Source organism: Quercus lobata, chromosome 4, assembly GCF_001633185.2.
Source record: "Quercus lobata isolate SW786 chromosome 4, ValleyOak3.0 Primary Assembly, whole genome shotgun sequence".
Taxonomy (NCBI): Eukaryota; Viridiplantae; Streptophyta; class Magnoliopsida; order Fagales; family Fagaceae; genus Quercus; species Quercus lobata.
The window spans coordinates 10,641,890-10,786,068 of record NC_044907.1 but is presented as its reverse complement, the minus strand read 5'-3'; the positions used below and the strand labels follow the sequence as shown (position 1 = coordinate 10,786,068).

At 36.5% G+C, this 144,179-nt stretch overlaps 7 protein-coding genes and 2 pseudogenes across 9 annotated transcripts in view; 3 read left to right on the top strand and 6 right to left on the bottom strand.

Moving 5' to 3' along the window:
- Positions 1–19,541, top strand: part of LOC115986384 (protein FORGETTER 1-like) — a 22,285-nt gene extending 2,744 nt beyond the window's left edge. Inside the window, exons 6-15 of one of the 2 annotated variants that reach the window (XM_031109325.1) lie at positions 1–33; positions 161–272; positions 357–480; positions 550–627; positions 716–834; positions 2,538–2,591; positions 2,737–2,839; positions 4,068–4,196; positions 6,305–6,416; positions 19,458–19,541. The exon at positions 1–33 is cut by the window's left edge and continues 88 nt beyond it. In XM_031109325.1, coding sequence (XP_030965185.1) covers positions 1–33; positions 161–272; positions 357–480; positions 550–627; positions 716–834; positions 2,538–2,591; positions 2,737–2,839; positions 4,068–4,196; positions 6,305–6,416; positions 19,458–19,489 — 896 coding nt within the window. In that variant the 3' untranslated portion in view covers positions 19,490–19,541. Of the gene's footprint in view, positions 34–160; positions 273–356; positions 481–549; positions 628–715; positions 835–2,537; positions 2,592–2,736; positions 2,840–4,067; positions 4,197–6,304; positions 6,417–6,611; positions 7,040–19,457 lie in introns of those variants that run through there. The other variant, XM_031109324.1, reaches the window with a different exon arrangement.
- On the bottom strand, positions 7,011–9,092 carry LOC115986385 (metacaspase-5-like). The gene is made up of 2 exons (XM_031109326.1): positions 8,725–9,092; positions 7,011–8,070 (listed from the first exon to the last, which is right to left on the bottom strand). The coding sequence occupies exons 1-2, from the start codon at positions 9,068–9,070 to the stop codon at positions 7,163–7,165; spliced, it is 1,254 nt and encodes a 417-aa protein (XP_030965186.1). The 5' UTR covers positions 9,071–9,092; the 3' UTR covers positions 7,011–7,162.
- Positions 19,542–19,760: 219 nt separating the features above from the next.
- Positions 19,761–21,999, bottom strand: LOC115987732 (metacaspase-4-like). The gene is made up of 2 exons (XM_031111323.1): positions 21,496–21,999; positions 19,761–20,806 (listed from the first exon to the last, which is right to left on the bottom strand). The coding sequence occupies exons 1-2, from the start codon at positions 21,839–21,841 to the stop codon at positions 19,902–19,904; spliced, it is 1,251 nt and encodes a 416-aa protein (XP_030967183.1). The 5' UTR covers positions 21,842–21,999; the 3' UTR covers positions 19,761–19,901.
- A 2,828-nt stretch (positions 22,000–24,827) lies between these two features.
- Positions 24,828–26,611, bottom strand: LOC115984055 (annotated as a pseudogene).
- Positions 26,612–35,572: 8,961 nt separating this feature from the next.
- Positions 35,573–60,464, bottom strand: LOC115983859 (vesicle-fusing ATPase-like). Of its 2 annotated transcripts, none has more exons than XM_031106695.1 (24): positions 60,038–60,464; positions 50,875–50,909; positions 46,248–46,414; positions 40,486–40,581; positions 40,331–40,403; positions 40,175–40,225; positions 39,889–40,017; positions 39,655–39,812; positions 39,465–39,573; positions 39,296–39,395; positions 39,153–39,208; positions 39,007–39,069; positions 38,780–38,862; positions 38,585–38,718; positions 38,123–38,300; positions 37,700–37,837; positions 37,555–37,615; positions 37,397–37,456; positions 37,160–37,218; positions 36,980–37,064; positions 36,771–36,893; positions 36,572–36,631; positions 36,387–36,475; positions 35,573–36,265 (listed from the first exon to the last, which is right to left on the bottom strand). In XM_031106695.1, the coding sequence occupies exons 1-24, from the start codon at positions 60,183–60,185 to the stop codon at positions 36,016–36,018; spliced, it is 2,505 nt and encodes an 834-aa protein (XP_030962555.1). In that variant the 5' UTR covers positions 60,186–60,464; the 3' UTR covers positions 35,573–36,015. The 2 variants fall into 2 exon arrangements, with proteins under 2 accessions (XP_030962555.1, XP_030962554.1); XM_031106694.1 differs by having other exon boundaries at positions 38,123–38,330; positions 60,038–60,462.
- A 3,853-nt stretch (positions 60,465–64,317) lies between these two features.
- On the top strand, positions 64,318–65,057 carry LOC115984581. The gene is made up of 2 exons (XM_031107602.1): positions 64,318–64,569; positions 64,761–65,057. Exons 1-2 carry the CDS (start codon positions 64,318–64,320, stop codon positions 65,055–65,057), a joined length of 549 nt encoding a protein of 182 aa, XP_030963462.1.
- A 24,820-nt stretch (positions 65,058–89,877) lies between these two features.
- On the bottom strand, positions 89,878–90,725 carry LOC115987757 (17.8 kDa class I heat shock protein-like). The gene has a single exon (XM_031111354.1). It carries the CDS (start codon positions 90,532–90,534, stop codon positions 90,043–90,045), a length of 492 nt encoding a protein of 163 aa, XP_030967214.1. The 5' UTR covers positions 90,535–90,725; the 3' UTR covers positions 89,878–90,042.
- A 45,551-nt stretch (positions 90,726–136,276) lies between these two features.
- On the bottom strand, positions 136,277–138,107 carry LOC115984580 (annotated as a pseudogene).
- A 659-nt stretch (positions 138,108–138,766) lies between these two features.
- Positions 138,767–141,450, top strand: LOC115984579 (protein FAR1-RELATED SEQUENCE 5-like). The gene is made up of 5 exons (XM_031107600.1): positions 138,767–139,603; positions 139,764–141,038; positions 141,148–141,207; positions 141,283–141,342; positions 141,418–141,450. Exons 1-5 carry the CDS (start codon positions 138,767–138,769, stop codon positions 141,448–141,450), a joined length of 2,265 nt encoding a protein of 754 aa, XP_030963460.1.
- The last annotated feature ends 2,729 nt before the right edge of the window (positions 141,451–144,179 follow it).

The following is a 144,179-nucleotide window of genomic DNA, read 5'->3' as shown; positions in this document are numbered from 1 at the left end:
TGTCTGTTGGAATAGTTAGGGACACAGTTCTTGGTAATTTTTAATACTAAAACCATCTACTTACAACTGAGTGGAATAAAACCATCTACTTGTTCATATTCTTGTAACTATCACTTTTACTTGGTTTTATATATATGATCGAGTTTTATATTTGGCACAGCTAATGGAAAAGATTCTGGAAAGTTGTCTGGCCGTATTGTTGACTCAGACATGCATGACGTTGGACGTTTCCTTAACCGGATTTTAGGCTTGCCCCCTGATATTCAAAACAGGTCTGTGGGTTGTTGATTGTAAAGTGATATGGTCACTGCAGTTAGAATTGTGCTTGTTATCTTAACACATCCATCGAAACACAGGCTGTTTGAGTTATTCATCAGCATCTTGGATCTCCTTATTCAGAATGCACGCATTGAAGGGAATCTTGACTCAGGGATTGTTGATATCAAAGCTAATGTCATTGAATTGCAAGGAACTCCCAAGGTTAATTCTTCTTCCAAATCTCTCACCGGGTTTTCAAATTTTGTCTTACTAATTTCTTTTTCTGTTCAGACTGTTCACGAGGATCAAATGTCTGGGGCATCAACAGTGCTGTTTACTTTCACTCTTGATCGTGGAGTCACGTGGGAGGTGCCTTTTCCATTCCAAATGTTAAGTTGAGTGGGTTGTTGATTTTGGAAAGTAACTAAACATGTCTAATTCAATTTTCCTGTGTCAGTCTGCAAGTACCATGCTTGACGAGAAGCAAAAAGATGGGCTTAGTTCAGCAAATGATGGGTTCTATGAATCTAGAAGGGAGTGGTTGGGGAGACGTCACTTCATTTTGGCATTTGAAAGGTATTATATTTGGATTTTCTTATATCCATGCTTTTTCTTGTTGAATCTTATATCCATGCAATCATGCACTTATATAAATATAAATTTCCTGTGTACATAATCTACTTTTTGATTTTTAATAAAAATTTTATTACTTATAAAAAATATACATTTCAATAAATAAATCTAAGAAGGAATCTAGAACAACTTATTGTTTTCATGTCTTCTTTATATATATTATTTTTTTGGGGGTTTCAACTTTCTGACTTGTTGGCTTGTCTTCATAAGAATGATACTATTTCTAAAATGCTTAGGGCTTGTTTGGTGTGAGGATTCTTGTTTTTGTTTTCAAAACAATGTGAATATGTTTTTCAAAAAATTGGGTTAGAAATCAGTTTCCAGGGAACAAATTTTTGCATTATGTGTGTTTGGCTGCATTTTTTGAGAATTTTTTTTAAAGAACTGAAAATAAAATTTTTTTGTTTGGGGCCAAAATATTTACAATAATGCCATTGAAAGCAATTTTCAGAGTACTGAAAACCCCCCAAGGGCTGTTTTCAGAATACATGTTTTGAACACTGTATTTTGGAAACTATTTTATTAAAACTGTATCCTCAAAACACCTACCAAACACTAGATTCATAAGTGGGACCCAGCATTCTCAGGTTTCAAAAGCAAAATAATGTATTAAAAACCTTCTACCAAACTGGCCCTAAATTGATACAATAAGAATTTGGATATCTTGTGCTTAAAAACACAAGGAATGTTGCACCACTATGCTCATATTATGGGTGGCAGTTTCAAAGTCAACCAAAGTCATACATATTGAATTTTAGATTAGAGGTACTAGATCTTTGGCAGCGTTCGGATGAGAGGAACTGATGTTGAATAATATTGTTCGTTATGTGTATTATTTATTCCTTAATTTAGGTAAATATTTCTCCCTATCCTATTTTTTTTTGTCCAGTATTCTATTCTTGGTTGTCCTAAAATGCTTTAGTTTTAAAAGTCAACTGTCATTAATTACTCTTTTTCCAATACCCTGCCATTTATATTATTTAAGTATGTGTGTCTATATATATGTGTGTGTGTGTGTATTAAAAGTGGACAAAAAAAGGGGACAGAGGGTGTATTACATTTTAACTAGACTGGACTGTATATTGGTATTATATGGGATTAGCTAATGTTATCATTTTTTCCCCTTGAAATTGCTTGTTATTCATCTTGCACAGTACCATTAAGTAAATATCTACTTTGGTTACTAATTGCTAGAATATGAGTGGCTAGAAACTCCCAAGTCCAGACATGCTTCTCGCATTAAGGGAAGTTATCTTGAGTTAGTTGAACAATATGAATGTAATTTGATGTTCTTATATCAAAACCTATTGTTTCTCTTTGACATGTTGAAATTGCGGGCTTGAGTTTACTTTTTACGTTAAACCATCCCAAGGTCTATATCTGTTGACTATATTTTTTTGGGGTTAAGTTACCTAGTGTGATTTTTTCACTCTACTATTGGAACTTATTTCCTTTTTATTTTGAAACCATCCCATATAGTTTATTCTTTACTAAATCTTACAAATAAAAACCTCAATTGTCATATTTATGTGCACCTGCATTACCAATGCACACTGACGTACACAATAGCATATATATAATTCAAATCAGTAAAGCCACCTGCTTGACTTGCTCTTTTCATTGTTTTGCTCTGAATTGTGTTTCAGTTCTGCTTCTGGAATGTATAAGATAGTCCGTCCTGCTGTTGGGGAGTCAATAAGGTATAGATTTTTTATTTTCATAATTAATAGATTTATATGATAAAAGATCATAACTATATTGTTTTTTTCTTGGTAGTTACCTGGCTTTATTAAGCATTGCACTTTAGCCTCTAATTTCTAACCACCTTATTTTTATGTTCTCCAGGGAAATGACCCTGTCAGAGCTTAAAAACAAGTACAGAAAATTATCATCTTTAGAGAAAGCTCGTAGTGGTTGGGAAGATGAATATGAAGTATCATCTAAACAGGTAGAGAGTGTTGATGAAGTTATTTTTGTATATATAGTCGAGTGATGTCTGCATAGAACAACATTAATGATCAATTTCATATGAATAATTGGCTAATTAGGTGTACATGACTTGATATTGAAAATTGCTATTATATTTGTGATTAAAGGCATGAATTGCTTACTCGCTAACAATGCTGTTCAAGCCACCTTCAACTAGATGTATATGCTGAAACAATGTGGCTCATAATTTCTTTCCACCTAATATTTCCTAAAAAGTCTTGCTGGACTATGAAGATTAACATTTAGTTGTTCCGACTAAACAGGTGGAGACTCATAAATGTTTGATACTGCAAACTCATTATTTTTTCAGCATTATCTAGTTTACACACCGCATGGTGCAAAATTTTTATTTAGCAGTAACGGAATTTTTAACAAAAAAGTGTTGTACAAGACTAAGAGAATCCCAATGTTAGATTATATGTTTTTAATACGAATGCCAAATTTCATGCCAATTGGATGTTTTTTACCATTCGATCCATAAACATATTTTATATGTAGTATCCAAAGTACACTGCCTGTGTACTTGGGGTTCTCCTTTTTGTTTATTCTTATTTTCAATGAAGCACTATTACTTGTAAAGAAAAAAAAAAAAAACTATGTTTTATGTACAATTCTAAAATATGAAAAACTTGAAATGTTAACAAATTTTTTAGATTTAGTAGTTATTGATTTTTAATCATCTTGATATTTTTTAAATTATGTGGAGGGTTTAAGGAGATACTATAATGCAATGTTGGACTGTTCAAAAACTCATCCAATAAAAAGTTATTAAGTGGTGTGGAACGACTGTTCAAAAACTCATCCAATAAAAAGTTATTAAGTGGTGTGGAACTAACATAATTACATTAGGTTATTAAGTGGTGTGGAACTAACATAATTACATTAGGTGTAGCTTAAATTTTAGCCTGTATAAATAAGTAAGAACCCTGGAGTAGTAAGTGCAAAGGATTCCTTGTATTACCTCCTTAACTACTTGAATTTCTCTCTTAAAATTTTATGAGTCTTTAGAATTAATTAAACTGTCATCTATCCTGTACTAGTGCAAGAATCTGTACTGTAGATTTTTAATTTCTAAACCTGATACCCTAAATTAATGGTTGGTGTACATGCCTGTCGATTCTGGTTGTTTTTTTTTTTTTTTTTTTTTTTTTTTCTTTTTCTTGTAGCTTATTTATCTTTATTTGTAGTGCATGCATGGCCCCAATTGTAAGCTTGGTGACTACTGTCAAACTGGCAGAAGAATACAGGAAGTAAATGTATTGGGTGGGATCATCCTTCCTGTTTGGGGCACTATTGAGAAGGCCCTTTCTAAGCAGGTAACCTTGCTTCACCTGCTTCTCAATTAATATATCTGTGCTGGTTTTGTAATTTGCAAAGCAAATAGTTGTTAAAAGGAAGCCTTGTTTTCGAACTTGGTATTAACTGTGTTCAAGATTCAAAAGAGTCCTACTCAGTTCTGCATTTATTTACCAAGAAAATAGAAGGTAAACATTTTTATGTTCAGGTTAAAGTTCAGAGTTCATTGCATCTGAAGGTGAACAAAATTTAGAGTTGGAAGTTGGATATTAATTGTGAAACAAGTTTGTACTAATCCAAAAATTAAAAATTAAAAAAAATAATAATGTGACAAGTTGTGTCATGCAGACACTAGAATGTCAAACTATCTCCATGATTCTAGGTTGTACTCTACTTCAATTGCCTAGTCTATCTTTCTTTCTTCCTTCTTAATAGAGGTTTTGAACACTCTTGTACATGTTCTTTCCAAGATTAACCCATTGGAACTACTTCCCTGAACCTCCCTTTTCTCCACATCACTGCTCAGGTTTTGAGTGAAGCAGCAGAAAATACGATACAGCAAAAGCAAGCTACTTTTATTTTACTAAGTTTTCTTTTAGTTTGTTTCCTTCTTGTCCCCAAAACTATGTCGTCCAACTGATACTATCAAAAGGGGTAGTTTATCCCTTAGCCTAATTGCTTAGTCATTATCCAAATTTCGAAAGGTGATCGAGTTTGTGATGGGGTAAAGGACAAAGTATAATTTTTAGGATAATGTTTGATACAGAAAATTATTAATGTTCAATTCTCAGTTCAAGTCGATTCTTGCCATTGAGAAGGCACCAGTCAAGGGATCCAGGAGTAGATTCTTGGATAAATAAGATATTGATATTGGATGCTTATTTCTCTGATTCTGCGTATTGTAATTTTGAATGCTTGATAGGTGTTCTTAATCCTGGAAAAGGGAATTTGGGAGCTTGAGCTCCATCAAAGATTATTTTTGGGTATTTCGTCCTGATTTGGAATAAGAGTGACACAGGGCAACCAGAACAATTTAACAATAAAATTGAAAGATAGGAAAATAAAGGAATATGACCAATGAGTCCTAGCTTGGAGTCAGCACCAAGGGTGGAATTGTGTTAGCATCAGACCAAAGAGACCAAAGAGACCAAACAGCCATTTGTTTTTTCATTTATCAAAATATCAACCATCTCCTCCAGGAGTATAATAGGTTACTTATAAAGGATTGTTAAACCCTAGTTCTAATTGGCATAGGAAACCTTAATTTCCTTATTTCAAAAATAGCCCTGCTTTCAAATTGAAATACTAATAGTCTAATAAACTACTAGGACCTAAAATATAAAAATGCAATTGACTTGCAAACATAAATAATACTAAATAAAAATCTTCCTGTGTCTCCTGCATCAAATAGTTAATCACAGCTATCTATCCTAATCTTTTTGGGCCATTTGCAGTGTGCATCCTAAATTACAAAATTTTGCAATAAACACCTTTATTTGTGATTATTTTGCAATGTCTACCCCACTGTCCAAATTTATGTTTAATTTCAAATAAATTAAACATATTAGTTTAGGTTTTAGGGTAAACTTAATATCAAATAAGAGTATTGATTGCAAAACTTTAGTAGTTTAGGGTTTCAAGGCAACCCCCCCCCCCCCCCATTTTTTTTTTTTTTTTCGAGTCTTGCTTTGCTGCGTATTGTGTGTGTGTGTGTGTGTGTGTGTGTTTTGGTCAACAATAAGAAATTGAATCCCTATTGACAACCCATTCGGATAAATGTCTGTATCTCTGGTGTCTTTGGAAAGTGAGAAATAGCAAAATTTTCAAGGGTAAGAATTTGGATGCTAGTATGAGGAGAGACAAATGTGACTATATATTAGTCTTTGCATGGCCTTCTCAGATGGGGCGGGTTGGGAATTCTGTGTTTACATGTCTTGTATAGTAATAAGCTACTTCTTTCTGACCCTAATATTTTAGTTCATCATGTTAAAATGTAGAGGTATTAAGACTGTATTTTGGCTTGCTAGAGAGTAATAAATTTTGGCTTGGTCCTCCAATTGTGAGGACTAATGTATATTTTGTTCTACTTAAATAATTACTTATCAATGAGTACTGAAATGTTATGTAGGCTCGCCAAAGCCACAAGCGGCTGCGTGTGGTGCGTATAGAAACTACTGCAGACAATCGCCGTATAGTTGGGCTTCTTGTCCCCAATGCAGCGGTTGAATCAGTGCTTCAAGGTTGCTCTCTCTCTCTCTCTCTCTCCACAACAATATATTATTAATATAAGGGGGAAAGATCCAAAAATACATCTTTAGAGAGCTCATGAATGAAGCCTTCAACTACATTTCTATTGTATCCTGATCAAATTTATTTCTTCTGTGGAATTCACACATGGGGGAAATCAATATAATTTTTATTTGCGCACATTGCAGAATTAGGATGGGTACAAGATATTGACGATTGATATGAACAGCTTTTTGCTCAAAGTGATAGCTGTTTGTATCCGTTATCATTCCTGCCAAGATGCAACATTTTTGAAGCAGGGAACGTAAAATGTTTAAAGGAGCCCATGCAAGGTTGTCACTGAAGAAGAGGAAAGAGGGGAAAGAAAAAGAAAAAGGCATACTCTGCACCATCCAAAGGCACTGTGCAGTCCCATTCATTGTGATTTTTTTGATTCTGGAATCTGGCTCCAATTTTTTTGTGATATAATTTTGTATATTGTCAACATTATCACGAAAGGTGAAAGACGATAGGTTACTAGGCTGTATTGATCATAGTTCTGCTTGAACTAATTTTGTATCAATAACCTTTCTGTTTTAATTTAAATATTAGATGAAATAGAAAATCCTTTTTGAATGGATTAATTTACCAAATCCAAAGCAAAGCAGTACAATTACATCAGACAGACACACCTCACCCAAAAGGGCCAAAACACGTTGTAATTTATTCCCACTATGAATTCATCAAATAAACTTGTAGATCAGCACACAAAAGGAGCATCAACATGATGGTCACTGCAATAGAGGCCGGGTCGCTGGCTAAAACCCTGGCTCTGTAGCAGCTGTCTAGCCCTCAAAACAAGCTCCTGATTGGTGATTTCACCACCTGTCTCCTCGATGATGGTCTGAATTGCATTGCTAAAAGCTCCATAAGCTGCAGCAGCATTGCCTCCAGGAGTAGCATCAGCTGAGGTTTGGTCAGTCTGGCAGCCACTAATCAAAATTCCATTGTCGGGAAGTGATTGCTTCATTGATCCAGCATAAGCCTCTTTCTTGCTACCTACTTGTGTCTCCAGGGCTGGCTTTGAATACCCCTCATTGTTCTCCTCCAGGCTTTGTTTGAGGAAATCTTGAGCCAGACTTCCAACCATTCCCAACAACCCACCACCCTCTCCACTTTCACCTTCATCGAGCCTATGCTGAAGTTTGTTAAAGATTACCTTCATGAACTTCTTCACCTTTGGGGTTGCATCTTCCCCAAAGATGTTGTAAAGTGCTGGCCGTAGCTTCCCAACATCAATGTCATCTTTACCGGTTTTCTGCTTGAGTATTTCGATGAGAGTGGAGAGCGGCAGAGACCTACTATTCACATAGCCGTGCTCCCCATAAGCAATATCTCTGTCAACATCTTCTTCCTTCTCATGATGACGACGATGTGGGATGCGGATTCCACGGGACTCAAATGCATCTTCCACACTCTGTTTCAGGAAATTTCTAAATCCAAATCCAGAGCCTGAGCCTGAGCCTGAGCCATTTCCTTCACGCTTCGTACTCTCCCCAATCTGCTCCTTAGCCTCATCAATGAGGCCACCGCTGTGGCATGAATCAGAGACAATGGTCAACCGGCAACCTTCTGGGATCTGGTCTACCAAATCCCTGAAATCATCATCTGTTTACACACACAGCCCCACTAAACGTTAGCATCTAGCATCCCTTTTTTCTGACCAGGAAAGATGAGATTCAACCATTCAAATGCCATGATCCTTTTGAGCTGTCAAGGAGCTAATAATAATTATGATGAAATTGAATTCTTCCAAGGTTCCAAATTCCAACGCACGTTACTAAATAAAACACTCCCAATATAAAAAATTAAAAAAGAAAACTTTTTTGAGGAAAAATTTCACCCAAGAGACACTGCCATCAAGCATTGGAAAAACAGATCATATTGCCTCTTCCATAAATTTCTCTAAATGTTTTTAATCATGATGTTTTATTTGTAAGGCACATATAGATTGAGAATCAAATAACAAAAAACCACGGGTCACGGATCACGATCCACATCAGTCCTTAAATTCGAGAAATTCAAGAAAGATTTTTTGTTGTCTTTTTTCCAATGAAAATCTAAGCATCATTTAGGAATATACCCTGGGACCATTTCTAGATCATGTTCAAGAATTCCACAATCAGACAAAGAGATCTGAAATCATAGTCATCACAATTATGAAAAAGAAAAAAGAAACCCAATAAAGTAAACAATCAAAAAGGAACTATAACAACACAAACAAAAAAGATTTAAAAAGATGAGAAAGAAAGAGATATTAACCAGTGATGAGATTCATATCACAAGGGACAATGCACTCATCATATCCAGTATCATCATTTTCACCAGTCTCCGCTGGCAGACGAGTCCCGTGGCCACTGTAGTGCACAAACAACAAATCTCCAGGCTCAGCCGATCGCACCAGATCCTGCAAAGCCCTGCGGATGTTTTTCCCTGTTGGCTGAGTGTAAGACTCATCTGTGTCGATCAAAACAGTGATGTCTTCCCCTGAGTATCCATACTTGTCCACCAAGCACTGGTACATCCTCTTCACATCGTTGATACACCCTCTCAGCTCTGCCTTCGTATCTGGGTAGTTGCACCCTATCAGCACTGCCCTCTTTGTCATGATGATCACTCACTGTTTGCTCGAATTTTTTTTTTGCTTTTAACATTATTTTTGAAATATTTTAGTTAGTTATCATGTTTGCAAAACTATATAGCAAACTAGCATCTCTAGACTCTAAACTCGAATTAAAAGGTTCAACTCGGGTTTGTAAGACTCGAATTGCATGTGATGGTAGTTTGATACGGAAAAAAATCCACGTGGAAATCGAGGATTTAAAACTCAAGTTCCCATTCTTTCCATTCCATAAACAAGTTTGTTTCTTGTTCTTCCTCAGTTCTTTTCTTCTTCCTTCCAAATCTGAGTCTTCTTCTTCCTGCCCGATTTGGTCCTCTGTTCTTCTTCCTCCCCTCCTCCTCCTCCTCCTCTTCTTCTTCTTCTTCTTCTCCTTCTCCTTCTTCTTCCTTCCTGATCTTTTCCTCCGTTCTCTGTTCTTCTGTTCCTCTGTTCTCTGTTTCTCTGTTCCTGCCTGATTTGATTTGTTTTGATCTATTTCACTATAGAAATCGAGTCTTGTGAACTCGGATTTACTGTTTACAAACTTGAGTCTATAAGACTCAAGATCTATATGGCAAAAAAACCCTAGATTAGCAAGTGGAACTTGAGTATTTAAGACTCAATATTTAGATTGAAATCGAGCCTTTAAAACTTGAGATGCTAGTTTCCAGTATTGTTTCTAACGCATGTCAACTTATCATATTCTTTCCCTCACTAATGCTATCCTGCAAATTACCTCAAAAGACAAGTCACAATTGATGGAAACAAAAGCTATCTGTAAAGGGTCTCGATGGGTCTATATGTATATCTATATTCTCTTGGGATCTTAAAATAATTTTTTTTCTTTGTCTTTCTAATTTATTTTATTTTGGTGGAAAAGAAAAAAAAGGGGTTTCCAACCACTATTCAAAGTTTTTAATGGAATTATTGATAGTAATAAATAAATTAAAAAATTCTTTATTTAACTTTTCTATTCTGTGAGTGGTGGGAGTCATTCTTTACTACTTGCTATTCATGGGCAGTGTGTTGCCCAGAGAGTTTTAAGCAAAAAATACCATATGAGAGCATAATGGCTTTATTACTTTTTATCTTTTGCACAAAAAAGAGTAAAATTTTCCCCTAAAAAAGTAAAATTTTCCCATAAAAAATGTAAAGTTTTGAATTGACTTTTATTAAAAGGAAAAATTCTAGAACCACAATTAATTCTATATCTATTTTCACAACTTTATGATGTGGCTACAGTTTATAATTTATATCCTAATTATTTAATTTAATGTTTTTTTGTGCCTTTTACACAAATATTAAATCAAAAATTAAAATTGAGTGTTCACTTTATAATTTATATTCTATCAATCATTATAAAATAATGAAAAAAATAGTAATTTATAATTTATATCGTTTTCCCTATTTCCTTGTGTTGTGATGTTAACACCTTCGAGAGACTCCAATTGAGTACTTAATATAAGAGTTTGACTTATCTCTAGTACTTTTTTAATTGGACGTATCATTTTGTTTTAAATATATAATGGCAAGTGGTGGTGGGTTTAATTTCCACATTTTATTTAGTTAGTGGGTGACGTGATAGTCTCTTATTAAAACAAAAGGAGATTCCAGTAAAAAAGTACTGGAGATAAGTTAAACCCTTAATATAACATATGGATACCACTTGACCTAAAAGGCTTAACCCTATGGGTATGAGCTTAACTGTATTCAATTAACCACTTACTTTTCTTATTAGTATTCAATGTGGAACTTCACTCCTTAGCCAACCACACTATTCACACGTGAATATCACAACAAATTTCCCTCTTCATGTGTGAGTCTTCTAGCTACGGAGTCACTAGGGGTACTTCAATTTTAATCTCTCTCTTGAATAGAAGCTTTTTCTTAACAATCCAAGTGTCATACATCACCATCACCAATAGTATGCCCTTTACTCGACCATGGTTAGGGCGAACATTGTAGTCTACCTTGCACAACTATAGGAGTCATTAATAGGTACCTAGTAGAACTCTTTACTCAACCATGAGTGCAGGCATGGGAGTCTTCCTCATTCTACTTGGTGGAATTCACTAACAAACACTTGCCCCCAAACTGCACTGCATGGTGCAATGCTAAATATGACCCAAAACCGCACCAAACCACACTAAGTACACCCCTAATTGCATCCCCACTAATTAGCCTATTCACACTAAAGGTTTTCCCTTTTCTTGATAGATAACTACACCCTTGACTAGAGCTATACTTGTTCGGTCTCACTAGACAACTTTGTTGTGATTCCATCTCCTTCAAATCACCCACCTACTAAATATTCACTTTAAAACCTAAATTTGAATGTGAGCTAATCTTTCTTACCATTATATATATATATATATATATATATATATATTCCTTCCTCTCTCTTCTAGATGTGGTGTGATATGACATTTGTTAATGCTCATTTTTTCTAAAGACTTTAAAAGCCCACAAGGCCCTCTTTGGGTTTATTTGTATTATTTTATCTTGTACATGGGCTAAGCCTATGTATTTTATAAGGAAAAATTGAATGAGTATGATATGGAGGATAAGGAGTGGGCTTATTTTTGGCTACTTATGGACCAATTTGTAAGTCAAGAGGCCCATAAGGAAGCCCATGTGTTGGCCAATAACACAAGAGAAGGCACTAAAATGATAGGTTGGATTATACTTCATTGGGCCACATGTATTCTCTTGGTAAAGAATGAAAAATTAATATGCATAAATACAATTGAAATATCGTATTCATTAAAAATTAAATGACACATCATAGTTTGACCTTGGTTCAACCTCAAAAATCTTGAACCTCTCCATTTTCTGGTTCTTTTAACAATCTGAGTTTCAAAATCATGATTAAAACACTAAGGTTCAACAAAAGTAGATAATTCATGTCCGTGAAATTAGAGCCGTTAAAAAAATGGAATCTATTGTCCATTAGGTTACCCGTTACCACAACATAATAATATTTTTTAAAGAAATTTATTCTTAACATGGCAAGAAGAATGTCAAAAGTTGAAATAAATGCCTCATAAAGATGTTAATCGAGCCCATCATTAGGGCCCATTGTATATGGCCCATATCACAACTGTATTCCCAGTCCACTTTTGTAGGCTTAGGCCTGACTTAACTTTTTAGTTTGACCTGTAGACTGCTTTTTAACGAATGAATGTTCTTTATTTGGTATCAAAAAAATGGGATTAGGGCAATCCTGTCTTTTAATCCATGCAATTCAAAGGAGCATCCTACCAACCTATACACAAATACACATAATATTTTTCCAAACCTCCATTTAGGTACAATGTAATTTACCCATTTATTTTTTACTATAAGAAATGAATCATTTCCATCTCACAGCAAATAAAGAGGATCTTGATCTAATATTTTATATATAGGTTGCAGTTTAAAACTTCTTGAGCATTGGGATTCCTCTAGAAGTGAAGAAGAAGAAAAAATCATTGTACTTTTTTCCCTTCTCCCTTGCTACATAGAATACTGTAAAAATATCTCACTAAGGAAGTGATTAATAATTCTCATGAGATTATATGCTCAAGTAATAATGAAAATCACTCTTTAATGATTGTTTGTAAGTGTAGCACTCTTATAAAAAAGAAAAAGAAAAAACTAAGTGTAGCATTAATAACTTTCATAGAACTATATAAAATCTCTCTTTAATAGGAACCAATCAAATTCTCTAACATTTTGGGACAAACAAGCCTATTGCTTCAAGACTTCAATCCTTCAATTTATTTGAATGCAAAACTGTGAACATAAAATGCTTCAGCTAACCACACCCATCAACGAAGATGGGGCGGGCTGGGAATTCTGTGTTTACATGTCTTGTCTAGTAATAAGCATACTTCTTTCTGACCCTAATATTTTAGTTCATCATGTTAAAATGTAGAGGTATTAAGACTGTATTTTGGCTTGCTAGAAAGTAATACATTTTGGCTTTGGTCCTTCAATTGTGAGGACTTTTTTGTTTTTTTGTTTTTTTGTTTTTTTTGATAAGAAGACTTTCATTAGACCTGAAATTAAAATACAACAAAGCACAGAGAGCAGCCTAGTTCCAAGCGATCCATGTGGATCAGGTTTCTCACTACTGGAGGAGACACCTCTCCACACCTAGTTAATATCATTACATCTAGCAAAACGGGCAAGCTCATGCGCTATCCTATTATAATCCCTTTTCAGGTGCCGGACCTGCCAGCTGCTAAACCCTTCAAGGAAACTAAGAATACCATGGAAAATATAGTCGATTTCTCCTCTGAAATCCTTGAAAGAAATGCTTTGAACTACTGAGAGTGAATTAGATTCAACAATAATTTGGTGAAGGTCCATTTCCTTTGCAAGTAGGATCCTTGCCTTGATTGCTAAAGCTTCAGTCTCCCCTACAGAAAAATTGCCTGGAAGTACTCTACAAAGTGCAGCAACAACCTCTCCTCTAAAGTCCCTTATAACCATTCCTATACTTAAACGCCTTCCATCATCTGCAATTGCCCCATCAGCATTTATCTTGTATACCCCAGCTGGAGGCTTTTTCCAACAAACCTCACAGGACGAAGGACCCAACAAAAAAAAAAACATCGCAGCTTGTTTATAATCAAAGAGCATACTTACTGCATAATTCTAGACCTGATCAGCCCCTTGATTGACTGCCTCCAACGCTCTTAAGTTTCTATTATGCCAAATTGCCCAAGCTACCACGACCAAAAGCTCCAGGTCTCTAGGAGTTCTTGTATATAAAAGTTTTAAAGCCAAATCAGAGAAATCTAGATTTTCAACCCCAATAACAATTGGACACTCCTTCCACTGATCCCATATTTCCTTCACAACACCACATTTGAAGAAAGCGTGGAGAATAGATTCAGCTTCCAGTCCACACACGGAGCACATTCCATCCTTGTTCACCCTTCTCCTTCTTAAATTTAACATCATTGGCAAGGCATTAACACAAACTTTCCATGTGAAAATTCTTATTTTTGGGGGGATTTTTAATTGCCAAATCCGCTTCCAAATGGGTGTTCTAGGATCACCATGAGAGCACTCTCCACTTCCTGATGAGTTTATCACAGTGAGGGCAATGTAATATGCACTTTTCATTGAAAATTACCCCCTTTTGTTTCCCACCCAAATTATTTTGTCATCTGGAAGATTATAGCTCAGTGGAATATTGAGGATTGTTTCTACCTCAAAAGGGAGGAATAAAGTCTTCAATGTATCAACCTTCCATCTTCTAGTATCTTCATCAATTAAGGCAAAAACCATAGGGAAATCATCAAAAAGCCGAGGGGGAGAGATTACCTTAAAGGTTGTTGGGGTGGGGAGCCACTTGTCCTCCCAAATATGAATTATCCTTCCATTGCCTACTCTCCATCGAGTACCCTTCCGGATCACTTCCAGGCCTTTAAAAATACTCCTCCATGTATAAGAAGGACTGCAACCCAGCTTTGAATTTAAAACATCCCCATTTGGGTAGTACCTAGCTTTATAGACTTTGGCACAAAAAGAGTCCGGATTTGACAAGAGTCTCCATCCTTACTTAGCAAGCATTGCTAGGTTAAAGGCTTGGAAGTTACGAAACCCATTCCACCATTTGACTTCGCTTTACACATTTTCTCCCAACTCACCCACGCAATTTTTGACTCTTCTTGTCTTTGCCCCCACCAGAATTTTCTTATCATTCCTTCAATCTCCTCACATAACCCTTTCGGGATTAAGAAGCAGCTCATAGTATAAGTGGGTACCACTTGCGCTATGGCCTTTATCAGGATCTCCTTTCCTCTAATGGACAATAATTTTCCCTTCCACCCTGCCAATTTCCTCCCAACCTTTTCCTTCACTTTTGCAAATACTTCGGTTTTAGATCTTCCAATAATGGACAGAAGCCCCAGATATTTACCATGCCTAATGTCTTGCATTGGGCCAAGGATGTTTAACACCTCACACCTTTTTTCATGAGGAGTGTTGTGATTGAAGAAAACAAAAGACTTCTCAACATTTACTTTCTAACCAGAGGCAGCTTTGTAAAGCTCAATGATCTCAATGAGTTTATGGCATTCTTGATCAGTAGCTTTGCAAAACAGTAAGCTGTCGTCCACAAAAAATAAATGAGTAACCATAGGGCATCCCCTGCAAATAGAGATTCCACTCAACATATGATTCCTTGCTGCATCCTTAATTAATGATGAGAAACCATCTGCACATAACAGAAACAAGTAAGGAGATAAAGGGTCTCCTTGTTGGAGACCTCTTGTAGGGAAAATACATCCATGGACCGCTCCATTGATAATCACAGAATAGGAAACAGTAGTAATGCATTGCATAATTAGTTGAATCCATTTTTCATGGAAGCCCATTTTTTCCATTACTTTCTCAATAAAACCCCACTCCACGCGATCATAGGCCTTACTCATGTCGAGCTTAACCGCCATAAAATTTTCTTTCCCCTCCTTTTTATGTTCTAGATAGTGCATTAATTCAAGGGCGACTAAAACATTGTTAGTAATGAGTCTCTCTGAAAGAAAAGCACTTTGGTTTTTAGATATAATCTGAGGGATGATGTTTTTTAGGCGGTTTGCAATTACTTTAGATACCAGCTTATATACTACACTGCTTAAGCTTATTGGCCGAAAATCAGACATTTTGGATGGACTATTGATTTTTGGGATCAAGGTAATGTTGGTTCTATTTATATCAGCAATTGACATATTAGAATTTAACACATTCAGAACCATACACGTAACATCATTCCTTACCACATCCCAATATTTTTGAAAAAAGATAGCAGACATACCATTAGGTCCTGGGGCTTTTGTGGGGTACATTTGTTTCAGAGCTGCTTCCACTTCTTCCCTTGTATATGTTGAAATCAATCTCTGATTCATCTCATCAATTACTCTGGTAGGGATTGTATCAGTGACTTCTGAAATTCTGCTAGGGTGAGAGGTAGTAAACAGTGTCTCAAAGTAAGAAATAGCCGTTGCTACAATGCTCTCATTTGTATTACACCAGTTTCCATGCTCATCCCAGATGCCACTAATTGTATTTTTCTTTCTCCTCTGAGAAGCCTTCGAAAGAAAAAACTTTGTGTTGCGATCCCCTTGACCATACCAAAGAACTTTTGACCTCTGATGTCATCATATCACCTCGCAATCAAGAAGATCATTAATCTCCCTTCGTAAACTGTTTATCTCCTTCCCCATGATTCCGTTTCTATCTTGGAGAGTCAACTCATTGAGAGCTTTCCTTTTGCTCTAGATATGCTTAGGCACATAACCAAAAACCAACTTATTCCATCTCACCAAATCTGCTGAAAAGTTTTGAAGACATGTAGCTATGCCTTTAGGTGTGCCTTGGTGCAAGCACCCCTCCCAAGCATTTTTTATGATTTCCTTACAATCCTTTTTTTTTGTCCACATTTCCTTGAAATGGAACCTATGCTTTCGTGAGGGCTACACAGCAATGGAGTCAACAATCAACAAAGCACAATGGTCAGAGGTCGAATCTACCAAATGGAGGGTTCTTATTCCATTGAAATAGTTAATCCACTCGTTGGTGGTGAGAGCTCAATCTAACCTCAGATATATGTGGTTTTCCCTTTCTTGCATGTTACACCACGTGAAATCAAGACCACTATACCCCAAATCTTTAAAACCACAGGCATTAACCACCTCCCTAAAGCCATCCATTTGCTTTTGGGATCTTGGAGCCCCCCCCCCCCCCCCCCCCCACACCTCCCAAATCTTTTCCTCCCCAGATAGAATCTCATTGAAGTCACCATAGCACAACCAAGGGAGTTGAAATTTTCTGTTCAAAGCAGCAAGTTCTTCCCATGACTCCTTCCTTCTATATGCCTCTAGGTTCCCATAAAAACCTATAATTCTCCACCTGAAACCTGAACCTTGTTCTGTGATAATCGCATCAATAAAGCTTCTGGAATATCTCATGATTTCTAAATCAACTTCTCTTTTCCACAACATTGCTAAACCTCCTCCTCTACCCTTTCTAGGCACAATAAGCCCATTAACAAAATTGATTTTTTCCATTACTTTTTCCATTGCTTTCTTTATTTTTGTTTCCGAAAGGAAAACAATTTTGGGATCCCACCGTTGGACTAATTCGCCCAACACTCTAACTGTCTGGAGGTTCCCAAGCTCTCAGCAGTTCCATCCTAAGGAAATCATTACTCTCAGCGGTACTGCCTAGTAGCCACTGACGTTTCCTCACAAATTTTCTCTTTTTTCTTACCTTCACCATCACAGCTTTTCTTTTGGAACCGGCCTTCACTTTCTGCTAGCTCCTTTGTATTCTCACGCCTCTTCATACCCACTAATACCTCCTAGGTCTTCATGCTAGCTTCATAGGCCAACCTCCATAGCAATCTTTTTTAAATTCCCTTTACCCGCCCCACATTTTCCTCTACTTGGGCCGACTAGCACATCTCCACTTTCATTGTTTTCCTTGCTTGTCATGGGCTTAAGTGGACTTGTTACTTCTTGCTCATCCTTATTGGGCTTCATGGACTGGCCCACTATTGATAACTCTTCCTCGTTAGTTTTGAACAACTCCTTGACTAGAAAACTTTTAGTTACCTTTTGTGCAATACGTGGCCCCTTTTCCTTGCTTAATTCCTGCTTCTCAGATTCAAAGTTGTCCCATCCACTCTGGTTGCTTGCTACACACCAATCTGACCTTCCATCATGTCTCTCTTTTTCAAAATTTTTCCTTTCTTCGAGGTTGTCTTTTCCATCTAGGCTACCGCTCCCTTCATTTCCACTTTGAATGGAAACAACTAGGTCCCCCACCGTGGTCTGGGACTTTGTTCCTGGCTCACCTCCACTCTTTGGTTTGTGACTTCTACTTCTCGAGGCTCTGGATCCTTCATTTGTTCCTTTTGATGTTCCCCCTACCCTCATCCACTCTCCATATTGACGCTCCAATGGTTGCTTCTCAATCACCATACCACAATGCTTTTCATCATGTCCAATCTTTCTGTAGGTGAAACAGAATGTGGACAATCTCTCATATTTAAAAGATACCCAACATCTTTCTCCATCCATATTTGTAACATATCCACCCCTTCTTAGTGGTTTCTCAATGGGTAAGTCTACCCTTACTCGCATACTCGCATAAACTTAGCTTGGTCTGCTTGCCATGACTGTTTGTCTACCTTAATGACTCTTCCTATCTTGCCACCAATACACGTCCAGCTTCTTCTGTCGTATGCTCGAATGGTAAGCCCCAAACTTGGACCCAAAATGGTGCATGAGTGAAGACCAAATTGGCTGATGATAAACCCCTTCTCCATCGACATAAGAGCAGGAGATTATTTTCGAAATTCCAAGGCCCACTTCTCCCCACCCACTCTAGTTGATACATTGAACTTAATTTGAATTGCAAGATATTATTTCCAATCTCAACTATTCTAAGGTCAGAACCCATCTTCCATGCCGATCTCAAAGTATTCTTAAGGGCTCGCTGATTTTGATGGCGATCTACCAGCAATCTCCCAAACAAACTCAGTGCACATTCTTCCAGCAAGTCTGGTGTGCTATTGGATGATATGAAAATATCTTCCTCCTCTTCTTTAGGAAGCTGTAGGTTTTTTAGGCTGTCAACGATGGTTTTCTCCATGTCATGTGGTAAAATAGAGGTGAGGTAGTAAGAAAAGAAAACTAGAAAAGTGAGAAGGAAGCACCCTTAGGCTCTAAAGCTTAAGGGAGAAAAGGCTCGCTCCATGTTGAGAGAGAAGGAACTCCTACAGGGGAGAGAAAAAAGAGATCATGTTTTCCCCATGAATGATTCTTTTTCAATTCAATTGTGAGCACTAATGTATATTTTGTCTACTTAAATAATTACTTATCAATGAGTACTGAAATGTTATGTAGGCCCCCCAAAGCCACAAGTAGCTGCATGTGGTGCATATAGAAACTACTGCAGACAATCGCCGAATAGTTGGGCTTCTTGTTCCCAATGCAGGGAAATAATTGTGTACTCTCTGAGTATCATAAATGCGTACTCCCTCCTCTCACATGAACTGTAGATCTCATTAATTAAATTCATGATGGGACCCACCATTCATGTAAGAGGGAAGAATGATACTCCGAGAGTACTTAATAATTTTCCCCCAATGCAGTGGTTGAGTACTTAATAATTTTCTGCTTCTCTCTCTCTCTCTCTCTCTCTCTCTCTCTCTCTCTCTCTCTCTCCACAACACTATATTATTGATATCAAGGGGAAAGATCCAAAAATACATCTTTAGAGAGCTCATGAATGAAGCCTCCAACTACATATCTTTTGTATCCTGATCGAATTTATTTCTTCTGTGGAATTCAAACATGGGGGAAATCAATATAATTTTTATTTGCGCACATTGCAGATTTAGCATGGGTACAAGATATCGACGATTGATATGAACAGCTTTTTGCTCAAAGCGATAGCGGTTTGTATCCGTTATCACTCCAAAGGCACTAAAGGCATACTCTGCACCATCCAAAGGCACTGTGCAGTCCCATTCATTGTGATTTTTTTGATTCTGGAATCTGGCTCGAATTTTGTATATTGTCAACATTGTCACGAAAGGTGAAAAGACGATAGGTTACTAGGCTGTATTGATCATAGTTCTGCTTGAACTAATTTTGTATCAAAAACCATACTGTTTTAATTTAAATATTAGATGAAATAGAAAATCCTTTTTGAATAGATTAATTTACCAAATCCAAAGCAAAGCAATACAATTACATCAGACAGACAGACCTCAACCAAAATGCCAAAACACGTTGTAATTTATTCCCACTATGAATACATCAAAAAAACTTGTGGATCAGCACACAAAAGGAGCATCAACATGATGGTCACTGCAATAGAGGCCGGGTCGCTGGCTAAAACCCTGGCTCTTTAGCAGCTGTCTAGCCCTCAAAACAAGCTCCTGATTGGTGATTTCACCACCCGTCTCCTCGATGATGGTCTGAATTGCATTGCTAAGAGCTCCATAAGCTGCAGCAGCATTGCCTCCAGGAGTAGCATCAGCTGAGGTTTGGTCAGTCTGGCAGCCACTAATCAGAATTCCACTGTCGGGAAGTGCTCGCTGCATTGATCCAGCATAAGCCTCTTTCTTGCTACCTACTTGTGTCTCCAGGGCTGGCTTTGAATACCCCTCATTGTTCTCCTCCAGGCTTTGTTTGAGGAAATCTTGAGCCAGACTTCCAACCATTCCCAACAACCCACCGCCCTCTCCACTTTCACCTTCATCTTGCCTATGCTGAAGTTTGTTAAAGATTACCTTCATGAACTTCTTCACCTTTGGGGTTGCATCATCCCCAAAGATGTTGTAAAGTGCTGGCCGTAGCTTCCCAACATCAATGTCATCTTTACCGGTTTTCTGCTTGAGTATTTCGATGAGAGTGGAGAGTGGCAGAGACCTACTCTTCACATAGCCGTGCTCCCCATAAGCAATATCTCTGTCAACATCTTCTTCCTCCTCCTCATGATGACGACGATGTGGGATGCGGATTCCACGGGACTCGAATGCACCTTCCACACTCTGTTTCAGAAAAGTTTTAAATCCAAATCCAGAGCCTGAGCCTGAGCCATTTCCGTCACGCTTTGTACTCTCCCCAATCTGCTCCTTAGCCTCATCAATGAGGCCACCGCTGTGGCATGAATCAGAGACAATGGTCAACCGGCAACCTTCTGGAATCTGGTCTACCAAATCCCTGAAATCATCATCTGTTTACACACACAGCCCTATTAAGCGTTAGCATCTAGCATCCCTTTTTTCTGATCAGGAAAGATGAGATTCAACCATTCAAATGCCATGATCCTTTTGAGCTGTCAAGGTGCTAATAATAATTATGATGAATTGAATTCTTCCAAGGTTCCAAATTCCAACGCACGTTACTAAATAAAGCACTCCCAATATAAAAATAAAAATAAAAATAAAAAATAAAAAATAAAAAAGAAAACTTTTTTGAGGAAAAATTTCACCCGAGAGACATTGCCTTCAAGCATTGGAAAAACAGATCATATTGCCTCTTCCATAAATTTCTCTTAGTGTTTTTTATCATGGTGTTTTATTTGTAATGCACATATAGATTGAGAATCAAATGACAAAAAACCAGGGGTCACGGATCATGATCCATATCATTCCTTAAATTCGAGAAATTGAAGAAAGATTTTTTGTTTTATTTTTTTTTCTAATGAAAACCTAAGCATCACTTAGGACCATTTCTAGATCATGTTTAAGAATTCCACAATCAGACAAAGAGATCTGAAATCAAAACTCATCAGAATTATGAAAAAGAAAAGAGAAAAAAGAAAAAAGAAAAAAGAAACCCAATAAAGTAAACAATAAAAAAGGAACCATAACACAAACAAAAAAGAAGATTAAAAAAGATGAGAAAGAAAGAGATATTAACCGGTGATGAGATTCATATCACAGGGAACAATGCACTCATCATATCCAGTATCATCATCTTCACCAGTCTCCGCTGGCAGACGAGTCCCGTGGCCACTGTAGTGCACAAACAACGAATCTCCAGGCTCAGCCGATCGCACCAGATCTTTCAAAGCCCTGCGGATGTTTTTCCCTGTTGGCTGAGTGTAAGACTCATCTGTGTCGATCAAAACATTGATGTCTTCCTCTGAGTATCCATACTTGTCCACCAAACACTGGTGCATCCTCTTCACATCGTTGATACAACCTCTCAGCTCTGCCTTCGTATCTGGGTAGTTGCACCCTATTAGCACCGCCCTCTTTGTCATGATGATCACACACTGTTTTTTTTTCTGTGTTTTGCTGATGATGTATAAAGTGAAAGACAAGTCACAAGATGATGGAAACAAAAGCTATCTCAAAAGGGTCTCAATAGGTCTTTATGTTTATCTATATTCTCTTGGGATCTTAAAATATTTTTTTTTCTTTGTCTTTCTGACTTATTTTATTTTGGTGGAAAAGAAAAAAAAAAGAAAGGGATTTCCAACCACTATTCAAAGTTTTTAATGGAATTATTGATAGTAATAAATAAATTAAAAAGTTCTTTATATACCTTGTCTTTTCTTTGAGTGGTGGGAGTCATTCTTTACTACATTGCTATTCGTGGGCAGTGTGTTGGCCACAGAGTTTTAAGCAAAAAATACCATAGAGAGCAAAATGGCTTTATTACTTTTTATCTTTTACACAAAAAAAAAAAAAAAAGAAGAGTAAAATTTTCCCATAAAAAATGTCAAGTTTCGGATTGACTTTTATTAAAGGGAAAAAATTCTAGAACAACAACCAATTCTACATCAAAAATTAATTCTATATCAAAAATTAAAATTGAGTGTTCACTTTATAATTTATATTTTATTAATCATAACTTTTCATAATTCTTTTTTTCATTTCCTTATAAAATAATGAAAGTTTAAATGAAAAAATATAGCAATTTATAATTAATATCATTTTTCATATCTCCTTGTATTGTGAAGTTAACAGCTTTGAGAGATTCTAATTGAATAGTTAATATAAAATGCTAAAATACCACCTGACTCAAAAGGCTTAAGCCTATTGGTATGAGTCCAACTGTATTCAATTAACCTCTCACTTTTCTTATTAGTGTTCAATGTGAGACTTCACTCCTTAGCTGATCACACTATTCACATGTGAATATCACAACAAATTTCCCCCTTCATGTGTGAGTTTTCTAGCTACTGAATCACTTGTGGTACTTTAATTTTAATCTCTCCCTTGAATAGAAGCTTTTTCTTAACAATCCAAGTGTCATACATCACCATTACCAATAGTATGCCCTTTACTCGACCATGGTTAGGGCGAACATTGTAGTCTACCTTGCACAACTTTAGTTGTCACTATTAGGTACCTGGTAGAACTCTTTACTCAACCATGGGTGGAGGCATAAGAGTCTTCCTCATTCTACTTGGTGGAATCCACTAACAAACACTTGCCCTTAAACTGCACCGCATGGTGCAATGCTAAATATGATCCAAAACCGCACCAAACCACACTAAGTACACCCCTAATTGCATCCCCACTGATTAGCCTATTCACACTAAAAGTCTTCCCTTGACTAAAGATATACTCATTAGGCCTCACTAGACATTAACTTTGCTATGATTTCATCTCCTTCAAATCACCCACCCACTAAATATTCATTTTAAAACCTAAATTTGGATGTGACCTAATTTTTCATACCTTTATATATATATATATATATATGTATATATGTGTGTGTATTCTTTCTCTCTCTTCTAAATGTGGTTTGATATGACATTTGTTAATGCTCATTTTTTCTAAAGACTTTGTTTTTTGGCTAATATTTTTTTCTAAAGACTTTAAAAGCCCACAAGGCCCTACCTCATTGGGTTTATTTGTATTATTTTATCTTGTACATGAGCTAATGTATTTTGTAAGGAAAAATTGAATGAGTACGCCATGGAGGGTAAGTAGTGGGCCTATTTTTGGTTACCTATGGACCTACTTGTAAATCAAGAGGCCTATAAACAAGCCCATGTGCTGCCAATAACACAAGAGAAGGCATTAAAATGATAGTTTGGATTATACTTTATTGGGCCACATGTATTCTCTTTTTTAAAGAATGAAAAATTAATATACATAAATACAATTGAAGTATCATATTTATTAAAGGGTCATGCTAACGAGTGCTCTTAGGGTATTGGTTAACAATCTATTTTAAAAAAAGTTTTGACACCATTTTTATAAAAAATGAAAAAAGTTGTCAAAATATTAATTGTTTTTTTTTTCTTTTCTCATAAAAACTTTCTTTAAATAAATTATTAACTAATGTTCTAAGGGTATTTGTTAGCATTTCCTTTCATTAAAAAAGTTAAAATGACACATTACAGTTTGATCTTGGTTCAATATCAAAATTCTTGAATCTCTTCTTTTTTTGGTTCTTTTAACAGTTCAAGTTTCAAAATCATGATTAAAACACTAAGGTCCAACAAAGGTAGATAATACATGTCCATGAAATTAGAGCCATTAGAAAAACAGAATCTATTGTCCATTAACAATTCCTAGATTACCCGGTACCACAACATAATAATATTTTTTAAAGCAATTTATTCTTAACATTGCAAGAAGAATGTCAAAAGTTGAAATAGATGCCTAATAAAGATGTTAACAGAGCCCATCAATGGGCTTAGGACAATCCTGTCTTTTAATCCATGCAATTCAATGGGGCTTCCTACCAACCTATACACTAATACACATAATATTTTTCCAAACCTCCATTTAGGTACAGTGTAATTTACCCATTTATTTTTTACTATATGAATTGAATCATTTCCATCTCAAAGCAAATAAAGAGGATCTTGATCTAATATTTTATATATAGGTTACAGTTTAAAACTTCTTGAGCATTGGGATCCTCTAGAAGTGAAGAAGAAATAAAAATCATTGTACTTTTTTCCCTTCTCCCTTGCTACATAGAATACTGTAAAAATATCTCACTAAGGAAGTGATTAATAATTCTCATGAGATTATATGCTCAAATAATAATGAAAATCACTCTTTAATGATTGTTAGTAAGAGTAGCATTCTTATAAGAAAGAAAAAGAAAAAAAGTAAGAGTAGCATTGATAACTTTCATAAAACTATATGAAATCTCTCTTTAATAGGGAACCAATCAGATTCTCTAACATTTTGGGACAAACAAGCCAATTGCTTCAAGACTTCAATCCTTTAATTTATTTGAACGCAAAACTGGGAACATAAAATGCTCCACCACACCCTTCAACGACGATTAATATAGTTGCAATTCGCTCTAACTTCACCTTCATTCCCAGTAAGAACTTGCACGTTTCCAAGGTTTGTCATAGACACTATAAACTGGTTCTGAAATAGAAATGGCTGAGATGCCATTGCTTCTACAAAGGGTAAGGTTCTTTGATCTGAATAGAGTTCTTGATCCGTTGTTAACAACCCTACTTTCCTCTGAAGATTTGTGTAGAAAACAGTGTCAAAAGTCCTTGGAGTTATGACATCAAGGTAAACCAAATCTGTTGAACGCTTACATCTTTTCTTCAACAAGTTCAAGTAGCTGGTATTGAGTGAGGGATCAGGATTTTTGGTTCCATTGAAGTTATAAAGCCTATTTAGAATTGTACCACAGGTACATCTACCAATGGTATGTGCGCCAGAGAGAGTGACTAAGTCGAGTATATTCAAACCTTTGGTTTGGAAGAACTCAATCAAAGCGGTAACGTTTTCATGGCCTTGAGGGACAACTTCTGCTTCTTTGGCTAAAGAAATTCTACCATCTTTACGTCCAAATGGGACTTCCCAGAATGGTCCTCCGGCGAAAACAGTGGCGTCTCTAGCCGCAGCAGTGAGAATGTCAGCGCAAGAGACAGTTCTGGGACATCTCTTCTCAAGTTCTGCCTTAATGTCATCAATCACTTGGAAACCTCTCAAAGTGCTGCTCACATAAGATGACCTCTCGCTCCCTTTGTAGTTCAGCAATATGGATGCATCACATCCCTGCAATTCCCACCATTTCTTTAATAAGAATTACTTGTACCACATAATGAACTTATTATAAAGATATATGACTAGTTTGATTAGAAGATTAGCTTTGCAGTAAATTAATATCATATATTTGCAAAATTATTATACCTTGCTAAGAAACTTAATTTGCTGTGTTCACAAAAATATGTAAATTAAGTTTAAGCCAAACAAGCATGATGTCATAGATTCATAGATGTGACACGCATTATAATATTATAAGTTAATGTATTAATAATATTGGAGATTGATTACCAAAAAAAAAATAATAATATTGGAGATTATTGTTTTGGATTGCATGTTAGGTTGATTTTCAACTTATAACCTCCAAAAGGAATGTCTAAGGAAAAGTTTTACCAATGAAAAATGAGTTCATTGATGTAATCTATAGAAATTTTATCTATAAACTATGTGGGTTTAAGTTTGCAACTTAATTAATTATATATTATTTCTAATCGGTAATATTTTCTCATACTCATTTTACATATTCTTTTATACAATATCTACAAGTGCATGTGCTAAATTATTGATATACACATTTTAAAATATATAATGATGATGTCTACATTTAAAACTTGAAAAGTAGATGAAAATAAATTATGTGAGAAAATTATTACAGTAGTTTTCTATAAAACCATACATTTTCTAGCTAGGTACAATGGTATTTTTCAATCAAATTTCTACAAATAAATAAGACTATAACAAAAGGCCAATCAATGAACATGCCATAACTCCATATATATATACACACTTACCCGAACAGCACAATCGTGGAAGTGTAAACGAATGAGACTAGCAGCCTAGGTGAAATCCCTCTGAATCCAAGCTCCCACTTTTTGCTGAATGATGCCCTCAGCATCTGGACATTTGTTAAGGTAGTAAGTCAAAGACAGATAATTTGCAGGATTTTGAGGAACGACCACCCTTTTAGCTGTCGCATTTACAGGTTGAATGGCCAAAAACTCCAAATGAAAAAGGAGGACAAAGATAGCCAAATAGCAACACTTCTTCATCATGTTTTCTTTGAGTTTCTATCACTAGCCCAAGACTTGTAAGAAAGATGTTCGAGTTTGTGCTTCACGTCTTTCTCTCATTTTATAGCTCTTCATTATATAATTGAGGCTTTTGAGTTTGTGTATAAAAACGTGAGAAGCACCACTCTCCACACAAAAGGTTGACATGCAAACATGTAGATTTTGGAAAATAATTCTCAAGTCAAAGAATAATACCATTTTTAATTTCTTTGTGTTTGAGGTATCTCTCACCTAATAGAGAATTTTGAGTTTTATTTTAGTGGTGAAGAACCCACAAGTGAGGATAGCAATTTTGCCCCGCCCCTCCCCCCGCTTCACCTCGTGCGGGTTTTCCTCGCCCCGCAAAGGTGACGGGGCAAGATTTTAGCCCTGCACCACGGGACGGGGCAGGGATGGGTTTAAAATTTTTAAACCCACCCCGCCCCACCCCCGTTGCTAAGGGTTATAATTGTAAATTTTTCATATCCTAAAACCCTATTATTTAAATAACATATGAATATTAGCTTATTTTATTCTACTAAATGTGGTTCTCTACCTTTATTTTGTTATGTGTTATACTATGAGGTTTTTTTTTTTTTTTTTTTTTTTTTTGGTGATTTGTCCTGTTAAACACTTGGATATATTATTCAAATTTTTTTTTTTTTTTTCTAAAAATTGATTTGATTTGATGAGATAAATTTAGTTGTAATTTCAAGTATATTTTTATTAATGAAATATGTTTCATTAAAAAAATTATACTAATTGTAGGGCAAATTAACAAAAGTAGAGTTTTACGGAGTGGGGCGGGGTTTCGCAAGGTCCCAAAGGGCGGGGATAGGGTGAGAAAGTTTTCCCCGTCATGCGGGACAGGGCGGGGATGAAGTAAAACAAAACCATGCAAGGCGGGGACGAAGATCCCATCCTTCGACCTCGCCTTGCCCATTGCCATCTCTACCCACAAGAGGCTGAGGCCCGCTATCTTGACCAACTGTCAAGTGATCAACAATATTAAATTAATATTTCCCATTAATTTTGTAATTGCAAACTTATCATCTACAACTCTTTATACACAAATTTTTAGTCTTTGTTCATTATTTATCATTGTTTGCCCCTAAAATGATGCCATGTGGTAACTTCGCAAAGAATAAAATAAGTGACACATAGCTTAATATTATAGGCGAAATAAATAATTTACAACTCTCTCTGTCTCTATATATATGTGTGTGTGTGTGTGCAATTTTGTTCAACTTAGAGCAACTGCATCAGCTCATGCAAACTTTTCGTCTATTTTGCACAAAAAACTAAATTTTCTATTTTACACACCAATTTTTATAAAACACCCGCATTAGTCTATCTATTCTACACATCTATTTAATAAAATATTCATTCTTTTACAATTTTTTTATTATTTCCTCACTCACTACCCTTTTCTCTCACATATACAACACTACCAAAAAATACTAAAATATTAAATGCACGAGCTACAGTAACCGTGCATATATGCATGGTTACTGTAGCACTTGTATATTTATGTACAATTTTACATCCATTGATGTAGGTGTTTTTTTGCTCAAAATGTGTAAAATGGATTACTTCTTCTCTTGGCAACCATATTTAGATCATAATCCATGTTAATTTAACTGCCCCACACCAATGACTAAAAGTTAAACAAAATAACATGACGAAGGGAAAAGAATTGAAATGAAAGTTTCAAACCCACACTAAGAGAAACTGGTATTCATAATTCTCAAGGAAATGAAGCCTTTGAAGAGCAAACAAAGCGCAAGTAAGGGAAAGAAATAAAATAAGGAAAAATTGTCCTTATGAAGTTAGGATTGTAGTAGAAAATAACCAAAACAAGGAGAGAGAGAGAGAGAGAGAGAGAGAGAGAGTATATCGCCAAATAAAAGTCCACTACTTGTGCAGCCAAGTTGCCAAAAGAAAATTCCAGTTCCTGTCAACATGTCATTAGTGAGACTTTTAACATGCACTCAAAGTTGCAAAACAACAAATAGAAGACCTCTTCACTACAAGAGGAACCCATACTTCCCTGGAATTAAAGCAACCATGTTTATAACATGCAACTCTTATCTTATACAACTGTCCAAAGAAGATAAATCACAACATTGATAAAGCTAAAAAAAATTAATAGATTAACTTTTAAAAGTTGTGATAAGTTATTTCTATAACCAAACGAAGCAGGAATAGTGTATTATTTATTCAATCCATATACCATGTGAAATTTGAAAAGTTAAAAGTACATTTTTGCTTAAATTCACAAGAATTTAAATTAGCATTACAACTTATCGGTAGCACATAAGGTTTAAATATTTCTACTCTAATGTCAAGCTATTTAAGTAAAATTGACCTTGTTTCAAGTTCATCATCTTCCCATGTTCTACACTTCACTTTTAAAAAATATATATAATGATATAGAAATTTGAAAACACTGTTGGCATAAGGCATTGCAAAATTTTCACCAAGCTAAAGCGCAAAAAGCATAAACATTTCTCTTGTTTATCTATAAGCATCAATCTCAAATCTTAACTGCCTTTGTTCTTGTCATGCTCCCATACATTGTTGATGTTGACGTCTGATACACAAAAACTAAATATACAAAAGCATATTTACAGTCTGTTAGGACATATGTGAAAATTGTTAGAGACATATGTTATGTAAATTGGCCAATCCTCTAACAAAACGCACTTTATTTGTAATTTGGTAGATTTAGGATTTGTTTAGTACTTCAAGAAACAAGTGTTCAAGTTTAATATTGAAGTCATGCAAGTTTGTTCAAGAAATAAGTGAAGAAGTGCTATTACTTAAAGCTCAACAAATATCTCAGTAGAAGCCTATCTATCGAGGTTTAATGTCAAAGCTTGACAAAAGCTATATCTGTCGAGAATTATGAAATTAGAATTTCCATATCTGATTTCATGCATATCCATGTGTATTTGTATAGGGTTTCTTTTCTCATAACCCTAGACATATATCAGGATTATTTTAAGGGCCGTCATAGGTGATGCAACTTGATGCAAAGTCATTGTGCATGCAAATTGTGACCAGAGTCAAATTGTGACCGGAGTCAGAATTTGCCTTAGTTCATCATATTCTCTCTAGAAGTTACTGCGTTTTTGCGCCAAGGGTTTTGTGACCAAGGAGCTTCCTAATCTTCATTGTTGGATGAACTGAAGAACTTTGCAACCAACATCTTTCTCAAGTTGGTATGTTAGTTATGTATTGGGATCCGTGCATCATTGGTTAGTTAAGTACTGGGATTCGTGCATTGAATGAAGAGATTGCTGCTACATCACAAGTCCAATTGGGTATTGAGGTAAGGATTCAACTGTAGGTTAGTATTAGATACTAGGATTCCTTTTATTTGTAACCGTTTGTTTTGATAATAATAGATTCTCGGGAGTGGTGACCTTAAATTCACTTGATGGGGTTTTGCCTCGATAGTTTTCCCCATTCGTAAACAAATCACCTGTGTCAAATTTATTTTCTGCTACATTTAACTTAGTTGGTGATTTGTTTGTGCTACCATGCTTATTGCATGTAATTGAATTTAATTAATTGACTTGGATAATTAATTGATTAATTTACTAAAGGGGTCAATACATTCTTAACCTATCACAGTCATCCAATCCAATATCATTGAATACCTACCACTCTTCCCCTTTCCTCAAGAAAATAAAAAATTAACTGGTAATGGCAATTCCTTTAATATCTTTAATCAAAACCTTGCATTTGGTTTCCGCCATATTGTTCATTTTGTAAAATTGCTTATTGCCTCCATAAACCATAGCTGAACTTTTCTCTGCCCCTACAGATTTTGCTGGGGAAGACCAAATTTCACTTGGCTGCTTATAGTAATTCAAATTAATATTAGCCTAATGCTCTAGTCCTCATAATAAGAATCAGCAACATTCTAGAGATACCATTACTATGGCCTCTTGATAAGGATTTCTGTTCACCAAAGATTAGTTTTCTAGTTCTCAATTTGTTCAACTTATCTACTACAAAAATAAAAAATTACATGGTAATGGTAATTCAAATTCATATTAGCCTAATGTTCTAGTCCTCATAATGAGAATCAGCAAGATTCTAGAGATACCATTAATATGGTTTTTATTCATTTTTGTGTAAAAAGGAGGAACCAAACTTGACCTCTTGTTTAAAAAGGGTTTTGAAAGTGGTATTGGTAGAGGTTTTTTTGAAAAGGTGTCCTATTGGAAGGCCTTTTGCTAAAAAGAAATTCAAAATAAAGTTGCTTTTTATTCCTTGAAAAGTCCAATTTTAGGAAAAAGTAGATGGTCATTGGAACCATTTTTTTTTTTTTTTTAATCTTTTGGAAAACACACTTTTAGAGGTCTGTTTACCCAAGCTTCTCATTATATGGTAATCTAGGGTTCATAGTGCTAACTAAAGAGTTAGCACCCTTGAACCCTTATTCCCTTGAGAATGAAAATAAGGAAAGATAAAAAGGACTTAGGTAAAAGGCATAAATTAAAAGCAAGCAAGAACATAATTTAAAAGACTTAAATGTAAAGGAATTTAAAAGCAAAGACATAATTTAAAGACTTGAATGTAAAACAATTTATAAGAGAAATATTTAAAGACTTGAATGTAAAGCAATTTATAAGACCATAATTTAAAGACTTGAATTTAAAGCAATTTATGAGAGCATACTGTAAAAGAGTTGTTTTTTTTTTAAAAAATTAGGTTTATTTAAGAAAAATCCATCTTTGGTAAATCTTTATTTTCCCACTAAGGTTGGCCATGTTCAAGGCTATTCCTCCACAGGCCTTATCGTTGGGAAGATGAATATTTATCAAAGATGTTGAGGTTTTTTCTCTGTTCAAATTTAAGAGATTTAAAGAGAGAAGACAACAAAGAAAAAATGGTAGAAAACATTTTTTAACAAGTATATAGTGCTTTAAAGGGTAAAGAGCGTAAACAAAACAAGTATGGAGAAATAAAACAAGATATAGAAACAATAAAGAAATAAAAGAACACAAATAAAAAAACATTATATATATATATATATATATATAAATAGTGTTTAGAACACAAAAAATGGAGGATGGTGTAGCTATGGAAGAAGCTACACCATCTCACCTTTACAAAAGGGCTTTAGAAGCTCACCTAAAGGTTCTTGGAGGTGTGAAAATGGAGGAAAAAGGGGCTGGAGTTTCTGTTTGGGAGGGGTTTTCTAAGGGATAAAGAAAGAGAAAGTAGATCTGGAAAAATTCCTAGAGAGAGAGAGAGAGAGAAGAATTTTTAGGATTTTTGTGCATTCTTGTTAGTGATTGTCCAAGAGGGAGTGGGGGTATATTTATAGGGATTGGGAGACGTTTTGGGAACATCTCACCCCAGCCTCCCATTGCAAATGGTGATTGGGGTGAGATGTCTCCGAAACATCTCATCAATTTTGCCTTCTTGCCCACTCAAATTCGGTTCTCGGCTTTTTCCTCTTTTTGATCCTGTTTTTGGGCTGCTTTTTGGAAGTCTTCAAGAGCTCTGATTTTTTCAAAATTGGTGTCCTTGGGAATTTCTGGATGTCTAGTTTCCATAGGCTCTAACCTCATATGATTTGGAGCTACGGTTTTCAAGACATCGTATATGAAAGGGAGGTGATGAAGTGTAGGAAATTTAATAACACTTAAAAAAAAAAAAAATCATTTCTCCCAATCCAAAGAAGATATCGTTGGTCACTTTTTATGGAAGGTAGCTAATTCATCATACTTTAATATGGTCTAGGCAGATTGCACTAGCTGTGGCTGGATCGATACATTTTATTGCACAAAAATGCCCCAAAAACTGTCGTTTCAAAGGGAATTTTATAATCTTTAAGATGGTTTAAAATTTACCTTGATTAGAAGGTTGGATCAAAGGTCTATAATTTGACCACTCCCTGTTAAGGTTTAGTTAGCGTTGGTCAAATTTTTCCTAAAATGGTAAGTTTGGGATTTTGAAATATTGGATGGTTTCTTTTCATGCATGATCAAGATAAACATAATTTTTTCATGTATTTCCCTATTTGTTTTTAGTTTGAAAACACAATTCTTGCTTTCAAGGGCTTGAACCAGTATTTCAACATGCTTACTAAGATCGAAAAAAATACTGTATCAACAGTATTGAGGCTGAGTATTGTGCCCTTACTGACACTACTACTGAGCTTAGGGATGGCAATTATAGCCCGACCCGTGGATACCCGGCCCGGCCCGACCCTAATGGGTCAGATTTTACTTGGTTAGATAAAGAATAGGGTCGGGTTTGGGTTTTGAAAAAAAAAACTCGAAGCGGGTTCGGGTTTTTGATAAAACCCGACCCAGACCCGGACCCGACCCGACCCAGTTACAAGATAATACAATTACAAAAAAAACCCTCCTATATATATGCTTATAAACCCTAATCTAATCCTCTCTCATTTCACAACAACTCACCAGCCGCCTCTCTCCTCTCCCACTCTCACTCACTCTCACTCTCAATCTCACCACTGGCCCAAGATGTCACCGCTCTCCCTCAAGCGACCTCGCCGACAAGCACATCAAGCGATCAAGCACCTCTCCTCACCTCGCCGGACCCTCATCTTTCTCACATCATTGTGAACTCAAGCTGCTGCACTGAAAATCGTTTTTTTTTTTCAAAGAATCAAATTTGTACTTTCTAGTTTAAGTGTTATTTTTGTTGAATAGGATTGGCTTATTTGATTTGATTTTGTAGGGTCTTCTTGTTAGGACCTACGGATTATATGTTAATTCTTGTTTTTACTTTAGATGTGGGAAAATTTTGTAATGAAAATCAGTTTTCCCTACTGTTTGGTTGTTGAGAAAATCAATATCAGGTAAACAATAATTTTTTTTTTTTGATTGGGCAATGGATCTGTTCAGATCTGGATTTTTTTTATTTTCTTGATTGGACAAAGGGTTTCGGATCTGTACAGATCTGGATTTTCTTGAGTTTCCCCTACTGTTTGGTTGTTGAGAAAATCAGTATCAGGCAAACAAAATTTTTTTTTTGATTGGGCAACGGAATAGGCCCTAAAGTGGCATGGCCCAACGGGGCCTGGCGGGGCGGGTCTGGGTCCCGGAAAAAAATCCGATTAATAATCATGCCGGGTCTGGGTCGCGGGTCCTGACCTGCGGGTCGGGCCCGGGTATAAAGAAACCCGGCCCGAATCCGACCCGTTGCCATTCCTAACCGAGCTTATCTAACTCTTAGCTAACATGGATGCTCCATAGCCCATTGGAACTCCTTTTCATTGTGATAATTGCAATGCTATTCACATTGCTTGTAATGATGTCTTCTATGAACACACCAAGCACATTGAAATCAACTGCCACATCACTCATCAGCATATCAAGAAAGGCAATCTCCAGTTGTACTCCAGTTCCTCCATTGACCTATTGCTAATATCTTAATGAAGACTCACCCACCTGGTCATTTTGAAGATCTTATATCCAAACTCCATTTGGCTTCCTCCTTGCCACCTTGAGTTGTTTGAGGGGAAATGTTAGTATATACATTAGTTTAGTCCACTAGCTTAGGCCTAATATACTGCACTTATAGTACACTCATTTCTTGTACTTCAACTATAACAGTGCTCTAAGAAGCACGAAGGGATAGGGGGAAATGGGGCAATTTTGGCTTGCCACCAACAGCTCCTTTAACATTTCTCAAGAATAATTAATCAAAAAACAATAACCCTAATAGCTAGGAATAGAAAAAAAATTGTTAGAAATTTACACAAATACGCTTTTGAAATCATAAAAAGGGAAATTTTTGGCTTGCCACCAACAGTCCCATTTACAACAAATTTCTCAAGAATAATTCATCAAAAAACAACCCAAACAGTTAGAGATACCAATTGTTAAAAATTTACACAAATATACTTTTTGAAATCATAGCATGTTAGGATGTTATTGTGAAGAAGACACATACCTCCATGAGTTTGATAATGAGTTCTCATGGAAATCTTGGTAAGGAAGCTTGATTTGTCCAACAATGGTGATTGCAAAAAGATAGATGCGCATGTCTAGTAGGAGGAAAAGCTACTCCCTACCATAAACACCCGGTGAAGAGAGTGATGGAAGATAGCAAATTAATGGGCCAATTGCTATTTATAGAGGGTGAAAGTAGGAGGTAATTTGCAAGCTAGCATTAGTGAGGGAAAGAATATAATAAGTTGACATGCGTTAAAACAATACTACAAACTAGCATCTTGAGTTTTAAAGGCTTGATTTCCATCTAAATATCGAGTCTTAGAGACTTGAGTTCCACTTGCTGATCTAAGATTTTTTTGCCACATAGATCTCAAGTCTTATAGACTTGAGTTTGTAAAAAGTAAATCCGAGTCCATAGGACTTGAGTTCTATAGTGGAACAAATCAAATCAGATTAGAACAAAGGAACACATTAGGAAGAAAGAAGAAGAAGAAGAAGAAGAAGAAGAAGAGGAGGAGGAGAGGAAGAAGAACAGAGGACCAGATTAGGCAGGAAAAAGAAGAATTAGATTTGGAAGGAAGAAGAAGAAAGAGATTTGTTCATGGAATGTGGAGAATGAGAATTCAAATTTTAAATACTCGATTTCCACGTGGATTTTTTTCAACATCAGATTTCCATCACATGTAATTCAAGTCTTAGAAACTCGAGTTTTAGAGTCTCGAGATGCTAGTTTGCTACATAGTTTTGCAAACATGACAACTAATTAAAATATTTCAAAAATAATGTTCAATGCAAAATATATATATATATATATATTGTGAAAGTGGGGGCTTCCTCTTGTGTTTAAAATATTGGTCCATCCTATTATAGGTCAAAAAACAAATATAAAAAATAGTAGCCTACATTCACATAAAATGACAATGCCAGTCCACAAAAAATAAGTGGTAAAATACAACCGGGGGGTGGGGGTTCAATTTTTTGTAGAGTTTATAATCCAGAAAGTGCGTGAGAATTATAAATATAAAAACATCAGAGTATCCTTCAATGCATAATAACACCAAGAGCGTGCAAACAAGCAGTATAAGAAACACGCATCTACAAGATGATAAGCAGTACGTGATGAGAAAAGATAAACATGTCAAAATACATGACAAAATATTGATACACACCCAAAATGGAAATACATGCCCAGAAATAATAATACATGTCTGGAAGTACTGAAAATATACTGCAAAGAAAACGAACTGCCAAGAGGAAGATCACTTCTAGGGAACATTAGGCAACCCAGGGATCCCTGTTCAATCTCCTCTCTGAACTGGACCTTTGCATCCATATCTAAAAATGTAGGCACCTCCGGGGCGCCCCTCGTAATGTGAAGAAGAGGGCTGACTCGGAAGCATAGGTGGCTGGGCATGAGTGGTAGCAGCCTCAGGAGGGATCCCTTGATAAGAACTCCTAATTAACGTCCCTAGTAGGTAATTCAATCTGGAACTGGAGGTTAAAAATCTGAGAATGGAGCTTAAAAATCTGAGAATGGAGCTCCCTTGTCTGCTGCTCATGAAGGTGAGAAAGTTGAGAAATCCTGGAATCAAGCTCAGACTGCCAATAAGTTTCTCTCTCTGTCACTCGAGCCTGTGCCTGGGTCAACTCAGTCTGTACTCTGGCTAATTCGGCTTGTGCTTGAGCTAACTTTCCATCGCTCATACTAGAAATAATTGGTTGTATATACTAGTTATATGATATCATGCAAGATTGTATGGTATCAACTTGCTAAATTCTGTTAGTGTTGATATTTTAAAAAGAGAAATTCCAATGTGTTTACTTACTTGATGCAACGCAAATACTCCAAAAGGTCCCCCCCAGCGATCCCATTGCGCATAAGATCAATCAACAAATGCAATTCTTTGAGGGAAATCTGTAATAAAAGATTAAAGAATAATGGAACATTATCAAGTAGTGGTAAGTTAACTAATGTAGTACACTAGAAGATAATTCATTATAAGCTACTAACTTTCTTCGACACTGCTGCTTTAATTACTTCCTTATTGCAAATATTTGAGCGTTGTAGGATCTGAAAAAATGACATGTAGAAGCTAACGATAAATTATACAATAATGAGAATATTGAAATCAAATTTTAAATAATTATGTATAACATAGTTGTTTCTTGACATCGTGTGAACTCACATGATGGTGATTGTAAAAACCTACCTTTATAAAATCATCACCTTTCAATGGTGGAATTTCTACTTGGAAGACAAAAAGCTCAGAGATTCCGATTTGCTCCAATATATCCTTTTCACTTGTGGTTCCTAACACAAGAACTTTTATCCCCTAAATATGAAATAGAGAAAGATTAAAATTAAGTTAAACTTCCTATTCAAATACAAAATATATTTCTAGCTAATAAGAGGTGATACCTTTGTATCATGCTTTCTAAGTAGACCCTTTAAGGTTTCGGAAAATTCTTTTAGATATTGTCCAACCTCGGTATATCCAACCAATCTAACATTAACAATTGACTTAGGTAAGCAAATGATGGTAGTAGGGGTAAGAAATTGATAGCAAAGTATCAGAAAGTTTCAAATATATAAAATCACCTCTCAATATCATCAAGGATGATAAGGCTTGAATCGAATTTCAAAGAATCCTCAAAAATCTTTTAGCACTCGCAAACAACAAGATTTGTTAGAGGAGGCAACTAAATGTTTGTTAATCTAGATCAATAAATCTTCCTAATCAAAATTTATTCTATCGAATTGTAGAAATGGTATAAAAAGAAAATAAAACACAAAAAACATATGATTATCTTCGACTAGATATTGATAGTAACAGACCTCCACAAGTTTCTGGGATTTTTCTTTTTCAGAGAAATCAATCATTGATTCTGGTTGAACCTGCATTTGCAAATAAATCGAGATGAATGAAATTATAACATTGTGGTTACATTAATGAAATATTATGTTCATGTTTGCGCATATATCAATAGACATACCATATCCACATGTTTAAAATATTGTTTTTGGACAATGTGTGCAGCCAAAGTTGTTTTTCCACTGTTGAAAATGATAAAACACATAAAATTAGGAATATACTTGTAAATAAAAAATTTATTTATTATTTATTACAAAGATAATTACCACCCGTTTGGTCCTGCCAAAAGGCAGGTAAAAAAGTGATGGGATTTACAACACAAAAGTTGATTTGCAATTTGATCAACTCTTTTGAAAGCTGTGAAAACAGGATCAACATGGGAGATGTCCAAGAGGGCATTTACCCTGCAACATTTGTTCAAGTAAGAAAAAGAACCATCAGATTTTTGTCCTCATTACGAGTACTCAAATTTAAAGGACTAAAGCAAACTCTTGCCAGTTTATTCTACTTTACAAAGAACAAATCTTAATAATCAAATTGTATCATAAAAGAAATGCAAAAAAGAGGAAGCAACTACATTTCCCAGGAATTAATACTTGACAGAGGTTGCATGTCACAATTGTAAAATATCCTTGGCTATATCCTAATTCGAACATGTATAAATAATAATATTAACAAAAGTGATCCACCTGTGATTGTCTAGTTTGTCAACAATTGCTGAGTTTTTGGTTGCATGTCGCTCTTCAATTCCATCCTTGAAATCATTTCGACTTACTTTGATCCTTTCTTTATCAATTGGCCCAAGAGTGCTTTCCATGGTTCGATAAATAGCATTTGACAACGCAAATCTTGCGAGACCAGCAAGGTCTGCTCCAGTCCAATTTGGAGTCAAACGAGCTGCTCTTGTGCAGATTACATCAACACATATAATCGCAGCCACAAAAAGAAAAACATTGCAAAACAAGTCACAGATTCTAGCAAGTATCTTCAATGCCATAAAGAAAGCAAGACATAAACATATACGCAATTAATTTCAATTAGCATATTGGATTTGAAAACCACAATAATTAAAACTATTAACACATGCAAATATATACAAACTGTTAGCCATTTACAATATTATAAAGAATGAAGCGAGATAGACAATTTACCTATCTCTTCAAGGTTAATGGCTGGCTCAAGTAAAGAGGTTTCTACTAAACTTTGGGTGTGAATCTTCAGTATCTCAAGACGCCCTCTTTCATCAGGAACGCCTACCTCAAGAAGAAGCTCCAATCGGCCCGGTCTATAATTGGAACATAGGTAAGCGGGTGCAACAAAGAAAGAGAGAGGAAGAGAGGAAATACCTCAAGAGAGCTCTATCTATAAGGTCCAACCGATTTGTTGTTCCAATAATGAAGATGTTGTTCATACTAGAAAAACCATCAATCTGAAACACAACTTATGAGTTCCATATTGGACAGACATTTAAAAATAAATAAATAAATAAATAAGAAAATCCTCAAAATTCTTCTATTGGTTCAATCAATTTCATATGATATGTTTCTAAATATAATGAATAGTATTCACTCACCATTGTCAGTAATTGACTCACAATGCCATCCTGCACTTCTGAGTGGGTGGATTGACCTCTTCTCTACATAAAACAATGCAATTCCTAACATTAAATCAAGTTATGTCAAACCAACAAATGAATGGTTAAATTCTTAATTCTTTTACCCTTGCTATTGAATCAAATTCATCAATGACGATTATATGGAGAGGACTTTCATCTCCTGAAAAAGAAAGGGAAAAGAGATGATAGTTAATATTCTGACATAATGTAATGTGAACTTAACTCGAATGTATTATATATTCTTTACCATAAAGCCCGTGGTCTCTTATTGCTTCAGAGAAAAGTCTTCTCACATTTTGCTCGCTCTCACCCACCCACCTGACTAATAGCTCAGGACCTTTTACAACCTGCAACACGTCACATTATAGTGGCTATATTTTAACCTATGTTTGTATGTGGGACAGGGTAAGAGAGACCTTTAGTTTCACTCCACCCAATAGGTCAACAAGTTTTCTCATAAGTAGGGTCTTTCCCGTCCCAGGTGGACCGTGTAATACCATTCCTTTTACATGGCTGATGTTTAAGCTGAGAATGAAATTCCCATTTAGATTCATTAGATAGCTACTGGAAAGTTCAATCAAGGCATAAAAGCTACTAGTATGTTACCTTTTGCAAAGTACTGGGTCAAGAAATCTACTGGCAAAAGCTTTTTGAATTATGGACCGAAATGTCGGTCCTATGCCACCAATGCCCAGTGACACTAACATCTTCTCAATATTTTCCATCTGAATTTCTTTGTCAAACACTTTAGGAGGCCTGATAACCTAAAAGATGGAGAGATTTTTATTTGTAATTACTACTTATAAGAGATTATAAAAAAATCCAAGTTATTATACTTACAATATTTGTTTTGCTGGTTATTCTGCCCACTTCATTATAGCATTGATTAGCCTGTCCCAGCAATCTTATGCGAGTAATTTTAAAATAAGCGTCGATTTGAAATGACACATTCTGGCCATTATTCATTATCTAAGAGAGAAAATAACAAATGAGCGAATAATATGTGCCATATGAGATCGGGATTTAAATGAAAAAATAAAAAAATAACAAACAAACAAATAACAAACATAAGATAAGTCTCACATTAGCATCACGCATGCAACATTTTAGGTAGAGACACACATACTTGTTTCTTAAACCTCTTGCTCAGTTCAAGCTGCAATGCAGTGTATTCAAGCTACAAATTATAAAAATCTTGTTAGCACTATATATGGACATATAAATATAATATAATATAATTTTTTTTCGTTAAAAAAAAAAAAAAAAAAAAAAAATCTAATACCTTAACACTCTTGTTCAATTTATAAACTACCACCTCCAGTTCTTCCATGTCTAGTTCATTTTTGGGCTCAAATCTAGAAAGGAAACATTCATCAGAAGGTAATATGAAGAATTAAAATTGATATATTTACACGCGGAAGAGAAAATGATACTCACAATTTGACATTCACGAACTCTCCCACTGATATATTGGCAAACTTGCGTTGCATTTCATCCAAGGCTATTATCCCCTCTTTCAGAGTATTGTCCTCTGTATTATCTTATTAAGGAATGAACTTATACTCCATATGTTCTTAATATGATAACCCATCCAATTTTTTTGTTTTTTCCTAGGGCACCAAAGGTAATGAAATGAGGCTCGGAAGGGAAGGTAACAGGATATTGTAGAAGAATACGAGCAATGGCAGAGGAAAAGATCAGCTGATCATGACGAGCTGGATCATGATAGTTCTTAATAAATGAGATGGATCATGTGAGACAGAAAGTCAATAGAGTGACCTTTTAGAAGAGAAATGGAAACGAGCACAAAGCTCAATGGTGGTGTTATAGTAAGACATCGGAGTGAGAATGTAGGTCATGATCATTGTAAGGACCAAATTTGGGTTCCTAGCTCAACACGTGGATGGACTTAGGCCCAATAAGCCCAAAACAAAGAATTTGTAGAAAATGGGTTAGAAAACTAGGCTTGAGTTGATCGAACAACGAGTTAGATAAGTTTGATGACAAAAAGATGAAAATAGACAATTGTAATATGAAGAAAAAACATCCTCGGCGAAGTCCGAGGACCCTAGTTCTTATGTATAGCTCCTAGGTAATGTTGCAAGTTTGATTGCAGATTGATACACTGTTCAAGTATCACTTCTACATTAATGCGGTCAGGAAGTTAGCTGCAGTGCATTTAATGCGGAGGTAACAACTTTATTTTAGAGCTCCTCCTTATCTGATATCTTCACAATGCTTGTCTGCTCCAACTTACTTTTCAGGTTGTCACCCTTACTGTCAAACCATCTTCCAGGACCTTTGCTTGGTCTGGCCGAGGACGTTTTCATCTTCGGCACACTCTCTAGAGCTATTACAACCAAATCCTACCTTTCTATTTTTCAAAAGTCTTGTCTAACAAAGGCCTCTTCTCCTTGGGCGAGTCCTTGACCTCGGCTTGGGCCACAGGCCTAACATACGGGTAGATAATAAACTTCAGGGCCTAAGGACCCTACAATCATGTTGAGGAGAAGTGCATCCCTTGCAAAGTCATAAGTGACAATGTCCAACAAATCAACCAAGAAGCTTTAAAGCTCAAGAGCATCACGAGAAGGACCGATGATGATGGGGGAAGAAGGGTAATCTGGGTTCTTAACCCTAGGAATGTGAAGCAACTCATGGAGGAAATTTGAAGTTACATAGATCCTAATGCCTCTAACACGTGTCTCAAACATGGGGACACAAGTTTCAAAGGCACCAATGTTAGAGTAAAACTCAGACAAGGATGGTGAGGCACATTACAAAACCAAGGCAAAGAGATTCTCAACCACTGGAATGGAAGGTTGTAGGAATGGTAGTAGGAGTGAGATCACCCAAAAGAATTTGACGCTCAGTGTGAGGCTGACATTTCTAAAAGTTTTCAATAAAGATCTCAAGGTATCACTAGTTAGGAAACCTAAACTTTAATGGCCTGTTTGGATGGAGGGCGGAAGGAGGGAGAGTGGAGGAGTAGAGTAGAGTTGGCTAAAAATAAGCTAATTTTGTACTAAATTTACTCTACTCTACTCTACTTCCCCTCGCTCTCTCTCAATTCAAACAGACCATAAAGGTACAGAGGAAAAGGTAGTGGAGGAGAGAGAAATGGGGTTATGACAAGGAGTGGCTTCCTTGGGACCCATGGAAAATAGGATTCTCTTTAGAAACACAGGAACCAAGAAACAACACAACAGGGATCGCAATTAAAGTGAAATCCACAAACAATTTGTTAGCATGTGATTCTACATGTTTCCAAACCCCATAAACAAACATCCATCCAACACTACAACACTCAATGCAATTTCAACACACAAAGACTAGAAATTGAAATCAATATACCCCAAATGTCACAATGCATGATATACAATGAAAATTTATGAAAACTCCCAATGAAATTTGTACAAAATCAACACAAAATAAAAATACCAAAAATGAAACCCTAGGTCTAAAATGCAATGCATGACACAAATGCATGATTATAAATGAATTAGAGTGACTTACCAAAGATTTGGGAGTGACAGAGGACCAAAATGAGAGAAGAGGGCTTAATTTGGTGGTTTGGATCGAGAGGAGTTATAAATAGTCCAAATAGAGAAAATTTGAAATAAACTGCGAACTACCCTAAGTATTTATAATACCCACGATTAGATAGATCCAGGAACTATCAAAAAGGTATTGAGAGGCAGTCTCAATAGATCGACTAGGTGTCAGGAAGGAATCAGAGACATGATAATGGGGTTAAAGTGGCTTAATGGATCGGATAGGGATCATGGTAGAGTTGAGAAGTCTCGATAAATAGAATGGGGTATTGAGTAGCTACCAAAGAGACAGAAAGGGGCCTAAATCTACTTGATGGATTGATGAAGGAAGGCTCGTTAGGTTGAGAAGGTAATAAGGAGGTATCGTGATGTCTTGAAAAAGCAATGTAATGCAGCATTCAATATGAAGCACATGTAATACACAAACATAACCCTCATCAAAATGAGTTAAAAACAAGATAGAATCCATGCAATTTATCTCGAACACAAATCAAGCATACACAGCTAAACCATCTATCCAAGTTTATTTTGAAATTAAGTCCATACAGTTTAGCATGCTTAACTAGTACATGTATCACTTAAGATAGCGAACCACACAACTACTAGTTAGGTATTAAGAGTATTAAGGAGTATGCATTTAGTGTGTGAAAACATTTGCAAGTAAGCATATGTGATACAAGATGTAAAGTAAACTAGTGAGAGAGACATACACACTCACATCTTAGTCATAATGGTTTGAAACAAATTATCACCTTTGAGATACATCCTATAATTTCCACATCAGCTAAACCATATGCAAACTTTGACCAAAGTGTATATAGAATTTGATGCTATTTAGCTCAAAGAACATTCATATTTGAATATATGAGCATAAAAAAAAAAAAAAAAAAAGAATAAGCCCTTTATTAATTTTTATTATACATCATTTTTCTTGATATGTAGTGCTTCACCTTTTATTTAGCATGGCTTTTATCATTTGCATGGAGGTGTTTCTTTAGATTGACGGATTTTAGCAGTGAGGTGGTTATTACGCCTTTCTCTTAGGATTTTTAATCATTCCCATCAAAACAAGTGACATAGATTTAGAGTATTCATGATAATCTCATAGTCTACAGTCACATAAAGAACCAATATATGGCTCATGATGCTCAGTTATGCATAAAGATGTTCATCTAAATTGCAAAAGGTACACAAACATGAATCAATGTTCATTGGGCAACCAAATGTACACATGTACCAGCACACACAGTTTTTTGTATTTTTTAATTTTTAACTAATTTTTTTTTTCCCTTTTGAATTTCAGAAAGTAAAGAAAAAATGCAAAAACTGAAAAAGAAAAGAACTAAACGCTACTAAAATAAGCTAGACTGACACAAACAAGAAAAAAAACAAAAAAACAAAACAAAAACAAAAGTAGCAAACACCAAATAAAATATTACACACGTCTTTCATAAAATGAATACACGAGAACACACAAAATGAAGACATGCAAGGATAAGGTCCGAAAAGAGACAGAGAGAATTGTAACACGAATGTAGAATGAAAGCCTTAAGCAACAATACCCTTCGCCACCCACTCAATCTTAATGGCAAGCTGTGTGGTTGAAGAGGTCTTCTTCTTTCAAGATTAGCGTTGAAAAGGTTTGGGGGAATTCATGTTCCCTTGGAACTGAGATAGAAGGCTCAAGGCCTTAATCAGCTCACCAAGCAAAGGCATCGAGTCTTGTGCCTTAGTCTGAAATCTATTGTTTGGCACACCATTCTTCTTTTGGCTAGCAATCCATTTGAAATAATTGGGACGGGCGTGTCTAGTTGCAACACAGTGGTAGCATAAATGAGATCTCTTAGGCTAAGAGTTCTTCTTGGGACGAGGATGAGGATTAGTCTTGGGAGAACTTCCAAGATCAGATCTGCCCTTACCAACCTTAGGTATTTCATCTTCGGTTTTGGTCTTCTCAGATTGTTGAACAAATCTCCACGAGGACCATTAGGCTTATAAGCGATGGGAGTAGAGGAATTAGAACTATTATACCCTAATCTAGCTTTAGCAGAATTGGACTTCTGAACACTTAACATTTCATCAAACTTAGAGCTAGAAATTCTCTCTGATTGGGACCAAGCATGACTAAGTTCAGCTTCTAGGGTTTCAACCTTGTCTACTAAACTATTATTCTTAAATCTAAGGTTCCTATGGTGTGATTTACCGCATCAATCTTGGTAGATCAACTTCACTAAGCTTCTTTAGGGTTAACCTATATAGCTTCTCATGTCCTTAGCTTCCTCAATAGCATTGGTCTTATCATGGAATCGCTCAAGGGGAGACCTAAGAATTTTCCTAACAATCTTAGGTTCTTCTATTATCATTCCTTTTAATCTATAGACAAAATTCACTATACATTTAATTTTAACATAGAACTCATCAAAAGTCTCATCCTCTCCCATCCTAATTTCCTCAAAACTAGAAGTGTGCATTTGTAGTTTAGAGGCTTTCACGGCCTTGGTTCCCTCATAACTGGTCTCTAAGATGGTCCAAGCTTCCTTGGCCATAGTTGAGCAGTAGATGTTTTCTTAAATTCCTCTAGGGAAACACCACTAAAAATCGTATTCAAGGCTCTACTGTTGTAGTTTGCTACCTTGTTTTTCTTATCATCCCATGTAGATGGTTCACCATCAGGCTTCTTCCATCCTATTTCTACAGAAAACTAAACATTTTCATCCAAATATTTTAAAGCATAATTAGTACCATCAAAATATGGTGGAATACCAAGTAATTGACCATAATCCATGACAAACAAGGGTCAATGATCACATTGAAGAGATTAAAACCTAATTAGAGTGTGTCTACTATAATAACCAATTCCCAAGTTGATTAATTAGTCCAATTACATGCAAGATTCAATTAAGGCACAACCAAATCACAAATCAAGAGTTAAGTGCAATGGAAATTAAATTTGAAATAGGCGATATGATCATGATGGGAAATTTTTTTCGCACGGATGATTATTTAGATCAACACTCCTAAAGAATCCACTAACAAGAATTGAGGTTACAAGTACAAGGAATCTTACCCTATCCCAAAGTATCTACCTACGGTAGAACCTACTGATCTATATAACATCTCAGATTCAATCTAATTGGACTACTTCTAGAAGAATATTTCTTCTTTTCACAAATCTCCTATTTGTGTCTAATTCTCACAGCAATCAATAATTGATGCAGATTGGTGCAAAGTCCTTCACAGCAATACACTTTGATGAACCGGTAGCAACTTGGTGTACAAAACCCTAGGTGCACAGGTCACAATAGCTTCATAACTACATGCTCCTCTTTGTCGTTTATGATGACAGCTGAAAAGATTAGCTTTTATATGCCCTGGAACCCTAGTGCAAAAATCCTAAGACAGTCCAAGTCATCATGGGCTAGAACAATCGTTTCTATTATGAAATCTCATAGCTCAATAGATTGAGAGGTATCAAGCTAGGATCAAGTTTTTATTAAGTCTCAATAGATTGACAAGTTTTGAGTGACCTATTTCAGCAACTTTTCTTGAGCAATCTCATGAGCTCATACAAACTCCTAGTTAATAGCATTAGAATGCAAAAGAATGATTTTAAAAAGGTAATTGATTAATTGAAGTATAGGATATCGAATCTGTACAACCAACTTGTCATTCACCACAACATGATAGTTTTTCTTGAACGTTTTAGACCATCTGCTTTGGAGTTGCTTGTTGATCATGAGTTTCTCAATTTGTTCCACCTTCATGTAAGCCAAATTTGTAAATTTTGTATCATTTGAAGTAATACCAGAGACCTGTAACATCAAAGTTGGAGTTGACATAAAACTTTCCTTTAGGCTCTTGATTCAAGAAATGTATGCTTGAAATGACAAGTGAGAGGTTAACGTAAAAGAGAAGATCAAATATTCTTGAAAAATCAAGAGAAAAGTTGAGAGGTTTGTGCACTGCACAAGGGTTTTGGTATGGGGTGTATGCAAAAGCACTGATGGAACTAGTCATCATTTGGCAAAATCCCTCATTTCCTTAGCTCCAAAAACACATCTATCGCTTCCTTAGCATGCCACCTTTGGGACACCTTTGCAAAGATCACCTACGATTGCTTCCAAGAAACTCTCACAATTTTTCTCAAACACCTCATGAGCATTTCTAAACTCTCCCACTTTACAATACAAGTTAATGAACCCACTCTCATAGTACTTATGGTAGTCCAACCCAACCCTTATGGCAACGAAATGAAGTTGCACAACTATATAAAATAATGGGGTGTTTAACAATGGGGCAATACCCCATTGATTTTTCTCGAACACAGTGCTTTGTTAGGTGCATCTAGTCTAATGTATGATCGTTTAATTTTTTTTCCAATGAAAGAGCATAGAGTGCAATTGTAGGAGATTGGTTTGGATAATATGCGCAAAAGTTTGATTCGGTTCCAATAAGTTTAGCACAATTTGACAATTGGGCTGCTATAGTTTTTGGTAGAGAATCTGGGGGATCTTGGTTTGTTGGAAATTGAGCATTGACTTGGGTGTCAAAAGGTGTTGTTGCCTTTTTCCCTATATTTTTCATCATGGCTTTGAGAGATTTTTATTTGGTTCTCTTCTTGCACATTCAATGGCTGTGAAATAAGCCTCGCGCGTCACACTCTGAATAGCCTCAACGGCTTTAACAAAGCTTTGAGGAGAGGGTGGCTGAGGTCAAAGAAGCTACTCTTCTCCAGGGCTACACAACGCATCGCTTATCTAGTTTTTAGAAAACAGAATTGAGACTAAAGTTAAATTGAATAAGGGGAAATTACACTTGACTCCCTAAATTATACTCCATTTTACATTTATTTCCCTAATTATGAGAATGCACACTTACCCCCTTTAAATTATTAACCGCGTAACATTTCCCCCTCCTAAACTCTAAGAGTGCACACTTACCCCTTAACTATTGTCCATGTAATACTTTGGATCCCATCACATGGATAATAGTTTATGGAAATAAGTGTGTATTCTCATTATTTAGGGTTAAGTGTAGAAATGGTATAGTTTAAGGGGTAAAGTGTACATTCTCATAATTTATGGGATAAGTGTAATTTCTCTTAAATAAATGCAAAAAATAAATAAAAATAATAACAATGAAGTGTAAAGCTGTGATATGTAAGAAGTTTATTTTTTATTTTTAGAATCATGATATGTAAAAGTGAAATTGAAGAATATACACACAAAAAATATATGGAATTATGAAAATTTGAATTAGCGTTCTTAACTTCTTATAAACTTCTTGATGATTAACCAGGCTACCCCCAAACATTAGTTAGTTCTTAGAATGTTTTTAGATGTAGGAGAAGAAAGGGGAGTAGAGGAAAAGAGATGAGGAGACTTTAATGAACCAGATTTGATTGTTTTCTTAAGGCTAAAATGCAAAATTGACCCTCTAACTTTTTTCAGATTTCATTTCAGTCCTCTAACTTTGTTTTTGTTCATTTCAGTCCTCTAAGTTTCAGATTTATTCAATTAAGGCCTTTTCGTTAACTTTTTTGTTAAATATTTTTTTTTTTAAAAATATAGAAAATATTTTTCAATCATTAATTGAATTTTTTTAATTAAAAAAATTTGAAGAAAAATTTATAAAATTGAAAAATTAACCACAACATATAACAAAAGTTGATGAAAAAACCTTAATTGAATAAACTTGAAAATTAGAGGACTGAAATGAACAAAAGCAAAGTTAAAGTACTGAAATGAAATCTGAAGAAACTTAAAGGGTCAGTTTTGCATTTTACCCTTTTCTTAAAGGGGAAAAGGAGGTTGGAGGGGATTTGGATGAGTATCTTACTCCCTAAATCCCTCACCCCTTTTTTTTTTTCTAAGGACACATAATTTTCCAAATTTGGGGAATTCGGAAAGGGATGGGAGGTATTCCCCTTATTTTAGAAGAAATTAAAGTATTGATTTTCCCATATGATGTTAATTTATATTTATTTTTTTAAAGCTAGAAAAATTATCATATTTGTCAATTTATATGTCTATTCCCATACCTTCCCATCTCTATACTTAATTTTAAAATATCCAAATAAAGGGAAGGATTATCTATTTTCTTTCTCCCACTTAATTTTTAAAACATTCAAACACTAGGAAAGGGTAATCATTCTCTTCCCCTATTCTCTCATTCCCACTCAATCTTCAATGACGTAGTTGCAATATATGAAATAATCTACCCAAAAAAAATAAATTGATCAAGCATCAAGAGTGTGTTTAGCTTTTGCTTATTTGCTAAAAGATTTTTATTTTTATCTCAGTTTTTTTTTTTGGTAAATAATATAACTCTTTTTAAAAGAAATAAGCTACCTTTTATCTTTTTGTCACACATTTAATATATATACCACATATTTAATATAAAAGTTACCAAAAACTAAATATTTTGATAAACACCATGCAATAAGCTACCAAAAATAAGTTGGCGTCAAACAGATACTTGACTAATTCTTTACAGCGAGTATAACTTTCATACCTATTTTTTTTTGAATGGTGTAAACTAAGTAGCATCATGTCCAACAAAATCACTGCGAAGAATCTTATGCTATGAATCTTATGATCAAATTGATTTTTTTAATAAATATTGGGATAATTACACTCTATTCCCTTGAGATTTGAGGAAATGACACTCCATCCTAAACTTGAAAAAGGAAAATATTTTCACCCCTTGACATCCGATTGACCAAACTTTGTTAAATTAATATTATGAGCAAGTTTTCAAAAATATCTTATTTCATTATTAAAATTGATTGTTTTAAATTTTTAATTAAAGTGTATTTTAAAAAAGTGTGAATTTTGCTTATAATTTTTTTCTCTTTTTTCAATGGGTTATGGAGCAATTTGTTGTTGCAAATATTTTGGTACTTCATAAATTTTGCATTTTTATTCTAAATTTATCAATTTTATTTTACTAACCATGGTTAAACTTTTGTAAAGAAATTCTAACAAAAATTTAGAATATTTCATTATTAATCAATCATCAATATATATATATATATATATATAAGCGTAGACCTCATGTAGGAGAGCATGGGGTTCTGTAAAAACTATGATTGTTTTGGGTCTTTGGGTGTTTAGTGTGAGACAGCCATAACTGTATTATTTTTTTATAAAAGAAAAATAATTTTAAAAAAATAAATAAAAAATAAAATTTAAAAAAAAAAAAAAAACCTTCTAATTGATTATGATGATATTAGTTGTTTTTTTTTTTATTATGTTTTAAAACTTATAATTGTATAAGTTCCTTTGTAGTTTTTACTGCTATTTAGTGCAATATCGATATACGCCATGACAATAAAAGTAAAAGTCAATGATAATTTTAGAGTGTTTTGTGCTATATTTTTTTTAATTAAAATTTTTTTTAATGTGGAAGCCTTCCTAAAGGCATTAAATCCTGATAAATGGAATTGTTTTTAACCATTTTTTCTTTATTTGATCACATTCTCTATATATATGCCAATACTTACAAATAATTTCCTTTTGTTGAAATAATGAAATAAGTGTTTGAGATTTGGGGCTCGGTATTTGGTTGTGAAAATTGAGTAGTTGAGAAAGTGTTTTGGACGTTTCTCGAATTTTTTTAATTTTAAGATATGAAAGTATTTTATGCTTTGAATTTAAATTTATAAATACCAAATTTCAAAATCATTTAACCAATTTTAAAAAAAAAAAAAAAGTCTACAAATAATATAATATGTTAGTCTTCTACAAATGTCAAAAAACTTGATTGTTCCAACCTCAAAAATTTAGATTAGTAGAGCAATTCCACTCAATATTTGGAAACTAATTCTATGACATTTTTTTATATTTATAAAATATGAATTAAGAAAATTGAGTTTCGAACCATTCAACAATATTTTGATGAAACATAAATATTATACAGCAAAATGAGTATTATAAATAGGTCTTAAAAATATAAAAAATATTTTAAATGAATTTGCAAAGTGTCCGCACATTGCGTAGGAAATTATCTAGCATAAACAAAAAGGGGGAGAGTGTTAATTTCTTCAAACCTTAAGGAAGGAAAGTGTTTTTTTTCTTAAGATTTGAGATGGAGTGTCATTCCCCCAAACCTCAAGTGAAGGGAGTGTAATTATCCTATAAATATTTATAGTTGTCACTAAAAGCTAAATATTACTGCTTGCCTACTGTATTAATTCTCAACCTATTGGAAACCTTCCCTACCCTCCCTCTTCTCTAACTTATTATACTATCATGAAAAAAAAATATCTTACCTTTACAGATATCGCCGATGAATCAATTGGTGCACCTGTCAAGAAACGAAAAGAATCATGGTCAAATTGAATATAAGCAAGTATAATTACAAAGAAGGAAAAAAAAAACACCTTCTTGGTCCCGTTATTTAGGGCTATTTCCAATTCTTTAATTATTTTAAAGGGAAAGAACTAAGAAGCACTTTCTCCCTTTTATCTATAGGGTAGTTCATAATTCTCATTTAAACTATAAAATAGAGTAATGTCCCTCCTTAACTATAAAAAATGAACAAATATCTCCTACTCTATTAACACATGACAAAACAAATTTATTCCTGTAACATTTCACAACAAAATTACTAAAATACATTTGAGAGAGAAAGTGTAAATGACAAAATTAATTCAAACATTTTTATTAATAGAAGAAAAAATTTACTTAATTTATTTACAAAATATTTGATTAATGTAAAAACTATATAATGTAAATGTAAGTTATAATTTGTTTTTGTTTTTTGTTTTTCTGGTGCTTAATTAGTTTTAATTTAATTTTGAAGCCCTTAGTAGAGTTAGTATAATCATTGTTACATCTGAGGTTCCTTATAAATTAAGTTGAGCATACATACATGTTTCAAATAAGTTAATACAATAAATTAAAATAATAGATAGGGAAATAAATAAATTAGTCATTAATATATGAAGTTAAAGATTAATCAAATTATAAGATATTCCAAAAAGGCTATTGAATACTTAAAAGAAAATTTTAAATTTAAATTAACTTAAAAGTACTAAGAAGATGATCATATACTCGCAAGTTTTTAAATATTTTATAAATGCCTTGATATTTCTAAGATGTTGTACGTTTTTATTTCAAATTAACTAAAAATATTAATGTTTGTTATTAGTATTATTCTTTTTAATCTTAGATTTCATGTCAAACTATCAAAGGGTTAGTTGATTGTCAATAACCTTAAAAAGTATATTATATTTTAAAAGAATTGATTATGATGTTGAAGTTGAAGTTATAACATATCATGTTCAGATTTTTTTTTTCCCTGACTACATTAGTAAAGTTAAAAGTTATTTTTAATAAAAAAAATTTTAGTTTAAAATTGTGAAATTTTAAATTTTGAATTACGAATATTAATATTCATTTGTAATTCCCCCTCTAACTATTGCGTCAGTTGCAATTTCTCTTTAGTGGCATTTTAGTAATTTCGTCATGAAATATTTAATATTCCAATAATCAGAGGATTTTGTCATCTGTTAATAGAGTAGGGGTATTTGCTCATTTTCATTAGTTAAGGGAGAACATTGCTCAATTTTATAGTTTAGGAAGAAATTGTGAACTAGCTAGCGCATAGGTAAAAGGAGGGAAAGTGTTTTTTCTTTTTTTTCTTTCTTTCTTTTTTAAAAATATTTCCAGTTTCCTATATTCTCTTGCTAACTAAATAGATTTAAATTTAATAAGGATTTAATATAATACCCATAATTTATACCCTCCAATCCAAGCATGTCATTTTAGCATTTCACAAATGATTGAATAGAGAGTGCTAAACACAATCATTTATTGTCAACACCTTTTTTTTTGGGGGTTTGGCTTACTTCTAGTACTTTTTTAACTGAAATCTCTTTTTTTTAATGAGAAACTGCCACATTACGCACTAACTAAATAAAAAGTAGATATTAAAACTTAGTACCATTTGCCATTGTATATTTAAAATAACAGGAGATATGTAGTTAGTGTTAACAATATAAAGTAAGTGAAAAAGACTGAATAGTCTGTATATTGATGTATGTGTAATAATGTACAATAGAGAGTTTTATATAGGCTAGGTATGTGTGCAGTACAAGTAATAGGAGTAAACTATAAGTACAGTATACTGGACTAAGCCCAATGGGCTAAACTAGTCTAAGGTATACACTAACATCCCCCCTCAAACTCGAGGTGGCAAGGAGGAAGCCAACTGGAGTTTGGATATAAGATCTCGAAGACGACCAAGCAGGTGAGTCTTGGTGAAGATATCAGCAGGCTGGTCAGCAGAGGAGATGGAGAACAACTTGAGATTTCCTTTCTTGAGATGCTGGCAAGTGATGTGGCAGTCGATCTTAATGTGCTTGGTGCGTTCATGCAAGACATCATTATGAGCAATATAGATAGCACTACGATTGTCACAATAAAGAGGAGTGGCAGTAGGCTGTGGAACATCCATGTCAACCAAGAGCCAACGAAGCAAGTGGTGTCGGCAAGAGCACGATACTCAGCCTCAATACTAGAACGGGAAACCACATCCTGCTTCTTACTACGCCATGAGACAAGAGAAGTACCTAACAGGAAACAAAAACCTATGAGAGAGCCTCAATTAGTTAGATCACCTATCCAGTCAACATCTGAATAAGCATGAAGCTCGAGAGAAGATCGAGAGGAGTAATGTAGACCATGATAAAGTGTGCCTTTGACATATTGGAGAATCCGAAGAACAGCAACATAATGGACAGAACAAGAGGCATCCATGAACTTACTAACCATACTCACAGCATGTGAAATATTCAGATGAGTAACAATGAGATAGATCAAATTGTCAACCAATTGACGATAACGAGTAGCATCGGATATAGGTTCATCATCCAAGGGTTTGAGCTTTGCATTGTATTCTAAAGGAGTGGAAACAGTTTTGTTGTCGGTGATACCGACTTTGGAGAGAAGATCAAAAACATATTTAACCTGGAAAAGATAATATCCATCAGAGGATAAGGTAACCTCAAGCCCAAGAAAATAGTTGAGAATACCAAAATCTTTCATCTCAAAATGATGACTCAGGAAGTGCTGAAGAAAGCAGATACCTGCAAAATCATCTCCAATAATAATCATATCATCAACATAAAGAAGAATAAGAGTGATACCAGCAGAGGATCTTCGGACAAAAAGAGTAGTGTCATGAGGACTCGAAGTGAAACTCTGCTAAGCAACAACTGAGCTAAACTTTTCAAACCAAGCTCAAGGAGCTTGCTTGAGGCCATAAAGAGCACGGCGAAGGCGGCAAACTTGACTGCCTAAGTGTGGATAGCTAGGGGGTGGTTGCATGTACACTTCTTCATGGAGGTCTCCATTGAGGAAAGCATTCTTCACATCCATTTGATAAAGAGGCCAACGGCAAACAGCAGCCATAGCAATGAGACATCTGACAAATGTAAGGCGAGTAACAGGAGCAAATATTTCCTCATAGTCAATACCATACTCCTGAGTAAAACCCTTGGCAACTAAGCGAGCCTTGTATCGTTCAACAAATCCATCAGCCTTGGTCTTGATCTTGTAAAACCACCTACAACCTACTACAGACTGACCAGAAGGCAAATCAACCATATCCCAAGTGTGATTCTTATGAATGGCATCTAGTTTTTCGTTCATAACTTGCTGCCAAAGAGGGTCAGTATGGGCCTCACGATAGGTGTGAGGTTCATAGAGGGTGGCAAGAGCAAAAGAGCGGTGATAATAAGTGAGATAAGAGGGAGGAATGCTTACCCGAGTGGAACGACGAAGTTCAGGACCAACAGGAGACTCAGGAAAGGGTGGTGCCACAGAATCCAAAACAGACGGGTCATATGCTGGGGACAAAACCAGAGATGAGTTGTCTGGAGAGGCAGCCGATGTTGAAGAATCCTCTACAAGTTCAGGATAGAGAGGGAGGAAAAGATCAGTAAAAATGGGAGACTCTGAGGAAGAAGATGCAGGAAACTGCTGAAAACTTGTGAAAGAACGATGTTCCCAAAACTCAACATGACGGGAGACACGAAAGCGATGAGAAATGGAATCATAGCAGCGAAACCCCTTTTGAAACACACCATAACTAAGGAAACAACAGAGACGAGTACGAGGCTAGAGTTTTGTTCGTTTATGAGGAGGAAGAGAGACAAAGCAAGCACAACCAAAAACCCGAAAAGAGTAGTAAGGAGTTTGACCATAGAGAAACTCAAATGGTGATTTGTTGTATGTAGTTGGTGAAGGAATACGATTAATGGTGTACACAGCAGTGAGTGCGGCCTTACCCCAAAAGTGCTTAGGAAGAGAGGCAAAAATGAGAAGGGTGCGGACAACATTAAGAATGTGACGATGTTTTCGTTCTGTACGACCATTTTGTTGAGAGTTGTAGGGACAAGACCGCTGAAGAAAGGTACTATGACTGACTAAAAATGATAGAAAAGATTTATCATTATATTCTTGAGCATTATCTGATTGAAAGACTTTAACGGTACAATTGAACTGTGTTTCAATCATTTTATGAAATGTTTGGTAAATAAACACAAGTTCAGACCTATGGTGAAGCAGATAAATCCAAGTATATCAAGAAAAATCATCTACAAATATGATAAAATATTGACATCCCCCCTCAGTGGGAACAGGTGCAGGACCCTAAATATCAGAATGTATAAGATAAAAAGGGGCAGAAGAAAAGGAGTCACTTTTATTAAAGGGCAATTTTGTTTGTTTGCCAAAATGACAGGAAGTACAATCAAATTTTTGAAACTAAACTGACCCTAAATAACCTTGAGAAGCTAACAACTAAAGATGAGATAAGGATGGATGAGCAGAAGAGCATGCCATAGATCAGGTGAGGAGGTAGCAGTGGTAACAGCTGCAGAAACAACTTGTGAAGGAATCTTCAAGTCATGAACCTCAAACACGCGACCAACCTTACGGCCTGTCCCAAGCACTTAACCCGTCCGGGGATCCTGCACATCCACAGCATGATTAATAAATAGAAGATTTACGCCTAATTCACAAAGTTGACCAATAGAAAGCAAATTGAGGGATAACTTTAGAATATGAAAAGTGTCACTAAGGGATAAACAAGGAGAAGAGATTGTTCATTTATGACTAACAGGCATATGAGTTCCATCAGCAGTGTAAATGGTGATTGAATGTTCTAAGGATACCTTATCAGAAAATTGGGATTCATCAGGAGTCATATGGTTACAACATGCAGTATTAAAAAACAAAGGTTGGTTACCAAGGTGACAGAAAGGGCAGTGGAAGTGCAGGATAAAACCTGTTGAACAACTGTCTCAATATCAGCTGTAGTAAGTGAAAAAGCCAAAGATGAACCTGTAGGAATCGATGGATCTGAAGGACACACAGCAACTGCCCGAGTAAGAAAAGCTTTATTTTGCTCTTACACAAATTTTTGCAGTTTGCGACAAACAGGGATGTCATGGCCTTTGACACGACAAAACTCGCAACGAGTACCTTTGGAAGACTAAAAGTTGGGACGCCCAAAATTTATTCATGGAGGAGCAGTAAATGTAGCAATGGGAGGTTGTGGAGAGGGTGTAGCCAATACATGATCAGATGATGACATGTGATGAGTAGGTTGACGGTTCTCCTCAGAAATGAGCTCTTTAACTGCAGCATCAAGAGAAGGAATAGGAGACCAGTTAAGCAGAGAAGCCCTAGTAGGCTCAAAATCCTCACGTAAACCCATCATGAAGTGCATAAATTTACGGCGATCCTAATATTTGACAAAGAGCTCAATGTCCTTAGAATACACCAGTGGATGATCTGCAGCAGAGAGTTGTTCCCACATAGTATAAGTTTGAGAATAAAAATCAGAAATAGACTGACATGTCTCTTGGTGCATTTGATAAAGTTTTGATTCAATGTGGAACTCCAAGCTTGAATCATTAGTGCAATTATAGCGATCGGCCATAAATTTCCAAGCAGCCTCGACAGTCTCAAGATGAGGAAGAAGATTATGAATAGAGGGAATAGAGGTATTGATAAACCAAGACAAAATCTTACTTTGAATACTCTCTCATTCCTCTAGGCATTCTTCATAATCATCCACTGTAACAACAGTCTTGGATGCATCTTTAACAGCTATAGCTTTGGACTTAGGGTTTGGTACTGGCTTAGGAATAAAACCAGTCACATATCTCCACAGTTTACGATCCTTAAGAAAGACAGTCATATTTTGAGACTACGCATGATAGCTAGTAGGACCATCCAACATAATAGTGATAGGACGTATGATATCTCGTTTAGTTTGTTGAGCCATAATGAATAAAATGACCAAAAAGTGAGATTTAAAGACCTCAAATGCAGAAATGGAGCTCAAAATCGGAATCTACGCGAATAACTGAGCAAGACAGGTCCTATTGAAAAATTTTGACTTTGGTCAAGGTCAAAGTCAACGGTCAACAGTCTAGTCAAAGTCAACGGCTCGGTCAACGGCTCAGGGTGCTGACGTGTGCTGACATCACTCTAGGGCTGACGTGGCAGGACGCAATACGAGGCTGGCGCGTGGGAGCACATGAGGCGCGTAACGGCAATGATATTGGCGGGTGAGGCGCGTGTAAGCACGTGGTGGCTCATGGTGGTGCATGACGGAACATGGTGGCACGTAGAGCACATGCTCGTGAGGCAAAAACTTCGGACGCGTGGTGGCGCGTGTGAGGTGGTTTCTGGCCGTTCTTGGTTGGATATTTCTCGGGATTGGCTGTTCTGTCACTCTACGCCTTTGTTTTAGCAGTTGGATGAGCAGAACGATAAGATCCAAGAGTTGCAGGGACTGTGGGCGTGACGGCAGTGACTCGCTTCTAACAGTGACTACTAGATGAAGGCGAGGGCAGCAGAAGAACGTCGGAGATGTCCACAGGAACCAGAAAGTCAGAGAAATGGCTCTAATACCATGTTAACAATATAAAGTAAGTGAATAAGATTGAATAATCTGTATATTAATATGTATGTAATAATGTACGATAGAGAACCTTATATAAGCTAGGTATGTGTGCAATACAAGTAGTAGGAGTAAACTACAAGTACAGTATATTGGGCTAAGCCCAATAGGCTAAACTAGTCTAAACTATACACTAACTGTTAGAAAAGTACTAGAGTTAAGTCAAACCCCTTTTTCATGTTTGGTAGACTGTAATAGACACTGTAATGTAATAATTATTCCTACGATTTAGCTATTCAATAATTTGGTTATATTTTTATTACAGGGAATCGTCATTTCTTATGAATAGTTATTATTTAAAATAAGGAATAACTATTCCTCTCTAAAATGGTTGTAATAGCTATTTTTTAGTAGATGTAATAATTTCTAATATTAATATATTTCCAAATAAATAAACTTTCTATATCCACCTAACAATTATGGAAATAAAAAAATAAAAAATAAAAAAACTCATCTCTCAAAAATTTAAAATATATTATTTTCTAAGAAATATAATTGTATGAATGAGATATTTCTTAAAATAAATCATATGTTTTATTCTAATGTTACAACTCACAATCAAACTAATGAATAAGTTTAGTTATTCCATTACAACACATTTTATTCCCAGTAATAAAGATTACTATTCCTATTGTAATTCACATTCAATATACCAAACATACCATAAGTTTCTCCTTCTCTCTGTAACAAATGCCCTCTTATCGAAACAACAAAACCTCCATGGCCAACCAATAGCTAGCATGCACCCCAAACATCACTTGCGATCCCCAAATTTAATCCTATCTTTCTTTTTATCACAGTCTCTCTAGATCATCCTACTTTTCCAACCCATACTACTACTTTTGTCCTTGTGTGCATATTGGGTATATGAGTTTTAGGGTAACCCTTCTTTTGGATTTTATGTTTTTTAAAAGAAGTTTTCTTTTGTGGTTATTATTATTATCTGTGAAGGGTTTGGGTAGCTTGAGAGATTTGGGTCTGTGAGGATGGATACACGACAAGATTTGGGTGGTTTGAACTTTAATGGTGGTCACTTGTGGAGGTTATATGGAATTTGTGGTGGCTTCTTGAGTTTGGTCAAGGTTGAGAATAGATTGAAGGGTGTCATGAGCTTTTTGTGTTTTTGTGCATGAATCAGTGTGTGAGTTGTGCATATGTGTGTTTGCTAGCGTATAAATGCAGCGATATAGATGAAATGTAAAAGGGGTTTTGGGGTGAGCCACAGCGGATGATGGTGATGGCTAGCGTCAACCATTGTGGTTGGCCATGGAGGCTGGTTTAGTCAGAGAGAGGGAGGGGGGGAGGGGGGCGGGTATTGCTGAGACATGAATATTTGTGGCAAATTCTATTGCTTAGTTTGTTATAATATGATGTGGCGCCCTAAGATTGGATGGTGTAAAATCCCTAAATTTACATCCAATTAGTATAGAAAATGCACTCAATTCATTTACTCCCTTATAATCAACTTTTCGTACTCAAAAAAAAAAAAAAAAAAAAAAAAAAACTTTTCGTAGATCCAGCAATCTGATACGTGCATCTGTATGGAACATGTACTAGGTTCAAATGTGGGGAATGTTGTCCAATTTGAATTTTGGTAGGAGTTTTTATTCAAGTTGTTAAAAGAGTCTTTTATTTTTAATATAAGGATATCTTATCTGTTATTGTTATTTCAATTCTATACAATTGGAGTTGAGTTTGTGTATGTTGGGTTAGCGAAAATAGTTTAGTGGAGCCGTGGAGGAACCAAAAAGAGTATTAGTTTCTGATTCTCTGGTCTAAGCAAGATCAGATTGAGGATGGTGACGTCATAATAATTATTTATTAATATAAATAGAAAAAATTGAAGTTTGTGGTCGAACAGGGTTGTGGACCTGTGGTGAGGTCCAGCTCGTTAAGAAAGGTCCTTTTTTTTTTTTTTTTTTCCCTTTTTCTCAAAAGGATTTTAACTACATAAAGGCTAAAAGCTCCAAAAACATATAAAGTTATATATTTATATATAATAATAAAAAATAAGAAATTGCCATATAGAAATTATAGAATAAAAATAAAGGAATTTATCGATTTGCCTTTAATTTTCTACTCCATTATGATTTCGTTTTTGTTCACAAAAGGTTTTTTTTTCTATTATTTTTCGATTATTTTTTTAAGAAGAATTTACAAAAGGGTTTCAGTTGCATAAAACACCAAAAACATAGCTTTCAAAAAAAAAAAAAAAAAAACACCAAAAACATAGATTAAAAAAAAAAAAAATTATGTTATTCTTTTTAAGGATGGCCACAAGTTGCTACGTTTTAATCCGAATTGGATCCAAAATTCATTATTGTGGCCATCAGCTATTTACCAAAGTGCTTCGTTCATCTGTAAATATTTATTTTTCGTTCCCAAAATTGTATAGGTATTACAATCAAACAGGTTAACACTGATGAACGCACAAAGAAAGAGAGAGAAAGGACCTGAGGAGCCATAGAAAGTGGGATCAGTGCGAAAATTTCGCATGGGCTGGAAATCGTGGAATCGAGGTTCTTCGTACTGAGACCCCTCGCCGTACGCAGGCTCCAGCAACGAGGGCACTGGGATTGGTATTTCTTCGTGTATCACCATTTTTGATTTTCTTGGAATTCTAATTTTAGATTTCCCGGAAACTCTGAAATCACTTCCACTAACAAAGTCACAGTCACAGAGAACCACCAAACAGATCCAAATACCGCTGCGTCCTCGATCCTATGGTTCAAAGCTTCGATTACCGCATTCTGGAACTGTACTGTACAGATAGAAAAAGAAGAAATTTGCAAATGAGAAACTGTGGTACTTTCTCACAAAGAAGACTCTCTATCTGGGAAGTCTTTCTTTATTTCTATTTTAATGGAAGTCTTTTTTTATTTTTTTTTATTTTTTTAATGTTCTTTTGTCGTGAAGTAAAGAGGACTCTCCATCCGAGAGTCTTTGTTTTTTTGATAATGTTCTTTATTTCTATTTCTATCTCTACCGATAACATGATTCTTATTTTCGGTCTAGACTTTTTGAAGGTCAAAAATATCTCTTCCAATAACCAATGACTGATTTCCTACAAATGTATTAGAATTTGAGTTAATAATGTCACACCATTCCTCAAAAAATTCAAATCTTGAACTAAATTTTTTGTTGATGGCCATTTCGGAAGCCAAGTAGAAGGAAAAAGCCCAGCAACACGGACAGAAAGGAGTTGGCAAACAGATAAAAAACTCATTAAGCCTAAGCGGCAGGAATAATGGATCACAGGCCCATGAGATAAATAAATTGGTCTTGAAGAGATAAATGGGTTTAAAGGAGCCCGAAAAGAAAGAAAAAACAAACCATAGACAGTATATGATGTGGAAAAGTGAGAATGGGCCGTGACAAGCCCAAAGTAATGAAAGCAAAAAAAGTAAGGGGTTGATGGCAAGCCCATAAACCCAAAGGATGAGAAATAACGTAATTGGGTCGGAGAAATCCAAAGAATTCAATAAAAGCCCATGGTAATGTGAAATTAAGAAAAGGACCGAGGAAACCCAAGGAAAGCAAACGAGCCCGAGACGTCAAAGGAAAAACAAATGGGACACAGGAGCCTCGCTAGTAATGTTACACAAGAACCAATGGTCTTGTTAGGCCATTAGGGGAAGAATAAACGGCAGGCCTAAAGGGGCCCAGCCAGATCAAAACAAAACAACTTCGCAGCAAGAATGATAAAATAATATGGTAAGAGATAGTAGCAAAAAGAAGGGTGGGCTGAGGAAAAAGTAAAGCCCACCATCAAGCAAGGCCCAGCCATGAATAAGGCAAGCCATAAAGGAAAGGGAAACCAGAAAATGGTCAATAACGGACGGCAGATTGTGTAGACTAATCACGTCAGACGCATGAGCAGTAGGTAGATTTTGGACATACATGGAAGAGAGACATGCACAAGGCCTAGACCTCACCAGCCTATACTCAACTAATACAGGACACGGTGAGGTCATAGGTCAAAGGTAAAAGGGCATGGTTTGGTAGTGGAGAGAAGGGAAATCTATTTTGAGATTCCTACTAAGGCTCTTTTGGGGGAAGTGTCCTACTGGGATGACATACCACCCAAACGGGCAAAACTGAGCTGGAACCACTAGGTGCATGCCATGAGAGATAGGGAAAGAGAAAGCACCCACACCGTAACAGGAAAGGGTGTTACGGCAGACAAACAAACAAAATAGCTTTCTTTTGTTTGGTGATGGGGAGTAGCTCACAGTCAGACCAATGGTGGTCGGTAGGTACACCCAGACCAGACAAAGATAATTAAGGGCTAGAATAATAAAATTCGATCACGACAGGCACTATAAAGAGGCCATTGCCTATACAGGACCAACGACAACAAGAACAATAAGCACTATGGTATTGAAAACTTGAAAACCAAGAAATAGAAACAAAGATTAAGAAAAGAAAAAAAAAATAAGAAAAAAGGGGAATATTGGAAAAGAAGGAGAGAAAAAAGATAGAGAGTGAGAACGGCAGGTATGCACCAATAGGTTGATTCCCTCTCTCCCTCTCAAAATCCTACTTTCTGCCGGAAACGAAAGGTGTTCTTGGGTACCAACTATTCAGGTCTACTTCCCTCAAAATAATTAATTTCTACGGCAGAATCTCCCTGAGAGATTATTCACTTTGAGAAAGGGCGTTCTTCCCTCTCTGGTTTCGGTCCTGCGAATCAGACTTTATCTAATTTATTTACTCTCTTAATCAGCTCACATACTAGCCACTTGTTCCCTTTACTTCTCTTATAAAATAATTGTTAATTAAAACTAAGGTTTATCTGTTCACCTTAATAAAGATCTCAAAGTCTTTGATATTATTATTATTATCATATCTGCCTATCGCAACCCATTTGAAACAGTTCCACCCACCGTAAGCATACTCCTGGTAGACGAGGTATAGTTTGTGCATAAGCCAGACCAAGTTAAGTTGCAGTTGGACCGGTTTCAACTCCCTTACTCAGAACACTCGAGCCCAATACCGCAAGAGGCAGCTTGGCCCACTTTAACCACAAAAAGACCCACTACATTAAATTGGCAACTTCACTGGGGAGTTGAGAAGCAGATAAGGACAGAAACCCTCGCAAAAAAATGCCTCCAAAGTCCAGAACAACACGAAATATGAGTGTCGTGCCCTCACAAGCAGAGTCCAGGCCAACGATGCCTCACCAATAGCAGCAAGCAAAAGGTGACAACGGAGTGGGGGCTAGACCTCAACCACAGCCAAGAATCCCTAATGACAATACCAACATCTTCATTGAAGTTTTGTAGTCCTTGCAACACTCACAGCAATAAATGATGGAAGAAATCCGTCAGCTGAAAACAAACAAAACAAAGGAGAAAGGAAGCCAGCATGACCCAGAACATGCGGCAGACAAAGAAGAGACACCAGCAGGAGGTGTCCCATAGAATGTGAAACAATGTTTCATTATTATAGTCGAAGTAACGGCTCTCCTAGAATAAGAGAGAGCCAGAGCACCTAAGGAGAGGTTCTACGCATGAAGGCCTCCTTACCCACTAAAGGTACTCAGTAAACCATACCCCGAGAGGTATGAGTCAAGGGCCTTTGCACAATATGATGGCAGGAAGGGAAGTGCAGTTGAGCACGTGAGTAAGTTTATTGATACCCTTGGCCCTTATGTTGCAAACGAAGACTTATGTCTTTGAGAATTTTTCAAGTCGCAATGTGACCGGGCGTACACCTGATACATCGGCCTAAAACAAGGATCGATCCCAACTTGCAACCTTGCAACCTTGCAAACAAGAAACAGTAACGCTTGCAACCTTGCAAGCAATCAAGTAAAGGAATGGCGAAAATTTGATGGAATACATTAAAAGATTCAGGGACATAGCACTTGATTACTATGATCATTATGAAGAAAGAACATTGGTGAAAATGTGTATGACGAACATGCTCAGGGAGTACAGGGCAGTCTTGAAAAATTTAGAAATCTCCTAGTTTGCGTAGTTGTTGTAAAAGGCCAGAAAGAATACCCAGTCCGTAAAACCAAGTTCGGACAAAAGAAACGCTCCGCAAGCTATGGCAGTATCCACTGGCGAGCGGAGAAGGAAGACTGGCGGAAAGGAATACGATACTCCATCACCAATACCATGCACTCCAAAAGAATTAGATGTGCTGCTAGACAAAGGGCAGCCTTTACCGCAGACTTCAAAGGGCAGGCTTCTATTGGCCAAGCATGGGTAAAGATGCAGACCGAGTCCAAACTCAGTGTGGGACCTGCCAGCTCGCAGCAGACAAAGAAGAAAGTTACGCTGTGTTTATCAGCAAAGACTGGAGAAGCCCATTCGTATAGTACTTGGCAGAAGGTATCTTGCCATAAAAGCACGGTGAAAGATACAAGCTTAGAAGGCTGGCAATGTGCTACTTTTTGCATAACTCGGTCCTTTGCAAGAAAGGATATGATGGTGACCCTTTAAGATGTTTAGGCCCTGAAGAAGCAAGAGAAACGATAAAAAAAGTGCATTCGGGAGAGTGTGGGAAGCACTAGGGGAAGAAAAAACAATACAGATGGGCTACAATGAAGAAGGATATGGTAGAATTTGTGAAGAAATGCCACAGTTGCCAAGTGTAAGCCAACTAGATTCACACTTACCCCCATAACTTACATAGTGTGTTCACCCCATGACCCTTCCACACTTGGGGGCTTAATTTGATAGGACTAGTTAACCCACCATCGCGTAAATACATATAGATACTAATGGCTACGGAGTACTTCACTAAGTGGGCAGAGACAGTGCCATTCCAAAAGGCCACAGGAAGAGTAGTGGCAAACTTCATCAAGGAGAACATAATTGTGAGATTTGGAGTGCCTCATAGGATTATTAGCGATAATGGTACACCGTTTGTCAACAGTAATGTAAGGAAAATGCTGAAATTCTACCAAGTCAAACACCATCGTTCATCGCTTTATTACCCTCAAGGAAATGGGCAAGCAGAGGCAACAAACAAGGTTCTCATAAAGATCATCAGTAAAATAAACCAAGAGTACACAGGATGATGGGCAACACACCTGCCAGACGCCTTTTGGGCTTATAAAAAATCACCAAAGTCTGCCACAGGATTTTCACTATTTTTCTTAGTATACGGGACAGAGGTAGTAAACCTGCAGAAGTGATGACTCCATCTTTGAGAGTAATGCAGATGCAGGGGAAGGAAAAAGAGGGAGAAGCCTTTACGACAAAAAGGTGTGAAGATCTAGAAGGACTTGATGAAAGAAGGGAGGAAGTCGAAGAGCGTAGCCATAGATACAGACAAAATATGACAAACGCCTATGGCAGGATGACTAAAGAAAGGGTGTTCGCGGAAGGACAACTTGTACTGAAAGTGGCAGACTATGTCAGGCGAGGTATGGCAAGACCATCTAAGTTTGCACCCAAATGGGAGGGACCCCTCGTTATAAGAGAGACACACCCGAGTGGATATTATCGCCTAGCCTAGATGAATGACAAGGACCTAATGGATCCCATCAATGGGAAATGGCTGAAGCGTTATTATGCCTAAGTTAAGGTTATGTAGTTGTCCCTTTCATTCAATGAGTTCAAGGTTTACCTTTTGTTCTTTTTTTTTCCTTCAAGTGACCATGTCACAGACAAGTTTTGTAACAAGCTTTTATGAGTACACAATGAAAAGGACATGAAGTATTATAAAAAGTTATTCCATGTCATAAAGTAATAGCATAAATAGCAAACAAGTGCAGCATTTTAAGAGTTACAAACCCAAAATGTAGCAACTATAAGCTAAATAAGTGTTGTAAAAGGGAAGTATGTAGATAAAGTGTACTAAGGTGGGGTAGTAAAAGAAGGAAAAGAACAAAAAGAAAAAAGGAGAAACTACATCAACGAAGTCCAGAGATAAGAGGTCGGTCTTCAAAGCGACTGGACCCACTAATGCTAGCAAGAAGACGCTCGTGACAACCTTCAAAATCTGCCACCTCTCTTTCTTCAAAGTCTCAATCCGTGTGTCAATAGCGTCTATAACAGGTTGAACCTTTTTCATGAAAAAGGATCGGGCAATCTCATGGAGATGATCTAGAATGAACTCCACAGCAAAACCCACACTCATCAGCTCCTGAACCACAACCCTCCACTCAGGATCCTCTCTGAAGAGACAGTATCAACAAAGTTATATTCAATATCATTCATTATGCTTCCCAACAATTTCAAGAAATGCTCCCTGGGAGAACGACCAAGATGAAATCGCTGCATAAAATCTCCCCGGCTACTAAAAACTGCCTGTAAGTAAGAAACGCAATCCTAGGGAACCTTGAAGCCATGGAAGTCCATGTAAAGAGAACCAGAAGCCCAGAAGTTTGCAAGATCGAGGTCGTTAATCTCGAGCTGATCAAAATGTACAAAAAAGGCTACGACCTCACCCACGGGGTTTGGAACCATGGCAGAACTACTGCCCACCTCAAACTGAGAAGGGACAGTTGGCAACGAACCTAACAAAGAGTATGAGATAAGAAATCATAAGTTAGAAGCAATAAACTTGCAAGAAAGAAAATAAGGAAGGAGCCGAGAAACTCACCAGGACCCATGAAAATGGAAGTTGTGGGTACGACAGAAATAGGTATAGAAGGTACGATAGAAACAGGCATTGTGAGGGTGGCAGAAACAGGTGCTATGGGTGTGGCAGGATCAGTGGTTGGAGGCATATCAACGTCTACTACGACCCCTAGCCCCTCAAAAGTCTCTGTAAGATACGGAAAAAGACATACATACTAAAGGAAAGTGCAGCAAAGAGGAGATTCAAATACCTACGCCTAAGGAAGAGATGACAAAAAAGAAGGAGGAATGGACTTAGTCAAAAATCAAAAAGAAGGGAAAAAGGAACATACTCATGAATTCGGTCTCAGCGAGAGCATCCTCCTCCTCGTCAAAGTCAGAAATCCTCTTCTTCAAAACAGGTTCATCGTCCGGATCCTCAAAGACATCCTTAGACCCCTTAGAGGACAAGTCCACATCAGGACCATGTATGGCAGAGCTGGGAATGGAAGAAGGAGTAACAACCAATGAAGAACCATCCTTCACAGCCTGGGATAGAACTGCAAAGGGGTCACTGGTGGAGATGACCAGGGGTGTGGCAGGAGAGGAAGCCTCGGCCTGAATAGTAGTAGGAGGAGTGACCACCTCTTGGGATGAGTGTGTCTTGGCAAGAACGGGAGTGGCCTCACTAACCTTCCCAGTATGAGTACCCTCGTCTATGGGTACCGACTCAGTGGGAAGGCTAGAAGCCTCAGTAGGAACTCTGGGTACAACAGCAGAAGGGACAAGTGTTGCAAATACTATATCAGCCCCATAAAAAAAGCCTCCCATGGGTGCACCCATGGAGCCAGAAAGTTCCTCCGCTGTAGGGTGGTATATAGAAAGAGGCTCGGGCTCATCCTAGAAGATGAAAGGAAAGAGATGAGAAGATCAAAGGAACTTTTAAGTAGATGAGTCAAACAAGAGCATGTGACAGATGAAATTTGTGCAAAAAAAAGGGAGGGAGAAGAAGAAAAGAAAAGGAGATGTACCTCAAACTCAGGTTCATCAAGTAAAATGGGTCGGGTGGCTGATGCATCCTCTTTATGCTTAGACTGCAAAGGGGAAAGAAAACAAAAGATAAAGTTAAAAAGAAAAGTCAGCACATGTGTAACGGCAGGAAAGTTAAATGTACAAAAAAAAAATAAAAATAAAAGGGCAAAATTAGAAGTAACTTACTTTCCGCTCAACAACAGAAGTAGGGTGAGAGGCTGTCTTTCTCTTGTTGCCTCATATTCTGCTAGAAGGGGGAGCATTTATAGATGGCCGTGGAGCGGCAAGTTTGGGCTTGCTCTTAAACTTAGGCTTGGCAGGAGCTTTCTTACTCAGCACAGGAATATTTATCACTTTAACTTTCTTCTCCCAGCCCGGAGGATAATCATCGGTGTACTAATACCACCCTCTTTTCTCCTCATCCCACTCAAAGATACCAGACCGGTTTTGCTTCCTAGCATACGCTAATACAGATTTGGAAAGCAAAAGTAACCGAGAATTGACTAAAATAATTGCGCTAAGCCCATCAAGAAGAACAAGAGAGAAGCCATGACTACCTATCAACTCTTTTTCAAACGAAGTCATCACGATCTGCCAATATCCATGCATAGCAGGGGTACAAAGACCTTCCCTCAGTGAGCCCAGAATGGTGACTGCAGTAAAACGCTGACTCCAAAATTCAAAGGCAGTGGACCGTAGAAAGGGTCGGACAGAGGTAGGGGACTCCATAAGAAAAGAAAGGTCATCAGGGATGTCCTAATCTAATTCGAACTACCTTCTCACTCGGTTGGCAGGATAATGAACAAATCTAATCCCTTTGTCGACCAAATAAGGCAGCCACCTAGCATTGGTGGCCGCCAAGTAAGTGATTCCAATCTCATCAAAACCGGTTAAGGGAGTGGTAGTCCCGACGGTATGAATAAACAAACCCATGGCAGAATCTACACATGCATAACCGGCACCCAATTTCCTATAAGCTCTCCAAGAAAATCCTACATCTTGATCAAAAGATTCAACAGCAGAATGGCCAATCGATTTCAAGCCAACCTAACGAAAGGCTAATGGAAAGTCTGACGCAAATCTGCCACAAAAGTCAGTAATGGCCTACGGACATGACTGGTACTTGTCTCTGGCAAAACGAGAGGGCCTACACTTTGAAAAATGCTTAGCACAACACTCGTATAGCAGGTGTTGCAAAATAGTACTATGAACAGAGGAGGTGACTATATAACAGGAGCCTGCCTGGCTCTCATCACTCCGCAGGATGTCCAGCTGAACATACAAATGCCCCAAGAACATAGGGGCCAACGGCAGACTAACCCCAGCAAAAATCTTAATGGCCAAGCGGAAATATAAAGGTTTCACAGCGTAATGAGGGTGGGACCCAAAAACAAACTTACAAAGCCAAAATGCAACAAAAGCCGCACGGCAAGCAAACTCAGAAAATTTAGAAAAAGAACTAACCCAGTAAGACAGCTTGGCGTTCCCGCTCATCTTTCTCTTCAACTCAACTTCCACAGCCTCTTCTTCTGGGGAAAGCGCTAAGGTGGCAGGATCAACGTCTCCAAGGATAGGTAGGAGTAACTGGTTGGCCACATCTTCTAGGGTAACGGTGACCTTACCACAGGAAAAGAAAAAGGTATGGGTGGTGGTACACCACCGGCAGACCAAGTGACGAAAGTTAAAGAGGTCCTGGAAGTTAGACAAGCAGCGAGATGAAACTATAGCTTTCAAAACACCAACTCGTTGCAGTAACCCCATGAAGCCAGTGTCAGATAACTCACTATCCACCCATTCTCTCCAACCCAAGGCGGTACCAAATTCGAACTCAAAATGGATGGGCATAGGGAGCGAAGTACCCTGGCGAATGATTAGATCGGGGATCGAAAAGGCCAACGGAGCCTAGGAAATGTCCGTACTTCGCCGGCAAAGAGAGAGCCACACACAGCTCTAAGGTGGTGGCACATAATCGCTGGGAATCTTTGGGAAATGGGGATGAACGTCGTACAAGGGATCGATGAGTGAAGCGCACTTACTGTCTTGGTCACACTCCGTTTCTTCCTCATCGGAGTGGTTCGACTCGGAGTATACCGTCTCTTCATCTACACCACGTGCGGCGAGAGGATCGAAGATAACTTCCTTTCCTTTATAGTGGGAGGAGCTTTGGCTCTTCGCCGGTGTCATTATGAAGGAATTTGGTCGAAGAAGATGAATGAGGTGTTTAAGGAAGAGAAAACGGAGAAGAAAGAGAAAACAAAAAGAGAGTTCTGGAAAGAAGGAAGGAGTGTGTGTTTGGATTATAGAGGGACTCCTTCTTAAATACCCAGGTCATTTATGCAAGCACGAAAGGAGGCGATGGGTCAGCCATAAAAAAGAGGGTGAAATTAATGACAAAACGGCTTTGTTTCAAAATAACTACCAAGTTAAGAAATCCGAAGAGACAAAACTGTTCGCGGTAGGAATATATATATATATATGTGTGTGTGTGTGTGTGTGTGTGTGTATAAGGTAGGGACCACCGTTCAAAAAGCCCACGAAAGAAAAGAAGATGGAAAGACAGGAAAGGTAGAGGAGTTTTTATTCACATATGAACCGCAGGAACACTTCATATATTCAGGAGGCCAAATGTTGATGGCCATTTTGGAAGCCCAAGTGGAAGGGAGAAACCGAGCAATACGGACAGAAAGGAGTTGGCAAATGGATAGAAAACCCATTAAGTCCAAGCGGTAGAAATAATGGATCACAGGCCCATGAGATAAATAAATGGGTCTTAAAGAGGTAAATGGGCTTAAAGGAGCCCGGAAAGAAAAAAAAAAACAAATCATGGGCAGTATATGATGTGGAAAAGTGAGAATGGGTCGCGGCAAGCCCAAAGTAATGAAAGTAAAGAAAGTAAGGGGTTGATGGCAAACCCATGAACCCCACGGATGAGAAATAATGTAATTAGGTCGGGGAAGCCTAAAGAATTCAATAAATGCCCATGGTAATGCGAAATTAGGAAAAGGGCTGAGGAAGCCCAAGGAAAGCAAACGGGCCCGGAATGCCCAAGGGAAAACAAATGGGACACAAGAGCCCCGCTAGTAATGTAACACAAGAACCAATGGTCTTGCTGGGCCATTAGGGGAAGAATAAACGGCAGTCCCAAACGGGCCCAGCCAGATTGAAACAAAACAATTTCGCAGTAGGAATGATAAAGTTGTATGACAAGAGATAGTAGTAGGAAGAAGGGTGGACTGAGGAAAAAGTAAAGCCCACCATCAAGCAAGGCCCAACCACGAATAGGGCAAGCTATAAAGGAAAGGGAAATCAGAAAATGGTCAAGAACGGACGGCAGACTGTATAGACCAACCATGGCAGACGCATGAGCAACAGGCAGATTTTTGACATACATGGAAAAGAGGCACGCGCAAGGCCCAGATCTCACCAGCCTGTACCCAGCCAATACAGGACATGGTGAGGTCATGGGTCAAAGGTAAGAGGGCATGGTTTGGTGGTGGGGAGAAGGGAAAACCTATTTTAAGGTTCCTACTAGAGCTCTTTTAGGGGAAGTTTCCTGTTGGGATGACATACCACCCAAACAGGCAAAGCTGAGCTGGAACCACTAGGTGCATGTCATGAGGAATAGGGAGAGAGAAGACACCCACACCGTAGTAGGAAAGGGTGCCACGGCAGGTACACCCAGACCAGACAAAGGTGGTTAAGGGCTAGAATAATAAAATCTTATCACGACAGGCATTATAAAGAGGTCCTTGCCGTGTACAAGACCAATGACGACAAGAACAGTATGCACTACGATATTGAAAACTTAAAAATCAAGAAATAGAAACAAAGATTAAGAAAAGAAAAAAAGATAAGAAAAAAGGGGAATATTAGAAAAGAATGAGAGAAAAAAGATAGAGAGTGAGAACGACAAACATGCACCAATAGGTTGATTCCCTCTCTCCCTCTCAAAATCCTGCTCTCTGCCGGAAGTGAAAGGTGTTCTTGGATACCAACCATTCAGGTCCACTTCCCTCAAAGTGATTAATTTCTACGGCAGGATCTCCTTGAGAGATTATTCACTTTGAGAATGGGTGTTATTCCCTCTCTGGTTTCAGTCCTGCGGATCAGACTTGATCTAATTTATTTACTCTCTCAATCAGCTCACATACTACTCACTTGTTCCCTTTACTTCTCTTATAAAATAAGAGTTGATTAAAACTGTGATTATCTTTTTCTTAAGTAAGGTTTATCTGTTCACCTAAATAAAGATCTCAAAGTCTTTGATATTATTATTATTATCATATCTGCTTACCGCAACCCATTTGAAACATTCCGCCTGCCATAAGCGTGCTCCTAACAGACGAGGCATAGTTTGTGCACAAGCCAGACCAAGTTGAGTTGCAGTTGGACCGGTCTCAACTCCCTTACTCTAAACACTCGGGCTCAATACCGTAGGAGGCAGCCCAGCCCACTTTAACCACAAAAAGGCCCACTACACCTTTATGTGATTAAAAAATACCGTCATTAATAAATAATAATTTTTCTTAGGCTCCGTTTGGAAGATCATAAGGGAATGAAATGGAATGTATTTAAGTAATGAAATGGAATATTTTTTTTTTGAGAAACTAATGAAATGGAATAGAATGTATTTAAGTAATGGAAATGAATGAAATGAAATTAAGTAACCTTGATTAGATGTTTTAAAATAAAGGAATGAAAATGAATGGAATGTAAGTAATCTTGTTTGGGAGCAGCATGGAGGGAATGGAATGGAATCATTTTATGACAATATTACTATTAGACCCCTATTTTAAAATAAAGAATTGAATATATAAGGGTATTTTGGGAGTTTTAGTAAAAAAATATTAAATCTAATTTCATTCTCTCTCATTCCTCCTAATTTTGAGAGGAATGAAAATTTGAGATTTTAAGGGAATAGAGAGAAATGAGTATTCCCTCCTATCCATTTCATTCCCTCTCTCTTAAACTCCCAAACAAGGGAATGGGTTTTCCATTCCCTCTATTAAAACTCCCAAACAAGGGAATAGAAGAATATTCTAAAATGATTTTTTTCATTCCTTTCCATTCCATTCAATTTCCTTCTCCAAAACGAGGCCTTAATCAATTTTAATTCAAAAAGAGAACTTCTAAAATTTAATCATCTTTTTCTTCATTTTTTTTCCTACAACTTAGCTTCCTTTTTTTTTTTCTTTTCTTTTTTCATTCGAATAAAATACCTCCAGTTTCAAAAAAAAAAAAAAAAAAATCCACTTTCCTTTTTTTTTTTTCCACTTTCACAGTCCTTTCACATAAAAAATAATAAAAAAAAAAGTTTAGGGTTAAGAGTTTAAGGTTTTAGGGTTTAGAGTTTTTGGGTTTAGGGTTTAAAGGTTTAAGTGTCATGCCTCAAACCCAAAAGGATCTAAAGGATGAGAAATACATCCTAAAAGTATCTGTAAATTCGTTTTTTGGACAATTCAATCCAAACATTTCATACCAAGTACTAATATCAACAATTTTCATAATTTTTTATTAAAGATACTCCTAAAATAAGTCAGACTCTATGCAATAATTACAAGGACCATTGGTCACAAAAAATGAAGACTTGAATAAATATAATTGCATCTCATCAATTTGTCTAATCAGTGGGAATAAAAGTCATCAACACTATTAGCTACAAAAGAATGTATCGAACTTCTTTATTCTTCTTTATTTCTATTTTATGGCAATATATATATATATATATATATATATTGTGGTCCTTCATGACTAAAAGGCCCCCAATTTGTCGTGAAGCAAAGAAGACTTTCCATCCGGAAAGTCTTCTTCTTCTTCTTCTTCTTTTTTTAATTTCTATTTCTATTTATAACAGGATTCTTATATTTGATCTAGACTTTTTTAAGGTAAAAAATATCTCTTCCAATAAGCAATGACTGATCTCCTATAAATGTTTTAGAATTAGGATCAATAATGTCACATCATTCTTCCAAAAAATTCCAAATCTTAAACTAAACTTTTATGTGATTGAAAAATTCCGTCATTAATAAACAATTATTTCTCTTAATCAATTTTAATTAAAAAAAAGAATTCCTAAAATTTAAGCTTCTTTTTCTTTCCGTTCATCTTTTTTTTCCTAAAATTTATCTTCTTCTTTTTTTTCAATATTCATTTGAATAAAACACCTCCAATTTCAACCCAAAAAAAAAGGTTTAGGGTTGTGAAGAAGAAAGAAGAGAATGATGCTTAGACGATGTTTAGTAGGTCAAGTGACGCATGTGCTAATCATACTGATGCTGTAACTGAATGAGGGAATCAAGGGACACGTGTAATAATGTTATTTGTAGAATAATTTTTTGTTAGTTTGTTAGGAATTGTAACGGTTTTTCCTTTTTTTTTTTTTTTTTTTCTTCTTTTCCTACCTCTGCTCCTCTGTATATTTATAGCAGAGTTATGTATTGGTTATACTTAACTTTTCATTTTTCTTGGTTAAGCAATACAGAAGCTAACCATTCAGCCTAAAACTTTCTCTACTTTTAGATATTTTGCTTCAAGATTTTATCATGGTATCATCGTATCAGAGCTCTCAAGCTCTTAGCGCTTCCGTTTCCATTTCTTTTCCTTTTCTTCCAAAAGTTTCCTTTCTTTTTCTTTGTTCTCCTTCAAAGTTCAACAATGGCGTCCACCGAAACAGTGTCTCCTTTTGCTAATGATGCTTCAAATGATTCATCTTCTCCGCCAATGATTGAAGATTCTGTTAATCCCTTCTTTCTTGGCAGTGGCGATAATCTTGGAGTTCAATTGGTCTCTCATCGACTAATTGGAGCACAGAATTACTCAACCTTGTCCAGATCAATGATCATTTCATTGACTGCCAAGAACAAGATCGGGTTTATCAATGGCAAAATTTCAGCTCCAGATTCGTGTTCATCTCAAATATTTGTTCTTTGGATTAGATGCAACATGACTGTTCTTGGCTGGGTAATTAATTCAATTTCTCCAGAAATTGCATCAAGTATGATGTACACTGATAATGCAAGAGATATTTGGCTGAACATGCATGAAAGGTTCTCTCAAGGCAGTGGTCCAAGGATCTTTGAGCTGCAGAAAGAGACTGCTTCAATTCTCTCACACAAGGCCAATTTTCTGTTGAGACTTACTATACAAAGTTTAAGGCTTTGATTGATGAGCTAGCCAATTATCAATCTGTTCCAGATTACAACTGTTCTTGTGTTTGTGGATCTCAAAGGAATTTTTCAGATATTCAAGATTAAGATTTAAGTCATGAAGTTTTTGATGGGATTGAATGACTCTTATTTTGCTGTTAGGGGTCAGATCTTGCTTTATGAGCCTTTGCCAAACATCAACAAAGTTCTTTCTTTGGTATTGCAAAAAGAAAAGCAAAGGAGTTTAAAGAATGGAGGTGCAATGAACTCTGTTATGGCACATCCAATTGAGACAACAACTCTTTACTCCAATGCTAATTCTAATGCTAAGGTGAATCATAGTGGCAAGGGAAATTCCATGAAAGATGGTCCTGTTTACAATCACTGTGGGAAAATTAGACATGTAGCAGACAAGTGCTATAGACCTCATGGCTTTCCTCCTGGATTTAAGTTCAAAGGGAAGTCTGTAGCAAATCATGTTTCTTGAAATCAAGCCATGAATTTTGGAAATTCAGCCCTTATTCAATCTGCTGGTGAAGATTTGGCTTGTTCAACTCCATAGTGTCCAATTTCTAAGGCACAATGTGAGTAGCTGCTAGCCTTTTTGAGTTCTCATTCCATAAGTGAACCTGTCCATGGCAATTAGTTTTCATCAAGCCATCAAGCAGCTTCTGTGACTGCTTCTGGGGCTAGTACCTCTCAGTCTATAGCACTGAATGCTTCTCCAACTAATTTCACGAACAACTTAGGTAATTCCTTTTGCTCTTCTATTTTATCCCTTAAACATTCCATTTTTTTTTCTGTTGACATAGCAGATAGGTCAGATTTCAATTCCACTAATTGGATCATAGACATAGGTGCTACTAATCACATAGTTCATTTTGTAGCCATTCTCATTTCCATTACCTGTATTTCCAATTCTTATGTCTATTTGCCTAATGGGGAAAAGGCCTTAGTTAGTCACATTGGAACTGTTAAGCTCACTGAAACTCTTATTCTTACTGAAGTTTTGGTTGTTCCTTTTTTTACTTTCAACTTGATTTCTGTCAGTCATCTCAACAAATCTGTAACTTGTCTCATTTTTCTTGGCATATTTTTCTTTATTCAGGACCTAGCTCACTGGAGCATGATTGGTCTAGGTAGAGAGTAGAATGGCCTATATCTACTAGCCAACAAGTTCAAGCCTTCTATTTCTGCATCTGTTTGTCGGTCTATTAGCAATAATGTACCTAATCTTTGGCATTTTCAATTAGGTCACCCTTCAAGTGATAAACTTGTTCATTTGAATAAAATTGATCTTTCTGTCAATTGCAATAATTATGCACATTGTGATGTATTTCCAATTGCAAAACAGAAAAGATTATCTTTCAATTCCAGCAATCATGATTCTGAGTTTCCTTTTGATCTTGTGCATTGTGATTTGTGGGGGTCCCTTTTCTATTGCTACTGTTAATGGCCATAGATATTTCTTGATTATTGTAGATGATTACTCTAGGAGCACTTGTGTTTATTTGTTAAAACTCAAATCATAAATTCAAAACACAAAATGCAAAACGCAACAAGCCAACAACTAAAACACAGCAAAATGCAACCACCCAAACAAATCAAAATGCAAAATGCAACCGACCACCACTGAACCACCCAATGCCACCATTGATACACCAGTCACCGCTAAACCACAAACCCACCACTAAATCAACACCCACAACCCGACCCAAGTACCTAACACCCACCTCCGAAGAAACAAGCCAACAACCACGAGGGAATGTGTAGAATAGCACAGTGAGGAGGGAGTATATCATAAGTTAAGATGCTTCGGAAAGTAAGTTGGAAACTAGCATCTCGAGTTTCACAGAGTCTATATCAAACTATAGATCTCGAGTCTTAGAGACTCGAGTTTCAAATACTTGGAGATCTGCACCAAATCAGAGGAAGAACGATCTGAAGAGGAAGCCCGATCTGATCTGAAGAACGAAGAACGAATGATTGATCTAATCTAAAGAACAAAGAACGAACGGTCTGATCTGAAGAATGAAGAACGATTTGAAGCGGCACGATCTGAAGAGGAAACACGATCTGATCTGAAGAACGAAGATCTGCCGTCGAAGGAAGAACGATCTGATCTGAAGAACGAAGATCTGCCGTCGAAGGAAGAACGATCTGATCTGAAGAGGTGATTTGAAGAGGCTATCTGATCTGAAGAGGAAGAACGAAGATCTACTGTCGAAGAACGAAGAAGAAGAACGAAGAAAGAAGAACGATCTGACACTGAGGAAGAAGAAGTGAAACTCGAGTGTTGAAAACTCAATTTCCACAAATCAAGACTTATAAACTCGATTTTTATCTTAGAATTCGAGTTTTAAACGCTCAAGATGCTAGTTTTCAACATTGTTTTGAAACAGGTCAACTAACTAAAATTTTTAATATTTAATGTTATTTGGAAATAAAATTCCAACAACCACCATCAAAGCAAAACCCACCTCTATTCATCACCACTGAAACAACCTAACCATAACCCATAATTCAAGAATTGAAACCCACGATCCACTAAAACAACCCACGACCCAAGAATTGAAACCTACGATCCACTAAAACAACCTAGGAATTGAAACCCACAACCCACGATTCTTGACCCATGGCCGCAGTCGCCTTTGAGCCTTCACCACACCAACCCCAGCCACAGCCACAACCCCCATGCAAAACCCATCTGCAGCCCATACCACCACCATCACCACAAAACACATAAACCCACCACCACACAAACCCACTACACAAATCCAATGCCAATCCGAAGAGAAGAGAAAGGAAAATGAGATAATGAGAAAGAAAGAAGAGAAAAAGGAGAAGAGAGCCTGAAAGTGAGGAAGAGAAAAGAGAGAGAGGGGAAGATAGAGAAGAGTGGGGGAAAGTCAGAGAAGAGAGAAAAAAGGGAAAGAGAGAATAAAATATTAAATTTTAGGGGAAACTATACTGTTGGTCCTTAAAGTTTGTCTTGTGTGTACAATTGTTCCCTTAAGTTTGAAGTGAGCATAATTAATCCCTCAAGTTTTAAAACTGTTGCTTACATGGCTAACAGAATAATGATTTGCCATTTTTTTTAATGATATGGCATATTTTTAATTAAAAAATTAAAAAATTAGTTTCCACCTTAGATGAAATTGAAATCATATTGACTCGCATAACCACTGAATCGCTACCGCCTCCCTCTGCTGGCGACAATGGCCTCTTGCCTTCTAGCGACGCTTCCTTCTCGGCCACTTTTGTGTCTTCGTGTTAGAACAGACCCCGATACCTCGTCCTCGCCGCTCCTCCTCCCCTTATTGAAAACCCTCTCAGGCATTGCTGTTTTTTGTCTTCACTGGTGTGTTGTCATGTTGGGTGGGTGTTCAATGCTTAGGAGTGCTTCTATTTATTGCTTGCATCTTTCTTTTTAAAATTGTGTTTAGGAAAAATGTTTTTGACAAATTACGAGCATCTGCATTTGCTTTTTGTTTCAGATTCTTGTACCCATTGCTAATGGCACTGAGGAAATGGAAGCTGTGATGATCATTGATATTCTTTGACGAGCGAAAGCAAATGTTGTGGTGGCCTCTGTTGAGGATAAACTAGAAATTCTTGCTTCTCATAACATAAAACTAGTGGCAGATAATCTTTCATATAATCTAATGGTCTTGCCAATAAGTTGGGGGATTTAGCTTCTAATTGGCGATAAACAATTGTTTAGCATAACTACATTCGACATATTTGTACGGTGGACTTGGTGGTGCCCAAGCATTTGAAAATTCTGAAAAACTGATGAACCTACTAAAGCAGCAGAGGGAATCAGTGAATTTTTAATTTGGTACAAGTGAATTTTTTTAATTTGGTACCAATGAATTTTTTTCCCACGTGTAAATTTAGTTTGTAATTTTTTAATTAAAAACATGCCACGTCATTAAAAAAATGCTAAGTCATTGTTCCGTTAGCCATGTAAGTAATACCGTTAACAGCAGTTAGTAAAAGGACCAATACAACTCAGTTTTAAAACTTAAGGGACTAATTATACCTGCTTCAAACTTAATGGACCAATTGCGCACACAAGGTAAATTTAAGGGACCAATATTGTAGTTTCGCCTAAATTTTAAGTTTACAACCTGTGAACAATGAGTTGTAAATGTAGAAACTTACTGTTCACGGGTTGTATAATTTTTTACATATGCCAACTCGGACGAATCATGTTTTTAGTGATTTTGGTTGTAAAATAGCAAATGGGGGTGTTTACACCCCCAATGCTAGTGCTCTTAGGAGTCTATTTTGCTTGCATCCAATCCTTTAGTGCACTAGATGTGATATAAACACGATACATATCTTCTAATGACCACATGTTGATCTTGTATCTCATTTAGTATACTTGAACACTAGACCGAATCGTTGCATACTCTTATTTAGAGCACTAGCCCCTCAATTGCTATTTTACAACCAAAACCTCAAAAGGCATGCTCCATTCAAGTATGGGTTTCCATAATATTTTACAACCTGTAGACAATTGGTTCTTATATATAGAACCTCACTTGGATGTAAAATAAATAATATTATTTTAATTGAAAATATCTGATGTTCTCTCTCTTCATTTACACTATAGCACTCCTCATCTCACTCATTCAGGGCATGTTTGGTGAGTGAGTTTAAACTCACATTTTCACATTTTAAACAATATTACACACTTTTTCACACACTTTTTCACCCACACGTATTTCAAAAAATTCCAAACAATAATTCTCAAACTACTCTATCAAACACCCCTCAGTCACTCTTCTCCCTCTCTCTCCCAAGTTGCTCAATCAGTCTCTACCCCTCTACCTTTCTTTTCTCTTCACTCTTCACCCTGTTTCTCTCTCCCCAGACCGAAGATGGTCATCTCGCCTCTCTCTCCCATCTCGGCTGTCTCACTTGGTGGCGAAGCTTGAAGGCAACAATAAAGCTTAAAGATGACAGCAGCAATGGCAGACCTTGAATGTGATGGCAGCGATGGTAAATCTTAAAGGCGACAGTGACAATAACAGAGTTTAAAGGCGACGTTTTGCTCGCCTGGGTTTGTTGTCGTGGGTCGTGGCTTTTGCTTGCTAGCCATGGGTTGTGGCTTTTGATTGCCAGAATTTGCTGCCGTAGGTTGAATTGGTGTTTGAGGCTTGGGTTTGAATGGGTTGTGGGTCTGAATAGGTTGTGGTTCTTGGTTTGGTTTCAAAGTTTTGATGGTGTGTGGTGTTGTTTTGGTGGTGGGTATAAATTTCGGTGGTTGTGGGTTACTGTTGGTAGTTGCAGGTGATGGGTATTTGGCTGTGATTTGTTCTATGGGTTGGGATTTGGCTGGTTTTGGATTTGGGATTTCAGTTTGGTGTTACAATGGTGAGTTTGGGGGTTTGGTTTGGTGTTTTAGAGGTGGTAGTGGTGGTGGTGGTGGTGGGGGTGGTGTTTGGTTGTTTGGTATTTCTGGATGGTTGGTTCGGTGGTGCTGGTGTGAGTTTGGATGTTAAGGAGAGACAAAGATGAATAGATGAGAGAGAAATTAATAAATTTTAATATTATTTGTTTTGTAGCTTATATTATCTTATGGGGTTGAATATAAAAATAAAAACTAAGACGTGTGTGAATTGAAAAGGAAGAAGGTAAAATAGATAAAATAAGTTTTGATGATGTAAAATAATCCGATCAAGAGAGATGTGATTCGGTGCATTTGAAGAATGCAATATTTGAAGGGGTGGTTGGAGAAGAAGCCAACACAATCCTCGTGATTATCCATGTTGAATATCCTTGCTTTACATATATAGGCCTTGCATGCTTCTGCAAATCCTCAACAAGATTGGAACATGACTAAAGTATAATTGGTGGTCAGACCACTCTTTTATTTCGCACCAGATAATACGTACAAATGTGACCAAAAAAAAAATTGTTCTTTATTTTCCTATTCAACTTTCATACCAAACTTTAGAGGTTAAGAATTTTGACTCAAACATAATAGGAATTAAGAAATACTAAAGTCAATACATTAGGAAATACATGAGGTATCAAATTTTAATGAGCTTGGTGGAATACTTACCTCAAAAAAACAAAGAGCGAATGGATCTATAGTGGTGCTTAACAAAAAATGGTGTTTAGGACGAGAGGAAAATGAGGAGAGAACATACATATATACTTCATCTCATGCATGTTCTCTAAGTTAGATAAACGAAAATGACATAATATCATCTCGTTTTGAAATGGAAAGGATCTATTTCCCTCTTCCTTCAAAGGACCAAACAAAAAGACCCTAGAGAGATGTGAATACACTTCTCACAAAATTACAAGAAAGAATCCTCTAGCAACATTGGGGTGTACAAGATTTTCTTTTAAGTAAAGACATGACAAAAAGAGTAGGGATAATTACATTTTACCCACCTATGGTTTGCCTCTAATTTGATTTGCTTACCCGTGGTTTAAATTTTGACACTTTACCCACCTGTGATTTCCACCGCTACTATGCCATAATCCACCTCTCCCTCAACCATTACTCTAACACAAAATATATAAAAAAAACAAAAGCCCAAGCAGATCAAAACACTCTCACTCCCAAAACTTACTCACTCCCATCCAACCCAACTTGCTCACCAAATGAAGATCCTACACAATGCAATGCACTTTGCTTGAGACTCTAGACCGAGAACCATCAGGGCTTTGATCTTGCAAGTAACCTAAGGAAGAAGGAGCTTTGATTCTGGGTTCATCTGTTGTTTGGGTGAGTTCGGGTGAGTTCATTGTGCAATAATTATATTCTAGATTTTTTGTATTTGATCTGTTTGTTTTCTTTTGATTCTAGGTTCATCTGTTGCTTGGGTGAGCTTCAAGTTTTGGTTTTTTACTTTCATATGCTCTGTCCATATGATCTGTTCATTTAATTTTTTGAAACCTAGGGTTTAAATTTTGACACTTTACCCACTTATGATTCCCACCGTTACTATGCCGTAACTCACCTCTCCCTTAGCCGTGACTCTAACACAGAATATATAAAAAACAAAAGCCTAAACAGATCAAAACACTCTCACTCCCAAAACTCACTCACTCCCATCCAACCCAACTTGCTCACCAAATGAAGATCCTACACAATGCAATGCGCTTCGCTTAAGACTCTACACCAAGAACCATCAGGGTTTTGATCGTGCAAGTAACCCGAGGAAGAAGGAGCTTTGATTCTGGGTTCATCTGTTGCTTAGGTGAGTTTGGGTGAGGTCATTGTACAATAATTATATTTTTGATTTTTTGTATTTGATCTGTTTGTTTTCTCTTGATTCTGGGTTCATCTATTGCTTGGGTGAGCTTCAAGTTTCGGTTTTTTACTTTCATATGCTTTGTCCATATGCTCTGTTTATCTGATTTTTTGAAACCTAGGGTTTTAAAAAAAAAATTCGAAATTGGGTTGTTGCAAGGAAGATTTAAATGCAAATCTATGTTTTGTTTTTTTTTTTTTTTTTTTTTTTTTTTTGGGTATTCATCAATGTGAGGCTGCTGGACCCTTCCTTCATCAATGTGGGGCTGCATGAACTTAGGTCTCTTTATCTTGTACTTGTACTGTGAGGGAACTTGTTTTAGTTAAAGTTAATACCTTTGCTATTTTAGTTGGGATTATCCTTCCTTCTAAGAGGTAATAATGCAAGTTACATACCACTTTCATAAATAGTGACTGGAAGATCCTTTTGAGCATGATTAATTAAGGGATTGAGAAGAACATAAACAGGACTTTCATTGATATTCATCAATTGTTACAAAAGAAAGTTTGTCACAATTAACTAACATTTGAAATAGCTTCTTAATTAGTTAATAGTAGTCTATAATAGTATTGTTTTAAAAGAAAAAATTCTATATGTTACAAGTTTGACTTCAAGTAGCTTTGCTTTGATGTACTATCATAAATTGATCTAAGGGGTTTCCAGAGATGGTGATTTGGTACTCTTGCAAACTAGCTATCACACTCTTTTGGTTGCGTTTTAATTGTACTGATGGTACTTAAAAAGACTCTATTTTATTTGGCTAATCATGATACTTGGGTTTTTATTCATTTAGCTTCCCCTGTCATTATGTTCTTCTGTTACCCAGTAAGATTCCAACCATCAATACTATGAACACAACCATTTTCATGCTCAATTTCACAATTATGAGTGATTGACAAAAAGTAGTGGGTCAAGTTAATAGGTGGGCAAAAAGTGTCAACTAGCACAAGTTAACAAACTGTGCACAAGTTAACAAATTGCGAAATTTGACATAGATTCAGTCACTTTGTGTTAAAATGATAATGGAGCCAATAACTTTTAGGTCAACTGACACTTTTTGGTATTTTTAACATAGATATCTAGAACTCAAATTATGTTTATAGTTTATTTATATAAAAATCAATAATAACTTGTCACTTTAGCAAACTGGGAAAAAAAATTTGTGTTTATAATATTATAATTAAAACATAGGCAAAGATCTAAATGAATAGTACAGTTTTATGAGACACTTTACATTGGCAGGAATGCTTTTGTCCACATGGGATTTCTTCAAGCCAATGCACTTGGAACCTTTAGAGTAAATAGGCCTGTTAGTTCCTGTGGCTTTTCAAAACCCAGCTCCAGTTACCCGATTAGGCCTTGCACTGTTTCTGTATTTCCTATCCCTAGGGCAGTAGAAATGGCACTATTTTTCTCTAGTTGTGGCAAACTCTACATGAACAAAGTTTGCAGCAAAAACTGTTAGCCCCACTACTAAAAAGTCACACTTTTAACTGTTTGGATTTGCTTATTTTCATCATAAATAGGAGTATACAGTTTTTTTTAAAATCAAATCTTTCAAGCTACAGTTTGATTTATGCTATCACACATGCTGAAAAATTGAATTATGCCACTTATAACAGATTTGTTGGTCTATAAGCTTGTAACAAATTTTTGCTATGTCTTCATCAACTGGCAATGGCTCTACAACTAGTGATTTCTACCGTGCCGGAGATAGTCATTTATGTACCCTTAAGAATTGTGCCCTACGAACAACTCGAAAAGCTGGTAACTATGGAAGAAGATTCCTCGGTTGTAGTCAATTTAATGTAAGAAACAATTACATTGTTGTATTTAAATTGAATTGAATTATTAGTTGTGATTAATTGTGAACTGTAAAATTAATTGTTATAATTGTAATGATCAGGTTGGTTCCAAATGTGGCTTCTTTCAGTGGGTGGATAACGAAACTTGTAAGAGTGACTGTGAAAGAATAAGTATGCTTGAGAATGAACTGTAGCTTACAAATTAGAGAGAAATGACAACTAGGGAAATGGAAGAAAGATCTAACCGGAGGGGAAGAGAAACTCATGAGCTTTATGTAGAAGCTATGGAGAAACTTAAGAGGGTTAGAGAGAGTGAGAGATTGTACAAGGTGGCACTAGTTTTATCATTGTTATTTTTCATTTTTGTAATGTTGTTGTTGTGTTTTGCCCCAGTGAACAACAATGTAAGGGTAAAGAACCTTAATCTGCCATGATGCTTGGGCGGATGTTGAAATGTGATTGGGTAATTGAAATATAAAGTCCCTGATTATTGTATTTATCTCTTGAAATGGAACATGTTGGTTCAATACATACACCTGTGTCAATGCAAGATTAATATATGGAACATGGAACATGTTTGCTGTGTCAATGCACACCTACCCTGCCCATAAATGGAATATATATGGAACATGGAACAAGAATTGCTGTGTCAATGCACACCTACCCATAAATGGAACATGTTTTACACATACACATGATTTATTGTGTGAATACATACACCTGTGTAAATCCACCAAAAACACAAGACAAACAAAACACATAGTCCTGTGTAAATCCACCAAAAGCAAAGACAAGCACAACACAACAAAATACTTTATCCTGTGTCAATGCACATTAATATTAATAAAAGAGAAGACAGTCATTATGATTTTATGTCACATGGATATAAAATTATCAATATTGTTTTTGGCACATCTTGTGACTTTACACATCTTCTAACCAAAACCCAACTACTAGTCCACCACATATTAGACATACACATCTTCCAACCAAAATTGCCAATATTGTTTTTGACACTTGACCATGCTTAAGCAAATACTTTAAGCAAATACATTAAACGTAGGAACTATAACAAAAAAAGTGGTTGAAACTTTAACATCTTCCATCTTCATTTACTGTTTTTGGTGCCCTTGCCAGCTGCCTTCTCGCCCTTGCCAGCTGCCTTCTCGCCCTTTCCACCAACTAGTTAAAACTTTGTTGGCCTTGATACATCAAACTTTCTGCCTTTAAACCCCCTAACAACACCACCACCACTTCCTTAACTTGGTACACCACTAGTGCTCACAGATGCACTTGGCTACATAACCAAAATCCAATAGTTAGCAAGATGGTTCAACAATAGCAAGTAAGAGGGAAAAAATAAACAAAATAGAAGAAAGCAGAGGTGCTTGAGATGGTAAAGAATCTCATGTCTCTCTAGGGGTATAGAAGCTCGGTTGTGAGGATGAAAAGAACCAGTTGACCCTAGATCTAGTTGGAGGTTGAGTTGCTACCTCAGATCTATTGTTTGGTGCAGGTTGAGATGCAGTTTGACCAAAAGCTCTATATGCAGGCTGAGATCTAGTACTTGGTGGCTAAGATGCAATTTGAGGTGTTGCAATTTTCTTTGTTTTTGTAGATTTACTGCCTTTTGTCTATAACAAGGGTTGTACAAGTTACATACACATGAAATATATAAGGAAATGAATATAGTTCAAAGCATGGAAATACTTACAACTTTTGATTTAGCAAGTCTATCTCTTCTCTGCCATGGATTTTCAACAGTGATGCTTGCCTTGCACCCTCTTGCATTATGTCCTTTTTTCTGACACTTCCCACACTTGATTGTTTTATTCATCCTAGAAGCTCTATAAGGGTTCCTTGGCTCTTCAGTATCTCTTTTTCTTTACTTTAGTGGTCTGCCAGTTGGTTTATACACATGAGGAGCAATAGAAGCAGGTTGGTTAGTCTCAATCCACTTAGACTAGCCAGCCATTGGCTATATTATCTTTTTGTAAGTTTCAACAAATGTCTCTTTCAAGTAACAAGGATGCACATAGTCCTCCACTTTCTCCAGGTTCTTAACAATAGCAGAGATCTCATGTTTGCAAGGAAGTCCTGTCAAATCCCAAATCCTATAGTTGCATGCTTTCCTAACCAAGTCAACCACATATCTCTCATGACCATTATCAACCTCATACATGAAGCTACCTGCTGGAGTAGCACTGAAAGGTATAGATTTCTGTTTTAACTTCTCTAATTTGTCTTGAATATTAAGACACACCTTTCCAATGTATTTTGTAATACCTTTCATCTTTTTGTATTGTTTGGTCATGAGCCTAACTCTGATCCACTCTAACATTGCTAAAATTGGCTTATCCCTAGTTTTTAAGATCATGACATTAAAAGACTCACTCAAGTTATTAGCTAAATAGTCACACAAAACTCTACTACAAAAGTGAGACTTAGACCATTGTGCAGGGTTGATGTTAGCAAGATACTCTCATGCCTTGACATCCATATCCTTCAGTTCTTGCATTCTTCTCTCAAACTCCCTGATTGTTGTGGCTCCAGCACATCTTCACAGTGCATCCTTCAACTCCAAGCCCTTATAATCCACTTTAAAATTATTATAGATATGCTTCACACAATACCTATGCTCATAAGTTGGGAACAACATTTCAATTGCAGATATAAGGCCTTAACTCATATACAAAACAGATATGTTAGTTAAACATGTTGAAATGAACTAAAGCATGTATTATTGAACTTTAAATATGTGGGTTAAATATGTTAGTACAATTGTGGGTCATACCTTTTGTCTATCAGTGATGAAAACCAAATTAAGTTGCTCTGGATTCCCAATGTCATCTGAAAACTGCTGTAAAAACCATACCCATGAATCGTTGTTCTCTTGCTCAACAACAGCAAATGCAACTGGGAAAATGTTATCATTTGCATTTCTAGCTATGGCAAAAAGTATTTGCCCCCCAAATCTCCCTTTCAAGTGGCATCCATCTAAACCAATGATTAGTCTACAACCTTCTAAAAAACCAACTTTTTGTGCATTATACCTGATATACATTATCTTAAATTTAGGCTGTGCATTTTCATCTTCCATTTCAGTTTGCAAAATAACCCTACTTCCTTTATCATTTAATCTTATCATTTCTGCATAATCCCTAAGCTTCCCATACTGCAGTTGTTCATCCTTAGTAATCAAGTCAATAGCTTTCCTTTTTGCCCTATACACCTGACTGTAACTTATGTCAATTTCAAGTGCTTGCTTCACATGATGTTGAACACCAGCCACTTTCCAATTGGGATTTTTATCAAACTTCTGCATAAATTTCTTTGCAACATAACTTGAAGTCACTTGGCTGTGTTTGAAGGATCTAGGACAGGTGCACTCTGGATTGAATGTTTTTATTTGGAATGTCAACTCCCTAGATAGTTGAGATGCATAACACCTCCATCCACATTCATTTATGCAATAAACTGATATCTTCTTCTCCTCATTCAGCTTGAACTTGAAATCTACTGGCTTCTTTATAGCATATTTCCTCAATGCCTCCCTAAATACCTTAGAGTTTGGAAACTTCATTCCTTTCTTTAACTATGGTTTTCTCATGTCAGTTTGGACATTAAACTTAGGTTCTTTTGCAGCAGTTGGTGCTAGCTGATCATCATCAGACCCTACTAGACTTTCCATGTCATCTTCAAGAGGTGGGTCAATCCATTTACCCTCTTCAAGAGGTGGGTCATTGTCAGTTGTAGTAGTCCTATGTGGGGCTGCATACACAAGTAGATCCTCATGCGTTGATGGCCCATCATCTCCTTTAGAGGGCCTATGAGGGGCTGCTGCATTGACACTAACTCCATCATGTATAGATGGCCCATCATCTACATTTCCAAATACATCATCATCAAAATCTGGCCCCTCAAATCCTTCCTCTAACCAATTAAAATCTTGTCCACCACCTCCTTCAGCATCCACATTACCTCCCTCATGCACATCATCATCATTCTGACTCACCTCATGCATATCATCACCATTCTGAGGTGCCTCATGCACATCATCATCATTTGCTACTTCCTTATTACCAAATGTTTGTTCAATTGCAAGTGACTCCTCACCACCCTCAACATATAGTGTTATCTTATCTGTAGGCCATACAGCATGAATCTCACACATATAAACTACATCATCATCTCCATTTATAAGTCTAAACCCTTGCTCCAAATTACCTCCAGGAATAAGATAATGAATTCTACTTGTACTAACTGCCCCCACATCAGAACAAATATCTTGTATTTCAAAATAACTAAGTTTATCTGGGTCAACCTCATCAATAAAAGAAGTACTACCTCCTAAATATACCAAATCTGGGTTCCACACAATCTGGCCACCATGATGAATCTCAAAATTGAATGTCAAGTCAGCCATCTGCATATAAAATACAATAGAATAAAGTATGAGATGGGCTTGAATGTGGAAAAGTATCATGTGATCCTGTGGTCTACACAAAGCACAACACAGAAACAGACAATATTATTAAAAGCTTTTGTTCTATTTTTGGGAGACAAACCCATGGAAAGGGAATGCAAAAAAGTAATAATCAATACTATGGTCCAGTAGCTCCACATTAAAGAATAGAAGCAAAAACCCAATTTCATGAGAAAGCATAGCTTAGAATTGAACCTATCTGCATTGCCCCCTTTTTTTCAATTTTTTTTATTTTTTATTATTATTATTTTTTTTTTATGACAAGCATATTCCTTTGCTGGTGACTCAAAATGGATGTAATTGGAACAAAAATTTCCATCACATTTGGTTTGAAAATCAGAGTATATATGTTGGCACATAAAATATTCACAATATGTAAAACATAGTAATCCTCAGGTTTAACACAACAAAAGGCTTGTACTTTAGGAAGCAAAAACCAGTTGTTTAACAAGTTCCATGGTAGATCACAGCTTGTACTTTAGGAAGCAAAAACTTAGTTTGATGAAATTGAAACATAGTTGTTTAACAAGCACTACCAGTTAGATCACAAGCACTACCAGTTCCATGGTTAAACAAAAACTCAATTTGGAAGAAAGAATTTTAAAACCCAATTTAAAACCCTAGGTTTCAAAATTTAAAAAGTAATAATCCTGATCTACTTACAACAGCTGAACAAAGGAGCAACTGTGTCTCCTTCTTCCTCGGCTCAGTTTACATGCACGATCAAATCCTAGTTATCTCAAGCGAAGCGAAGCGCATTGCATTGTCTTAGGTGATTTTGATCTACCTGCCATAGCTGAACAAAGAAGCAACTGTGTCTCCTTCTTCCTCGGCTCGGTTTGCATGCACGATCAAAACCTAGTTATCTCAAGCGAAGCCCATTGTAGGATCTTAGTTTGGTGAGCAAGCCAAATAGGAGTGAGTGAGTTTTGGGAGTAAGAGTATTTTGATCTATTTGGGCTTTTGTTTTTTACATATTCTATGTTAGAGTAACGGCTGAGGGAGAGGTGTATTACGACATAATAACGGTAGGAATCACAGGTGAGTAAAGTGTCAAAATTTAAACCATGAGTAGGCCAATCAAATTAGAGGCAAACCACATGTGGGTAAAGTATAATTATCTCAAAAGAGTAATAGGATTGTAGGGGAATTAGTGCAAAAAGGATAAGGCATTGAGTGGGGGAACTTGTGCTTTGTTTGCTTGTTTTTTTTTTATTATTATTATTATTATTTTTATATAATGGATTCTAGCTTCTTGGTTTCTAGGAACTTTGCGAGCTTTATATTGCATATTTTGTGTTGGATGTATTAACAATTTGATCAATAAATTTATTATTTATGCATACTTTTAGATCATAAAAATTTAAAATTTAAATATTTGATTAATAACATAATAATTGATTTTTAATTTTTTAAAAATTTTACAAACATGAAAATATAATAAAAGCATTCAATCTAATTATTTGATTTTCAAAAATCACATACAATAAAAAAAATATATACTAAAAATTTAAAAAGCTTTTCTCCAATTAAATTAGTTTGAAAAGAACCTTTTTTCCGTTTCAGATTGTTTTTGGTGTTGTGAAGCTTGTGCCGAGTTGTTGAAAAAAAATATTATTAAACATTTTTTGCTTTTCTTTGAAAATATTAATTGCCCATTGTCCTATTAGAAATTTTCTAGGTGGGGTCAATTTATGGTTGTTCATATTGGTCAAGTGTTTGTGGTGGTGCGTGTATTTTGTTTAACAATGTCTTAACTCTGAATAGCATTGCCTTTTTATTTTTTTTAAATTTTTTTTGTCCTTTTAAAATTTTTTATTTTCTTTATTTCGTTTAATAATATATTATGCTCTTATAAAAAATAAAAATAAAAAATTGTTTCCCTTTTTAAGGGGAGAAAATGTTTTCCTTTCACTTAAGAGGGAGAGAGAGATTTTGTGCCATTGCTTACATGTATACTTCAATGTTCAAATATTGAGGATAGACACAATAGTAAAACAATCAAAGTCCAATTAATGAAAAATCAAACCAAAATAAAACTCAAAAAAGAAAGAAAGATCAAAACGACATCTATATTTACAATGCAAGCATAAAAAAAATCACACCAACTTATCACAAAAGAAAATTACATTCACCAATATTCCACAAAGACTATATAGACATAAGTGTTACAAATAAGTTTCATGCTTTTTTAAGCTTTGCAGCACACAAAACGACCAAGTCCTTTTGGAGCATGTCGTTTACCTTCTCCATCCCCAGAAATCTCAACCTCCTTATGTTGTTTATGCTTCTTTTTGGTCTCATCTTTAGGCACAGTCACAACTAGTACCCCATCATGCATTGAAGCCTTAATCTCATCAACTTTTGCATTATCAGGCAATCGAAACTGCCTCATAAAGCTACCTCTACTTCTCTCTTTGCAGTGCCACTTCTCTGTCTTCTCATTGTCTAGCTCTTCTTTCCTCTCTGCACTTATATGAAGCACTCTCCCTTCATGAACTTCAAGCTTCACATCCTCTTTTGTAAGACCGGGAAGATCAATTTCAAAGATGTGGGCATGTGGGGTTTCTTTCCAGTCCATGTTGGTGTTCTCAGAGCCTAGGATATCTGAGTTTTCTGAGAGAAACCCTTTGAAAGGATCAAAAAAGTTTCTCTGATCAAAGAGAGTTTGAAAGAGGGACATGTTTTTAGCTGTTTGGCTGATATCTGCTAACAGTTTGGATAAATGTTGTCTTGTTTGTTACTGATGGTTTGGTGAGTTGATTGGTGTTGGTTTATATATTGGATGGAATAGAAGGGGAAAGTGGGTTCCAGAAATTTCTGGACACTATTAGGCCACAGAAGAATGTTGGACAAAGTTCTATACTCAATCCATTTTCATTGTGGACTTCGAAGTCAATGTTATAGGAAGTCTCTGGGAGTTCCTGGAAATATTTAAAAGGAAAAAATTATTGAATTTATCCATCATCGATCATTACTTTTCATTTTTATGTCTAAAGTCTAAGCCACTGTTTTTTATTTTTATTTTTATTTTTTAGCAAAAAAAAAAAAAGTATTTATTTTTAAATACTATTTTGATTCTTAAACTTTATCACAAATTTGTTTTTCATCTCTAAATTTTAAAAACTTCATTTTTCAGCCCTAAACTATTGAAAATGCTTTATTTATGTCTTTAAGTTTTACTAAAAATTTGTTTTTCATCCTTATATTTTTGTCTACATACTATTCAAAAAACTTTTTACTAAGTTTAGGAATGAAAAAAGAATTTTTTAAAGTTTAGGGATGAAAAACAAACTTTTAATAAAGTTTAGGGATTAAAATAGTATTTTACATTTGTGTGTGTGTGGAGATATTAGTTGGTATAAATTAGTATAATCACATGTGTGTAATTTTTTAAAACTTTATTTTCTTTGAGATACTATCATACTTTTATTAACTTTAAACAAATCAACAAATTCAAACCATAGTAAAACCTCAGATCACCATTTATGAATAGGACATTCCATCCAATTCAAAATTGTTGTTTAAAAACTAATTATTATTAGGACTTTTATAAATTTGTAAACTTATATTGTAGACACATAAAATATGTACAATGTTTTACACATTTTGTGTGCCTACAATATAAATTTACATTGCTAGTACAATGTAAACTAAAAACTTTTTTTGTTATTATTACCAATAATATCAGGTTGATATAGATAGTAATAGACTTATAGAGGAATTAAGAATTATTTAGAGTTTCATAAAAAAAATTTAAAAAATATTTAGAGTTCTTAAGATAATTTAGAGTTGATAAGAGCATTATAGTTCAATTGACATTTCTTAATATTTTCAATAGAGATATCAAGGGTTCAAATTCCTTCATCATCCATTGTAACTATAGATTGTCAAAAATAAAGGGGTAACTTAGAATTCTTAAATTACCTCCACCACAAAATTACTAAGATCCCATCCGTACATTTGAAAATTAGTGTGGATTAATTAGATTTTGCTACATCGACATTTAATTTTTTTTATGAAAATTACTATTTTGAAATTTATTTAAAATACAATTCAATTAGTTCAAAGTTGAAGGATAGATTTTGGAATTCCATAGAATTAAGATCATTTAGGGTAACTCTATCATGGAGTTCTTAAACTTCTATTAATTAATTTTAAAATAAGTGGATTAGATTTTACCAAACCATCAACGTTGAAGAAAATATCTATTATCACTATTTTAATATCTATTAAATTGTAGATAATGTGCCAAATTTAATACTCTCCTTTAAAATTGATGGAATAAAATTTTAAAAACTTTGTGATGAAGTCACCCTAGAGGATCCTGATCCCAACTGCATGTTGAATTGCCCTAAGAAGTATAAATGTTGTAATGGATAAGGGAAAAGGAAAAAAAAAATTATCAAGATTGTTTAGAAGGTTGACAAGAGCCTCTTGCGTGTCCAGTGTCAACTATCAAAACCACCATGGGCCCTTTAAGCAATGTCTAACCCAATATGGGATATAAAGGTTATGCTATTCAATACTACAGTTAAGGGCCAAAATGGCCCATTAGCATTAATTTTTGAAATATTTAGCAACAGAGCACTGTTTCGGAAATAATTAGGGAAATACCACTTTTTCGGGCCCTATAGCGGCGTTTTCCTGCAAAAATTTTTTATAAGTCCCATAACAGGTTCAAGGAGCCCTATAGTGGCGTTTTTAAGCCCTATAGTGACGTTTTTGGGCCCTATAGTGGCGTTTTCATGCAAAAAATTTTATAAGTCCCATAACAGGTTCAAGGGGCCCTATAGTGGCGTTTTTAAGCCCTATAGTGACGTTTTTGGGCCCTATAGCGGCGTTTTCCTGCAAAAATTTTTTGTAAGTCCCCATAACAAGTTCAAGGGGCCCTATAGTGGCGTTTTTTAAGCCCTATAGTGACGTTTTCGGGCCCTATAGCGGCGTTTTCAGAAAAAGTGGTACTTCCCTAATTATTTCCGAAACAGTGCTCTGTTGCTAAATATTTCAAAAATTAATGCTAATGGGCCATTTTGGCCACAGTTAAGGCTTAAACAGAAGATGGTGGTATATGTTGGGCCTTAAGCTTATAAAGACCCCATCTCAGGCCCTTCAAATTCAGCAGTTGTTTTGAGTTTTTTGGTCAAACCCTAGGATTTATTTAACTCAAAGCAAGAAAAAATAAATAAAAAGATTAATTCAAGGCAGCTACAAAATAAGATGCAAGTTGTCAGTGGCACCAACACCATATCCTCTTCTTGCATTTTATATTAATTAACATTATTGGATTTGATTCCAGTCAAAAATTAAATTAAAAATAAAATGAACTAATTATATCTCCTCAATTTAGATGGAAAAAGTATCTTATAACTTATGAGGTGGTTTTATAAGGTCTTTTACACAAGCTGTGAGAGGAGGGTCTCATTTGACAATCTTATGATATACTCTCTTAGTCTCTCCTCTAAGTGATATATTATGCATGTGTTACATGAGTCGTCGTTTACTAGCTAGTGGGTCTCATGCATCTAAAAAGTGCATAAGTTATGAGAAACCCACTCCATATAGTTAAAACATTATAACAATTAATATCCTAAAAAAGAAAAATAACTACATCAAATATGAAGGAGCAAAATTTGAATGTGAAGGACCCATTAAAACTGTACACTGATCATGTTGTTTCCTTCAGGCAATGGTTGTTCCTTTTCACACTGATAGCCATTAAAACTAAATTTATTTTAGCTGCCAAAGGAGTGTATTAATTGTAAAACCAATTGAAAATCACCCAGAATCTATGTCACACTGTCAATAATAATAATTTCAAGGCAGCTGTCCAATTTACCTTATAATTAATGAATTGAAATTGAAATTGAAATAGAAATACATGGCAGTAAATTCTAAAAGCAATAGGTTTTAATTACTATTATTTGGAATTAGCTGGAGTACCTGTATTTGGGCTTTTTATTTTGCTGCGGGCCACAAACATTGGGCTGTCAATAACCAATTTGGCAGCTCATAAAGAAAAGGCTTACGGTTGGCTGCAATTGAATTCTTCATTCCCACTTCAAATTAATATTTCGTCAATCTTTTTATTTTTATTTTTTATAATTTGATAATTGGGATGGAAGGATTTGAATCACACAAATCAGTTGAATTACAAAGCTCTTGGCTCCCATATCTCATTTTATTTGTCTATTATTATTATTAATTTATTTTTGGATTTTCTAATTTTAGGATGACTCAAAATATAATTCACCTTAGACTCAATTTTCACACTTTTATTTATTTATTTAAAGTTTAATATTCTTTATAATATTTAAATTTATATGGATAATTTTAGAAAATAATAATTTTTTATTTCAAAATCATATATGAAATCATTCTTGCAATAAACTTGAAGATTATGGTACATAGTTATTGCAATAAACATTTTTAAGGAAACATGATTTCATATTTTAATAAGCGTACTTTTCTTGTAGTGACTTTACAATACTATTTTTTAAAAAATTAGAATACTTACACGAACCTTATTAAACTATGTATTATATTACTTATAAAAAAAAAATTCAATGCAAGAAAAGTACTTATAAAAAAAAGTTTAATTTTAGAAAAATATTTATTGGCAAGTAAAAAAAGTAATGTTAGTGATAGATCCAAATAAGAAACCATTCTTGCAATAAACTTGAAGATTAAAATGTGACATTAGAGGAAGATAAAAGAAGAGATATTTAAGACAATGACAAAGAGAACAATTGATAAGAAGTTAAGTTACAAGGTTCTTTGTAGTTTATATATAAATATATATATATATATATATATATAAATATATATATATATATATACTATAATAATATAACATATTGAATTAAAAAAGATTACCTTATGTACATAGTAAATATATGAATTAAGCTAAAAAATTACAAGGAAACATGTGTTAAAGTATACTTATTTTGCTTTTTGCTGAAAATGTGCTAAAGTATACTTGTATTTTGAAAAAGTGAGAAAATTTGAGGTTATAAAATGCTGTACATGAAAACTAGAAGCTAAAAGCTAAACTTATAAGCTCTCTAGCCAAATAGACACTAAGTGCTCGTATGTGATGCACTTATAAGCTAGCTTATTGCTCGAATATTTTCGAGTCCCACATAAGTCACCTATTTATTTTATTTAACTTTTGTTTATTTTTTTTCAATTATTTACAGATCCCACGTGAGCCACCTACTTATTTTATTTAACTTTTATCTTTTATCTTATTTAACTTTTACCTTTAATCTATAGTAATAAAGTCTCACATTGGATACTAATGAGAAGAATGAGCAATAAATATATTATAATAGAGGATCTAATATTAAAAAAGTTCCTCATATAATTGATTTCATAAAAAAATTTAGATAGTGAAATTGTAAAAAAGATTCATATCTTTCGAATGTTTTATATATACCTTAAAAATAAATAAGTGGGTAATTGCATCCACTCAAGTGTTTGCGGCTCCATTCTCCCAAAAAAAAAAAAAAAAAGTGTTCGTGGCTCCACAAATAGATGAGCATATATTTTCTCCATTAATTACCTTCTCTCTTAATTGTATTCTTTAATTAATGTCATATTTGTAAACACCATGATCATTATGAATGATGTTACTTGTGCAAGTTTCAAGCTTGCATATCCCTAATTAATTGCACATCCACACACAACTAACAATTCATAATGATTTGTAACCTATCAGAAATAAAAATTAATAGTGAATTGTAATTAATTAGGGAAATAAATAAAAGTGTAAGTTTAATTTGTAAATAGAAAGCAGTGGCCCATTTGCCTAATAAATGTGCTTTGAGCTTGAACAGTCTAATCAAATATAGACACTAGACAGGGACACGACGAATGTCTTGCATGTGCACCTCACTTGCAAAGCAACATGATTTTATCCCAATACTAAAAATGGGTCATGACAAAAAGTGTCCATTCACTACAATTCTATTTGCCAAATAAACCTGAAATTGCATTTATAATCCCAACCGCAATTAACTAAATCAGAGATAAATGCGTCTTTACTAAGTTCCTGAACAATATTGATTGAAGGAAGTGGCCCATATTTCACCTGAAAACTTTTAAGACAGTCATGTTAGCAATCAAATTTGTAGGTGTTTCTGATTGGATTATATAAAGTTTAGGGAAATCATTACAATTTTGCATTACAACCTTTTCGTTCATCATTTTGTTCCATGTTTGATTTGACAACATGTCTTAGGATTTTTATTTATTTATTTTGGGTTAGGTATGAAAGTTTTGCATTTAGACTTTAATTAGAACGGCTTTCTACTGATTTTAACGAATTTTCCCTTAACCAAGTGTTTAATTAGTCAAGACTTAATTTACAAGCATCGCAGATAAATATAGCTGTAAATAAATCACTACACACATACATAGAGACGTGTTATGGAGGAGAAATTAAAAAAGGAAAAACTCAAGGCCAGAAGTTTAACTTAAACTACTCAATTGATGGAATTTACCATGAAAATAGTTGCAGTACATAATAACTTTCAAATCTTCAAGTTATGAAATGTACATATACCCAAGCTTCCAACTCTTACTAGCAATAAAATGCACAAATCATACTATTCATAGCGTGTGTTTGGATTGGGTGTTTTTCTCAATCTGTGTGTTTGTGTTTTTTAGTGGATCCCAAAGATACTGTTTACGGACTCACAAAAGTCAACAAAACACAGATTTCTAAGTAAATTTGGATCTCACAGCACTATTCTCATTTTTAAAAATTATTTTACTATAGTGTTTTTAATAATAAGTTTTCAGTTTTCAATAAATAAACAATATTTAAACACACCCATAATCTCCAAAACGCAAGTTGACATGACCTGCCAATCCATAACAGTACCAATTTATCACATACATAACAGTAGCACACCTTTAAATTTATAAAATTTAAATCTTAAGCATGAACTGAATCTATTAGAAAAAACAAAAAAGAAAAACAAAAAGGAATTTAGATCTAACTAATGCAAGGAAAGTAGGGATTCGTTAATTTTGTATGGACAATAAAATGCTATGATGAGTGGCCTCCAATTTTGGTCGCATGTGGGAGGTTTCTTTCCAATAAATTTTAATAACCATCTCTGCCGGCATGAATGAATGACTTTATTGCAGAACTGAATGTGTCAGAAAATGCATACTTTTCTCTAGATTCCTGAATTCCAAGAAGTAGCTCCATGATGGTGACGGTCTGCAAGAAGTCTCCAGGAAGTGATCACCGTCGTGCTTGTTTCTTGAGAGAACAAAAAACATTTTTTATAAAATTGTGAAGATTACATTGGGTGCCGACGTCTATATATGACAACTTTTAGTACCATGGATTTTTCTTGTTTTGTTAAATGGCACTAGTCATTCGTTGATGGATATTGTCATTGTCGGTTACACTTAATTAAAGGTTGATGTATTTCAGTTATCTTAATTGATAAAATCTTTAATAATTAAATAAAAAATTTTAAACGTAGAGAAGTGTTTCCTAACTTCATTTTCTTCTTCTAGATTTATTTCATATCTAATTTTAGAAAAATTTAATAATGATATATATATATATATATATAGAATTTTAGACATATATTGTTAAATTTAGACGGCATTTTTCAAAAAGTATTCCTTTAATAAAAAAGTATATTTAGTGGACTAGATTTGACTCTGACTAAGTCTATATAAATGATGTGTATAGCTTTTAAAATGTTTCTAGAATGCCTATTTTTAATATTATGAAATGGCCATTTATTTTAAGAAAGATATGAAATGGACATTTGAACAAGCTATTTATCTCTACCAAAAAAAAAAAAAAAAAAAAGCTATTTAGACTTAATTTTAATAATGAAATCTAATTCAGACTTTGTGACCTCAAAAGAATCGCAGTATAATCAAACCAAAAGTTGTCAACATGATGAAAATAGGAAATTTCCAATGGCCTAATTAGGCCAGTTGACATCCCAGCCCTAGAGTGTTACATGCATAGTATCTTCATTATTACATGCATAGGGATGTGCAACATTGTTGTTTGCTCTGCACCTATCCTTCCAAGCTCTATAGAAAAAGAGAACAGCAGTTCCGAATAGAACTATAGCTATAAAAACTTTGATCCAAACATAAATCTCTACCTTAGTACACAAGCGCAAAAATGGTATCCATTAATATCACAAAGTTTAAAAAAAAAAAATCAATAAAAATAAATAAAAGCTACAAACCCCTTCTGAGGAGGAGGAGGAGGAAGTGAAAGAGAAAGAGGAAGAAGAGATTGTAGAAATTTTTCGGATGATTGGACGCTTAGGGTTTTGCTGGTTTTCTAGCTACTTGACAAACACTCTTTTCCTAACAGCTTATTTTTACTAGTGGAGTAGGGCCCATAGCCTCCTAGATTAAATGTTGAAATAATTTTATTGGCTGTCAGACTCAAGATTGTCACACTCAAAATTTACAAGACTCGTAAGTTTTGAATTAACAAAATGGGGTAACACACATATCATAATTTACGCGTCTCTTGGAGAATTAGACTTCTTGCCATCAGTCAAATATTCTCTCATATCATGTTAGAAACTGATGCACTCATAGTGGTTCAAAGCATAATTCTTTCTCATCTAAAGTAATTCAAATTTGTGATTCAGGAAATCAATGAAAAGAGGTAGATAACTAAATTTAATGTAGTTTATTTATGATCACACATCAGTTACTATATTCGAGTAACAAAAATAAATAAATAACCTAATCCTACCTTTACGTAAAACTCCTACTTGAACAACCTTCTATTTCCCTCATAAATATACAAGTTCATTTAATTTCCAGTAATATACTTTGCAGTTCAATTAATTGTTATTGCCTTCTTTGTCTCCACTTGACTCAACTTGTCCATAATCATAGTTTTCAAATTGTATTTAATTGGTTAATAATAATAATAAAGGCTACCCAAATTTTTTTGTGATTTTTTCTAGATTTTTTGTTACTTAACGTACGTATATAATAAATTCTTAAGCTAATCTCATTACATACAACATATCCTATGCATGGTTTCAGTCTTTCTACCTCTAAAGAAATAATTCCCAAAAAAAAAAAAAAATTCATAAAATTAGAAAAAGAATATAACATTATCCAAAAATACATGTACTTTGGCTGGCCCTTTTCATTGAAAATAAGAAGAAAACAATCAAAATGTGTTCTTATATATACGTCTACATCTATAAACACACACATAGAGAATGAAAAGAATTGGACACTGCTTCCTTCGGATCTTCAACATGATGTAATTATAACTATAAAACAAAGTGCAATCTTTTTTTGTTCGATGCAAGACAACTAAATATATTCCCCTCCAATCTGTACGTACAATAATACAATCAGGGTCCTCCAATTTGGCCGTGTGTGAATCCTCACTCTCTGAAAAAAGAGAAAAAAAAGAAATATGAACAAAGTCCTATCTGGCATATATGAATGATTTTCTTGGGAGTGAATGTGTCAGAAAATGCTTCATATTGTTTCCGATTACCTATGTGCTTATTGAAACTCCTCCATGATAACGACGGTGATTAGAATAAAGCCGTACACACACAAGGTTCTTAAACTCAATTTAGGAGTATATAGGAATCCTTAATTAGGTGCTTGTGCACCATTTTTTGAACCCAAAACAATTGATTACTATCAATTTATATATTATATAATTAGGGAATGTTATTATTTGTCATTTTTCACTTCTCTCTTTTTATCTCCTTTGATTATATATAATCACGTGTCTCTATATGTATATTTCACATGTTTGGTGTAGGGACACGATTCCTTTGCGGCCCACTAACATTTTTGGGCTCACACAATAAAGGTCCCTCATAATATGATTTGTAGAGAGTGGACTTGAAAAGCTGGCCGCTGGTCACTGGGCGGTGTTCCGGACTCGAGTTTAGAGGAATTCATGCAGAAAAAGGAATTGGGCTTGAACATTTAAGCCCTAAGACGTCGCAGCCAAGGGGATGGGACTCCTCGGAGTTGATCCGAGGACCATTAGGGTCTCACTCCGGTTACCCATTGATGGACTTTTTCCGTGAAGTCCGGTGTTGTTGAGACGTTCTCCCCCCTGTAACCTTTCTTTTTTCTGGGAGATGGAATGGCCCCTCCCTGGACTTCACTTACTTCCTTATTTTATACTAGCTTGCATTCGTTGTCCTTTATCCACGTGTAGGGTCAATCTTTACAAACACTGACATTTGTCCCATCAGTCCAATCCCGGAATTGTTGGGGATGGTTTGATAAAGCTGCAGAGTACGGCTCTGTCAGGCGCTGGGTCTTATCTTGAAGGGTAGTAAGGATAACTTCCCCAAGGTATTTTGGATCTTACAAATTCGCCCCTACGCCAGTTTTACCCCTTTGTTCCGGTGGGATTATGGATATGCCGAGGACTAAACTGTCCTCGGCTGCCTCCCAAAAATTATTTCGTGCTCGGCATTGTAGAGTTTGGGCCACAGCTCTCCTCGGATTGGGCCTTCAGAATCTCTAAGGGCAAATGGGCCTGGTCCACGAATTGTCGGGCCCCACAATAGCCCCTCAAAACCCTTCTGTCCGACTTCCGGGTTGGAAAGGAGGGTTTTGGCAAACCCGGGCCCTCAATATGGCTCATTCAGTTTGACCCCGCATTTATGTGAGCGGTTTCCCAGGAAGTCAGCCGGTTTTCAAGGGATTCCGTTTAATCCGCTCGTGATCCACTCCTGCCGCTTGAATGTCCCAGACGCGCCCTTAAATGAATTCCCTTCACGAGGCACATTTATGTCCGGCGGCTCATCTGATAAGGTGGGGAAACGGAACGGACGCCTCTTTTCTCTTCAGATTCTTTTGGAAACTCTAAAGGCATTTAATTCCACCCGTTTGCCCTTCCTATAAGAAGGCAAGCAAGAGGCAGTGACTTTCGTACAGACTCCTCTCCTTCCTTCTGAAATCTGAAATCCGCATCCTCCTTTAGCGTCTTCTTAGCCCGTTTGTTACCATATCCGCATACGCCCTCCATAACAAATGATGAAGGAATCACACTCCTCCTCAAAACACCACATTCTGACAAAACTTGAAATGGCTCGGTCAGGGCAAGGGTGGCGCAGACTTAAGATCTGTCTCGCCTCTCTTTTAGCCAAAATCCGAAGCAGGGGTTCGTCATGTCGAATTCTCGGCGTGACTGAGTCGAGAACAACCAAGACCAGCACCACCCGGCTCCTCACGAGCGTACCTAATATGGCACCAGCGTGTTAGGAGTCAGGGCTGAGGCAGGGGCTAAGTGCTTCTGCTTCTCCCTCTTTTGCTCCCTGGTGCCCTCCCCCGCCTTCTTTTTATAGTCTTCCCAGCACCAGTTCCGTTCTGGTGCTTTCTCTTTTCCCTCTTTTGCTCATTTTCTTTCTTTTTATCTCTTCTCTCTTCTTCTCCTCCTTCCTTACTCATGTCCTCCATCTTCTTCATTCATCTCCTCCATCTTTTTCATTGATTTCTTCCTTACTATTTCCTTCTTCATCCATTTTCTTTTTGAAGTGAGTTCCTCTCTTAGTACGAGCAGCAATGAGGCAGAGATTGGAGAAAACTTTGAAGACGAGTCTGAAAAGGCGCTTGACCGTTTGCTTATCTGTATTGTGGATGTTAAGGCCGCTTCGGCAGCCCCTCTTTTGTATAGGCTCGTTGAAGCCCCTTTTTGTACATTGTAATAATTTCTTATATTAATAAAAATTGTTTCTATTTCATTTTGCGTGTTTTGTCTTTGTTTTTATAAATTTGCAAATGCTGTTCGGCTCAATAATATCGCATCTAAATCAATGACGACTAAGACCAAAATACTTAATAACAAAAAGGTGTTGCCATAATTTCAATAGAAGTGCTCGGCATAATAAGGCAGACCAGTAAAAAGTAATACTTACCCCCTGCTAGCCGAGGAGGGAAACGAAGGCTTGATGCCGTGTGAGGAGTAGCCGTTTAAAAACATACCACCCACTAGATGAACAGACCTCTTAGGTCGTTGTATACTGGGGCGTTCCACCCCCTTCCTTGCTCCTTCGTTGGGCCTAACCCTTTAGGGTGTTTAAGCCGTGGATGAAATGACCTGACCTTTTTATCCAGTAGCCCATATTGCGAAGTCCAAATCCCTTCTTTTTTTTTTTTTTTTATCCGATCAGTCGGTTTCCCCGTAGGCTTGGGTCCGAGGAAAGTACCTCGCCTTGGTTCTGCCCAGAACTAGTAATAATTAAAATTTTTGTACTTGGTTTCCCCATAGGCTTGAGTCCGAGGACCATACAAGGCCTTGGTTCTGTCCAGAACTTGTAATAATTAAAATTTTTGTACTTGGTTTCCCCATAGGCTTGAGTCCGAGGACCATACAAGGCCTTGGTTCTGTCCAGAACTTGTAATAATTAAAATTTTTGTACTTGGTTTCCCCATAGGCTTGAGTCCGAGGACCATACAAGGCCTTGGTTCTGTCCCCATAGGCTTGAGTCCGAGGACCATACAAGGCCTTGTAATAATTAAAATTTTTGTACTTGGTTTCCCCATAGGCTTGAGTCCGAGGACCATACAAGGCATTGGTTCTGTCCAGTACTTGTAATAATTAAAATTTTTGTACTTGGTTTCCCCATAGGCTTGAGTCCGAGGACCATACAAGGCCTTGGTTCTGTCCAGAACTTGTAATAATTAAAATTTTTGTACTTGGTTTCCCCATAGGCTTGAGTCCGAGGACCATACAAGGCCTTGGTTCTGTCCAGAACTTTATAATTAAAATTTTTGTACTTGGTTTCCCCATTTGAGTCCGAGGACCATACAAGGCCTTGGTTCTGTCCAGAACTTTATGCCCCTTTTTTACGCACCTGGTCTTTCCTCAGGTATCTCACAAGTTTCCGAGCAGGAGGTTGCCCTTGGCAACAGTTATTCCCTGGCATGGGCTGTAGTTCGTGGGCCTCCATGTAGAACGGGCCTGAGACGCGAATTAACTAAGCCCACAGACTTAGAGGCATTTCCTTGGTCTTTGGTCACGCGGTACTTTCTGGCGTCCCAGTGTTCGAGGTGTGCTTTCACGAGGCCCCTTTAATACTGCAGATGGCGTGGGAAATCGAGCCGGAGGCATTTTGTCCGTAGCGTTCCTTGGGACGTTGCGTGCATTTAAATGCCACTACTTTAACTTTTTGAATAAATAGGAGTGAAAGCTGTCTTGCTTGAACGCAGGTCCTTCAGTTTACTTCCTGAGTTTATCATGTTTGAGGCGAGAGTAGGGGAAAAAGAGCTTTCTCCACCATGGAGGCGCCGTGTCCTCCTGAGACTCAGGGTAGTGAGTTACGGGCAAAGGAAGCGTAAATTCAAGGGAGTACTCCGCTTCGTCAACGGGGAAAGGGTATTTCTCCTTCTTTCAGTCAAAATCCGAAGCAGGTTCTGTTCACGCCAGAATTTTGGTGTGTCAGAAGAAAGATTCTCCGCCGTCAGCGCATCTGCCTCTTTGTAGGCAGATTTTTGGTGAAGGCTCCTCAACCTCCGGCTCCCTGCACCTTTCCTTCGGCGGCGCAAGACTCGAGTCGGGTTCTTTTGCTGCCTGAGTTATGGGCGTGCAAAGGCTTTGAGGAGGAATAAAGCCTCGAAGCAGTAGCCAACCTCTCATCTGAGATATCTCCTCGGCTTCACCTTCACCCTCTTGTATTTTTCTTTTACTTACGTAGTTAGCTCTAATGTGAGCTCGTTTCAGCTTTTCATTGTACATTGTACTGTTCATTCGTCTTAATAAAAGATGTGCTTATTTCCTCATACATACTTTTTTCCTCTGCAACAACTACTTTGTGCATGGACATTAGATCTAAGTCTGCTTTTAATGATACTCCGGGCAGGAAAATGCCTTTAATACAACCCTTACTAGTTCAAACTCGCAAATGTTATCAAGTGTAACGACGGTAATCCTAAATAGATTAAATTCATGGAACTAACCGGGATAGCTGTTGAGTGCTGTGCGATGCACGCCAGACCAACTCCGTATCGCACCATTCCTTTTGACACAGGGGGACCCGAGGGCAGACCGGGGACCCGTGCAATTAAGGTGTTGACCCTACTGTTAACGAGGAGTTTTCTTCGGATGGATCATGAGTTTTACGTGCCATAGTACTTGGTTTCCCCATAGGCTTGAGTCCGAGGACCATACAAGGCCTTGGTTCTGTCCAAAACTTATAAGATCTTTTTATGTTCTTGGTTTCCCCATAGGCTTGAGTCCGAGGACCATACAAGGCCTTGGTTCTGTCCAAAACTTATAATCTTTTTATGTACTTGGTTTCCCCATAGGCTTGAGTCCGTGGACCATGCAAGGCCTTGGTTCTGTCCAAAACTTATAAGATTATTTTTATGTTCTTGGTTTCCCCATAGGCTTGAGTCCGAGGACCATACAAGGCCTTGGTTCTGTCCAAAACTTATAATCTTTTTATGTACTTGGTTTCCCCATAGGCTTGAGTCCGTGGACCATGCAAGGCCTTGGTTCTGTCCAAAACTTATAAGATTATTTTTATGTTCTTGGTTTCCCCATAGGCTTGAGTCCGAGGACCATACAAGGCCTTGGTTCTGTCCAAAACTTATAATCTTTTTATGTACTTGGTTTCCTAGGCTTGAGTCCGTGGACCATAAGGCCTTGGTTCTGTCCAAAACTTATAAGATTATTTTTATGTTCTTGGTTTAAGGGTTTCCCATAGGCCTTGGTTCTGTCCCCCCCATGGCAGGGTGGACCATGCAAGGAAAACTTATAAGATTATTTTTATGTTCTTGGTTTCCCCATAAGCTTGAGTCCGAGGACCATACAAGGCCTTGGTTCTGTCCAAAACTTATAATCTTTTTATGTACCTGGTTTCCCCATAGGCTTGAGTCCGTGGACCATGCAAGGCCTTAGTTCTGTCCAAAACTTATAAGATTATTTTTACGTTCTTGGTTTCCCCATAGGCTTGAGTCCGAGGACCATACAAGGCCTTGGTTCTGTCCAAAACTTATAAGATTATTATGTACTTGGTTTCCCCATAGGCTTGAGTCCGTGGACCATACAAGGCCTTGGTTCTGTCCAAAACTTATAATCTTTTTATGTACTTGGTTTCCCCATAGGCTTGAGTCCGAGGACCATACAAGGCCTTGGTTCTGTCCAAAACTCATAAGATTATTTTTATGTTCTTCGACCACAAGCCCCTACACCAGGACGGGGAAAGTTGGTCTGAGGCTGGAAGCCCCTAGAGACATCCGCGCCCTCATTACTGCGAGACGTAGCCCCTAGCAGAAGCTTACGTCGGAGCAACAACTAGATGTCGTTGGAGACGGAGGAGGTCCCAGAAACTTCTGCTTGCCCATGAGTCGATTCCACCGCCACCCATGCCAGCGCGCAAGCTTTTCCCACAGACGGCGCCAATTGTAAGGACACGATTCCTTTGCGGCCCACTAACATTTTTGGGCTCACGCAATAAAGGTCCCTCACAATATGATTTGTAGAGAGTGGGCTTGAAAAGCTGGTCGCTGGTCACTGGGCGGTGTTCCGAGCTTGAGTTTAGAGGAATTCATGCAGAAAAAGGAATTGGGCTTGAACATTTAAGCCCTAAGACGTCGCAGCCAAGGGGATGGGACTCCTCGGAGTTGATCCGAGGACCATTAGGGTCTCCCTCCGGTTACTCATTGATGGACTTTTTCGTGAAGTCTGGTGTTGTTGAGACGTTCTCCCCCCTGTAACCTTTCTTTTTCTGGGAGATCGAATGGCCCCCCCTTTTCAGACTTCACTTACTTCCTTATTTTATACTGGCTTGCATTCGTTGTCCTTCGTCCACGTGTAGGGTCAATCTTTACAAACACTGACATTTGTCCCATCAGTCCAATCCCGGAATTGTTGGGGATGGTTTGATAAAGCTGCAGAGTACGGCTCTGTCAGGCGCTGGGTCTTATCTTGAAGGGTAGTAAGGATAACTTCCCCAAGGTATTTTGGATCTAACAAATTCGCCCCTACGCCAGTTTTACCCCTTTGTTCCGGTGGGATTATGGATATGCCGAGGACTAAACTGTCCTCGGCTGCCTCCCAAAAATTATTTCGTGCTCGGCATTGTAGAGTGTGGGCCACAGCTCTCCTCGGATTGGGCCTTCAGAATCTCTAAGGGCAAATGGGCCTGGTCCACGAATTATCGGGCCCCACAATTAGAATTTGACATAAAATTAGAGAACACTTGAGAGATGTTACCTCAATAACACTTTAAAGTGCATATCATAACATGATAAATAATTATCACCAACTCATGAGTTTTTAGATAAGCTAAGTTGTAGACCATGTCACTATCTTGAGATGTTATATACCGTCTACTAGATTTCCGGTATAATAGACTAACAACATTATGTGTGCTGCTCCTAGGATACAACAACTTTTAGTCTCCTTGCTGATTGTCCTAACAAGACTACCCAACTTGTAGGATCTTAATTAAGCTCTTAATATAGCACTTTCCAAACCAAGAATATGGTATAGTGGAACATATATATATATATATATATATATATATATATATATATATATTTTTTTTTCAAAAGAAAAGGAAATTAAATAAACAAGTATTTTTTGAGAATTTGTTCCATGAAAAGTCTGTAACCAAAATTGATCTTTCTCTCTTCATATCATTTTGGCCGGATAGGAAACTATTTATTATTTAAAGTAAAGTATCCATGCCAATTAAAACACATTTAAGGAGATATACGTTAGAAATAAAGTCTCATTTATTACTTTAATTCTTTGACCATTGCAAGAAAGAAGCATATCGGTTTAGCAACTTAGAAAACGTTTGAGTTTAAAATAAAATATTTAAAAGGAAGTACATCAGGTGCACCAACGTTTGGAAAGGTTTGCTAATAATAATACCAGTATATTTAATAAGGAAATACATTTCAATACCAGTATACCGTTTCGAATTTACAATAATAATAATAATAATAATAATAAATTTATCATAAAACATTACCTCAATTCAGAACAAATTATTCATGGTTTTAGTCTTTTGTATCAACTAAAAACACACACCCACACACGATGTAAAAAAATAGAAAGCTTAAGGGCCCGTTTGGTATGTGTGTTTAAATAACAGTTTTCAATTTTTTTGGAAATACGTGTGGGTGAAGAAGTGTATAAAAATATGTGTAATGTTATTTAAAAACTGAAAAGTGTTTAAACACATCTACCAAATAGGCCCTAATTGTTCATTGCATACTAAAAAAACAAATAAGTTAATATAAGTAAGTTAATATTTTGCCCTTACAAAAATTCAAAAATTACAAAACTAAAAAAAAAAAAACATTTTCCTGTACTGGCCAGTATGCCCAAAATCGGCTGGTATGGCCAGTATTCAGGTAGGGTTTGGATACATTTCTAGCGTTGGCGTTTTGAGTTTGCGTTTTCCCTTTTTTCTTTTTTTTGGCATGCGTTTAAGGAGATAGTGTGGCTACTGTTCATGCATTGTTTGTAAGGTTGAATTTATTCAACCATCTGATTGACTTTATTCCGTGCCAAATTTGCTTGTAATTCAGCATTTAGTAACCCTGTATTTAGGTGGGTTTGATGTAAGGGTAGTGAGTGAGAGAGAGTGAAGATTGCTCAAGAGTGTGCAAGAAAACAGAGACTCGCGGTTGGGACTCGCGAGTGACTCGCGGCTACAAGCCGCCAAACGCAGCACACGTGCCAAGCATGCTAGAAGGTGAACAGTCATGCAAGCTGGAGCACTACAGGACAAAACAGGACAACCGGTCATACGGTTATCTCGCGACTGGATCTCAAGCCGCGAGGTCAAGCCGTGAGCCACCCCTGTTTTGTTAAACCTGACGTTTCACATTCCTCTCCCACTCCAGTATAAATACCCATTTTACCCACGATTGAAGAAGAGCTTCTAGAGAGAATTTTGAGAAAGAAACCCTAAAGAAAAACAAGATTGATTCACCCACAATCTATACCTTAGAGTCTCTTCAAATTCCTCAACTCTCTTCCTCTCTATTGTCAAATCCTTGAGAGGCATTATACCAAACCTGGTTCTCACCATCATCATCACTGTGAGACAGATGTTTGGATTTCTGGGAAGCAGTTAGAAAGGAACCAATCTTCATTGGTTGATGCTACGGTCTAGTAGCGGAATCCGGGAAGCTAGAAAAGAAAAAGGTTCGGCGCAACCTCATTGGAGCAAGAAGCTTGGAGGGCTTAGGTGCACTGGGTAGATTAGGCTTGGAGGGTCTATTGCTGTCCATGTATCTCAACTGTATTTTCTAGTGGATTGTTTACTGCTTGGAGGGCGGCGGAGAGGTTTTACGCCGAGGGCTTCGGTTTCCTCTTCAATAACACATTGCGTGTTGTCTTTGTGTTTGCATCTTCTTCCCTCTCTATCTTTGCCTTTTTATTATCTGCTATGGATTGTATTTTGTTATGGCTTAGATAGTTTTTAACCTATTCCATATTATAGCATATGTTAAGTTTCCGCACACTAGTTGTTTGACATATTGCTTGAATTGGTTAAATTGAATTTTGGGGGTCTAAACGTTCAAAGGTGTTTATACACGTTTTTGAACTTTCATTGTTTATGAACAATAGCCGCACTATTTGACTTTTCAACCATTTTCAGCACATCAGTGGGTCCCGTGAACAGTACAGGGGACCCACAAATCTCACTTTTCAGCAACTTTTTTTATTAAAAATGGGTCCCACGATATTATTCACACATTTCTAGAATTATAATCTCATGCCTCTTATTATTCACTCCTCTTTAAATACATAATCCATGAAATTCAAACTATAAGGATAACTCCATCTCTTATTATTCACTTCCTCCTTAAATACATAATTCGTGAAATTCAAACTATAAGGATAACTGCAACTCTAACTGATGATGTGCATGAAATATATATAATAAAGTACTCAAATGTCCAATTGAGATGATTTAAGTTGGGCTGAAAAGTTAACTTAAAGGGCTACAACTTTGAAGTTTACCAAAAGTCCAAATTCTGACGTTAAATGGGCCAAAACTGTCGGTTAAATGAAGCCTAAAAATCTGGGATTTTCTCTAAACAGGAATTCAACTTGTAATAGGATTCCTTGACCTATTTAAAGACTCTTTAGGGCAAAATTCAAGGGGCGAAGGCTAGTGCTAGAGCTGAGGGGACTAAACATATAGAGGCTACGGCTAGGATTGGTGCGTAGGAGCAGAACGTGTTCTTTTTGTCTATGGCTTTTCTCTAGCACTGTGACTATTTCATTCTCCATTTTATTTGTTTAGTTTAATGGTTAGTATTTTATTTTTATGTTTTCTTTCAATTACTATTTGTAGCTAAATTTATAATTAGGGTTGAGGATGAAACCTTGTTAAGGATTATCAGTTATATTTATGTGATTTGATTTTTCCCACAATAATTGTTCTTTAATGATTTAAACTATTCTTGCTTTATATCAATTGACTAAGATGAGATTCTAGATATTAGTTCAATTATGTTTTTCTCATGATTTAGGATTTGTCTTAATTAATTGAATACTTGGTTTATTAATTCTTGATTATAAAATTAGATATCTCTTGTGATTTGTCTGTCAATTGATATGATTTATGATTTGATTTTTAGAATTTGATATATCTTGTGATTTGTTTGGCTACGGATACAATTGATGATTTGGTTTTATACTTAAGAAGCGAAGAAGAACATGCTTTAGATTTTTAAACATAAGTTTTAATGATGATATTTTCCATGATAGCAAGATTGATTTCTAGATTATTATGTAGTGAGTTGGGAAAAATTAATTGTAAGGACTCAATTTGTAACGACCCAAAATGATACTGGGTTCGCATGTAAAAAGGCCCAAACAATATCATTTGTAGAGCGTGGGTTTGAAAGGCAAGGCCTTGGTCACCGAACGGTGGTTAGTCGTGGTGTTCATACAGGATTAAACCATGTTCGCTCGAGGAGTCTTTCTCCTTGAGGCGGTCTGGAAGGCTCTGGTTCTTGGCCTTTTTTCCTAGCCCCCTTTTTTGGCGTATCAACCTTCACATTATATAACCTCTCTTGGTTGATCCTAGCCCTCCACTTGTTGATCAGGCATGTGCCTACTTAAGTACCTGTCCCGTCAGCTGCCTCCCCTTGCTTTTTGTTAGTTGCGATGACCGAAGCCACCCTGTTCAGGCGTTTTTTCTCATTAATATGGTTAGGACGTTTATAGACGCATTTAATACGGAGGGGACATATTTACCTTGAACTAGTTCCACACCGTACCCCTACGTGGGTCCCATTCTACTCGCCTCTTCTTCAGGGGGATTTTTGGGGGCAACCTTCAATGAGATGTTGCTCTTCCCTTTGAAGTCTTGGAATGCTGAGGACAGGGTCATCCTCGGCTGTGCCCCTAGGCATTTCGGTCTTTCCCTATTCATCCTTGGCACATACCTTCCTCGGCATAAGCCTTGGGCCCTAGTAGAGCGTGGGCCGGATCATAAGTTCTCTAACCCCACAATAGCCCCTCAAAATCCTGCTATCCGGTTCCTCAAATAGATAGGAAGGTTTTGATGATATTAGACATCTGTCAATGCTTGTCAATCCTTATCACCTATCAGTTCCCGAGACTTTTCGCCTGCCCGAGACACGTTCTTGGAGACTTTGGAAGGTGAAACGTGGCCTCATTAAATGCGGGCGGCTTTGTGTTACCCACATTCTACGGCGTGATGAAGATCTAATGGTGGGGATTTCCTTGCCTTTATGGGTGGGAAAATTTGTGCAGTTACTGTCAATGGGAGGCATAAATGATTTTTGGAACATATTTGTCTCTTCAGTTTTGCACTTAAGAGTTATAGCGCATATACCCTAGGTTCATCTGAACTTTCGTCCAAACTCAAGTCTATCTCTAGCACAAAAAGCCTGTCCGAAGCGCCTTTCCTCTTTTCTATAAGTTCCTTACCTCCATTAACTCGTGCTTTTTCTTTTGTGGGTTTATTTTTCTCTGGTTCCCTTCCTTCTCCCATCACTGATTGAGTTTGTTTAGTAACTCATAAAGATGGTTAAATTGAGATTGAGGAAATTAGTTGATACTGAGGAGGCGATGGAAAATTTCATCACCAACTATAGGATTCCTCCCAACGTGAGTCTGAGGCATTGTAAGATGGGGGAGAGGCACTTTCTGAGGAGAACGGGCGAGGTGGTAATTCATGTCCTCGCCTTCGTAGAGGGGGTTATGAGAATCCCCATGGGGTCGGTAATGAAGGGTTACCTCAGGCACTTCTAATTAGCCCCCACCCAGTGCACCGGCAACATGTTTAGGATTCTGGGTTGTATGGATGCCTTAAACGAAAAGATGAGGCTAAGATTGACCCACCACGACGTGAATTGGTGCTATAATCTCCAAAATTTGAAGGGAAAATCCTATTATATGAAGACGAGAGACAAGAGGGTTCGACTAATTCAATGCCTCCCTGATTCTAACAAGGGGTTAAATAAGGATTTCCTTATCGTATCCGGAGAATGGCATGATGGCGATCCGCACCCCACGGTAGAAGGAGAACCAGGTGGGGTATAAAGAATGGAAGGTTGCCGATCCTTTGTGCCATTTTAATTTGATGTGGTTCGGTAACTAACCATGCGCATGTGTTTTTCTTGCAGATCCACACGCTTTTCACTGACATTTTCACCTAGTTAACCGAGTGGACTTGGAGACTGTTCTTCAAGCGGCAGTTTTCGTAAATGACGGGGATGGTCAAGTCCGAGCCGCTCACAAAATCTTAGGTTATGCTCCCCTTCAGAAGTCATTTGCCGACCCCAGGCACGTGATCAGCGCCAGCCGTCCTCGGCTTCCAAAAATTACCGTGGTAGAATCAGGATTTTTAATCTCCGAAGGATCATCTGTCCTAGAGGGCATCCCATTGGTAAACCTCTCTTTATCTCACCAAGCAACGAAGGACGAAGGCGAGTTAGATCAATCCGAGGAGGGATTTGTGGTATTTGACCTAGCCGACCAATCCGAGGATCCTTTTGGTGATATAGGTGACCCGGCCTTGTCCGAGGTGGAATTGTCATCAGTAGGCACATCTTCCCAAACCGAGATGAGACTTAAGAGAAAGCCTCCGACCAGCTTATTCGACCTCCTCGAGGGTTAATCGGGGAAGGGTGCGCAGGGAACACCGCAATCTAGCGCTCTGTCTCCACCACCTCAGCCCTAAACCATACAGATTAGGTTATCATCCACAAAGTCGCAGCCACAATCTCCCCACCCCAAACTTCCTGCTCTTCCCCAACCAGCTCTGCCTCCTCGGTCGGAGCCCACTGACTCAAAGAGAAAGAGGAGTCCCAAGGGTAAGGAAGCCATGGACGGGGGAAAATCCCAATCTTCTAACGAGAGGGATGAAGCCCCGCATGTGAAACAATTAAAGATTGGGCACCAAAGCAAGGGTAAAGAAACCGAAGCCCAATCTGCCCAAAGCAAGGGAAAGGGGATCGAAGCCCAATCCTTGCCAAGCGCTTGGCTTCCCGCCCCAATGCTCCACGGGGGGCCATTGCTGGAAACCGCGTCCATGAGGGACCTTAGAGATGGCGAAGGTGGTTATGTGGCCGATGCATTAGAGAGAACTATACTGCTTCCCAATGACGTGGATGAGTTAAAGAAAATGAGGATGCAGGAGGTTTTCCTTAGTACGAAGAGGTACTTGGGAATGGTAAGGCTCTTGAAACCTAAAACTTTATTAACTCTTGCTCCCGGTTTGTCATTCACAATATATTTACCTCACTTGATAGGCTCTCCATGCCACATATAGAATGGAGGAGGAAGTTAACAAGCAGAGCAAGGCCTCCGAGAATGAATGCTCCAAATGCCTAGATGCCTCACGGACTCTCAAAGCTTCCGAGGACAACCTCACAAAAGCTAAGGACGCCTTAAAGGAGGCTATCTGAGAAAAAGATAGTGCCTCCGCGGGTTTAGATGGTGCTCAAAAACAGGTCGAGGAACAGACAAAATGTCTACTCGAAGCCGAGGATCAGTTACGAATAGTCAAGGAGCAAATCAGTGATTTAAAGAAAAGACTGATCTTGGCAGAGAATGATAAAGGCGCGGCGGAGTATGCTCGGGACGAAGCCATGAGGGCCAAGCAGGAGGCTGAGTTTGCCAGAAACGAGGCTGAGGCTACGAGGGAAACGGTCGAGGATGAGGGTTACAATGCGAGGGTAGCTGAAACCTAAGCCTCCCTTAAAGCCCAAATTTCTGGAGTATGCAGGCTATACTGCTCCCAGGTTTGGGAAGAGGCCTTAAAGCGAGCTGGGGTGGGTGCTTCGTCTGATTTGTGGAAAGCGAAGAGCATATTTTACCCTACAGCCATCTGTGAGGCCGCCTCCACCAATTCCGAGGCTGTGAGCAATCAACATGAGGGAGGGGTCACTCAGTCAGAAGCTGCACAGGTCAGCATCCCTCCTGGCGAGTCGCTTAAAAGGGGAGAGCTCCATGATGTGATAGAAGCACCTGAAAGTATGGACCCAAGGTGCCCAAAGAAGATGTCGAGCCTACGGTCAGCGCTTAGATCCCTGATGCTGAAGAGCCAGCCATCCTTGCCCAGCCCCTGCAGGCAATTCCCCTTATTGAGGCCCCCAAGTGTATCGATGCCGATCCCTCTTAGCCTTCCCCAGAAGCGACTATCCTCCAGGGCATCGAAGCCAGTCCTGTTCTGCCTTCCCAGGATGTGGCCGACATAGAACTGAAGAAGTAGAAACCCCGGCTAGCCTTCGTATTTATTTTTAGTTCAATGATTAACTAGTTTTTCTTTTATTTTGAAAACTTTGTAGTTTGCCTGTAGTTGAACCTGTTGAACACGCATATGAAATTCTTTTCTTCCTTTTTCTGTTTGATTACATGTTAGTTGCCCTTGTCGATGCTTACTATCGCTGATGATTTTTGAGCTAATTATCTTAACATGTATGAATGGTTGTGCATATGACATGTTTAGGATCATGTTTCGGAATGCTAGCTCACACGCAACCATAGGGTATTGAACACGTGTCTGAACCAATTTCAGTGGGGATATAGGCATCACCTGAAATGTCATATGTGTCGTTAGGACCAACTTGGTGTCCAAATTTCCTTTAAGTAGTTAGTTTCCCCATAGGTTTGAGTCTGAGGACCATGCAATACCTTAGTTCTGTCCAAAACTTGATTTTTAAGTAGTTGGTTTCCCCATAGGTTTGAGTCCGAGGACCATGCAATACCTTGGTTCTGTCCAAAACTTGATTTTTAAGTAGTTGGTTTCCCCATAAGTTTGAGTCCGAGGACCATGCAATACCTTGATTCTGTCAAAAACTTGATTCTTATGTAGTTGGTTTCCCCATACGTTTAAGTTTGAGTACCATGCAATATCTTGGTTCTGTCCAAAACTTGATTTTCTAAGTAGTTGGTTTCCCCATAGGTTTAAGTCCGAGGACCATGCAATACCTTGATTCTATCCAAAACTTGATTTTTTAAGTAGTTGGGGGAATTAACCTCTCGGCTATGGCATGGGTCATTGGTTTAGGGGGATTAGCTCCTCGGCCAAGCCCTTAGAACCATCCGCGCTTCTGACGCTTCGAAGCGTAGCCCCTATTGAAGAAATATAGCCCCTAGTGGAATTTTATGCTAGAACACTACAACCGGCTGTTGGAAATGATGGGGGGACTGTCTCGACCCACCGCCTGTTCCAACACACAAGCCTTTCCCACAGACGGCGCTAATTGTAAGGACTCAATTTGTAACGACTCAAAATGATACTGGGTTCGCATGTAAAAAGACCCAAACAATATTATTTGTAGAGCATAGGTTTGAAAGGTTAGGCCATGGTCATCGGACGGTAGTTAGTCGTGGTGTTCATACAGGATTAAATCGTGTTCACTCGAGGAGTCTTTCTCCTTGAGGAGGTCTGGGAGGCTCTGGTTCTTGGCCTTTTTTCCCAACCCCCTTTTTTGGTGCATCAACCTTCACATTATATAGCCCCTCTTAGTTGATCCTAGCCCTCCACTTGTTGATCAGGCATGTGCCTACTTAAGTACCCGTCCCGTCAGCTGCCTCCCCTTACTTTTGTTAGTTGCGATGACCGAAGCCAACCTGTTCAGGCATCTTTTCTCATTAATATGGTCAGGACGTTTGCGGGTGCATTTAATGCGGAGGGGACGTATTTACCTTGAACTAGTTCCACACCGTACCCCCACGTGGGTCCCATTCTACTCGCCTCTTCTTCAGGGAGCTTTTTAGGGGCAGCCTTCAACGAGATGTTGCTCTTCCCTTTGAAGTCTTGGAATGCCGAGGACAGGGTCATCCTCGGCTATGCCCCCAAGCATTTCAGCCTTTCCCTATTCGTCCTCGGCACATACCTTCCTCGGCACGGGCCCTAGTAGAGCGTGGGCCGGATCATAAGTTCTCTGGTCCCACATTAATGATCTTAAATATATGCCGATATGATTTACAAAGTGGATTCCAAGACCTTAATTCCTTTCTCTTAATTGTTTACATCTTTTTATTGCTTTATATCTTTTGCTTAGTTTAACTATTTGCTTAATTTTATTATTTGCTTAGTTTATTTTATTGCAACCAACCAATTTTTATTTAAACTAGATTAGGATTAATTTGGTTAAGGTTTAATTAATTTTCCTACGTTCATACAAGTCTCTGTGGGTTCGACCTCGTTCTTGTCCAACTATATTTCGGTACGGTTCGTACACTTGTGAGTATTTTAAAATTTCACAACAACTGACTAATCCTATCCAAAGATAACAAGGAGAGCCCTATCATCAAGTGGTTATTTATTGATAACAACAATCCTATAATTCAAATAGCATCAATCCTAATATAATTCAAATAGCGGCAATCCTAATTGAGGCATTATCTTTTCAGCAACCATCTTCTTCTAGTCATTATCTATAGCTGCAACACTTAATCCAACATGTCCTTAGAACATAGCACACTCATAATGAGGCTCCCAATGGCTATATCAAGCCAAGGAACACAATCCTAAACATACAGAATTACATTCTTATTCTCTAAGAGATATTGAGAACTCTACTGACTTAATCATTAAAAAACCATTGGCTAACACCACTACAGTGCCTTTCTCTTTCAGCTTTGCAGGGAACATAACCTCATCATAAGCTCCAACGAGGCTATCAATTGATGAACATTTTTTGCTTCATCCTATTGTTTTTAATTATCGTTTCTTAAAAGTTGTATATTTGATAAGTTCATGACTACTACTGTGCAATGCACAGGCTTTTAACTAGTTATTGAATGGAGAATAAACTTTGGCTATAAATATGTTTTGAGCTATTTTTCAAACTCATTATATCGAGATTTATAAAACTACCAATGTGTATTTTTTTAAACAAATCACATGACTCATTCACAAAGTCATATATATGAGTAAAATTATGGATAAGTATTCAATTACCACATATAGATTGCAAAAATATAGTTCCTAACACATTTGGAGCTAAATGTTTCCCTTAAATGAAATAGAGAATTAGTTTGAAAGAATCTCCTCTAACTCATTAAATGCAAGTCCTTTAATCATCTACATATACCATTTAAATAAGTCACATGACTGATGACCCAATTAATAGGTCATGTGTCACGTGGATGGTTTTAGCAACCTTCACAAGAGCTGGAGGAGTTTTCCTCCAAACGGGTTTAGAGGTTAACTTTTTTTTTTTTTTTTTCAAAATAGTTAGCTAATTTTATTTTTAAAGATTCTTATCATCAAATAGATAGTAGAATTTTTTTGGCTAAATCCTTAGGGTACGTTTGGTACACCAAATGATGATTACAATTGAAATGGTAATCTTTATTACTGGGAATAAAATGTGTTGTAATAGAATAACTAAACTTATTGATATGTTTGATGAGTTGTAACATTAGAATAATATTAAAGATTTATTTTAAGAAATATCTAACTCAAACAATTATATTTCTAAGAAAATAATATATATATATATATATATATATATATTTTTTTTTAAATTTGAGAGAGATAATTTATTTTTTGATGATTTTTTATTTACATAATGCATATGGAAAATTTGTTCATTTGAAAACATATTAATTTTAGAAATTATTACACCTACTAAAGAATAACTATTACAAGTTTACAACCCTTTTAGGACGTGTTTGGTAGACTATAATAGACAATATAATGTAATAGTTATTCCTATAGTTTAGCTATTCAATAGTTTGATTATGATTTTATTGCAGGGAATAGTCATTCCTTATGAATAGCTATTCTTTAAAATGTGGAATAACTATTAATCTCTAAAAAAGTTGTAATATCTATTTCTTAATAGATGTAATAATTTCTAACATTAATATATTTCCAAATAAACAAACTTTCCATATCCACGTACCAATTATAGAAATAAAAAATCATCAAAAAATAACTCATCTCTCTCAAATTTAAAATATATTATTTTCTAGGAAATATAATTGTATGAGTGAGATATTTCTTAAAATAGATATTAAGCTTTGAGTAATGCTACAACCACAAACTATTTTACAACATTTTTACAAACTATTAATGTAGCAAATTCTTATTAGTTCTAATATGAGTCCACTACTAACATCACATTTATGTTTACTAATATTTATTTAAAAATTATTAAAGTCACATCAGCAGTTTGTAAAAATGTTGTAAAATAGTTTGTGTTTGTAACATTACTCTTTTTTATTCTTTTTTCTTTTTTGTTAAGAAAGTCTTATTCTAATATTACAACTTACAACCAAACTAATGAATAGGTTTAATTATTCCATTACAACACATTTTATTCCCAATAATAAAGATTACCATTCCTATTATAATCCACATTTAGTGCATCAAACGCATCCTCAGAGAGAAATAGTTATTATTCATTTTAAGGATTTTTTTTTTTTTTTGGAGAGAAAAAAGAATAGATATTCATAAGGAATGAATATTCTCTGTAATTAAAAAAATAACCAAACTATTGAATAGCTAAATCTTAGGAATAACTATTATATTACAATGTCTATTACAGTCTATCAAATATGCCTTAAATGAACACGAATACTCTCAAATGTTTTAATAAATTAATGTTGCAAAGTACGTTCCTTTTGAAGCTATTTCCAACTATCACCGATCATCAATAGACTAGTAGACATGAATACTAAGTAAGAAACATTATTGAGTTAATAAAGTTTTGACAGTTTTTCATTTCTAGTTTTGTTTTCTACTAATCTAATATATTCAAGTTTTCCTCTCTATCTCTCAATTCCCCTGTTATTTGTTTATATAATAGTCTTCATTCATCAAGTAAAAAAGTTAGATCTAGTATTTATATAATGACACTCTCCCAAACTCTATCTTGTGCTTTCTTCAAAAGTCTTTGCATTGTTGAAGAAGACCTAGACTGAGATTTGGCATCCAAGGTGTCTTTCCACCCACAACCATGGAGATCTTTTTATAGTTTACAAATAGTATAAAATAAAAAAAGGAAGAAGAAGATCATTCATTTTGTTTGATGAATAAAATAATTTTTAATTAATTAACTCTTATAATTTTCCTTCTTTCTCAACTTTTTGCAATTAGGTCCTACTTAAGAAGAACTAAAGTTAAGGGTCGATGGTGCTTTTCAAATTGTGTACCATCTATTACTAATTTCTTGGAACATGCTATAATTGATGTCTAGCCCATACTAATGGTATTATGAGCTTTGCATCATTTAACAAAACCTGTAAACTCAAAAAGACTCGGCCAAAATCTTTGGAGTAAATGGCGCTTTCCTGATCCCTATCTTGCACCTTCTTATAATATGTTTCATAATGATGACTAGCTCACATATTCTAATAATATTTTGAGCTTTGCGTTATTTAAATGACCTCGATTCAACAAAGGCCAAAGACTTGGCGCCATTTTTGTGCTTTATCAACTTGTAAGTGCTTGATAGTGAGCAATGAACACTAATCCATATCACTGCCATTATGAACTTTGCATTATTCAAGAACACCTAGACCACGACAGTCAAAACTTCACACCCATGTGCCTTTCCACTCACCACCATCAAAAATTTTTTAATACTAATATATATATATATATATATATATTTAAAGTTTGAAGAAGATAATTCTTTTTGTTTCAATCAATAAAGAGTTTCATTAAGGAATGAAAAAAGATTCAAAGACCTAGCCTATATGCTTTCACCAAAGTGATAAAAGTGCTACGAATATAAGAGATAGGGACAAACATCCGAGATGAAATCATATTGGCCCGACAGGATCATAAGGAAATTTCAGGTCTCTTTCCAAAGTGGATTGTGTAAAAATGATGTGGGAGCCGTATATTTTAAAACCATTGGCCCATAATTTATTCCTCATACTCAAAATGCATCAAACAATATATATAAAAGGTTAGAACAAAATCCAACAATATAAAGACTAATAAATTGCAATATATTGTCATATTGAGGAGAAAATGGGCAAATGCCCCTTTCAAAAAAAAAAAAATCAACATTTTACCTCATTTTCCAAACTAATTAGGGAAATGCCCTTCTTTTGAAATTCAATTTTCTCAAAATCGAGTTATAAAAAAAAAAAAATAAATAAAAATTTGGAGCCCTATAGTGACGTTTTAAGGAGCCTATAGTGACGTTTTAAGAACCTATAGTGGCATTTTGTAACTCGATCTCTATGAAGTCGAGTTACATGCAATTTTTTTTTTCCTTTTTTTTGCCTATAACTCGATTTCAAGGAGCTTGAGTTTCAAAACGCCACTATGTCCTTAAAATGTCACTATAAGCTCCTTAAAAACACTATTATAGGGCTTAACTCAATTTTGAGAAAATCGAGTTTCAAAATAAGGGCATTTCTCTAATTAGTTTGGGAAAATGGGCAAAATGCTAGATTGTTTTTTTAAAAAAGGTAAAGGCCAATTTTTTCCGACATATTGACCAATAAACATAAATTTCAAAATAATTAATTTCAATCTAATTATATGTTTGAATCTGATTGAAAATTTTAATATGTTACACTTGTAAAATTGTAACTAAATTTTACCAAATCTGTGCCAAAACTAGTAATAAAGACATCAAACTCATGGTGGCTTCCCTGCATGCTAGTTTTTATCTTTAGGTTGTTTGATTTGTAGAATATTCTCTGCTCCTCTGAGTCTAAACACTCTAAAGAATAGTGAAAAAAAAAAAACCTCAGAAACATGTTTTTCAAGTTCATGCTTTGTCGGTAAGATTTATCAGTTGCCTCTTGTGTGGGATTCTGTTGTCATTCAAAGTTACTAGGAAACTTTGGGGAAAAAACATATGATTATGTAATTCATGAACTATGGGTTCGACTGAGTTAGCATTAGAATTCACCGTCTAGTCCATTTAGTATTTTTTTTTTTTTTCAAATAATCTGTGAGACGTTTCACCTTTTAGAAAGTTTTTTATTGGACTCCTCATTTTGTGCATTATTGTAAATAAATACAATGAACATATGGATAAATATTTATGGTGTGTTCTCCACATTTGACACCAATATATATATATATATATATATTAATAGGTAAAACGGAGAGAAAATCTAATTATGTTCTAAATTGGATTCCAATTGTTTTCTAATTTTGTGCCACATATCCTATTTAAGTTTTTTTTTTTTTTTGAATTATTCTAGGTGAGTTAATGAGGTACAAAAGACGAAGAGTTTAATATAAATAAATCATCAGATAGATAAAAAAGAAAAAGAAAAAAAAAAAAGAGAATAAACTTATGTGTATATCCAAAAGAAATTAAAAAAAATAAAAAATAAATAAAAGAGAGAATAATTTGAATCCATATATGTGTGTAATTGTAATTTTTGGCATAAATGGTGTTTTTGTGGGCTCCCTATCTTGCGCCTTCTTAGAAGATGTTTCATAATGAAGACTAGTGTAATTGTAATTTTTGGCATAAATGGCCTTTTTGTGGGCTCCCTATCTTGCACCTTCTTAGAAGATGTTTCATAATGATGACTAGCTCACATATTCTAATAATATTATGAGTTTTGTATTATTTAAATGACTTTGATTCAACATAAAGGCCAAAGACTTGGTGTCATTTTGTGCTTTCTCAACTTGTAAGTGCTTCATAGTAAACAATAAACACTAATCCATATCATTGCCATTATGAGATTTGCATTATTTAAGAACACCCGGATTATGACAGTCAAAACTTCAGATCCATGTGTCTTTCCAGTCACCACCCTTAGAACTTTTTTAATACTAATATTTTTTTTAAAAAAGTTTGAAGAAGATAATTCCTTTTGTTTCAATCAATAAAGAATTTCATTAAGCAATGGAAAAAGATTCAAAGGCCTAGCCTATATGCTTTCACCAAAGTGATAAAAGTGCTTTGAATATATGAGATAGGGACAGGCCTCCGAGATGAAACCATATTGGCTCAACAAAGATCATGAGAAAATTTCAGGTCTCTTTCTGAAGTGGATTGTGTAAAAATGATGTGGGATCCATATATTTTGAAACCATTGGCCCATAATTTATCCCTCATACTTAAAATGCATCAACAATATATATAAAAGGTTTGAACAAAATCCAACAATATAAAAACTAATAAATTGCAATATATTGTCATATTGACCAATAAATATAAATTTCAAAATAATTAATTTCAGTCTAATTATCTGTTTAAAAATTTTAATATATCACACTTGTGAAACTGTAACTAAATTTTACCAAATCTAATAAAGAAATCAATTGCCAACCACAAGAGCCCACAACAACTTAACCAAGGCCATATAGAAGTCTAGTGCATTCAAAACTTTAATAAAAATGACAAAATTTGGTTACAAACTTGGTTCCAATTATCCACCCCACCCCCACCCCCCCAAAAAAAAAAAAACTTGGTTACAATTAATGGCTACAACTCTCACAATAAAAATTAATATGACTATAATTTTGAAAATCTTACCTTAAAATTGCATGTTCTGTTTTTAACATGCATATCAAATTTCATGCTTATTATACATTATTTAATATTTGATCCATAAAATTATTTTTTATGTGTAATTTTAGACTATAAAAACTTAAAATTTAAACATTTAACTGATAACGCAACTATTAATCTTTAATTTTCTAGAATTTTGCAAAAATGAAGTGTAAGGAAAAATATATAATCCAATGGTGAATTTCACAACATTCACACCTAATAAAAAAAATATTAATTGAAATTGTAGTTTCAGAAAAAGATATAATTTTTTTTTATGTAATTTACAAATAATTTAAGATGAAAATTTTAAGGTGGTGAGGACGTGTAGGCTGCGAAGAGGATTTTTCCCTTTGACATCTTGTTGTTGACTTGAGATAAAATTAAAACTAAGAATACTATTGTCACAAACTATACGTTAGAAATAAAGTCTAATGCTCATTTCTTTGATCCTTTCACTATTGTAAGAAAGAAGCATATCGGTTTAGCAGCATAGTAACAGAGGTAAACATAAAAGAAAGAAAAAAGATTTCTATTCAATCACTTCAATTAATCCATATTTAATAAAAATATTGTAATCTTTATAAAAATATTCCAACATATATAAATACCCATGTCCTAGGTAGAGGCAAATTAATACACACTGAATATAGAGATTTTCATGTTTAAGAAATTTTTTTATTCCATCTCTATTTCCAATATCAAATTATGTTAGAAAACTACTTCCATAGCTCAAAATAGTACAGTTTTAGAGACATGACATGCTAGCTCAATATAACAGGAAAGAATGTACCCGGCTGCCACCATTTTGGTCACAGCCAATCTCTGCCTTCAATGTCACAAATCCAACCCATTGAAGACTACCACATGAAAAATGAAGTGCTTTGCAATTACACATTAGAGGTAGAGATAAACAAACGCAAGTTAAAGCCACACAAACTGGAACCATTACCATTAAAATTAGCACTTCAGGCCTCTGGCGTTATTCAAACAAAATGGATGGTGAACTACAACATACAACTTAAAAAATCCAATAGTGCAACATGAAATTTTACCACAGATACTGTTCATTTTGCTACCTCATTGGACAGAAAACAAAACATCCAGTAAACTAAACTAAGCAAGATGAAAAGTCCTATTCCACCAATAATATTAGAGATTTTCTCCATTGTTCCAATGCTTACAATGCTCGTAGTAGTCACCAAAAAAAGTAATTATGGGATAATCATCGGGTGGAATGTTGTAAAAGCCTCAATTTTGTGAGAACTAAAAGCCTACATGGTCCACAATAAGAACCAAGAAATCATCAGTAAGTTTGTGGAATATACTCAGGCAAGTATACCAAACAATAAGCAATGAGAACATACTTGCAGAATTGCATGAAACTCTGCTTTAAGAAATTTGATATCTTTAGCAGACCCAACAAAGCTCAGTGCTGATCTTGGTACTTCAAAAGAACATCTAAGTGAAGCTCTTGCAGAGGAGGGAAAGCAATAAATTCATCTTTAACTCTGATGGAGCACCATTCCTCCCATGCAGACATCCAACTACACTTTAATATTTCAAGAGATAGAAACCGCTGAGCCGCAAGAGAATTGTTCCCATAAAACTCAGGACCAACAGCCACTAGTTCATCAAAACCTTCAATGGAAATGTGTTTCAGGGAAGGTAATTTCCCAAGGGGTAGCAAGATACAGAAATTCTCACAATTTTGAAAGCTTACAGATACAATATTGCAGAATGAATCATCTCCTAACCAACCTCGAAATCTTGTGCCACCATAATTATGGATCTGTAGCTTATTCAAGTCTGTATGAGACACAAGCTTCTCAAGTACATCCTTTGTGCAGTCTGAGGGCCATCCATTCAAGAGTGCTTTCAGCAATATTCCAACTGCACTTCACATAACCAAATCCTATCTGATGTTAAGTCAAAAGCTGCGGACATTCAATAAACACAATTATTGCTCGTTGATTTTATCCTAAAAAGAAAAATAAATGAAGTTTGTTCATTAGGCCCTATATCATTGGGGCTTCAAACTTGTGCAGAAGATATGAGTCAGTTTCCTACGAAGGTTTGACAAGAAAAGTAGGCATAAAATGAGACAGGGCAAAGCTCAAGCATTTCCAGTATAAAATGATCACTCATCGACCTCTATGAACAGATAAAGCTCTAGCATTGCTGCTACCACCAGTTATGCAATGATCACTAAAAGACATAAGTTGAATTTGATAATTTAGAAATTTCTTTTTACTAATTAGATGAGTAAGGTCAAGAAGAAGAATTCACCAATCCATCTACCTGAGAGCAAGTATGATATGATGAGTAAAATGAGTATCTGAGCAGAACTTCAATTAGATGAAGAGATGAGGCTCCTGTGGACTATAACCTCACGAGATCACTTCTTTGTCAATTTTTATGAGTGGTATATGCTCTATCTTGGGCCAATCTTCTCCTTTCTCCCTCAAACACTGCTCTTTCCGCATGGGACATATAAGGTTGAATTTATTCAACCACCTAATTGGCTTTATTCCGTGCTAAATTTGCTTGTAATTCAGCATTTAGTAACCCTGTATTTAGGTGGGTTTGATGTAAGGGTAGTGAGTGAGATAGAGTGAAGATTGCTCAAGAGTGTACAAGAAAACAGATACTCACGGCTGGGCCTCGCGGCTTCAAGCCGCCAGATGCAGCACACGTGCCAAGCATGCTGGAAGGTGAACAGTCATGCAAGCTAGAGCACTACAGGACAAAACAGGACAACTGGCCATACGGTTATCTCGCGACTGGATCTCGCGACTTGGTCAAGCCGCGAGCCACCCCTGTTTTGTAAAACCTGACGTTTCACATTCCTCTTCCACGCCAATATAAATACCCCTTTTACCCACGATTGTAAGAGAGCTTCCAGAGAGAATTTTGAGAGAGAAACCCTAAAGAAAAACAAGATTGATTCACCCATAATCTATACATTAGAGTCTCTTCAAATTCCTCAACTCTCTTCCTCTCCATTGTCAAATCCTTGAGAGGCATTATACCAAACCTGGTGCTCACCATCATCATCACTATGAGACAGCTGTTTAGATTTCTGGGAAGCAGTTAGGAAGGAACCTATCTTCATTGGTTGATGCTACGGTCTAGTAGCGGAATCCGGGAAGCTAGAAAAGAAAAAGGTTCGGCGCAACCTCGTTGGAGCAAGAAGCTTGGAGGGCTTATGTGCACTGGGTAGATTAGGCTTGGAGGGTCTATTGCTATTCATGTATCCCAACTGTATTTTCTAGTGGATTGTTTACCGCTTGGAGGGCGGTGGAGAGGTTTTACGCCGAGGGCTTCGGTTTCCTCTTCGATAACACATCGCATGTTGTCTTTGTGTTTGCATCTTTCTTCCTCTCTATCTTTACCTTTTTATTATCTGCTGAGGATTGTGTTTTGTTTTGGCTTAGATAGTTTTTACCAATTTCATATTATAGCGTATGTTAAGTTTCCGCAAACTAGTTATTTGACATATTGCTTGAATTGGTTAAGTTGTAATTTGGGGGTCTAAACGTTCAAAGGTGTTTATACACGTTTTTGAACTTTCATTTGGTATCAGAGCAGGTACACTTGTTGTGGTTTTATTACCTAAGTGTGATCCTAGACCCCTATGTTGTGGTAGTTGTTATGAAAAATACCATGCTGAATTGTAGCTTAAGTATTTGTGAAAATGACTCTATGCATATGTCTGAAGGGTGTTTTACTAATGATCTCGTAGAGTTGTTAGAAACTAAGAAACATGCTAGAGTTTTTGTTCACATGCTGGAATATCTTGAAAATCAGAATCATGTCTTACACAATAGCATATCTGAATCTAAATCATTGATTAAGAAATATAAAAGAAAGAATAGAATGTTGTGTGAGATGATTGAGAGTCTGAAAATGAAAAGTCAATCTGAAAGAAGCATGAAAACTGATGATGAGTTTATGTTTGAAGGTCAAGAATGTTTGTCACATGTGAACCTATTTGTGCATACCTCATTGAAGGTGTTTAATGCATGTTTGTGGTATCTTGACAGTGGGTGTTCTCGCCATATGACAGGGGATAAGTCACTGTTTAAGACACTCAAAGAAAGGTTGGCGACTATGTGACCTTTGGTGATGGAAGTCATGATCAAGTCCTAGGCAAAGGAACCACTGAGATACCTGGTTTGCCGCTGTTGAAAGATGTGCTGTACATAAAAGGGCTGAAGGCGAATCTGCTGAGCATCACTCAAATTTGTGATGATGATTTCCTGGTACAATTCTCTAGGAAGGGATGCCTGATCATCAATGAAGAGGGGATTCAGGTTTTGGAGGGAAATCAGACTATAGATAACTGCTATGGAATAGTTCCCATGGCACCCATATCGTGTAGAAGTGCTCATGTGGATATGTTGGAGCTGTGGCATCACAGATTTGGGCATGCCAACTTCAAACAAGTAGCAAAAGTCTCCAAACTTGAAGTAGTCGAGGGACTTCCTAAGTTTGGAAAAGTGAAGAAGACCGTTTGTGGTGCATGTCAAATGGGGAAGCAAACTAAGGCAAGTCATCACAAGGTGAATGTGATTGCCACTTCTTGGTGCTTGGAGTTACTTCATGTTGATCTAATGGGGCCCACCAGAACTGAAAGCCTAGGGGGGAAGAGATACATTATGGTCATTGTGGACAACTACTCAAGATACACTTGGGTTGAATTCCTTAGAGAAAAATCAGAAGCATGTGAGAGGTTGGAGATTCTATGCAAGAAACTACAAAACGAAAAAGGAGTTCCCATTGCCAAAATTAGAAGTGATCATGGGAGGGAATTTGAGAATGCAAGATTCGAGTCTTTCTGTGAGAAGAATGGAATCAAAAGAGAATTTTCAGCCCCCAAAACTCCACAACAAAATGGAGTGGTAGAGAGAAAAAATCGTGTGATTCAGGAGATGGCAAGAGTCATGTTGCTTAACAAGCAAATACCTCAAAAATTTTGGGGAGAAGCTGTCAACACCTCATGTCACATTGGCAATAGGATTTTTTTTCGTGTTGGTACAAAGAAGACCGCCTATGAGATATGGAATGGGAAGAAGCCTAGAGTGAAGTATTTCCGGGTGTTTGGAAGTAAATGCTATATCCTAAATGATCGGGAGAATCTTGGGAAGTTTGATGCGAGAAGTGATGAGGGTATTTTTCTTGGGTACTCTACTACGAGTCGAGCATATAAAGTGTTTAACAAGAGAACAAAGACTGTGATGGAGTCCATAAATGTCAAGATTGATGATGCCTTATCTAAGGTGGAGATGATTGATGATGTAGAAGGGCCGAGCACCAAAGAGCCCGATGTTGAGGTAGAAGCTTTGGATATAAAAGGTGAAGAACCTATCCCAGACGTAGAATCGACTCCCATCAACCCAAGAATGGAAACGAGATCGATGTCTAGAACATCAAGTCCTCTTATTCCTCTGGAAGATCATCCTCCTATCTCTCGAAGTGATGAAGTCTCCACATCAAAAAGGCCATCTTCAAGAGTTATTAAGAACCATCCGGAAAGCAACATCATAGGATCTCTTGATGAAGGTCTTCGCCTTAGAAAAGGAAACATTTTGTTAGCCAATCATGTAACATATCACTGTTATCTTGCACAGTTTGAACCAAAAATGGTTGAAGAGGCTCTTCAAGATGAGAATTGGGTTGAGTCAATGCATGAAGAGCTGAATCAGTTTGTGAGGAATGATGTGTGGGAACTTGTTCTAAGGCTTGAGAACGTTCATGTTATAGGCACAAAATGGATTTTTAAAAACAAAACTGATGAAGATGGAGAGATAATTTGAAACAAATCTCGGTTAATAGCTCAAGGATACACTCAAGTAGAAGGAGTAGATTTTGATGAATCTTTCGCTCCTGTGGCAAGACTCGAATCCTCATGTCCATTGCATGCACTTTGAATTTCAAACTCTATCAAATGGATGTAACGTGTGCATTTCTGAATGGATATCTAAATGAAGAAGTGTTTGTTGAGCAACCAAAAGGATTTGAGGATCCTCATTTTCCAGATCATGTATTAAGATTGAAGAAAGCCCTTTATGGCTTAAAACAAGCGCCTAGAGCCTAGTATGATCGTCTTACACATTACCTTCTAGATAGAGGTTTCAAAAGAGGGTATGCCGACCGAATTCTGTTTGTCAAAAATGATGAAGATTATCTCCTTGTGGCACAAGTCTATGTTGATGACATAGTGTTTGGGGCAACCATCGAAGATCGTGCTACTGAATTTTCTGAGGAGATGAAGAAGGAGTTTGAGATGAGTATGGTGGGGGAACTCACATTTTTCTTGGGTCTTCAAGTCAAACAACAGAAAGAGGGTATATTTGTATCTCAAGAGAAGTATGTCAGAAACATTGTCAAAAAGTTTGGACTAGACTCCAAAAAACATGCCTCCACTCCCATGAGCTCATCCACTAAACTGAATGTTGATTCGTCTGGAGTCGAAGTAAGTCCTACATTATATAGGAGCATCATAGGGAGTTTGCTCTATCTTACAGCCAGTAGACTGGACACTGCTTTCAGTGTTGGTGTTTGTGCCAGGTACCAAGCTAATCCGAAGGAATCTCACCTGACTGCTGCTAAGCGAATCATTCGATATGTGAATGGTACTTCAAACCATGGTCTGTGATATTCAAAAGACTCAAATGCTTGTCTTGCTGGGTATTCAGATGCTGACTGGGCTGGCAGTGTAGACGATTGGAAAAGTACTTCAGGCGGCTGTTTCTACCTTGGTAACAATCTTGTCTCATGGATGAGCAAGAAGCAGAATTCCATGTCTCTATCTACTACTGAAGTAGAATACATCGCTGCTGGAAGTTGCTGCACTCAGCTTCTTTGGATGAAGAAATTACTTCATGACTATGGAATTCCTCAAGAAACGATGTGTGTCTTCTGTGACAACACCAGTGCCATCAATCTTTCCAAGAATCCTGTCCAACATTCAAAATCTAAACACATAGAGATACGTTACCATTTCATTCGGGATTTGGTAGAGGAAAGAGTTGTAAGTCTTGAGTTCATACACACCGACAATCAAAAGGCGGACATCTTCACCAAGCCTCTCGATGGTCCACGGTTTGAATCACTCCGTAAGACCATTTGTGTTGGTACAATTCCTTGACTCTTTTGTGTGTTGTGTGCTTCACATATTTATAATATGATTAGTTTGTTTGTGTTGGAGCACACACTTCTTTGTTGGCTCTTTGTACAGCATGTTTATTGTTTGTTTGTCCATTTGTGATTACTATTGCTTCTTTCTATGTTTGTTCAATCTTTTTCTTCTTTTATGTCAAAAATCCAAATATCACATAAAAATTAGAAAATCAAAGAGTTTGATTGACATTGTTGAGTTTTTATCTCAAAGCTTGTTTTGCCTTGTACCTTTGTGCTAATGACTTTGTGCATTTTTGAGCATTGCTTGTTTTCATGCACTCATATCAATGTGGGAAAAATCTTGAAATCTATGTGATTGTTGTAAATAGATCTTGAAACTCGTCATGAATGATTACTGAATGGTTATGTTGATCTTGAGACATGCATAGACTTGTGTCTATATATCTTCCCACTATTTATTTATGTTTTTGCTAAAAAGAGCTCACCAAATGAAAAGAGATATTGAGCTGCAAAAGCCTGTCGCACATTCTAGTATTCGACTAGGAAAAAGGGTAAGCGACTTTATATTAAAGAAAATGTTTATTCAAAAAGCCAAAGGCTTGTTCATTAAAGTGAAATGTCAAATATCACTCTCACAATGAGAGATGATTGCCTCAAAAGATCAAAAAGATCAAATGTTATGATTAAAAGTTGAGTCAAATGTAAAGCTCCAAGTTATGTTATCAAGTTTTGTGGGAGGTCATATACACATATTTCTATAATTGAGATAGGTCACATGATCTAGTGCTAATTGTGTATGTCTTGGTTGAATTAATCATTGAAGTTTCACATTAGACTAAGGACTATCTTATTGTTGATATCCACACACAACACACAAGTTTATGTTCAAAAATGCCATATTCATTTGTGTGATTGTACTTGATGAAATGTGTTTTCACATGCTCAATCTTTGTTAATTCAAGCATAAAAAGATTTTTTAGTGTTTTAGGTGTTTTTGGAAAGTATTTTGTTTGAAAAATCTGAAAATTTCAAAAATCCAGTTTTGCCCTGTTTTGGCGGCTCTGTCGCGGGTATGTCAAGTCGCGTGCCTCAGTCGCGTCTTCGCGGGTCATTTTTGGCGACTTGTTCGCGAGTGGAAGGTCCAGTCGCGAGGTTTACTCAGAGATTTTCGCGGCTCAGCTCGCAACTCACTCGCAGGTAGACCTTCCAGTCGCGAAAAACACTTAGAAAAATTTTTCAAAATTTTGTCCTTGAGTGTTTTGGCGGCTTGATCTGGCAACTTTTTGGCGACTCATTTAAGTCGCGAAAAACGCGTGTTTTGGAAATATAGGGGCAATTTTTAAAATTTTTTGTTTTCCCTTGATCTTTTTGTGACTGTTCATTGTCTTTCTCATCTGCTCTTACCCATTCACACCGTGCCTCCATTTTCGATCTCCATTTTTACCTCTTTTCAGCTTAAAATCATCAGGTAACAGGTATGGTTTTTCTGTCTTGAACTCTATTCTACTTGTTATGGTTTTCCCTCTGGATTATTCGCATTTGATTGTAGTTTTGAGATGGGTTTTTAGCTCAGCTATTACTCTTTCTCCATGCTTAGCTTATGGAAGCTTTTGTTTCTGTTTTGAGCTATTTTAAATTGTTGGTTTTGTTCTTCATCATGTGCTTAGCTAGGGTTTGTTATTTGTTGGTTTATCATCTTATCTGATCTGCTGTTGATGTGTTGTTTCAAAATGATCCTGTGTTGAACGTGGGTCCTTTTTCAGCTGACTGTGTGGTTTTATTTTGACCCTCTCTACTGTGTAGTTCAATTTAGGCCATTTGTGTCCCCCATTGCTATTTTCTGGTCATTTTCATCCAGCTAATAGGGTTTCTTCATTATCCCTAAATTTCCACTAACCCACTGCTAATAAAGTTTGTTGGATTGTGTTCTGCCATTTCCCTTGTTCATAATACAGACTAGTCATGTTACCATTCAAGAAAGCTGCTGTGAAAGGAGGTAGTTCCAAAAGGAAGGAACCCGTAATTGATGTTGATGATTACCCACCTCAAACAAAAGGGACTCGCTCTTCTTCAAAGAGATTCGATCCCAACAAGTTCAGATCATATGCAGCCTATCAGTCTTATGAGAATTATTTTCTACATGCCACACCATTACTAGAAAGAACTGTGGATCAGTCCTCACTTCATGACACTGACATTCCGAAATGGTTTGCTCACAAGGACTAGAATTACCTTCTCTCTGATCTGGATGATGCGTATGAAGATTTGGTAAAAGAATTTTATGCTAACGCAATTGTGGAAGAAGATGAACTTAAGTGCTGGGTTCGGAAAAAGAGCTTTTCTGTCTCTCCTGCATATCTGGTAGAAATCCTTCACATCAACAGAACAATTTTCCGACATTCACCGGTTTATGATAATCTCTATCCTGATGAGGAGCTTCTCAAAGAAAGTCTTGGTCAAGACTTGGAGTTCTCACCCAATGGAAAATCCATCAGTGTTTCCTCTCTTTCTCCAAAACTAAGAGTACTTACAATTGTGATATTTTACAATTTGTACCCTTTATCAAGCACTGGGTATATGAACCTCGGACGTGCTTTGTTTCTTCATGATCTAATCTCTGATGTGGAAATAGACATTTGTGCTCATATCTTTCATGTTCTGCGCAAAACGGTTCTTCGAACTGAGTCTCGGATATGCATTCCTTTCTGCAGTCTCATTTCACGGATCTTGAAGCTCAAGGGAATTTATCCAACGGCAGATGAATCTCCTATCTCAAAACCAAGTCCAATCAACATGCGTACATTCAATGCAAGCATTGGACATAGTCGGAAGAGAGCCAAACCAGAAACTTCTGCATCTCACAGTGGCTCTCATTTCAGCTCTCTCTCCCTAGATGAGAAACTTGATCGCATTGTATCCTCTGTCCACGAGTTGAATACAAAGATGTATGGACTCACAGCTTCTCTACACCATCACAGCACTCGATGTGATATGAAGTTTACCTCTCTTCAAACTCAATTGGATCAAATTCAGAGAAAGCTGGAAGAGGATGAATAGCCTATTCCACGACAAAAAGGGGGAGTGATAGGCATGATCAGAGGGGGAGGATATTACCTAAGGGGGAGTGTCTTTACATTCTTCTTCAGTTTAAGTTTTCAGTTTAAGTTGATATATTGTGTTTTGTAAACTGTTATTCGGGATGTTTTATGTTTGTACCCATGTGCTTTTGTAAGCTTTTAGGGTTATTGTTTTATGCATAGTTTGTAGGCTTTATGATATGTACCTTGCTTATGCAGCCTTTATGCTATGTTGAAATCAGTACTTTAATTTAAATGTCTTGCATTTTGATTTATGTACTGTCACTCTTGTGCCCTTGTAGGATTGTTCCTAGATGCATATACCTTGTGTATTATGCATTGGTTGAGTGTTGAGCATACAAGTATCTTGCCTCGTGCTTGTTAACTTGTACGTCCTTGTGTTCATTCCAAGTGTGAATGAGCACTGTGATCACTACCTTGTGGTGTTCACTTGGTTAATCAAGCCATGGTTTATTTCTTAACTCCATCTTTGCTTGATCACATATTGCCTGTTTCATATGCATTTCACGATTTTCTGCTTAACAATGATCATGGTGTATTGTTGTGTTTCAGGAGTCTTATGTTCATATGATTCAAGTGCTTCAGAACTTTTAGAGTTAGGTGTGATTGAGTTTTGTTCAACTGCTCCCAACTCACATGTTAAGTCTAGAGTCTGTTTTAGGGTTTTGTCACGGAATAGCCAAAGGGGGAGATTGTAAGGTTGAATTTATTCAACCATCTAATTGGCTTTATTCCGTGCCAAATTTGCTTGTAATTCAGCATTTAGTAACCCTGTATTTAGGTGGGTTTGATGTAAGGGTAGTGAGTGAGATAGAGTGAAGATTGCTCAAGAGTGTGCAAGAAAACAGATACTTGCGGCTGGGCCTCGCGGGTGACTCGCGGCTTCAAGCTGCCAGACGCAGCACACGTGCCAAGCATGCTGGAAGGTGAACAGTCATGCAAGCTGGAGCACTACAGGACAACTGGCCATACGGTTATCTCGCGACTGGATCTCGCGACTTGGTCAAGCCACGAGCCACCCCTGTTTTGTAAAACCTGACGTTTCACATTCCTCTTCCACTCCAGTATAAATACCCCTTCTACCCACGATTGTAAGAGAGCTTCCAGAAAGAATTTTGAGAGAGAAACCCTAAAAAAAACAAGATTGATTCACCCACAATCTATACATTAGAGTCTCTTCAAATTCCTCAACTCTCTTCCTCTCCATTGTCAAATCCTTGAGAGGCATTATACCAAACCTGGTTCTCACCATCATCATCACTATGAGACAGCTGTTTGGATTTCTGGGAAGCAGTTAGGAAGGAACCAATCTTCATTGGTTGATGCTACGATCTAATAGCGAAATCCGGGAAGCTAGAAAAGAAAACGGTTCAGCGCAACCTCGTTGGAGCAAGAAGCTGGGAGGGCTTAGGTACACTGGGTAGATTAGGCTTGGAGGGTCTATTGCTGTCCATGTATCCCAACTGTATTTTCTAGTGGATTGTTTACCGCTTGGAGGGCGGCGGAGAGGTTTTACGCCGAGGGCTTCGGTTTCCTCTTCGATAACACATCGCGTGTTGTCTTTGTGTTTGCATCTTCCTTCCTCTCTATCTTTGCCTTTTTATTATCTGCTGAGGATTGTGTTTTGTTTTGGCTTAGATAGTTTTTACCAATTTCATATTATAGCGTATGTTAAGTTTCCGCACACTAGTTGTTTGACATATTGCTTGAATTGGTTAAGTTGTAATTTGGGAGTCTAAACGTTCAAAGGTGTTTATACACGTTTTTGAACTTTCAGGACAGTTCTTCATTGTTAGTAAAGAGAGAAGTTGGCAGACCCTCTTCTGGCATGGGCTGGAGAGTCGGGCAATAGCCAATAGTCAATTTTCTATGTGCAGTAAGATGTTGAAGCTCATTGCCATCAAGAGATTTCTAATGTTTCAGACCCCAAATTTCAAGGGATGTAAGAGAGGACTGCAGGAACCCTCTCTCTGGAAAGGCCTCCCAAGAGAGTGTAGTCCCTTCAAACCCCACCCCATGCTGCCGACAATGAGTTTGTCACTAGAACGGATATCAAGTGAGTTTAAACTGGATGGCAAACCTCCTGGAAATGACTCAAGTTCTGGACAACACCGTATACTCAAAGTCTGAAGGGATGGGAACAGTGTGTGCATCTGGTCAGGCAGCTTCTTCAAATAATTACAGTTATAAACACAGAACCGGGTCAGATTGGGGGCATGCAGTTCCTCTTTGGACAAGGACACAAAATTGAAACATTTTGTGATTTTTAAGCTTCTGAGAGATAATAGATGCTGAAGTGGTCCTCGATTTGAAAATGAAAAAGAATGAAGCTTTTGACATCCGTGGATATCAAGATGATTAAGCTTTGAAAATAATTCTAATGGAAAGGACACGAGAATTGAAACTACATCTTATGCAAAACCTCTCAAGGGATGCATAACATTGGTGCATCGGAAACAGTAATTTTTTACAGTTCTTGACACCAAGTGATTTTATTGTATCAGCTTTGCCAATACTAGGAAGCAACCTGAGAGATGGACAATCAGAGACATCTAACTCTTCAAGACAGTGGTTGTTACCCATAGGTAAGGACACCAAGGCATCATATCCACTAATTTTGAACTTTACCACTTGAGGTGGTAATTCATTCAACAACACCTTATTGCAATACTGTTACTTCAATTAATTTATGGCTGATAAATGTGGAAGTGAAATGACAAGCAGCTGACACTTTTCAATCACAAGTGTCTTTAAAGAAAAAAGGTTGTCAGGAACTTCAGAGAGGGAAGTTTACCAAATGGTGGCAAGGAGAGGCAATACTTACAATTACGAATTTGGACCAATGTGATATTGCATGGAGTTGTAATTGGTCTAATACATCTCTATCTCTTTTGGAGTCATTTGTATCCCCACCCCACTTTAATACCGATTCATTAAGTCACAACTTATCCCTCAAATTGGCCTCTAAAGCATCTCTAGCATCAACTACTTTTTCCAACTTCAAAACAGAAAGGTTCCCCTTAAGTTGCCGAAACTCCCTCAACTCTTTGATGTCAGAACCACCCTTTTTCCCAAAATAAAAGAAGTTAATGTTTGGAGACTTTTCAATCTACCCATTAGCAATGGCATTTCTATTAAGTTTGTTCTAATAATATCAAAATGACGCAAGTTAATTAGCCATCCCATGTTGGCAGGCAACTCGGTGAGAGAATGACAACTTGCCAACAATAATGTTTGCAAATTGTATAAGTACACACTGAATCAGGTAATTGATTGCAGTGTGAGAAATGTTCAAATATCTTAACTGTTTTAAATTGCCAACTGTTATTGGCAAAACTGCCAATTCCAGTAGTGAGATAGAGATAGTACCCTTAAGCTTCTCAGTTCTAGTAATAAGTGGAGTACAACTTTAGTACTTAATCATCCAGACCACAATGACACATGTGATGATAGAAAGCTTTGCAAACCCTTGGCTTCATGAAAGGCTTCAAAATTGTGAACGAAAATGACTTCAGAGCCGACCAAAATGAAAGCACAATCTAAGTAAATCGAAGATAAAAAGGATTTTGTTGACTTATGTAATGTAATGGATCATTTGTTTCTGCAACAGGGAAGCTTCTAACAAAGGGACATAAAGACTAAACACACTTTTGGAACAGTGATTCAAAGGACTAAATGTTAGGTATTTCATTCGAAATTGAATAGTTACCCATAAAGTATGTGAATTGTATAATTTCCTGTCATAAGAAAATGAAATGGACCAATCCACCTATTTTTGGACCAAACATATACAGCACAATGGAATGGAACCATCCCTCTCTTAATTTTGGCTGCCAAACAAGGGAGTAGTGGGTAATATCTTGTCCTATAAAATTATTCGTTACACCCAGTGTAAAAGTGGGATCCCACCCATAGATCCTATATGCGAACCTACATTTATGTGAGAAAGATGCAGTACACTGAGTATACCAAATAACTAGTTGCACTCATTCCTTTCCTCTCTATACCAAATAATTTTTCGTGCTCATTCCTTAATTTCCTCTCTTCACAGTACTCACAATCAGGTTGTCCCTCTTGCCACACCTTCCACCTATAGACAGGTTGTCACGATGATACAATTTTATGGAAAGTGCTTGTTCCTCGCAAAAGAAAAGCTAAACATGTACTGTGATTTCTTTTCAAGAAAATTTTGGAAAGGAATATACACATTTGTTATGAAAACAACTGCAATTTTACAAGAATGAGGTTCTTCATTTTATTAGCTCATGATTTTGAAGAAATAGTATAAGGTCTACATCATCTGATTGGAAATATAGATTTTACCTTACAGTTATATACTAGTCTAGATTGTAAAATTTCCACATTAACTTGCTTCTCAAAGCTTCCTGACAGAGTAATACAAATTCAGATACTATCTCTCGAGCCATCTACTGAGCAAGGAAGCTGCCTTCTGAGGATCTCATTCTCCTTAGTTTCATAATCTTCAGTTTAAGTGTTTCAACAAGCCGACTTGAAACCGTATCTCTTTGCTGTTCAACCAACTTTGTTCTGCTAATCAGCACTGCATTGTAACCGAGATTATATGCATCAGTAGATAAAAGTGTTATTATAGCATTATTTACTGCACCATGCGGTATAGCATATCTGTTTTGTGCATTTGCTTAGGACTCCTCAATCCTTAAATCAGATTTAAGCTTAGGCAAAACCTAATATGTAAAAAGAAAATATAAAGCATTTAACCAGAGAGGACATGAGATTTCTAGAATAATATGGAACGAGCAGGTTAGGATTTCATGTATTAAGTACAATATCAGATGTAGTTTCTGGTCACATCCGGTCTTAGACTGTTTCAAAGGTTGGTATTCAGCATTTAGTAACTAGAAAGTGTTTTTTGATCAAACATATTTTTGGGGTGAGCATATTAATCAACTATTTAACCAATCTAAAGCAAGAAAAAAATGGAATGCACAAACGAGCACCATTCAAAGATGGGTGAAACTATTTGAACGTAGAGAATGAAAGCAATCACACACTCACATTCCTTCTCCAGTTCTTGGATTTTCCTACTCAACTCATTTTTCTCTTCCTGTTCAATCATAAGACAGTCCTTCAGATCCTGAATCTCAAGATCATCTGTCAACAACAAAAATCAGTGACATTATTCATAAATGCCTTATAATTCAACAAAATCCGGAAATGGAACTCCTAAAATTCACATAACCTCACATTTAGATTCCACATCAAAATGAACACGGTCCAACCTCTTTGCAAGAGTCTGAACATGAGTTTTATGCGCTGTTAAATCCTGACGAAGGAGATTAATGGTTGCTTCATTTGTTGCCTTTTCAAGCAGAAGGCCCCTACTTGGCGTATGACAACATCATCAGTCGACTGAAGAAGAAACAAAACACATTTGAGCAAAAATATTCAACTCACTGGATTTGAGCCTCTAAGTCGCCAACCTTTGTCCTGTAATCTCGCTTAAGCAAATCCATAGACTTCCTGTGTTCCTGCTCACACATACATTTACAAGGATGCAACTGTAATGACTGATTATCTAATCAGACAGATTTTCGAGTACAAACCCGATAGAAATTACAATCAGAGCTTACATATTCTTGATGGAGACGTTCATCACTCACTCTCTTAAGTTCTTCTTTCAAGCTCTGGCATTTTGTGCGCCGTTCAAGCTGTATTTTCAAATAATAATTAATGTAGGAGAAAAAGGAAAAAGATATTTATTATGAATTAAGGGGTCCATTTGGTTAGGGCATTTTGAGAGTTTAAAAAAATTATTTTAAAAACCCCAAAACTCTGTTTTACAACCACAACCCCTCATAACTTATTTTATATATATATATATATATATATATATAAAAGATAGAATTTCTACTCTAGTCTAATTTAAATGTATATATATGTAAAACTTTCTCTTGAAAATTTGAATCCCGACTCTTACCTCCCACATCTCACAAAAACTTGTGAAGTGACCAACACACCAAAAATATGCGGTAATCATAACTTTTTCTTTTACAAAAAGACAGACCTGGTCAGCAAGATTATGTATTTCAAATAATAATTAATGTAGGCGAAAAAAGAAAAAAGATATTTATTATGAATTAAAGAGTCCATTTGATTAGGCATTTTTGGAAGTTTAAAAAGAGCATTTTAAAAACGAGTCCAAATCTTCTGTCTCATCAATTATGCTCCATTTCATGCTCCACCAATAAAATTTGGACAATTAACCTCTCTCATTAAATTAAATAACTTTGACTTTAACACTCACGTTACTGAAACGTTAACGATAAAATCCCTTTCTTTTTTTTTCTTCCGCGGCTTTATTTCTTCTCTGTTCCGGCTTTTGGTTTCTTTTTTTTCTCTTCTCCATGTGGTTTGTCTCTTGCCGCAGCTTTTGGATTGATCTGGACTCTTCCCCTATTTTGTCTCATTGTAATCCTTTCTCCCAAAGTCAAAGTCAGGCTTTTGCTTTTGTTTTTGTATGACACGGAGGTCCTTTTCTCCTATAAGTGCAGATTTTCAGATTTTTTTCAACTTTTGAGAGGCTCCTACTGCAACAAGCAACCTACAAGGCTTGTACGTATTGTTCAGTCACAAAGTAAGTCCTCTTCTTTGGTTTAATGTAAATAAATTTCTTTTTTTAATTTATTTTAGGATTTATAACAACTTTCTACTATTTTGTTTTTGTTTTGTATTAAGGTCATGAGTGATAGCAATTATCATACTAAGACTGATAGTCAATCGGTTCGAAAATTGAATTTTGAAGATGAGGATTCACCACTTGTGATAGTTGAACAACTAGAACCAATATCAATAGATAGCAATGATAAAATTCATGCCAATGTAGAAGAAGAAGTGATTCCAAAATTAGGAATTGAGTTTGAGACTGAGCAAGATGCGTATGATTTCTATAATAGTTATGCCCGTGTAGTTGGATTTAGTATTAGGCGAAGTAAGGGCCACAAGGGTGATAAAGATGGTTCACGTAAATGGTTAGATAGAGTTTTTTGTTGCTCTTGCGAGGGTATACGAGGGAATGACAAAAGAGATGATAATGTGAAATGCCATCGTCCAGAAACAAGATGTGGTTGCAAAGCAGAGATGAAAATTAGTTGTAGATATAGTGAAAAATATTGTGTGGTAAAATTTGTGTCAGAGCACACACATGTCTTAGCTTCTCCTCGTAAGCGTATATTCCTTCGATCTCAAAGGTCCATTAATCCAGCCCAAGCTGTTGAGGCTAAATTAGCAGATAGTTCTGGAATTGCACCAAGAGCAAGTGTAGGACTAATGGCCCGAAGGGTAGGTGGACTTGACAATCTTGGCTTCATTCCTGAGGATTATAATAATTATTTGCGTACAAGACGAATAGAAGAGATGAAAAATGGGGATACAGGAGGCTTACTTGAATATCTTCAAAGAATGCAATCTGAAGACCTTAATTTTTCTTATGCAATTCAGGTTGACCTTGATGATCTAATTACAAATATTTTTTGGGTAGATGGTAGAATGAAGTTGGATTATGAATATTTTGGGGATGTAGTTTGCTTTGATACAACTTACAAAAAAAAATAAAGAAGGTAGGCCGTTTGCATTGTTTGTTGGTGTAAATCATCATAAACAAACTATCATCTTTGGTGCTGCATTGTTATGTGATGAAACATCTAAGACTTTCATATGGTTGTTTGATTCTTTTCAGAAAGCAATGTTTGGTAAGAAACCACAGACTATCCTCACAGACCAAGATGCTGCAATGGCAAAGGCATTAGCTTCACAATGGCCAGAAACACATCATCGTTTATGTGTTTGGCATATGTACCAGAATGCAGCTAAGAACCTCAAAGAAGTGTTTGGAAGGTACAATACTTTTGCAGGAGATTTTAGTAGTTGTGTATATGACCATGACTATGAAGATGATTTTTTAGATGCATGGGATAATATGCTTGATAAATATGATCTAAAGAATAACAGTTGGTTGCAAAGACAATTTGAGTTAAGGGAGAAATGGGCTTTGGTTTATGGGAGGAAAACATTTTGTGCTGATATGTCTACTACTCAGAGAAGCGAGAGTATGAACAGTCAAATTAAAAGGTACATAACTTATAATTATGACTTGTTGCGTTTCTTTCATCACTTTCAAAGGTTGGTTGATGATAGACGTTTTGAAGAGTTGAGAGCAGATTTTAAAGCAACTCAAAGTAAACCATCATTAGAATATCCAGTAGAAATATTGAAGCATGCAGCAAGTGTTTATACTCCTGCAGTATTTAAGTTGTTTAATCGTGAATTATGGCTCACTTGGGATTGTGAATTGCATAAGGAAGGTGAGGTTGGATCTGTGGTAATATATAAAGTTATTTCTCCCCGTAAATCTCGCCAACACATTGTTCAATTTGATTCATTGGCTTCTACAGTGATGTGTAGTTGTAATAAATTTGAATTTGTTGGAATTTTATGTGCCCATGCCTTAAAAGTGTTATCTCTTCAAAATTGTAAAAGGGTGCCAAATCAGTATATTTTAAAAAGGTGGACAAAAGATGCAAAGGTTGGTTCTACAATGAAAAATTATATGCATGTAGGACCACATGACCAAAATGCAGATGTGGGAAGTCGTTATAAAGTGTTGCTTAAATTGTATTCTAATTTGGCAGCAAGAGCTGCACTGACTGATGAGACTTTTCGTATTTCTTTGGATGCTCATGAAAGTACTTTGAACAAAGTAGAGGCAAATTTGAAAAATTTATCAATTGAAGAATCTACTGTTGGGAGCACTCATTTCAAATCAAAGGCTCAACAAGCTAATGATAATGTGCAGCCTACTAATTGTGAAGGAAATAAAATTAAAGGAATTAAGCTTAAAGGGAGACAAGCATGTGTAGGGACATCTCGTAGAAGAAAGGGTGCATTAGAGAAAGCTACAAGAAAGAGAAAACGTCAAACTAAAGCATCCTCTCATATTCAACAGCTCACACTGGTATGAAATTTGTTTTTTGTTTTGTTACTTTGTGCTTACGATTTGTTAGACAATAGTATGTAGTAATTCTCTAAATTATTTATATGATTTTCATTGTGAAATGTATCAGGAAGATAGCATGAGAAATTTAAATACACCTGGCTTTACTGATATGCTGAACTTGACACAGGTAATTAAATGAAAGTTTATTTATTGATTTATTTTTTGCTTTTATTTTTATTTGTTTCATTGTGAAATGTATCAGGAAGATAGCATGGGAAATTTAAATACACCTGGCTTTACTGATATACTGAACTTGACACAGGTAATTAAATGAAAGTTTATTTATTGATCTATTTTTTGCTTTTATTTTTATTTGTTTCATTGTGAAATGTATCAGGAAGATAGAAGATTTGAACTCAAAAGTCTGTAACCAAAATTGATATTTCTCTCTTCATATCATTTTGGCCGGATAGGAAACTATTTATTATATAAAGTAAAGTATCCATGCCAATTAAAACACATTTAATGAGATATACGTTAGAAATAAAGTCTCATCTATTACTTTAATTCTTTGACTATTGCAAGAAAGGAGCATATCAGTTTAGCAACTTAGAAAATGTTTGAGTTTAAAAGAAAATATTTAATAAGGAAGTATATCAGGTGCACCAACGTTTGGAAAGGTTTGCTAATTAATATGATAATTAATTTGGCCAAATTATAATAGGAAAAACAGTGATTTCCAGTTAGCTCAATTGGTAAAGTCTCTAATGGTTGAATAAAATATTTGGGGTTCAATTCCTGCCTACACCAAAAACTGATTGGTGTTTTGGTTTACCAATTTGACCAGTAGAACGATATATTTCAGTACCAGTCAATATCAGTATACCGTTTCAAGTTTACAATAATAATAATAATAAAAGTTTATCATAAAACATTACCTCAATTCAAAACAAATTATTCATGGTTTTAGTCTTTAGCATCAACAAAAAAAAAAAAAAAAAACACACACACACAATGTAAAAAACATAAAGCTTAATTGTTCATTACATACAAACAAATAAGTTAATACAAATAAGTTACCATTTTGCCCTTACAAAAATTCAAAAATTACAAAACAAAACAAAACAAAAACACTTTTCCTGTACCGGCCGGTATGCCCGAAATTGGCTGGTATGGCCAGTATTTAAATCAGTAAGAAATAGCCACGTTTTGGTATCAGTGCACGTACCGGAATGGTAAATACCGGCCGTACTGGCTGGTATGATACAATATCAACCACCTTGATATAAATACCCATGTCCTAGGTAGAGGCAAATTAATACACACTGAATATAGAGATTTTCATATTTAAGAACCTTTTTTTTATTATTATTCCATCTCTATTTCCAACCTCAAATTAGGCTCCCCACTATGTGTGTTCATGTTAGAAAACTACTTCCATAGCTCACAATAGTACAGTTTCAGAGACACGACATGCTAGCTCAATATAACAGGAAAGAATGTAGCCAGCTGCCACCATGGTGGTCACAACCAATCTCTACCTTCAATGTCACAAATCCAACCCATTGAAGTCTACCACATGAAAAATGAAGTGCTTAGCAATTAGACATTAGAGGTAGAGATAATGCAACAAAACAAACGCAAGTTAAAGCCACACAAACTAGGGATGGCAATGGGGCGGGGCGAGGGCGGGGCCGAAGGATGGGGTCTTCGTCCCCGCCCCGCATGGTTTTGTCTTGCCCCATCCCCGCCCCGCCCCACATGATGGGGAATAATTTCTCACTCCATCCCCGCCCCTTGGGGCCCAGTGAAGCCCCGCCCCACCTCGTAAAACTCTAATTTTTTTGTTAATTTTCCCTACAACTAGTACAATTTTTTTAATGAAACATATTTCATTAATAAAAATATACTTGAAATTACAACTAAATTTATCCATTCAAATCAAATCAATTTTTAGAAAAAATTGAATAATATATCCAAGTGTTTAACAAGACAATCATAAAAAAATAAAATAAAAATCTTATAGTATAACACATAACAAAATAAAGGCAGAGAATCACATTGGGTAGAATAAAATATGCTAATATTAATATGTTTGTTTAAATAGTAGGGTTTTAGGGTATGAAAAATTTACAATTATAACCCTTACTAACGCGGGGCGGGGCGGGGAAAACCCGCGCGGGGCGAAGCAAGGCGGGAAAAAATTGCCATCCCTAACACAAACTGGAAACATTACCATTAATATTAGTACTACAAGCCTCTAGCATTATTCAAACAAAATGGATGGTTAACTACAACAAAGAACCTAAAAAATCCAATAGTGCAAAATTACTTTGCTACTTTATTGGACAAAAAATAGAACAAAATTACTTTGCTACTTCAGAAGCTGTCTACATTGCAAAATTACTTATGAAGTGTTAATGATCAAATATACAGGATGAATATTGCCACAGATACTATTCATTTTGCTACTTCATTGGATAGAAAACAAAACATCCAGTAAACTAAACTAAACAAGATGAGAAGTCCTATTCCACCAACAATATTACAGATTTTCTCCACTGTTTCAATGCTTACAATGCTCATAGCAGTCACCAAAAAAGTAATTATGGGATAATCATCAAGTGGAATGTTGTAAAAGCTTCAATTTTGTGAGAACTTGCATGGTCCACAATAAGAACCAACAAATCATCAGTAAGTTTGTGGAATATACTTAGTCAAGTATACCAAACAATAAGCAATGAGGACGTATCCATAGCAAAGAAGGGACAGACACTGCCGTATCCACCTACATACCCACAGGGTTGTTGCTAGATGACAACCCCGTATCAAGCTCACTCGACCTCACCTTGGCTCTTTCCTTTGCCATCCCACTCACTAAACACTTCTTTACCAAAGAACGGTCAGTCAAAGGACAAAGTTCGTTCAAAACCGACCTAAAAACAGAATTTTAAGGCACAAACTACCCCACCTAGGGACAATGGCCACCAAGAGACTCAAGAAAAACCCTTTATCTAGAAAAGAAAAAAGAAACCGAAGAGAAATCTAACCTAACGGTGGTGTAATCGAACATCAATGGAGAAAAAGATAAGGAGGAACTCACCAGAAAATGCAAAGAAAGAACTCAGAAACTTAGGGAAGAAAAAAGACCAAAAAGAG

Excerpts from the sequence above, each read along its gene's own strand:
- LOC115986385 (XM_031109326.1), bottom strand. The coding sequence starts at position 9,070 with ATGACAAAGAGGGCAGTGCTGATAGGGTGCAACTACCCAGATACGAAG. Across the intron at positions 8,071-8,724 it reads TGATATGAATCTCATCACTG|ATGATGATTTCAGGGATTTG; the intron begins GTTAATATCTCT and ends GTGTGTAAACAG.
- LOC115987732 (XM_031111323.1), bottom strand. The coding sequence starts at position 21,841 with ATGACAAAGAGGGCGGTGCTAATAGGGTGCAACTACCCAGATACGAAG. Across the intron at positions 20,807-21,495 it reads TGATATGAATCTCATCACCG|ATGATGATTTCAGGGATTTG; the intron begins GTTAATATCTCT and ends GTGTGTAAACAG.
- LOC115983859 (XM_031106694.1), bottom strand. The coding sequence starts at position 60,185 with ATGGTGATACACGAAGAAATACCAATCCCAGTGCCCTCGTTGCTGGAG. Across the intron at positions 40,018-40,174 it reads GCAAGAGGTTTAAGAAACAA|ATAATGAATAATGGCCAGAA; the intron begins GTATGTGTGTCT and ends TTTCTCTCTTAG. Across the intron at positions 36,266-36,386 it reads GAGTATTTGCGTTGCATCAA|TATGAGCGATGGAAAGTTAG; the intron begins GTAAGTAAACAC and ends AATTATTTCTAG.
- LOC115984581 (XM_031107602.1), top strand. The coding sequence starts at position 64,318 with ATGGCTACGGAGTACTTCACTAAGTGGGCAGAGACAGTGCCATTCCAA. Across the intron at positions 64,570-64,760 it reads AAGCAGAGGCAACAAACAAG|ATGCAGGGGAAGGAAAAAGA; the intron begins GTTCTCATAAAG and ends AGAGTAATGCAG.
- LOC115987757 (XM_031111354.1), bottom strand. The coding sequence starts at position 90,534 with ATGTCCCTCTTTCAAACTCTCTTTGATCAGAGAAACTTTTTTGATCCT.
- LOC115984579 (XM_031107600.1), top strand. The coding sequence starts at position 138,767 with ATGAGTGATAGCAATTATCATACTAAGACTGATAGTCAATCGGTTCGA. Across the intron at positions 139,604-139,763 it reads ATTATGAATATTTTGGGGAT|AAAGCAATGTTTGGTAAGAA; the intron begins GTAGTTTGCTTT and ends GATTCTTTTCAG. Across the intron at positions 141,208-141,282 it reads ATATGCTGAACTTGACACAG|GAAGATAGCATGGGAAATTT; the intron begins GTAATTAAATGA and ends GAAATGTATCAG.